Source organism: Necator americanus, chromosome III (assembly GCF_031761385.1).
Source record: "Necator americanus strain Aroian chromosome III, whole genome shotgun sequence".
Taxonomy (NCBI): Eukaryota; Metazoa; Nematoda; class Chromadorea; order Rhabditida; family Ancylostomatidae; genus Necator; species Necator americanus.
This window is the reverse complement of record NC_087373.1, coordinates 4,763,046-4,906,891: the sequence shown is the minus strand read 5'-3', so window position 1 is coordinate 4,906,891 and position 143,846 is coordinate 4,763,046. Positions and strand designations below refer to the sequence as shown.

At 36.7% G+C, this 143,846-nt stretch overlaps 18 protein-coding genes across 25 annotated transcripts in view; 6 read left to right on the top strand and 12 right to left on the bottom strand.

Annotated features, from left to right (window-relative positions):
• The window catches only part of RB195_008638 (uncharacterized protein), a gene marked incomplete at both ends in the record, with an annotated part of 5,208 nt that extends 4,456 nt beyond the window's left edge, over nt 1-752 (bottom strand). Inside the window, 4 exons of the mRNA XM_064195232.1 lie at nt 157-226; nt 298-387; nt 527-549; nt 632-752. Of these exons, the coding sequence (XP_064046376.1) occupies nt 157-226; nt 298-387; nt 527-549; nt 632-752 (304 nt within the window). The remainder of the gene's footprint in view (nt 1-156; nt 227-297; nt 388-526; nt 550-631) is intronic.
• Nucleotides 753-6,473: 5,721 nt separating this feature from the next.
• On the bottom strand, nt 6,474-15,410 carry RB195_008636 (uncharacterized protein; the record flags this gene model as incomplete). 2 transcript variants are annotated; one of them, XM_064195228.1, is made up of 4 exons in its annotated part: nt 6,474-6,545; nt 7,915-8,031; nt 8,104-8,203; nt 15,364-15,410. In XM_064195228.1, 4 exons carry the CDS (start codon nt 15,408-15,410, stop codon nt 6,474-6,476), a joined length of 336 nt encoding a protein of 111 aa, XP_064046373.1. The 2 variants fall into 2 exon arrangements, with proteins under 2 accessions (XP_064046373.1, XP_064046375.1); XM_064195229.1 differs by lacking the exon at nt 15,364-15,410 and having other exon boundaries at nt 8,104-8,151.
• Nucleotides 8,192-10,533, bottom strand: RB195_008637 (uncharacterized protein; the record flags this gene model as incomplete). The annotated part of the gene is made up of 4 exons (XM_064195230.1): nt 8,192-8,203; nt 10,119-10,244; nt 10,305-10,386; nt 10,520-10,533. 4 exons carry the CDS (start codon nt 10,531-10,533, stop codon nt 8,192-8,194), a joined length of 234 nt encoding a protein of 77 aa, XP_064046374.1.
• A 15,380-nt stretch (nt 15,411-30,790) lies between the features above and the next one.
• Nucleotides 30,791-45,038, top strand: RB195_008635 (uncharacterized protein; the record flags this gene model as incomplete). The annotated part of the gene is made up of 21 exons (XM_064195227.1): nt 30,791-30,863; nt 31,551-31,655; nt 31,997-32,275; nt 33,985-34,148; nt 34,209-34,310; nt 34,525-34,600; nt 34,671-34,804; nt 34,856-34,937; nt 35,149-35,276; nt 35,771-35,854; nt 36,075-36,200; nt 36,914-37,030; nt 37,094-37,186; nt 37,245-37,352; nt 37,418-37,470; nt 37,567-37,630; nt 38,020-38,229; nt 43,126-43,171; nt 43,516-43,952; nt 44,483-44,903; nt 44,962-45,038. 21 exons carry the CDS (start codon nt 30,791-30,793, stop codon nt 45,036-45,038), a joined length of 2,979 nt encoding a protein of 992 aa, XP_064046372.1.
• A 2,055-nt stretch (nt 45,039-47,093) lies between these two features.
• Nucleotides 47,094-52,320, bottom strand: RB195_008634 (uncharacterized protein; the record flags this gene model as incomplete). Of its 2 annotated transcripts, XM_064195226.1 has the most annotated exons (6): nt 47,094-47,156; nt 47,300-47,398; nt 47,543-47,697; nt 48,512-48,686; nt 49,718-49,757; nt 52,283-52,320. In XM_064195226.1, 6 exons carry the CDS (start codon nt 52,318-52,320, stop codon nt 47,094-47,096), a joined length of 570 nt encoding a protein of 189 aa, XP_064046371.1. The 2 variants fall into 2 exon arrangements, with proteins under 2 accessions (XP_064046371.1, XP_013304634.2); XM_013449180.2 differs by lacking the exons at nt 49,718-49,757; nt 52,283-52,320.
• Nucleotides 52,321-57,839: 5,519 nt separating this feature from the next.
• Nucleotides 57,840-60,304, top strand: RB195_008633 (uncharacterized protein; the record flags this gene model as incomplete). Its single annotated transcript, XM_013449181.2, has 7 exons — nt 57,840-57,909; nt 58,802-58,912; nt 58,972-59,087; nt 59,540-59,613; nt 59,725-59,827; nt 59,977-60,087; nt 60,167-60,304. The coding sequence occupies 7 exons, from the start codon at nt 57,840-57,842 to the stop codon at nt 60,302-60,304; spliced, it is 723 nt and encodes a 240-aa protein (XP_013304635.2).
• Nucleotides 60,305-60,418: 114 nt separating this feature from the next.
• Nucleotides 60,419-63,797, bottom strand: RB195_008632 (uncharacterized protein; the record flags this gene model as incomplete). The annotated part of the gene is made up of 3 exons (XM_064195225.1): nt 60,419-60,533; nt 60,618-60,664; nt 63,744-63,797. The coding sequence occupies 3 exons, from the start codon at nt 63,795-63,797 to the stop codon at nt 60,419-60,421; spliced, it is 216 nt and encodes a 71-aa protein (XP_064046370.1).
• A 262-nt stretch (nt 63,798-64,059) lies between these two features.
• Nucleotides 64,060-102,406, top strand: RB195_008630 (uncharacterized protein; the record flags this gene model as incomplete). 2 transcript variants are annotated; one of them, XM_064195222.1, is made up of 19 exons in its annotated part: nt 64,060-64,173; nt 64,230-64,277; nt 86,228-86,435; nt 87,969-88,100; nt 88,383-88,465; nt 88,549-88,617; nt 88,968-89,133; nt 90,483-90,544; nt 92,348-92,410; nt 92,630-92,668; nt 92,744-92,863; nt 97,014-97,102; nt 97,957-98,020; nt 98,161-98,288; nt 99,827-100,011; nt 100,083-100,213; nt 100,878-101,014; nt 101,074-101,269; nt 102,326-102,406. In XM_064195222.1, 19 exons carry the CDS (start codon nt 64,060-64,062, stop codon nt 102,404-102,406), a joined length of 2,115 nt encoding a protein of 704 aa, XP_064046367.1. The 2 variants fall into 2 exon arrangements, with proteins under 2 accessions (XP_064046367.1, XP_064046368.1); XM_064195223.1 differs by lacking the exons at nt 64,060-64,173; nt 64,230-64,277 and adding exons at nt 85,263-85,306; nt 85,772-85,796.
• Nucleotides 72,063-75,029, bottom strand: RB195_008631 (uncharacterized protein; the record flags this gene model as incomplete). Its single annotated transcript, XM_064195224.1, has 2 exons — nt 72,063-72,300; nt 74,935-75,029. 2 exons carry the CDS (start codon nt 75,027-75,029, stop codon nt 72,063-72,065), a joined length of 333 nt encoding a protein of 110 aa, XP_064046369.1.
• A 1,268-nt stretch (nt 102,407-103,674) lies between the features above and the next one.
• On the bottom strand, nt 103,675-108,221 carry RB195_008629 (uncharacterized protein; the record flags this gene model as incomplete). Of its 2 annotated transcripts, XM_064195221.1 has the most annotated exons (13): nt 103,675-103,739; nt 103,798-103,907; nt 104,420-104,494; nt 104,787-104,911; nt 104,965-105,132; nt 105,354-105,418; nt 105,491-105,615; nt 105,678-105,775; nt 106,464-106,552; nt 107,027-107,142; nt 107,819-107,871; nt 108,007-108,078; nt 108,156-108,221. In XM_064195221.1, the coding sequence occupies 13 exons, from the start codon at nt 108,219-108,221 to the stop codon at nt 103,675-103,677; spliced, it is 1,227 nt and encodes a 408-aa protein (XP_064046365.1). The 2 variants fall into 2 exon arrangements, with proteins under 2 accessions (XP_064046365.1, XP_064046366.1); XM_064195220.1 differs by lacking the exon at nt 108,007-108,078.
• Nucleotides 108,222-108,344: 123 nt separating this feature from the next.
• On the bottom strand, nt 108,345-109,153 carry RB195_008628 (uncharacterized protein; the record flags this gene model as incomplete). Its single annotated transcript, XM_064195219.1, has 3 exons — nt 108,345-108,358; nt 108,432-108,499; nt 109,005-109,153. 3 exons carry the CDS (start codon nt 109,151-109,153, stop codon nt 108,345-108,347), a joined length of 231 nt encoding a protein of 76 aa, XP_064046364.1.
• A 442-nt stretch (nt 109,154-109,595) lies between these two features.
• Nucleotides 109,596-111,074, top strand: RB195_008627 (uncharacterized protein; the record flags this gene model as incomplete). Its single annotated transcript, XM_064195218.1, has 5 exons — nt 109,596-109,608; nt 109,683-109,838; nt 110,556-110,650; nt 110,771-110,858; nt 110,956-111,074. The coding sequence occupies 5 exons, from the start codon at nt 109,596-109,598 to the stop codon at nt 111,072-111,074; spliced, it is 471 nt and encodes a 156-aa protein (XP_064046363.1).
• Nucleotides 111,075-111,980: 906 nt separating this feature from the next.
• Nucleotides 111,981-112,587, top strand: RB195_008626 (uncharacterized protein; the record flags this gene model as incomplete). 2 transcript variants are annotated; one of them, XM_064195216.1, is made up of 3 exons in its annotated part: nt 111,981-112,074; nt 112,245-112,406; nt 112,538-112,587. In XM_064195216.1, the coding sequence occupies 3 exons, from the start codon at nt 111,981-111,983 to the stop codon at nt 112,585-112,587; spliced, it is 306 nt and encodes a 101-aa protein (XP_064046361.1). The 2 variants fall into 2 exon arrangements, with proteins under 2 accessions (XP_064046361.1, XP_064046362.1); XM_064195217.1 differs by having other exon boundaries at nt 111,993-112,074.
• A 337-nt stretch (nt 112,588-112,924) lies between these two features.
• RB195_008625 (uncharacterized protein) lies at nt 112,925-114,920 on the bottom strand (the record flags this gene model as incomplete). Its single annotated transcript, XM_064195215.1, has 8 exons — nt 112,925-113,060; nt 113,114-113,196; nt 113,250-113,364; nt 113,695-113,827; nt 113,886-114,006; nt 114,067-114,225; nt 114,309-114,490; nt 114,851-114,920. The coding sequence occupies 8 exons, from the start codon at nt 114,918-114,920 to the stop codon at nt 112,925-112,927; spliced, it is 999 nt and encodes a 332-aa protein (XP_064046360.1).
• A 975-nt stretch (nt 114,921-115,895) lies between these two features.
• Nucleotides 115,896-118,729, bottom strand: RB195_008624 (uncharacterized protein; the record flags this gene model as incomplete). Its single annotated transcript, XM_013449186.2, has 8 exons — nt 115,896-116,002; nt 116,068-116,218; nt 116,954-117,073; nt 117,186-117,326; nt 117,777-117,920; nt 117,984-118,101; nt 118,435-118,586; nt 118,640-118,729. The coding sequence occupies 8 exons, from the start codon at nt 118,727-118,729 to the stop codon at nt 115,896-115,898; spliced, it is 1,023 nt and encodes a 340-aa protein (XP_013304640.2).
• Nucleotides 118,730-118,977: 248 nt separating this feature from the next.
• RB195_008623 (uncharacterized protein) lies at nt 118,978-120,497 on the bottom strand (the record flags this gene model as incomplete). The annotated part of the gene is made up of 7 exons (XM_064195214.1): nt 118,978-119,097; nt 119,216-119,301; nt 119,438-119,517; nt 119,588-119,739; nt 119,830-119,958; nt 120,058-120,130; nt 120,361-120,497. 7 exons carry the CDS (start codon nt 120,495-120,497, stop codon nt 118,978-118,980), a joined length of 777 nt encoding a protein of 258 aa, XP_064046359.1.
• Nucleotides 120,498-120,718: 221 nt separating this feature from the next.
• RB195_008622 (uncharacterized protein) lies at nt 120,719-125,187 on the top strand (the record flags this gene model as incomplete). Of its 2 annotated transcripts, XM_064195213.1 has the most annotated exons (8): nt 120,719-120,752; nt 121,128-121,210; nt 122,421-122,551; nt 122,652-122,815; nt 122,930-123,051; nt 124,055-124,132; nt 124,244-124,359; nt 125,133-125,187. In XM_064195213.1, 8 exons carry the CDS (start codon nt 120,719-120,721, stop codon nt 125,185-125,187), a joined length of 783 nt encoding a protein of 260 aa, XP_064046358.1. The 2 variants fall into 2 exon arrangements, with proteins under 2 accessions (XP_064046358.1, XP_013304641.2); XM_013449187.2 differs by lacking the exons at nt 120,719-120,752; nt 121,128-121,210 and adding an exon at nt 121,291-121,305.
• Nucleotides 125,188-126,542: 1,355 nt separating this feature from the next.
• RB195_008621 (uncharacterized protein) lies at nt 126,543-132,350 on the bottom strand (the record flags this gene model as incomplete). Of its 2 annotated transcripts, XM_064195212.1 has the most annotated exons (8): nt 126,543-126,781; nt 127,841-127,926; nt 127,984-128,105; nt 129,683-129,778; nt 130,569-130,677; nt 131,918-132,052; nt 132,116-132,202; nt 132,262-132,350. In XM_064195212.1, the coding sequence occupies 8 exons, from the start codon at nt 132,348-132,350 to the stop codon at nt 126,543-126,545; spliced, it is 963 nt and encodes a 320-aa protein (XP_064046357.1). The 2 variants fall into 2 exon arrangements, with proteins under 2 accessions (XP_064046357.1, XP_064046356.1); XM_064195211.1 differs by lacking the exons at nt 127,984-128,105; nt 129,683-129,778; nt 130,569-130,677 and adding an exon at nt 131,109-131,264.
• Between the last annotated feature and the right edge of the window lie 11,496 nt (nt 132,351-143,846).

Sequence of the window (143,846 nt, the reverse complement as noted above, 5' to 3'; positions counted from 1 at the left end):
ATAACTTATTTGGGCCAGTTTCTAATGACTCATATTAGATATTAATAGAAATCCTGAAAAGTTTAATGGATCGTTATTTGTCAAATCGCCGGCACCAAAAATAACACAAATGCTCGAGAACATTTACTGAGTTGAATCAGATCGCAACCTTTCTACCCTCGAATATACAGCGGAGAATGCACGAGTGCAGACCGTACCATGAAGAGCGGTAACACTGATCCATGCACTGTAAATTCATCATGAGAAAGAACAGCATATAATGTTCGGCTACTAGCGCAAGCGTTGAAGAAAACTTACCGAGTGCCTTACTGCAGTAGCCGTAGGAAGAACGACGAGCAACATAACCACTATCAGAAAAGTTCGTAGAAGCAGCATTTTAGGGAAGATCTAAAGCAAACCAATCCAGATAAAAACTAACAATCATTCGAGGCAACGTATCGTCGGCAATCGTTACCTCAATCCAGAGATCCAGAGTCCCTCCAAGAATATGAAAGGATATATTCAAGTTGAAAAAAGCGAAACTCACAAGTTTCCGTAGGATCAGGAGATCTTGCGATCAATCCTTGCGGGACCAGCAATACAACCACCGTTTATAAAGTGCATAGATGTTTACATTTTGTGAAGGACTCACACTCCAGACAGGATGTTTGTTGTGGTGTGTTAGTAATAGAAGTCCAGACAAAATTATTTACTTGCGCCACACCACCTCCGTATGTATACATTTTTACAAAATTCAATTCCAATTTTGACATTTTGAATTCTACTTTATTTCTCAGCGATACATATTTCATTTTATTTTTGTAAAGTTTACTCAATGGCTTTATATATGTCTGTATGGAGGAACAACAACAAGTATTTAGTAAGAGCAAAATATTAGAAAAATAAAATATAAGTAATTTTTTAAAATGTAGTTAATATCATTGTAGTATATCTTTGATGGTTGATTGGTATTAATTATAGACCATCCAGTATTAACGTGTTTCATAATAAGCAGGGTCCCGTGCGGGACCCTTCTGAGACACGGGAGGAGAAGAAGTGAGAGATGTGAGAGTAGCTCCGAGGCCCTGAAAGAGGAAGTAGGAGCGGGCGATTGCCACTCCGACCACGGATCACCACACGAGTCCTCCAGTAGTGTTTGGGCCCCATTCTACAGCCATAACCTTAAAGGCATCACTCCACGAATCTGAGGTGGTAGCGATTTCAGGTGGAGTATTCGTATACGGGATGGGAGACTACGGAGAGGGGGGTGATTCCGTCCATTTCTTCCTAATTGCCGTAAGAAACTTCCCGGAAGAAACGGCTTCAGGCGTTTTGGCGCACTATTTTCTACAGGGAGTTCGACTGGAGCGCGCCAGCTTTGTGCAGCGCCCTTTTTTACGGCAATTGGGAAGAAATGGGCGGAATCACCCCCTTCTCCGTAGTTTCCCATCCCGTATACAAATACTTCACCTGAAATCACCTCAGATTCGTGGAGTGATGCCTTTAACTCAACGCAGCCGTCTCCGGATCCAGGCAGCCGTGTCCGAGTCTCACCCATCGAACAGTGTCATAAGAAAAAATTTATTCAAAAAGCTAGAACTAAATTAAGGTGTAGATGTTAATTCGGTAGAGAATTAAGGGCTACAGTACTACAGTACTAGTTTCATGTGTTACCTATAGTTTTTAAACGGCTTCTAGGTGTTTTTTCAAGCAAATGAAGTATAAAGGATGGATCTGTGAGAACTACAACTTAACAAAAACAAAAACAAAAAAAAAACACTTAGCTTAAATTATAGATTTTTTCCCTAACTTATAGATGTGAACTCAGAATTAACTACCGTAAAGGAAACTATATGATTATGCTAGTGTAAACGCGGAAGATTTTTTTTTAAATATACTTATCTCTTTTCTATTTTTAAAATCTTTTTACTTATCTTTTCTATTTTTCTATTTAAAACTTGTATTAAACATTTCCTTGGAGTTTCCTTGATCGAGAAATCTTGCGTGTGATCATGATCAGAAGACTTTTATTAATCAATACTAAACGTTAAAAATAGTCTTCACTATGTGTGAATTCCTGAAAAAAAAAAACTGAACTGAACTCCTGAAACCGAAATCTTTACATCTGTATTCTTCTGTTTTTTTTTTCTTTTCTTGCATTAGAACGTGTGTTGTTTTGGAGGGAAGAGTTCCTGAAGAAAGATGTTTTCGAAAAAAAAATAACAGTCTCCGAAAACAGAAATCTTGCAGAAACATGCATAAGAATGTATTTCAGTGAGTATTTCCATTTTAAATTTTTTCTTAATTTTTTCTGGCGAAGGCGACGGGAATCCACGCATTTCATTTTTGTATTTTTTCTACATGGTCAAGTGTAGCGCAGGCGGTAAGAGGTTCCGCTGTTACTACACGATCGATGGGGAGGTTCGATTCCGCTCTAGCGCTTACCAAGCCTTTCATTGATAAATTGGTACCAGACTTCTCCGAGAGGATAAAAACACTGACTTGACACATCGGCTAGCCCTCGTAAGCCCTTTGTACTCGCTGGTTACGGGTTCGTAAACCTCAAAAAATTCTGAATTGAAGTGAAAGGGATCCCGAATCCGAAGAGGATTGATTGATCCCAGATCCTTTATCATTTTACTTCGTCTTTTCCGTTTAAATGGATCACCCCACGAATCTGAGGTGGTATGGATTTCAGGTGGATAGTAGATTGTGGAGAAGGGGGTGATTCCGTCAATTTCTTCCTAATTGCCGTAAAAAACGGCCCGGAAGATGCGGCGCGTGCACAAGGCTGGCGCACTCCAATCGAACTCGTTGTAGAAAATAGCGCACCGGAACGCCCGAAGCCATATCTTCCGGGCCGTTTTTTTTACGGCAATTAAGAAGAAATGGGCGAGATCACCCTTCTCTCCATAATCTACGATCCCGTATAAGAGTACTCCACCTGAAATCCGTAACACCTCGGATTTGTGGGGTGATACCTTTGAGAATTGCATCAGGGAAAAAGGAAAAATTAATGCAGGTAATATTTCTCTGACTCAAGGGTGAAACTTAAAAATCATGTAATTTATGTATGAAAGATAGGTGATCCTCATTCGACTTATGTATGTTAAAATTCCTTGTAAATATAAAATATAATAGCCAAAATATTAAGAAATTCAATTGTAATATGTGTTTCATGGTATTTTCAATTTAAAAGGAAATTTTTGAAAAAAATGTCCATAAAAAAATGGTTACAAAATTAGTACTTACTTTACAAAAATTAATAAAAGTATTCATTACGTTTTGTAAAACGTAGAGGAATCACACAGAACCTTCCAAATATCCTATTACAAAAAGATTATAAAGGTGGAATCGATCAAAGTTGAGTTTCACAAACTTTTTCTCTTTCCAATTTGGAGCAACGCATCAAAAATTGGCCCATTTTACTGCCTTGAATCTTTCAAAATCGTTCAACATCCTTGCGCTGGCAAACTGTTTGATGGAATTCGCTATAGGAAATCGTTGATTTCCGTGAAAAACAGGATAACTCAAGCAGGATTTACAAAAAAGTAGTTGCGTTGGAGCAAGTGGGATTAGACATAGGTGCTATTCCGTGAATACTCGGAGTTTATGGTTTGTGAAAGTGATGGGCAGACTTATGCTTGATCTCTGATCAAGACTAAATTCAATTAAGAGTAGATTCTAAATAATTAAATAAATAATAATAATAAATTCTAATTATGAAATTCCTACTCTCAATGAATCAGGGCACGTTCAGTACAACCATGGCTTCTTGAAAATGCTTCTCAGGTTATCCTGTTTTTCGCGGAAATCAACGCTTTGTTAGAGGATAAAGGATAAAGTGTCTGGCGTCAATCAATCCGCTTGGGACTCACGCCATTACCTTCACTTCAATTCAGAATCGTTTCAGGTTTACGAACGTGTAACTGTCCCTAACAATGACTTGCGGTGGCTAGCCGACAGGTCAAGTCAGTGTTTTTATCCTCCCAGACAAGTCTGGTACCAATTTATCGACCCCAGAGGGATGAAACGCTTGGTTGGCGCTAGGGCGGATTCGAACTTCCGAACGATCGTGCAAGCAGCGGAACTCCTAACCGCTACACTATGTACAACCGCTCCATCGACAGTGTAAATGAATCCTGGCGCTTTCACTGCAAGCATGGCGTTTTTCAAATGCTTCTCAGGTGATCCTGTTCTCCACGGAAATCAACGATTTCTTAAAGGATCATCTACAATATGCAGTCATTCAGTATATGAGCAACGTTGAACGGTCGTAGGAACCACGTGGAAATCTTTGGGAATCTATCCAGGCTTTTTTAAAGATTGACTGATTGGATTGCCACCAATTTCTCTGGGATTTTTTGCACCTTTTTTAAACTTTTTTAAATGGTTTTCTTTGGTGGACTCAATAATTTCTGGGAATCTTCACAATTATTCTCCATTTTTCGAAATGTTGACAAATCCTACTAGAAAATGAATATTGTTACCAGAAGAAACTTTTTTTCTTTGCCTCAGGAGGAGTGGATTTAAAATCACTTCCTGCATATTTATAGCAAACCTTATTTCGCCTTTTTTCGTTTCTAGGGAATCACATTAGATGTCAATGGAGTTTTTTTGTGTTTTTCTTCTTGTTTTTGTTTGAAACGTTTAGCACAGGTCTGTGAAACCTTTAGCCCCAATGGAGCTCTAAAAATAAACACAAATGCTGGAGAATATTTACTATCATTGAATCAGAACAGATCCTTTATAGCCTCGAAGCCGCAGCCGATAATACAAAAATTCAAAAGGGACCATGGAGAGTAGGAACATTGATCCGTGCACTGTAAATTCATCATCAGCAAAGACTGCATTTAATGTTCGGCGTAGCGGCCTCCGGAAAAAAAACTCACCTCTTGGAATTTGGGAGAGAAATGAGCTGTAGCCGAAGGAACTACGACCAGCAGCACAATCACTATCAGAAGAGTTCGTAGAAGCAGCATTTTAGGGGATCTGGAGCAAACCAATCCAGAAGAATTAACAATTATTTGGAACAGAGTATCCTTTATCGTTCCTTTAATCCAGGAATACCCCTTCGAACGATAAGAAAAAGACAACGATGAGGCTTGAAAAAAGGAAAAAAAAACGAAACTTACCAGATTTCCGTAAGATCAGCTGATGTTGCGATCAATCCGTGTGGGACCAACAACACAACTATCGTTTATAAAGTGGCAGCAGAATTGTTTACATTTTTAAAGGACTCATACTCCCGAAAAGATGTTTGTTGTGGTGCGTTAGTAATAGAAGTCCAGACAAAATTATTTACTTGCGTCAGACCACCTCCATATGTATACATTTTCTACAAAATTCAAGACTCCAAATTTGACTAATTCCACTTTGCTTATTTCTATTTTATTATTTTTATTTCATTTACTTATTCCACTTTGTTTATTTTCATTTTATTACTTATTGTTTTATCTATTTTCTTTAAATTTCGCTTGTCCATAATTTATTTTTTTTAGATAAAATTCGCCTAGTGGCTTTAGTCATTGCTTCATCCAAGCAATGACAACGATAATATTTGGTGACAGCTAAAAATTACAAAGGTAAATTACAGATAATTTTCGATCATGTAGATCATAAAGATGTGCTTATAAAAATCAAATAAAAATCAAATATATTACCAATATTATTAATCAATTCAGTGGTGTTGTTTAACTGATTGAGCTCAATCAATAAAAAAAAATCTCAATCAATCCCTAAATACCACCGATGCCACATGATTTAGATACTGTAGCCTTTCGTTTTCAAGGGAACCCAGAATCCGCAGCTCGATACGGCTACAAGTGCTTGAATATGAATTTTTCTAAATTATTGATTGAGCTCAATCACGAAGGGTTACAGTATCTAAATCATGTGGCATCAGTGGTATTTAGGAGCTTTTTTCGGCGAGATTTTCTGAGCTCCTAGAATGTTAGGGATAGATTCATGGTACCTACAACCAGTATTAAAAAATTAAATTCTAAATTATCTAAATTAAACCCAAATCTAAATCTAAATCTAATTAAATTAAAAATCTAATTAGATCAAATTAAATTATTTCGCCTTCCTCCTTCAAATACTATCCATGTATACTTCTTGTCCTGACACTTATGTTTCTTTTTAAAAATAGAATATCCTTTGAGGATAATCTAATAATCTGTTTCATCCTAATTCAAACTCAAAGAAAAATTCAAATAGAAAAAATTCGAAGAAAAATCCAAAGGGAAAGAAATGAAAGAAAATGCAAAATTTAACAGTAAATTTTTACGTTTATAAGTTCTCGCTCGCCGACACTGGGTGAAAATAAACGTTCGTAAATGTGAAATATCGATTCGTGTACCTGTGCAGAAACTACAAATAACATCACAACACGTATTGTGGAAAAATAACAAAATAATAACCATTTTTAAAAGTGCTGAAAGAAGGAAGTGTCAGAGTTAAAAGATTTATTAGCGCGAACGATTGACTTCATTTCAATCCCATACGCATCCAAGAGAACATATTGGTCGCCAATACCACGGCTTTCTGGAGCATTCGTCAAAGCACTAAATAATAAATGTAATAGAAATTAAACGGATAATAATCTGTAATGGTCAGTTTCCATCAATCTATGGATTCTAACTAGAAAATTTTGCTACCATAACTGGAAACTGTAAAGGAAGGCTAGTGTAAACGCGTACGATTTGCTAATTCAACTTCTCTTCTGTATTGATTCTAATCCTTCTTATAAAGATCTTAACTTAGATCCCCAAAGGATAAAGGATAAAAGGATGAAGTGTCCGGCGTTGATCAATCCGCTTGGGACCCGCGCTACCACGCTCACTTCAATTCAGAATCGTTTGAGGTGTAACTGGCCCCATACAATGACTTCCGGGGACTAGCCGATGTGTCATGTCAGTGTTTTTATCCCAGAAAATTCTGGTAGCAATTTATTGATGCCGGAGGGGTGAAGGGCTTGGTGGGCACTGGACCGGATTCGAACCTCCGACCGATTGTACTTCAGTCACAACGGAACCTCTTACCGACTGCGCTACACCCGCCCCAAAGATCTCCAAATTTTATAAAAATTCTAATTAAAATTAAATTTATTTTGAACATCGCCTCAGTGTTATTCGTCGAGGAATTTCACGCCTCTGAGGAATTTCGTCGATGAGCAGCCTTGCACTAATCAATACTTGCCATTAGAAATAAACTTCACTGTAGAAAAGCTCCAGAAGAATTCAAGTCTTTGTGATCTCTTCTGTTTTTTTTATTTTCTTTTCGTTCATTCTAGCGAATCTACTGCTTTAGAGGAAAAAATTGCCAAGGAATGTTGATTTCATAAGGAACCTCCCAGAAAAGATATACCATTCCTGGGAAGTTGAGTATTTCTGCTTCAAACTTCCCAATTCCTGCCTTTTTTGTACGACAATTTTCTTTTTTTTTTTGTTTCTCATCGTTTCTTCATCCATGATTCCACAAATAAAAATGCAGGAAAAATGCGAAAAAATGATCCAGGAAACATTCCTGTGGAAACTAAGGAATCTAATCTTAGCTGAGTGTCTCATTTATGAGCGAGAGGTGGTCCTCATTGCTCCTATGTTACATCAAAGCCAGAAATATTAGAAAATTCAATTATATCATGTATTATACGCCATATTATACACCCTTTTCAGTTGAAAAACAATATTTCATTGTTTTTCTTTAAAATTATTACTTATCCGAAAATGTTTATGGAAATATTATTTACTCTTGAGATATTAAATGAAATCATTCAATTTGAGTTTTGTAAACGGCAATGTAGACACTCAAAAATTTCCAAATTTCCAATCAAAGGATAAGGATGAAGGACAAATTCTCAATAACAAAATAAAATAAAATAAATTTCTAATAACAAAATAAAATAAAACTACATAGAATGAATTATCCAAGAGCCTCTTCTTTTTTCAACTTGTAGCAACGCGCGAAACACTCCACCACCAGTTCCGGACAAGTTTCGTAGTTCGAATCCGGGCAAATTCCACTTTTCAGCACTGAGCATGAGTCGAGGCACTGGACATTTCCTCACAATAATTTAGCTGCCGTATCTGATTCGGAAACCTACTGGAAACAAATCTTACTCACATCTTCAGCAGTTTCTCCGAAAATCGGGGAAATCGCAAGAAATAGCATCCCCAAAAGAATATAACAAAGCTTTAGTGGAGCCATGCGGTCAGGCAGGTATCTAAAAAATCGAAAAAATTTTCTTTCGGTATAAAACACTTTTTTTTAGAATTTTTCAACAAAAAAAACATAAAGCAAGCATTCCTTTTTAATTTTTTCTGCTATACAAGAATGTATTTCATGCTTCATCATAACAAGATTGGCTAATAAGGTGTTGATTTCTCAAAATTTATTAGGGTTTTTTATTTTATAATTAAAAGAAACACAAGAAAAAAGTGCTTGTTTGGGAAAAAATGCTTCTAATTCTTTTTGAAACAACTTCTTTTAAGGATATGGATATCCCCTTGTTCGAAAAATTCCCTTTTTTGCTCTCTCTCTCAATAATCGTCGTGGATATCACCTTCAGCTCCATTCAGTCCTCCTTGGGGAGGATATATGTATGTATATGTATTGACATAGCATGATTTCATCAAGCAACCTTCTTATATCATAAACTAACGTTAATTTCCAAAAAATTCTAAAAATTACAAAACATTATTGACATTTTGTTGATGATTAAGCGCCGCTCCAGGAGTTGTCCATAAACGATAGTAGGCCGCTTACAAAAGTTTAACTAATCCCCAATAAATCCAAAATTTTGCCGATCAAAGGGAATAGCTGCAATGTGCTTTTCTACCTCCTCATTTTTATATTATATCTTTTTATGATAACACATTATATAATTCTATACGTTCTTGTAATCAGGGATGAAAATTAGCGCCTACGGGAACATACTTTAAAAAAAAGAAAAAAATTAATTGATATAATTTTCCGTTGCTTTCTGCAGGAAAATTTAACTGTGCTAGTGATAAAGGAAATAGCATAGCGAATTGGAATTCCAAGTACTGTGGAAATCAAAAAAGGAAAAATAAATTGATATGATTTTGCGGATAGTCGGGGATAAAAATTAAAAACATCAATTAATTGACCAGAACATTCTTCTAGAGGAACGGCTTCGAAAAACTAGGAAGAAATAAATCCAGTACATCAATCATTTTCCTAACATTTCGTAAACCGTTACTATCAGATGCGATATAAACAAAAATCATTAAATAAACTAAAAGTTTGAATTAATTAATTAAGCTCCAACCATTATCAAAGACATAGTAAGACTAAAAGTTAAATAAACTATACAAGTTAGTAAAAAACGTAGAAACGTAAAAAGATGACAACAATTCCAACTGGGAAAAATTGAAGCTTACAAGAGAGTGACTTCAAGTCGTGTTAATAATTATTAGCAATATGTACAGCTCACTATTTAAAGCATCTCATAAGTTTACATTCTTAAAGGCCATAGGAATGTCGACGAGCGCGTTTATTAATGCTTTCCAGTCGAAAATATTCGCTTACCTCATATTTTTTCCCGCTGAAAATTACTATTGTTTTTTTTCAGTTATTTTTACTTACGTTACTTTTACTTAGCGCATTTACCAATGCTTTTCAGTAGAAAATATTCTCTTACCTCATATTTTTTCTCGCTGAAAATTATTATTTTTATTACTAAGCGAATAATAATAATAATAATAATATTCAAAAGAGAACGCTGCTTTGTTTTCATTTACAGTTTCTGAGTTACATATATTTTCCCTAAAATATAGCATAAACTAAAGTAGAGTAGAATAGACGAGTTGATGAATGTCTGCAAGATGTTTTTGATTTTCTAAAAATTAATCCTTGATTCGTACATCCCTTCTCGGGTTCGAACACAAAAAAAAAGTTCGAAAAAAATTTGAAACTTGCAAAATTCCAATTTTTTTGCACGTTTTTTTTTTCTTTCCTGTACATCATAGTGCATTAACTCATCATTAATTAGCTAACTCTTATTTTTTCCAACAATAAAACATTTCTAAAATTGTGTTAATAATAATTATTATTTGAATGTTATTATGTTTATCAATTATTTCAAATCACAACGGACACGGAGGATAATAACTCGCCGTAGTCGAGTTTTCCTTTCCTCGATGATCTCTTCGAATCATTTGATCGAAATTCGAATAGCAAGGTAGACGGTGACGACGAATAATGTTCCTCTCATCGGAATCAACTCTACAAATCCGGAAAATCTGCAAATAAATCAGCACAACACATCAGAAAATGTTCCAGAAATTCCAGAAATTCTTAGCTCTTAGAAGATTTTTTTCCTTGAAGTGTACAAAATGGAAGGAATTAAAAATCCATATGAATGATTGAACGGATTTGGTTTTCCTATAACGAAGGCAGGTTAGAATGAAACCGAAGCAAAGAAGCAAATACTGAATTAGTATTTGTAACCAAAAAAATGTGAAATAATAAAATATACACAAAAAATTGAAAAACTGGAAAACAAAGCATAAGATACCTCTCATATATCATATATCAGATATCTCAAACGAACATTCCACGAGAGAGTAAAGAATTCTTGGAAGTTCTTTTTTTGCTCCCTTAAATTCGTGGAACACCAATATACAGGGTAGAATGCGAAAGCACAACAGACTAGTCTAAGTGAAGGAAAAAAAACGCAAGAATTTTCCAGAACGCTGACTGCTCACGAAAGTGATAGCTATGTAGGCGAAGGCCACACATATCGTCATTGATTTATCCGCGATCATATCCATAACAATAATATTGATCCCCTTGGATTCACAGATTTTCATAACTCTTCCTATTTCCTAACAAAATATATAAATAACATAAGTGATCCGTGAAAAAAAAATCAAATAATTTCGTGGAAATAATGAGAATTTTCTGGAAAGTTGGAAAAGCAGATCATGATATGTGAGATGGGAGATCACGAGCTCGGAAACAATTTATTAGTACTTAAGTAAGTATTTCGAAAAAAGAGTAATAAAAGATAGAATGAAAAAAAAATAAAAAGTAGGAAATATTTCATTGAGCGTAATTAAAATAAGGATAGGAAGAAAGGCAGATTGTTCAGGTTTAGCAAGAATTCTGATCTATTTCAGGATTACAAAGAGTATTTACTTTCTTCCGAAAGATAAACGGATAAAAGTAATAAAAGTATACAAATTGGTATGAAGCTCGTATATTTACATGTTTACTTTTTTTTACTATTTACTTTTACTTTTTTTACCACTTACTTTACTTTTACTGTTATAAACTTATTTTTGATAGTTCAAATTTGTATTAAATCTATATAAAATCGCTAGTTACGTTTTACAAAATATTTCAAATTCTTCAGAAAAAAAAGTGAAAAAATTTAACTTTGCAAAAATCTAGGAGCCTCTAGGAGCCCACATAAATTCTGGAAGAAAAACATACCGAGTTTTTTTTCTGACATTCCGCAGCAAATTACTAAATCGTCCCTTGCTTACTGTTCGCATGACTTATCCATGCTTATTTCCATTCTACTCTTTTCTCCTTGCTGGATTTTCTGTATTGTTTATTTGTATTCATTCCTTGCCTCCTACTCTGGGTACGCCTTTGAGCGTATTAAATAAATAAATAAATAAATAAATAAATAAATAAATAAATAAATAAATAAATATGCATTTTAACGTCAGAGCTACGTAGCTATGACTTCGCGACTCGGCTATAGTTCTTCCGGAAATTTTCTGAGGTAAAAGAAAACTATTAACACGTCGTAGAACTTGTCTCAATCCCCAATTTCTCTCCTCGAATATCTTCGTCAAGCCATGAAATGAAGCAATAATCGTCCGCCGTGGTGCGAGTTCGTTCGCAATTAATCCTCTATAGGTGTTAATGAGGGAGGGTCTTCGCAGGTGAACAACGTTGATTACGGGTGGTTGTACGCAATTGCGGACTAGGAGGCGAACCATAGGAGACTATGATCTTTGAAAATTGAACTGAACATGTTAAATTCACATTTTACAGTAGGATATATTTGGCAAAACGAGAAAATGAAGAGAAGCAAAAAAATACTTGGAATATTGTAGTTAATATGGCTGACTAATTTGGATAAATTATTTAAAAATTATAAGATATGAATAAAATAAAATAAAATAAAATAAAATAAAATAAAAAATAAAATAAAAGATTATTAGATAAATATAATAAAAATATAATACATATAAGTAAAAGCTATTGAATGAAAGCAGACTACTAATACAATCACAAAAGTAAGTAATAAAATCAGGGAATTTTCAAGGAATCCTATTCTACTAGTACTGAAAAGGGAGCCATAGGGAATTTCTCTTAGCTTTTCATGCAGAATTTCCTTACCAAACTTACTAAGTTATTTAGCCTTTTTTTCTTCCTTACCGTTATTAATTTAATTTTTTTAAAGATACATTTACCTAGTTCTCTATTCTTATCTGTCTAGATTGAAGAAATAAAAAAAAATAAAAAATAAAGTAATGATAATAATAATAATCAAAATAATAATAATAAATAATAAATAAATAAATAAATGAATTTGAATAAATTTTAAAAAAATTAGTAGTGGTAAGAAAAAACGACTAAATACTTAGAAAAAATAACTAAAAGAATTAATAATGGTAAGCAAAAACGAAAAAAAAGTAAAAAAAATGATAAGAATGAAATGTTCATCTATAAATTAAAGAAATAAATAAGAAGAAGAATGAGCAGCAGAATAAATGAACAGCTGAGAATAATCCGAGAAAGTAGTGCAAAATTCTTGGCACACTGCTAAAGGGCACTGTAGTAAACTTTACCTCATTTTCGAATCTCAGTTAGTACTTCATTTTTCTTTCTACGAATCCACAAACAAACACCAAAGGCCGTCATTAATTTGATTTTGATTTCGATTTATTTGATTTCGAGGATTTCTATCACTTTCCACTGTTTCAGCTGCTTTAATCCTGCCACGTAACTCTGTTCCTCTATAAAGGCATCACCCCACGAATCTGCACACGGCTGGCGCGCTCCAATCGAACTCGTTGTAGAAAATAGCGCGCTGGAACGCTCAAAGCCGTATCTTCCGGGCCGTTTTCTACGGGAATCAAGAAGAAATGGGAGGAATCACCCCCGCTCTCCTTAATCTACGAACCCGTATGCAAATACTCCACCGGAAATCCGTACCACCTCAGATTCGTGCGGGTGATGCCTTTAAATAATTCACCAATAATAATTTTCATTTATATTCAAACAATATACTCCCAGTTAGTGTATTTTGTGGATTCCTATGTGGAAGCATACGGTACAAAGTTGCATAGCTATGAGCTGCTTTAATATTTTCATCCGAAACCTAAAATAAAATAAAAATAGAAATAAAAATAAAATATTGTCTCTAATATTTTTGTTTCAAGCATAGGGAGCTTTAGAGGAAGTGAAATCAGTTTCATATATTGTCCGTCACAGTTAATTTCTAAGGAACTACGCATATTTATCAAATTTGCGGATACGGTAGCTTTTAATTTTATGTGCGAATTACAGAACTTTAATTCTATGAGTATTTTTTAATGCTAAATCCTTGACGTCATATGTCGTTTTAAGTAATTTGCAATTTTTTTTTGTACTAAACTTTGCGGCTAATACATGCTAATGCTTGACTGACGCAAGTGTTCAATTAGTTCAATTACTAGTATAATGCACTAATTTCCTAATACAGTATCCGAAAAAAAAAGATCATACAAAGATCAATTAGGAACGTTATAAAACGTCATAAAGGACAATTGTTGCACATTTTTATTTGACATATAAATAATTGGGAAGATTACGGTAGGTGTGTTGTATTTGTAGACGAAGAAACGTTAATCCAAATCACAGGAATTTGACCAAAAGCGCGCGGACGCTTTCACTTTAGCCGATCGCCGGACCCAAATTGGGTTAAGTGGGTACGACGATTCGATGATAACCCACAACTTATCGGTGATAATCGTTTCACGTCCGTCTCTGAAATACTGTTAGCCGCAGTGTAATTGCGTACTTTCATCGTTACAGTACACCTAGGGGCTTTAGTTCATCTCTTTTTTTTGCGTGGATGTCGCCTTCTTTTTCTTAAACTTTCAAAACTAATGGGAATTTGAAAAACTTTGCACTTTCACGAAAGTATTTTTGGATTTGAAATGAAATTTGCTTCTTTTCATCTAGGTAATTGATTTGATTTAATTTACTCCTCAATTAATTTACCTTTTCGTTCCCAAGGGAATCTGCTCAAATTTTATTCCCTTTCAGATTTTTCGAATCGTAATGCCATCATCACTTTATGAGTTAATTGAAAAGATTTATCGATGAGAATTACCTTTTCAAAAAATTCGCATGTAAAGATTAAACGACAAATTTACAAATTTCTTCTGTTTTCAGGATATATCTGCATTTGTATTGTTACAAAAGTAGAAGTAAATACATAGATAGTAAATAGAAGTAAATCGATAAAGTAACAAAAATATAGCTTCTTATTCTTTCTTATCCAAGAATAAAAAAAAAAACAAAATATATAGAATTATTTGTAATTTTCTAAAAGTGAGCTGGTTCCCGAAAACCGCCACAGTTTTTATATCAGCATGGTCATCTCGCTTCAAAATCTCTTGTGATATAAGCCGAATTACGGTCTATTTCCGCAAAATGAAACGGTTACCAAGAAAAACGCTTAAAAAATAGGAATAAAAATACGGTAAGTAAAATAGAATCACAGTATAAATAAATATAATAAATAAAAACATAAATATAATGAATAAAAGTGTAAATAAAACAAGCATAATATAATATAATAATAAGCAATAACAAGCCCGGGGTCGATAAATTGGTAGCAGAGGTGTCTGAGAGGATAAAAACACTGACTTGACACATCGGCTAGCCCCCCGCAAGTCATTCTATGGGGTAGACACGAGTTCGTAAACCTTAGAAGAATTTGAATTGAAGTGAACGCTGTGGCGTGGGTCCCGAGTGGATTGATTAACGCCAAAAACTTTATCCTCCGTCCTTAATAAATAATGCTCCATAGAGAGGTCCATCTCTGCCAATCTAGAGTGTAAGCAAAGAAAAAACCCTAATTAAAATAAATGAACATCTCGTCCGCATTCGTTACTGCTCTGCTCTTCCCTGGCTGCCCCTCGAATCGCGGCCGTTTCACTCCTCTCCGCGTCTTGGTCTCGCCGGAGAACACGGAGCTGCTGCGCGAAAGGCGGGCGGGGGCGAGCGATGATGAGGTGTGGGGCCGCCGGCGATCGTTTCGTTTCGGGTTGACGAGACGATACCGCCCGAATTGGGTTAGTAGAATGACCTTCTCGACTCTATTTCCATTCTAATGACGACGATAATCACCTATCCAATCTCACACCGTGTTCATTTATCAGACCCTCGACGACCATGTCGTCGTCGACAATAAATTAAAAACCGGCTGCACGGTGGGGTGAGAATTATCGAGAGTACGGTTTTTTTTTCTCCGCTTCCTTCTCCTCGTTTTCTCCACACTTCTCCTTTCACTTCCTTATTTTTTCCTTAATTTTTATTAATTAATAATACTAATACATACTACTAATTTTATTCATGCCTCTTGTGCCTTCTGTCTTCTTTTAGTTTAGTCTCCTGATGTTCCTAGTCTTTAACGAGATACCACGATTAACGAAGAAACAAAACCCTCATTAGCTCATTCATCCTCATTTAGTTTCTAGTTCTATAATATTTCTGGACTTATAGAAATTTTTGAATAGAATTTTTCCAATAAAATATGACATAATAATAGAATAATAAAAATAATAGTATAATAAAATATCAGGGCCCAGGTTTTTTCTGGAATTAAAATTCTGCGTCATTGTGAGCGGAAAAAAATTAGGAAATCAATGATAGCACTTACTCTTCTCTACCTTTTCTTTTGCTGTATTAAATTACTTTACATAATCCTTGATAATATTCCATGTTAAATATTTTTCTTATGAAAAACATTTCTCAGAGAATCTAAGAGAATCTTTAAATAGCACTAAATAATTATACATCTGCCAATGATACCTAACCAATAGTTACTGATCCCTATTTAGCTTTATCCCTCAATGAATTCCCTTGAAGTTTTCTTGGAAATTCCCCTCTCATCAGGGCATACCGGAGAACGTTCCCCACTAATTATTTCCACAAAACTGAGACATCCTAGGAAAGTATAATCGACATTTTCTTTCAATTTCAGGGATATCAAACTAATTACCGTAATTACCGTCAAAGTAATTCGGAACTCGCCTCAAGTAAAGTAGATTAAATAAAGTTACATTACATTACATAAAGTAGATTTTTCTTCGGAAAAAAAATCAAACAAAAATTCGCCTAGAAATTTCATCTAACCACAAAAAATACATTCTTCTTTGAAAATTACTAAACATATCACATATACTGGAAAACACTTTCATCGTTGGATAATCCTAAAAGCCGTGGATCGCTGCAGATCCTGTGTGGATAATCACTTATCGGTATCAGACACCAAACACAACGCATAAAATACGCATGGCACATGTATTCTGGACTGCGGATATAGCCATTTGATAAATTGGTTCAGAACAGATGATCTGAATTAAATTCACCCGTCGTTGTTTATCATTCCGCATGGGACCGTGTAGTAAGCAGATATATGGTGGTAGTATCTCGATACATCAACACTTTTTCTATGGTCCATCGATTTTATTCCTCATGTTTTCTTATATCTACTACCTTATACTAGTGTCATATTAAAATTTCTACAATTGGAGCGATCACACCATGCGAACATCAACTTAGCTTATTTTATCTACGTCTGTAGATCATTTATCTGAGAATTTCCTCGCTTAATTCTAACTTTTCCTGAAGAAAACTCTCCTTTTCCTTTTTTTCCATTACTTAAATTTTCCTTGATTCATTTTTTCTATAAGGATTGCTTTAAAGGAATTTTTCGGAGTTCTATGAAAATTTGTGCACATAAAAAAAAACAAATGCATTCGATTTTTAGATACTTTATTATTTCAAACCACCAAAATGAGTAAGTTTAAGTTTCATTTGAGGGTTGTTTTCAACGGAATAAAATCGAAATCACTGTTATTACAAGACTAAACCTACTTTATTAAAAGGTGAAACACCGGCTTGGTGAATAAAACACATAATTTTACAAATTAAAGTATTTCACATATGTTCTTAAATTCAAGTAATGAAAGCGAATGACTATAATATGGAAATTATAATCACTTGGGAGTTAATACTAGTAATCACGAAAATTTCCAAAGCGATTGAATGGTTTGTTTTATGCGCATCAGTTTCCTCATCTTCAAAAACAATTTTATCCTCCTACAATGAGAAAATTCCGTTAAGCTGGCTGCTTCCTGAATTTTTTTGACTTCAATATCATAACGTTTGATTAAAACGTTTCAATGAATTTAATTCAATGAATTTTGTTACACAAAATAATCACATTTGCAAAGTTTGCGCATAAAGTAAGACATCAAATAATCCGAGTTTGAATTTTTGTAAAGATTCATGTATGCTTAAAAAAGTTTCCTTTTTGTGCAAGAATAAAGCGTCGTAACTTTAAAAATTAATGTACAACTAGTGCGCTTCTAATACGTTCTACGACAAAACGTCAGGAGGAGTTGGGTTTGAGGGGAACGAACTCCCCGCTGCAGAATATTCATAAAAATATATTGCATGCAAAGGACAGGTGTAGCGCAGCCGGTAAGAAGTTCCGCTATGATTGGACGATCGATCGAAGGTTCGAATCCGCCCCAGTGCTCACCAAGTTTTTCATTCCTTCGGGGTCGATAAATTGGTCAGACCACACTTGTCTAGCAGGATAAAAACACTGACTTGACACATCGGGCAGCCCCGCAAGTCATTGCACGGACACATTCTTAAACCATAAGCGATTCTGAATTGAATAGAACAAGGTAGCGTGGGTCCCAAGCGGATTGATTAACGCCAGACACTTCAATCACATTATCCTTTGTGCTGCAAATTGAAAATTAAATTAATGACGTTTAAATCTTGAAATAATTAATCTATAAAAGCAATTATTTTTTTTCTCATCACATCTCGTCATTTTGACATTCGAGTGTGAGTCGTACGTTGATCAACAAGTGCTGTAATTACGTTCCGATAATTATCGCCAATTTGAATTCCCGCCTTCTTTCTTCACAAGTTCTTCCACGGGTGTGCGTGTTCTTACAAGGTCAACACTCAACAACCTTAAAATCCCACCTATACACAATCCACATTTTCTTTTGAAGGTCATCCTCAAATGGTGCAATTTCACTCCTTCCCTCCTACCGTAAACAGAATTTATGTCTATTTTAGTGACAATTAGGTGTGCCTTATGTAGTTCTCAGTTTCTTCTTTATTTTTTAGATCAGTGCTGAGTGTTTTATTTTATCTGATAGCTTTCAAAAATTGGGAAAAATTGAGAAATTGGAGAAAAAAATGAAAGCGTGAGCAGTTTTTGGGAGATTATGGGTTTTGTGGCAATTTTGAAACAAAAATTCACCATTAGGAAAGAAATTCGATTCGGAGAGTTGAATTTTTAATTCCTGTTATAAAATAAAATTTGCCATGCTGCGGCAATGAAATAAATAACAACAAACATGTATCTAACTGGTTATTTTCTGGCAGCAGCTGCTGTTATTGTGCTGTTAAAACTAGGACGAATCATATACTTGAAATACACAGTAGAAACGAATATTGAACACAATCGTTGCCGTTGAAAATCTATCTCTACCGGTTAAAGAACCTCAGCACCTCCTGCTATCGTGCTGCCAATGAGAAGTGGGACCTTTACGCCTTCTCATTAGAGACACGAGCTGTTCGATGTGCCGATAGATCTTTATTAGAAACGACTTTTTACAAATTACTTCGAGATAGGATAAAAGCATTAGAAAGTGGTGACATACAGAGCTTATAGAAAAAATTTCTTGTAATTAATTAAGGAAATTAGCCACTATCAAAAATTTTCCCTATGACGCTAATGAACCTAATAATGCTTAGAATTACTCCACTCCACTTCTAACAAAAGTGCAACTCTGCACAGGTTTCGCGCCTTCATTTTATGTGAATAGCGTTTTTCTGGGAAGATTTCAAGGACAACTCGTCACCTTCCAAGACTTGTTATCTGTCCCGTTCTCGTGCGAAAATTACAGCTATAATTAGGATCGTACCCAGTTCTTTCGTTAATTATTCAGCCTAGACGTACGAATTTTCTACCATAATTAATTATGGTCACGTCAGTTTTTTGCGCCACATTCTCGGACAAGATCATTTCTCCTGAATTTGAATAAATTTACTTGAAAGGTACACTTTAAAACAAAGAGCACAGATCTACTTAGCAATATGTTCATTATGGTGCTACTGTAGGACTTACCGTATCCCTTTTGGGAGAGAAATTTGCGGTAAATGAGGAAAAATTAACTACCTATTCTGATTCGAAGCGAAGAACGATGATGTAAATATCATTTCAAAAGTTTTTATGCATTAATGTGGATGCCTACCTCTAATCATTTTGAAAAAAAAAATTCCAATGAACTAGTAATAGTAATTTCTTGATTATGGCGCTTCTGTAGGACTTACCGTACTCCTTTTGGGAGGGAAATTTGCGTCAAGTGAAGAAAAAATAATTAAGAATGGTGATTTGAGGTGAAATACGACGATGTAAAATCGTTTCAGCAATTTTTATGCATTTATTTTTAAAAAATCCTCTAAATTCTCTTATCATTTAGAAAATCCTAATAAACCAGTAATAGTAATGAAAAAAAACTAATAAAACATTAATAAAATCTAAATCTAAAGTTCAGTTATGGCTTGATAATTCCATAACTTAGACCTTAGACCTTAGACCTTAACCTTCCTTCCTAAGGTCTGGATACAGTTTAAGTACTAAGTACTGGCCAGGAATCGTTCACTGAACTGATCCCTGCTAATTTTTCAAATTTTATCTATTATTCTTTTTTCTATCTTCTCGCTGTGCTGTCATTCTTCACGCGGGCTTCGGGATTAAGCTACATGATCCACGAATAAAGATCCATATCTAGTCTGCCTTACGTAGTGAAAGCTGCCAGCTAAGCTATTCAGGGAACAGCTATTTTTACTAGAAACTTCTTCAGAAATTCCAGAAATATTCAGTCACTTTATCTTGCTCCACGGCTTTTTTCACTTTCCGTAGAAACTATGGTTACTATAATATATTTCTTCTGTGTTCGGTCCCTGCCATATTTTTACTTTTACTTTTTACTTTTTACATTTCTTTACCATTCAGAATTATATAATTAAGTGGAATTATAAATGAATCTTGTAAATACACATATAAAGGATATAATAAATAATAATATTATAACAATATACAAATACAATAATATTGAATAATATACAAATAAATACACATATAAAACCGGATATAACAATAATATAATATAATATAATATAATATAATATAATATAATATAATATAATATAATATAATATAATATAATATAATATAATATAATATAATACACATATATAACGGATATAACAATTCTATAGATATAGATATAGATTCTATAGATAGTTCTATAGATAAATTTAAACTTTGTAGATATATTTATTATTATTTATTTATTTTAGTAAATAAATTAAGAGTTAATGAAGTGAACAGGTGAAACCATCCTAAATAGAATTTTCTAGAGACAACGTTACTGATAAAGTTACTATGGAGTAAGACCGTTCCCATCCTGCCCTAATTCGTTCCTATCACGCTTCTTTCGTCTGCGGAGAGGAATGCGGAGCTGTCAGTGGAATTGTCGCTCGCGCTCGCGCGCGCGCTTGATCGCGCTTCTAAATCAAGTGGCTACATGTTGAGGCAAGACTATAAACGTAGAATATGGGCAAGAATAAATGCAGGAAAAAACGTGTCGTTGACTTTTTTCTAATCGGTTACGATGCTTCTAAGAACAGTCATCGTTGTGAATGTAACGGGAATTGATGCGGCTAGCCAGGTTTTTCTCTGTTCGATGTGATTCGTTGCGGGATTGTAATTTATGCTAAAAAAGTGCCTACATGACTAGATCCGAGAGCTAACGATACTTTAAAAATAATGTTCAAAAAAATAAAAGTTAAAAATAGTAGTAATAATGTTCTATGAATCGGTTTTTAAAAACCAAAAGTTTAAAAAACTTGAAAGAACCGCGATGATCAAATGTTTATATCCTCCCAGACAAGTCTGATACCGATTTATCGACCCCGAAGGGATGAAAGGCTTGGCGAGCACTGGGGCGGATTCGAACCTCCGATCAGTCGTGCCGCTGTGACAGCAGCAGACTTCTTTCCATCTGTGCAATAAATTCTAAAGAGTTGGCCATTTTTCCAGGGTAATTTTTGGAACAAAACAAAAAAGTCGAAGAGTTCGAAAATCGACAACAGACTAAGGTACATAGTGTCTGGAGTTTCACATTTAAAAATCAAGAACCGAATTCATTTAGAAAAGAACTACGCTCAGTTCCAGTAGGAACATCTACAATTAGTTGATGACTGTACCTCCCCGCAGTTCCACTGTCATGGACACATTTCCACGATTTTTTTTCTAGAAAAGCACCAAATTAATCGAAAGCACTCAGCTTGGTGACGTTATTTGATCATTTTAGAATTCCAGCGAATTTTTAAAAAAGCAGAATCGAACCTTGTGAACGGATTGAATTGCGACCATTACCGTTACCTATGTATAATTTACTGCTATTATTACTTTACTACTACTGCTATTAATACAACTATAATTTGTGCTTTGTGCTTCGAAACCGTTCTGCCAGATTTTACAATCCTTTCTTTTCTCTATTCTTTCTCTTTCTTTCTTTTTTTTCTCATTCCTGAAAAAAGACACCACCACACGTTCCCAGAAACGAGGAAACATAGAAAGCGGAGAATAAACAATGGAAAGAAGAAAAAAAAATTGACGACATTTTGGCACAAAGAAAAATTCTTGAATAAAATAAGAATATTTTATTTTTGACGAAACAAGTATTCAATTTTTTTATCTTCTAAATTTTACCGTATATTTGTGTTCCGTATACCTTTTGAAGGTGTTCATGTAATAATTAACTGCGATTTTAGTGCAGTGCTGCAATACAAGTTCAGCTTAGGAATAAACAACTCAACAAATAAACAAATAAATAACTTGTCTTACGAAAGCCTACGCAAGCATTTTTTTCAAAAAAAAAACTTTAAAAAAACTCTCTGAAGAATTCTTCTTCTAAAAAAATCTTAAACACCGTAACCTTAAAATCTAAAACAAAATAACCTCCATCGTTTAAATTCCGCCTTTGCTTTGTCGCCGGAGCATTCAGAAAGTAATGGAGTGGTGGAAAAAAAAAACTCTTTACAATGTCGCAGAAGCAAACTTTTCACCGTGAATTACCGTGAAAACGTGTTTCATGTGAAGTGCATAACTCTTTTTTTCTTTTCACTGTAAAGTTGCTGTTTTTTTTCGCAGGAAAAAACGTCGGAAAATCTCCATAGCAATTTCGTTCCATCGTACCGAACTCGTACAATTAGTGCGCAGCGAATGAGGTTGCCATCACTTCAGAAGTTTCATGGGGTCGTGAAGTCCTCGTTTTCTCTTAACGTGTTTCCATGAAGTACTTACTTACTATGTAGTTTAATTAGTAAACACAAAAAATTTTCACTTTTTCATTAAATTTCTTTTTTCTTTTGAAAAAAAGTTGCCTACACATTTCTTTTTACTGAGGAGCACTTTCTTTTAAGATCAGTTTTTCATTTTTTCTCATCGTTTTTTTCAATTCAAGTTTCCCGTAAAAAAAATTTTTCCCACGAAAACGTTGCCTACACGAAATTTTGTGAGCCTTTTTTTTCTTAGGATCAGTTTTTCAAAGATATTGGAAAGGCAGGAATACAAGATATACAAGATATAAAAGAGAAAATTAGGTGCTATAGAGTATTTTTGATTTGAAAAAAAATTCATTGCAGTGATTGTTTAATTTCCACTAGAAACCATTTTTAAAATTTAAATTAAAATTGTTAAAGTTTTGTCAAAAAAAAGTATTGCAATCATTGCTTTTTCTCCACTAGAAACCATTTTTTTTAATCCAAAATAATGGCAAAACTAGAATATCAGATTAAATTTATTTATTACACTTATTTATTATAAAATTTTACTATTACTTTCCATTAATTTTAGAATATCATATTAGATTTATCATATTATCTACTATATAATTTATATTGAAAGGTCACATTTCGTCTTTTTCTTAATTTTCATTTTTTAATTAGTAATTTTTATTACTTTCAATGAATATTAAACTTTTAGAGGAATGATTCTCTTGTTTGCATAAAATGTAAACCTAAAATGGTAAAAAGAGAAGGTTAAGTTAACAATCGCTGCATTTGAGGCGTAATTAAACATGAAACACGGAAATATTGGCGTGTTTAAGGAGAATTTTCTGGAAAACTACACAGTGATAATGCAAGATGTCTCCTCTTTCCACTCAGAAGACTTTTTCTTACCGAAATTCCCCGCATTCCTAAGATTACGAGATTCTCTTCCAGCGCTTCCCGGAATCATTTCCAGCTCTATCGAATGGAAATGAGAATCGCGAAAGAACGTGAACGTGACGATTTCAGAATTTCAAACGTATATGAATCTCTCATTCGAAGAAAAAAGAAGAAAAAGAACTAACGTTCTTCTGACGATCGGTCCCATCACGATCATCGGTACTCTAGGTGATTACGGTAATGTGATCGTCGTTCTATTTCTACGAATACCTCCACATGTATTTAGAAACGTGAAAACTCTCACATTCAAACGCAATTTTTCAGTTTTCTTTTTTTAATTTTTTTATTTGAATTTTTTCCCACCCTTTCGTAACCTTGAAATTAATTCGCTTCCTGTTTCATGAGATAACAAATTACATAATATTTTCTATTTAATTTTTGAAAATTCACCCCACGCTATCTTTTTCCCGCTGCTATTTCTCAATACGTTTCTTGTCTATTCCTCTTCACTCTTTTCCTCTCAACTTTCCACGTTTACTTGTATTTTTTAAAAGCTTACGATGCGTTTTTTCTATAAATTTTTTTCTTAATTCTTTCTGCTTACTTTTGCTATTGCGCAAGAAAGAAAAAAAAACACTGCTGCTAGAATTTCACCAGCGTTAGCACCATCGACGTTTTATGGAGTTTTTCCCGCGATTACGGCTTGTCATGGTCTAATGGTCGAACCTCATTCGAACTTTTATGAACATCGGTGAAAACTCGTCCATGAACAAATCTGTGTGCTGCTACCTACCTCAAAAAACATGAAAATGGAGAAGTTCGTGGACGAGATTCACTTCTCTGATCGATTGCAGCACAAATAACATTTCATTTCATTTTTCGCATTTCTCTTAATTTTTTTTTAAATTTTTCTGTTCCTTGCCCTATTTTTGCAGTTCTTTTCGTCATAGAACACTGCTTTGAGACCTATCGAGGAAACTCGTCCTCACTTTGCACCATAAATGACGATCCTGTCTCCTACTCAGTCACTGGTAATAATAGATAGTAGCAAGTGTTAGTCGAAGAGGTTATTAGTGGGCGTGGCTTATTCGCTACATCGTTAACGATCTTAATATAAAGAACAGAAAGGACAGTACGAAAAACGTCACAATGCCTCATTCCTCGGGACTCCTCCCCATAAATGGAATGAGGATGAGGTTGTTAGGCAGACCTACTGCTTCTGGACTGGAAGCAGGAAAGCTCAGCTATCACCTACAGTACTTCATTTTCTTCATTATGACTGGTGGATTTTCTTTCCGAGCTTAATTTTCCAGCATTTTCGATATCTTCCTTCCTAAGAAGCAGTACGGATTGCTATTCCTTATCCTTGGACAACTTTTGGTGGTTCTGGAAAAAACAACTGAGATGGAAATCGTAGAGAAAACGAGTAATTCATGAATTTTCTCGGATTTTTCATTAATTTCAATAAGATGGATGGTAATGGATTGGGCCAGACGGCTAGAGGCCAGAAATAAGTGTATTGAAAAAATAATTTTAGACTCACAAAATCCTAAAGACCTCTTTTATAGCCTTACTGCAACATTATTACGCACTGGATCGTTAAAGTTCTATATTTTTTGTATTTCCTTTTATATTTATATTTCTATAACAATTTTTAGGAATTTTCCTAGGCAAGCAGCTTAAAGTTTACCTCAAGCAAATCCAGGTCTTTGGAGCTCTGGTGAGCTCCGCTTAGGAATCGATCTCTGCTCACTGCTTCACCCCGATCGAAGTGCAAAGATCATTTTCTATGAATAAATTTTAATTGAATCCATGATTTCGCATCGAATTTCATCCCCGATGGATGGATCCTATGCGAAATGCGCGTCATATGAGCCTCCTATTTATGGTCTACGAGCGCAGCGCTGAGGTGACATCTCGGCGGTGACGTCAAACCTGGCAGCTTCTCAGATCTCCGCGCCAAATTCATTCGATGATTTTTCGGTAGTCGTTGCCAGGGATCCAGAAGTCTGGGATCAACGTTCACCTAACCATTCCTACTTAAAATATCTCGAATCTTTTATAAAACATGTTTGAGTTTTGCATACGTAGGCGTCTTTTCGGATCGAAATTATAAATTCAACCTCGTTTCAACTATCGGTACCTTTCTATGAGCTTCTAGACTCCTATTTCGTGAACTGAGATTGGAAAAATCACGAATTTATCCAAAAAAAAAAATGCTGCCAAAAATCTTGAGATGTTTGCAGCTCTACTTAATCTCCAGTAATTTTATTTTGTAAAGGATTTTGAGGCGTTCGTCAGTGCTCGCAACTCTTTCAGTGGTTACATCCACCGCTAAACACACTTGCATCCAGAAAAAGAACCGCGAACAGGAACAGGTTCCACACAAATTATATGCTTTGCACGATTTTAACATTTCAAAAGTGTAATTAGATGCATCGTAGCGAGGAAAAATACCGGAACATTTTTTTGAAAATAATGAAATGCAAACAAGTGTGACTAGGATTTTTTTCTTTATTCCCGAGGAACAATGCCGAAACTAAAACAATTTAATTTAGAACTTTTCTCTCAGTACTTCAACAATGACATTCCTTTTAAACTTTCGACGTAAAGATTTTTCTTCAATTCTTCTTCTGATTGTAAGGCACTCCACCTCTTCATGGAATCAGAACGTTCTTACTCGTTGAGAAATTCCATTTCATTGATTTTGTAGTTACTTTGAATCGTCTGAAGAAATTGCTCATGTCGGGACTATTCATAGCTTTTGCTCTTGCATTCTTTTTAATGGAACGGGCACTCATATTGCTCTGAATCCTGAAAGGAGTTTTTAAAATAATTGCGAGAATTTAAAAAAATTTTCTAAAATAATGGCTGTCCAACAAAACGAATTTGAATTTTTCTATTTTCACTGTTTTAAGAGGTAATGGATTGACGTTTTCGATTATTACTGGGATCTCGCCCTTTTGGCGACTGTTTTGCTTGTACTGCAAGTTTCACTTACAGAAGATTATGCAGAATGAGCTCCACTGCGACTGTTACATTCATTCATTCATTCATTCATTCATTCATTCATTCATTCATTCATTCAAGCACGAATTCTGATCGGAAATGCTGAAAGAAAGAAAATGTTTGCCTTTCAAACAAAGAAAAAAGACGCGAAACTCTGTCCTTAGTGACTCCTCTGGTTGCTAATTTATAATGTCCTCATTCGTTCATTCACTCATTCATTCATTCATTCAAACACTAATTCTGATCGAAAATGCTGAAAGAAAATGCTCGCCTTTTAAACAAAAAAAGACGCGAAACTCTGCCCTTAGTGACTCCTCTGGCTGCTAATTTATAATGCCCTCATTCATTCATTCACTCATTTATTTATTCATTCATTCATTCATTCATTCATTCATTCATTCATTCATTCATTCATTCATTCATTCATTCATTCATTCATTCATCCATTCACACATTCATTCATTCCTTCACACATTCATTCATTCACACATTCATTCATTCATTCATCCATGCATTCATTCTCACATTCATTCATTCATTCTCACATTCATTCATTCACACATTCATTCACACATTCATTCATTCATTCATTCATTTATTCATTCATTCACACATTCATTCATTCATTCATCCATACATTCATTCAGTCTTTCATTCTTTCATTCACATCACATTTAATAGAAGCCCTGGATGTGCTCCAGACAGATATCCGAAAAGAAATCACGGTCTAATATTGGATTTTACATGGCTTCATGACTTAATAACTACATATTACTGCTTAGATCTACATATTGATACTGAAACAGAGAAACCGCTGTCGCTCGCATCCAGAAAATATCAAAGATTAATAAGATGGATTATTTTGGAATTTATTTGCCTCTTTTTTTATTATTTTGTATTAATGTAGCATTTTTATCATAACCATTCCATATATGGGTTTTTTTTTCCTTTCATGAATTTTCAACAATCCACTGGTCATGAATTTCTTCTGGGAATTAATCTGAAAACAAATTACTTCTTTCATTTCTTTATTACCTAAAATGTTCCTACTAGTTTCTTTTTTTGAACATTTTATTCACCAAAAAAACTTCAAACTTATCCGTGAAAATCTTTATTCTATTTATTTATATTTTTGTTATTATTTATATTTTATTCATTTGTTTTATTTATCCAGGATTTTTATCTTGACCTTGGTTTCAAGCTTTTTTTCAATTGAATTTTCTTTAGATTTTCTCTTTACGATCGGTTTCATTAACTTCAGGAAGTGAGAAAACGAATAGATCTCAAACTGATTGACCATAGAATCTTTTAATTAATAATTTTAGAAATTAGATCCCGAAACGTGGACAAAACAAAGAGGAAAAAAGAACTAATAGCGATTTTTAGCACTCATTTTTTTTTACAAGGATTCGTAAAATGAAAGCAAATCCACAGAGGATTGCATCGAAAAAACGAATCATTAACTATTCGTTAGCGGGAATTACTAAGTAAACTACCTATTTCTCTAACGTTTTCACTTAATTACGACATTTTAACGTTAATACCATCGGTTAATTGAGCTTTATTCAAACGAACTTTCGTTTTTGAAACGCAAACGATCGGGGGGAGGGGGGACTTTTGATTATAATCGATAACCTGTTGAGGACAATAAAAATATAGGAAATTATAAGTGTATTCTTATGTTCGCGCCTGCTACCGTATCACAATGGCCTATTTAGCAAATTAATGGAAAATTACTGTAGAAGGAGAAGTATAGAGTAGAAAAAAGGTGACCAAAAACATCATTGGTGAGTCCCTGCGGTATTCATACAGTAATTTTTGCACCGTGCTTTCATCATAATCCAACTTTTATCTCCATGTACATAAAAAAATCTATGATAGGGACCTAGAGAGTTAAAATAGTAAAGCGAATATAAATTCTAAGAACAAAAAATAAAATTAGCCAATAAAAATACTGAAAATCCATTTTAGAACTCAAGGAATTTGCGAAGAAAAAATCAAAACTGATTTTCTGGCAATGTTTACCTAAAATAAATCTATTTTTCGCTAAAAAAAAACAGAGTTGAACTAAAGTGAAAAAAAAACAATAAGAGCATCTTTTCATGGTTCGAATTTTTCCTCTTCGACTATAAATAAAGCGGTAAATATTTATTTAAGAGGAATTTCTGCATTTTTCTTACTACTGCTCCCTCATTAATTATTCAAAGCGACCAAAAATGTAAATATGTGGGGAACTGCTACGGATGTCAAGTGTTTTCACCTATTCCTTTTCGAGTACACCAGCACCAACAGCAGAATTATTGGAACTAGAGGTATCCGGTCACTAATAAGTACACGACGCTTGTTCTCCCCTTGCCCTCCCCCTTCGCCCCGCAATCCACCGTCCGAGACATTTTTTCCTCCTAAAACTCTTATTTTTCTAAGTTATTCTTTCTTTTTTTCTAAGTTATAGAAAAAACCAGAATTATACTGGTACATAATAACATTTTCCTGCTTTCTACACTTTCTAAAAACAACGTTGGCACAAAAAAACCTATTTATAATTGAATTCACATAATTTGTTGGATGTCTTTTGTTTCTAAAAGAATTTGAGATGTTAAATTTCGAAAATTTCTATGAAAAATCATTTTTTCTAAAACTAAGTAACTGTTTTTCAACGTGATAGTTGATGGACAAGCCACGAAAAAGAGGTCTGAGCATCAGTTGAGGATTGAATCCTACTGTAACTCCTTTGATATGCTCTAGGGTCCCATTTTTTTCGCTTCTATTGCTCTCTACCGAAAACATTGCAATTCAATGATGCTAGAATGGTTTGAACTCTTCTAGCATCAGTGGATTGAAGCGAAATTTCTATTCTGCAGAAAAATTGAAGCAAAAAAAAATTTATTCTTAGCCTTCTGAGCCTACTAATATTTCCTACAAGAAAGCACAGAAATTTCCTACTTAGAAGATTTTTTTCCTTGATTTTTTTCCAACTACTTATTCGCTCGGATTTTGATTCACATTTGGACCTAATATTCTATTATTATCATATCATGTTTCTAATTTTAGTGTTTATTTAATGCTTAGATCAAACTTCCAAACATCTCACCAACCAGAGATCAACGAAAAAAAAAAAAACTAGGAGTTGCGCAAATCCTTTCGAATCAGGAATTAAGCTGAGAGCACCGCCGTGGATTTTCTCATTATGAATAGCCGGAAATTACGTGAATAGAGGGAATACGATGTCTACGCACGTTATCACGCTAATCACTAGTCCATCGGGACTTTATCCCCGTAAAAAGCGTCTGATTAACAAACCAGCACTGGATCACCATGAACCAGATTAATGTAGAGAAGAAAAAAAAATATTCTGGAGGATTTCCATGAAATTTTCTCATGGTGAAGTTCACCCAGTAAGCGTGTAAGCCAAGAAGTTGATCCGTGTTCGTGTTGATCCACGCCTACATCGGAAGATTCCAGCACCTTCTCCACTTGACCCTCACGGAACGCTTCAAGCTTTTGTTTTCCGTTCAGTCACAAGATTGCTTCGTTACATCATCGTAATCAATTGTTCCAAAATCAATAATTAATCAATATATCTCTACGATCAATAGTTAGTAATTCGTTCTGCGTGTCATTTTCTTATATAACTATTCATCTCAATTTTTCCATATTTCTTGCTCCATATTACAAACATCCAACAAACTTTCTTTGGCCTCATCTCCTTTTGCCTCTACCTTGTCTCGTTATTTAAAAGCAGCATATCACAAAACTGACGATGTCTGGATCTTTCCAGGAATAGATAGAGTTAGAGGTGTAGATCAGTCGTACGTGAGTGCTCACAATCAATTCTCTCTAACCGCTTCGATAAACTGCGTGGAAAATAACCTTCTTGTACGAATTTTCCCACGAGACATCTTAGAACGTGCCTTCCCTGCGCACACGTAGTGCCCGCAAGTAGGGAGACTATAATCAAGGTGAGGTATTCCTTACAGCCTATTCACATAAAGCCATGGGTAGTCTGTTGAGGGACTTGGCGCGCATACAAAGGTGACGTCATAAGGTGCCTCGTAGGAAATTTCGCACACGGAGGCCATTTCCCATGCCGTTTCTCAGGTGGATTAGGAGGAATTGAGCGTAATTGCGCCCATAGTCGTTCCCTGCATTATTAATCCTATCTCTTCGTAGAGAGATCCCAACGTCGTCATTTTTTTGTGAATGTGCTACCCCTGGACAATTCAATTTTCTGCCATATTCGTATTATCTATTGGACGAGTTTTCCAGGATGCGGTTGCTCGTCTTACTTGTTGTTCTCGAATCTGCCGTTGGAGCACCGAGGCAGACGCGTCAAGCTCCAAGTAAGTCAACCACACGAAACAAATGATTACAGTGATACTCTCGGTATCCTTTGGTGGTTTGGCCTAGGCCCCTCCCAGTTTCAAAGTATTAGTGGACGAGTTTCAATGGCACTGCTAACGAGTTCGAGTTTACGTCATCTTTCAGTTGAACTCTCTAATAATCCGCTTCCGCACCATCACATTACACCTGAACACTTTCCTAGAAATGCACTATTTATACCACGTGGACAGGAACCGGAAGGTAGTTGTTCTCGACGACTTATCGACTAGTGCTAGTTGTCCTAAAAATGGTAATCAATTAGTCATTGCACCAATAAAGCACTGCCATTGCAGCTTTTTTTCCCAGATTTTCACCTTTCACATGTAAAATGCATGCTGTACGTTAGCAAATAAACATAAAGTTGCATTCATTTCGGGGGCGGAGCTGTCCCACGAAAATCCTCCTACTATGAATTAATTGAGCCCGATTTTCCAAAAAAAAAAAAAAAAGAGTTTTCGAGAACATTTATCGAAGAATGAAAGAATCTCTTTTTAGGAGTGTTTTCTTTTCTAAACCTTAGTTTTTTTTTCCAATTACCTACGACTGCAACCAATCGATTGACCCACGATTGATTGATTAACATTCACTGTGACCAAGCACTGTGCACCGCCAAACATCACAACAAATAACCATTGCACCAAATCCAGGCTTCGATCCAACGAAGCCGATCCAGGGAGCGTTCTTCATCAGCGGTGATCCGCAGCAGCAGTTCAACATACCACCGAATTTTCGATTTCCTCAACGACAGCTACGTAAGTGTATCGATCAGCAATCAATACTCACATTTTGCACATCGTGTGACATAAAACGTTGACCTCGTATTACAAGTTATTACAATCTGACCCATTATGGGATATTTTTCTTCTCTAACGCATTTTAAGGTCCCATCAGGGATTATCTTCTATCGTTAGTTGTTGGTGATCGTACGAAGTAAGTTCCAGATCTTCTGGAATAATCCAAGATCACCTACACGTTATATGATGGTTTTTGTAGAGAAATTGTGAAGTCTTCTCACTAATACGTAGCACGAAGTGGCATGAATTTTAGCACGAGTGGCACGAAACCGTTGTGTTATGTTTGTATGTGGTTTTAGCTGTGAATCGTCCCCCGATGGTTCCTCTGCCGACAGCAGAACCGCCGACGCCAACACCAACACCAACACCAATAGGAGATGGCGAGGCCACGCCCACCACCACACCCACACCAACCGCGCCACATGTGATCCCCGAAGCGGAACCGCAGCAGCAGGCAGACGTCGGTCCTACCGCCGCCGCATTACCGTCACCAATCGCTTCGGCAGCTGTGGACGAGTTGATCACTACCACACAAGCATCAGCACCTACACTACCTGTTGTTGTGGATCAAAGCACCGGTAATGATGCATGTCCTTGTTGTTTGTAACTGTGTAACTGTGTTGTGAAGATGGTACGGGCGAGAAGAGAGACGCAGGCGGGAAGAGTAGGGTCCCGTCCGCGCAACATCAAAAGTATTCGTTGCACTTTTGTGAAACGGTGGTATTAGATGATTGTATAAGTTCGTACCCGATCAGAAGAAAAACTTCAACAGGTGAAATTCGGAGAAAAAAAAAGTTCCACTAATCGAGGATACTGTCCCCATCGTTTTTTTTTTACCCTTTTTAACCTCATCGCAATCTCCTTAGTTGTAATCCTTGAGTTTTTTTTTTTCCATTGCGATACTTTCAATATTGCCACCAATATCAGAAGGGCGTCCAGAACGGAGCTGATCTTCCAAAGTGAAATTCCCATTTCGAAATTTGCCACATTTTTACGGCAGCGTATCACGAAATTGACATGGCACGGAAACATCAGGGAAAACGTAAAGTTCGGGTTGTAGATTGCTGAAAAGAGCGTGGATCCGCTCATTTTTCCTTAATTGTCGTGGAAAAACGAGGAGGAAGACGGCGTTCCTTCTTACGAAATCAGTTGCAACGCGCCAGAATTATGCACGCGCCGCGTCCACATGCGAGCGGTCGAGGATTGATGAGCTCTTCTCACCAGAGTATTCCAGAAAAACCAATGACTAACCTGCTGAGGGGCCCGAAACGTGTACGAGTGTCGAGGCTCGTAGGAACTGAAGCCGTTCCCACGCCGTTTTCTGGGACGAGTAGGAGAAATTGATCGGGATTGGTTCCCATAAAATGCACCCTTACATTCTTCTTGTGGTTTCCGTACCAATTTCGTGACATGCTGTCTTTAAGTGTCCGAAAAGGAGAATCAAAATCCAAATAAAATAAAGTTTTTTTTTTCGTGCTATCCTAACTCAAGCTATTTCGAAATCCGCATAGCATTACTGGCCACTGGTTACTGGTTACTGGAATGCATTTTTCCTTCTCCAATTTAGAGAAAAATCCCTCTAACTCAAATCGACTTATTTGAACGATAAACTCGGCAATGAACTGATAAAAGTCACAATACTCTTTTCAGTGCCCGCAAAAAAAAGAAAATAAAAAATACCCGAGTTTAGCCACGTAATACAGTTCAGTGCCATCTATGCATGAAAATTGTGCACGAACTTATCCAGTCATCCAGTATCCAGTACGAATGGGGTGTATCCAACAGAAAAAAAATTAGCATAAAACTTGAGTTTTTTTCTCCCGAGTATTTACCACGAGGTGAACACAGCACTGTAGAAGATTCTAAGAAAGTAATGCATCTACTACAGTAGTCGCAGTTTTTTTTTTTCTCGGAAAGACCGACATCTGTGGGTCCTACGAAGACGATTACGGTGCTAGTCATTCTCAGCCTGGCAGTGATAATTTTTAGCAACAATTTTATGTTGAAACTAAAGATGTTCTCGTTAAGTGTCGTGTGCTGTGATTGTCGTCTCTTTTGCAACGCTTCATTGAGGCCCATAGTTGGGTACTGTAATAGTGGGGTGTATCTAATAGAAACTCCGATAAATTAGCATAAAACTTGAGTTTTTCCCGAGTATTTAAGGTTAAGATAAGGAGAAAATTTAAATTAAGGAGAAAAGATTATAGCTATAATTATTAGTAAATGGCAGCAATATTAGTGATGTTGTTTTGCATTTTTTAAAATACTATTTAAAAATCACCTGCAGCACCGGCAGCGCTGCAACCGCTGCCGATCGATCCAAACTTGCCACCAGTGGATAAGACCGTTGATTTGGATGGGGATGGGCGATTGAGCCTTTCTGAAGTACAGTATGCCGCATTTGTACATCATGGCTTGTCCAGTACTGTAGTACAAGGGATGTTCAACGAGGTAATCCTATGTCCTTTAGCTGAAGCCATGTCATTCAAAATTAAATGGTACCCATTCCAGGTGGATCATAACAAGGACGGTTTCCTGAATTCGGCCGAGTTCAACGATATTCGTTCGCTGGTGCTGGAAAAAGCTGAGAATGCGGCCTTACGGTACATGCAGGTATCACACAGATTAATCAATACAGTACAATTTTGGATTTTTTCCCCAATTTTTCTTTTATTTTACCTCTTTTTTCTGGAGTACATCTGTAATTTCACTGTAACTCCAAAGAGACGTATCACTGTTTTCCACACTTATTATTGTTATATAGATGTAACCAGTAGATTAGAATGTCGAGGCTAATCGATTTATCGATTAATTTCGAATCTTGCAGAGCGTCGACACTGACAAAAACAAGATGTTGTCACTACAAGAAGCACAAGCGTATATTCTCAAAGAACATGGGATCGGTGAGCGCTAGAATTAGAGAAGCAAAGTCCAAAAATCCCCCCATGCGTCTCTAACCCACACATTCCACAGGAATGCGTGATGTGGAGCGGGTCTGGAAGTTAGTGGTCCCGGACACGACCATTGAAATGGACGCACAACAGTTCAGTAAGCTGCGCCGTAGAATTCGTGGTATGACCATTAGATTAGCGAGACAAATAATGAAGGTATGGTAGATCAAATAAAGTCGATATATTGATTTCCACAGCGGAGCTTAGATTGCTGACATTAACGGAGATGGTCATATTTCGATGGATGAAGCGCAGGGGATCGCTTTTGAACAAGAAGGGATTGGAGCAGGTATGGAATTGAAGATGGATTTAAAAACAAACAAATTCATAGTCGAACAAACAAACAAACAAACAGAAACCACTATGAACAGACAAATGTAATGACGTAATCATAGATGACAACAAAAAAAAGAAGAACGCCTTCGTACTCTGTAAATGCTTTCCGCAAATCAATTCAATCAATATTTTTCAGGAGATGCAATTCAATCAATATTTTTCAGGAGATGTCGCAGAAATGTTCGCCAGCGTCGACGACAACAACGATGGTGAACTTAACGCACCAGAATTCGCAGATTTTGAACGTATCGTACGAGCAAGAGCGGTCGAGACAAGCAAGAAAGCATTGAGGGTACGTGAATACACTATAGATAGATTATCGTAATCCCTTCATCTCAAAAACGTTAACAATTAGTGGGGAAATCTTTTAAAAACCTCATAAATTTTATGGATGCAAATAAATAATAATGGAACGACAGCTTTGGTCATTTTCCACTATATTTTATGCCTCCTCGGGATAGTTTTTGTTATTCTCATGCTTTCTTACGTATTATTATTTCTACAGTAACCCATAAAAGTGGGATTCACATATATCTGTCTGGGAGAAATAGAAAACACGGACGGATACAGTACTGTTAGCTATCTTTATCCATTGTGAAGACAGATTTCGCCAGATCCAGGAACAAAATGATTTTTTCTCTCTAAAAGGACGGAAAATAATTTTTTGTACTCAAAATGCGTCCTAGTATTGGCTGAATAGGTGGAAAAGTGAGAATAATTGGGTCATACCATCGTACTATTGATTGATCCATCATTTTTGGGAGAGCACTAAGGCCTTATGTTTAGGTGGTTGACACCGATGGAAGCAACACATTGACCATGGATGAAGCAAAACGAATCGCTTTCGAACACTATGGTTTCGATGAAAATGTGAGTTTCACCGTAGTTTGGAAAGATTTGCGGAGTTGGCTGGTTGCCAAGCGCGGGGATATCTTCGCTTTGAAGTCCATTAAGCTATAGGGCAACTAGGAACCATGATCAGAGATTGGTTACGGTAGATCTAAGAGATCAACTTGTCGGCTGACCGTAAATTTAAGAGGGGAAATCTCATTCGATGGTCATTGTTGCTGATTTATCTAATTCTACACAGACCCTAACGCCATTCTTCGACCAAGCCGATGAAAATGAGGACGGTCATTTGGATGCGGTTGAATTTGCTGGATTCCGATCAGTGATTCGAAGCAAAGCGGTACGAAATGCGGTCGAAATTATGAAAGTAAGTGCACACGGGCATTCTGGTGAACTCTTGGAAAAATCCGGAATAGCAGAAATGTTTTAAAATTTTGCTTGTTCTTATTTCTTCTTAATATCCGAGGGAGGGAAGGATTGAAAAAATGAAGTAGAAACAGGGGAAAAATCTTGGAAAATCTTGGAAAAATCCTGAATAGCAAACAAATACTTCAAAGATTTACTTGACTTTTTTTCTTCTTGATATCCGAGGAAGAAAAGGATTGAAAAAGATGGAGTAGCAGCAGCGTGTAACAGCGAATGAAAAGAGGAATATGAAGGAATAAGTGAGCCAGAAAACTGGAAAATATTTACATTACATTATTTATGGGTCAGTACACTAATACGTCGGTATTTTTTTTATATTTTAAGACAATACGTTCCATACACTAATCAACAACCAGGAGTGATGACTTAAACACAAAAAAAGAAAGAAAATCTTAGAGATCAGTCAGAGGACAAGCGGACCCACACCCTCATAGATCTTCCACAGAGGACCCACTCTTCTCATTTTCAAAAACTCCACGTAATATACAAACGCTGTAAATATCTTCCTTTATATTGTCACATACAGTTCAACACAAAAAAAAAAATTGACCGGCTGGGCTTACTAAATTCTCTTTCTCTTCCTTTCCTCAGCACTCGATACTAGTAATCCTAGCAATCTCCTCGGAATATTCTTCGCAAAAATCGGAAATTTAGGAAATTGACCTAGACGGTGACGGGTACGTGAATATCGCAGAAGCGGAGGAGAAGACTAGACGTGAAGACGATATGGAACCACAGGAAACTGCTGCACTCTTCCATATTGCTGACCAAGTTCGACTTATTGATTTATTGATCAGATTTAGCAGTAGGAGAGCCTTAGTGGTATATTTTTAGAACAAAAGCGGAAAACTCGATAAGGTAGAGCTGGCAGATTTCATACGACTTGTGCGTTTGAGCGCTATTCGCTTCGCTACCGATCACTTCAAGGTAATCGATTACGAGGTTCGATAAAATCAAAATTTTCCAGACGATAATGCTGTTTTAGGAGTTCGACGCCAACCGCGATCGACTTGTGACCGTTGACGAATTGGCCCAGTTAATTGAAACCAAATATCACGTCCCATTTGAGATCACCAGAGAGTTCTTCGCTAAGGTACCGTAATATGTCCTTTAAATTCCAACTAATTAAATTCTTTTTTCTCTAAATTCCTTCTTAAGGTCGATGTCGATGGATCCGGGGATCTCATTCCAGCAGAAATTGTCGATTTCCGGTAGGTATGGTGGTGCATGCTCCGCCCACAACAATAATTGGTGCTAGTTGACCGAGGTTACCTTCAGGATTTTCCAAGACACCTATTGATTTTTAGCCATGAAATCCGGAAGTACGTTGCTAAACATCCGATGTCGTTCTCCGCAGATGTTCGTGAAGATGTGAGCACTTCTAATCAACATTCTCCCACACAGACGAATCGAATCCCACGTAGCGTACATTAATGATCGGCTTCGATCGATACCGATCGATAGTAGTCCGGTTGACCCGTTCGCAATCGTTCATTTCATGTCATTCGTCATCAGTGCGCATAGTTCTTTTTTTTTCTGTGTACATATCAGTAATGTTGTTAATGTGTTGTAATAAAAGAACACATCCAGAAAGATCCAGAAATAAAGTTGAGCGTCGTCAAAATCAAATTTGAAATTTCGCGCCTTTGTTTTTTTGCTAGTTTGCACGGATTTCAAACGCACATTTGCACATCCAGCACGTTTCTTTCCTTTCTTTTCTTCATTGCATGCGTTCAAACTATCGCTTCACTATCTTTCAGAGAAGATCTGCAGAAAGTGTTGAGCAGATCACTGTCACCACCACTGTTGCACCAACCACCACCGCCACCACCACCACCACATCCAGCACAACAACCTACACCACCACCACACATAGTACAACACCGATTAAGACCAGAAGACGTAGTACTAGAAGACGATCAACATCCACCACACAATCTCCACCAATTTCCACTGAACAATCAACTTTGGTGAGCTGAACACATACATGAATAGTTTTTTTCTTTTCTTATTCTTCAGATGTGAAATTTTCAATGAATGAGGTGAATGCGCCTTTGAATGTGATCACCTGATGTCTCAAAAGTTCCAGCCGTTAGGGTTTCTCCACTGGAACTTTTTTTTCAATACCGCCGTCGTATCCTACCATCATTTTTATATTCTAAGCTTTGCATGCTTAATCACCTACTTTCGTTTTTTTTAAACTTTTTTCCCCTGCACTCTATTTTCATTACACACTATTCGTTGATTAATCTGCATGAAACCATCTCATTAACCTGCACCCCTTGTCGCATGATTTCAATCCAGATTGTTACAGTTATATCGCAATTTTTTGCTAGTAGAAAAATAACGACGAGAATGGAATTTCGGTTTCGTGAATTGAAGTCCGGAAGCCCAGAAGGTATGAAAAAAAATTGAAGTCTGGAGTTCAGCTTCCATAAGGTACTTCTCCTAACCACTGCCTAACCTTTGGTTTCGCTATTGACAACAAGAAAATAGTGGTACTTGTCTGTGCAGCCACGTCGCTCAAGTAAATGCAACCTATACTCTTTAAAGGCATCATCCCACGAATCTGAGGTGGTGCAGATTTCAGGTGGAGTATTCGTATACGGGATGGGAGACTATGGAGATGTAGGTGATTCCGTCCATTTCTTCCTAATTGCCGTAAAAAACGGCCCGGAAGATGCGGCATGTGCACAAGGCTGGCGCGCTCCAGTCGAACTTTTTGTAGAAAATAGTGCGCTAGAACGCCTGAAGCCATATCTTCCGGGCCGTTTTTTACGGCAATTAGGAGGAAATGGACGGAATCACCCCCCCCCCCCCCCGCTCCATAGTCTCCCATCCCGTATACGAATACTCTTTCTGAAATCCGTACTACCTCAGATTCGTGGAGTGATGCCTTTAAGTTCAGAAAAAAAAGTAAGAGCGGAGTAAAGTAGTCCTGCTGTGCGAAGACGCGATGCATCTTGTTGAGGTTGGGGGGTTTCACCTCAACAGAAGGAAGGTACTGATAGAGGGGCGCTTTCCCCCTCACTTTCTCCACTAAACACAAGGTAGCCGGCTAACTTCTATCCTTAACACACAGAAACAATGGGAAGGGTAAAAGTATAAGTGGGCAACCTCGCCCACTTCGCTGTTTCTCTGGGACCGTCGCCTTATGCAGCATTACAGCTCCAGAACGGTACAGGCGCTCTGCATTGCGGACAGCTACTACTGCACCGATCGCTCTGGCACCGCTCACGCCTCCTCAACCGCTTCCGTTAGGATCCTTCCGTTCAGACCCCATGGGAGCTCTGACACTTGGCGAAGAGGGCTCGCTTAGTATTGGTTCAGGTGCCCACTTCCGTCCCCACTTCCGGAGGATCCCCTTCAAGACCCTACGACACTGTACCAGTGCGTCTGACCTCGAGCTCGGGTAGAAAGAGATGTCCAATCACTCACAGTCGAGTCTCAGCTCTACTCAGTGATTTACAGCACTAGACGAAACCAAATGAACGAAGCTTCCTATTATCCGCGAAGGAGCTCCTTATATAGAGGGCTCCCTGCCTCATCTTACGTGACTGTCGCTCACGTGACTACCCAGCACAGTATCCAAATTCAAGCCTACGAAATCATTAAAAACAACGTGATGGAACTACTACTTCAGTAACAGCACGTAACGAATAAAGAAATAACATTCTACATGGACCAGTACGGGGTGCACTCATCTCAAAATTCACTTTCGTACCTCTCCCTGACCCTAGGCATAGGTAAATAAGGATTACGCTAAGATGTTTACGATGTAGAGAACTTCGGTACATTTCGCTAATCCTGCACAGTTTGTTCCTAGCGGATTACTCCCAATTCCTAACCAAAATGGTATTTTTGTCCTTCTAATAACTAACTGATACAGTTATACAACTGCACCTAACAGATCTGTCGTGCCCCGGGTCCGCTCCGAGTAGGAGCAGCGGGCATCGGTGGGGGGACCCAGGGCCGACTGCCCGGATCCGGAGGGGCCCTGCGCTGGGCTAGTCGCCGGATGGCGGCCTAGCCCCTCCGAACCCTGCGGGCTCGATCCGAGGGTCCCTTCCCCCCTGCCCCGACTCCCCCTTTGGGGGCCTCGGGGCTGCCCCCTTGATCCCACGCCCCAATATGTTTCCTAGGGTGCAATGCGGTTACAAGGGTTTTACAACTAGGGTTTATCCTTAATACATCAATACACGACACGGCACACACAAATATACACGACATAAAGGTGGATCAATAAAGGGGCCAGTCATGGCTAGATGGTTAAGTGGCTCTCGGCGGCAGATGGTTTAGGGTTGCGGTTCGGACCCCGTGGGCAGCCAGCCAGGGATAGGGTTGTTGCGGTGGTGTGGCGGTGCGGCTATCGAACGAGACGGAATATAACGCGACGCAACACGACACCATGAATAATGCGAATAAGAGACTGGTCCGAGATCGGGAGAGTGGCGAAAGAAAAACTGGAACCCCGACTGCTCGGTGCCAGCCCTTATATATGGCTGCCGCGTGGGAACGCTACCGTAATACATTGCCATTGGCAGTGTTTCCCACGCGGCGCGCGAGAACGGCGGCCGGCTGGCTGGGAAAGTCGTGCCGGGCACGACAAGATCTATGCCTCATTACTATGTAGTAACAACTGAGCACTAACAAGTAATTAAATTCATACAATAACCTACTTTTATTGCACAGAGCACCACTTTTCCCACACTTCTACCAAGCACTCGTCGAAAGGTGACATTCCGAAAGCACACCACCATTAATCCACAGGTAACCTTCTGCACATGTTTACGTAGAAATCAACCTATTAATGAAAGATATATCAACAATAAATAAAGAAAATCAAGGTGAGAGTAAAAGGGTAAATAAAATCAAGGTGAGAGTATTGGTAGGTAACTAGAATAACAAAATGCAAACACATAAGAGCTTTTGAATTATTTTCCATTTCTTAATTATTGACACCACAGCGGGACGAGAAAAAATGTCTAAAAAAATGATTAGATTAGTCCACATTTGTGAGTAAATTAAAAGATTCAAAAGTGAAAGAAAATTAATAAATGATCCCGTTGCGTGACCATTTTTCTAGGCTATGCAATCATCGGAATTGTTTCTCCACCGATAGCCCAAGGTATTTGAATCTTGCGCTCCTAATTTGCTTCCTAAACACCCAGTGATATGTTCGTTCGCTCATAAAACAGGCAATATTCGACGTTAAGTTGTTTGAAGGCATGATGTATCACGATGGTGACAATGTTTGGGGTCTCTGTGGACAACTACAGAGTCCGGGTTGTAAGTTACGAGAATGAGTGTGGCCACGCTTAATTGCCAAAAGTCATCCTGAAAAATGGCATCGCTAATGATGTTTGTTCCTACGGAATGCCCCAGGAGATGTTAAAGGCAGCATACCATAAATCTGTCGTGGTATGGCTATCTTAAGGAAAGCTCCTATACGGGATCGTAAATTGTGGAAGCCCACGCGGTTCCGCTCATCTCTCCATTATTGTCGTAGGAAACGGCATCGGAATCGCTTTATTTCCTAACATATGCGTTAGAACGCGCTTCTATATACACGTTTTTTTCCCCATAGTAGTCTATTTAATAATTTAAAGGCATCACTCCACGAATCAGGAGTGGTACGGATTTCCGGAGGAGTATTCCTATACGGGGCCGTAGATTATGGCGAGGAGAGGGTGATTCCGTTCATTTCTTCCTAATTGCTGCAGAAAACGGCCTGTAGGGCATGGCTTCGAGCGTTCCGGCGCGCTATTTTCCACAAGGAGCTCGATTGGAGCGCGTCAGCCCTGTTCGGCGCCGCATTTTCTGGGTCCGTTTTTCTCCAGGCAGTGCATGCACAAGGGTGATGCATTTTCAATAACCTTGTAAGAACAATCGCCATTAATCGGGACGATTAGATTGAATTGAAATAGACCACGGTCAGTCCTGTGGTATCCTTTCTTTACCATCAATGACTTGACATGAATTTAAGACAACTCCCAGCGCAAACGAAGCAGTTTTTAAGTGTTCGATGGTGGGTCTCATAACGATAGCACGTCTTCTGCTGGTTACACAACTTTTCTATAAGAAATATCGTCTGATAACATAACTTCCGCTCAGAAGTATAGGATTTGACGAGATTTGTCGACTTATTTTCATCGGCACTTAGAAACAGGAGTTCACTCGGGAGACCACACGTAACCCTAACCCCACACAACTACATTTTGCACTCCTCGTAAGCAATAAAGAGAGAAAAATCCAATGAAGACACGGATTCAGTGATGATATACTATATCGAAGTTTTTCCTATTCAGCTCAAACGAGTAAGTATAGTATTTTTTTTTTTGTGAAAAGGACATAGAACCAAGAATCCCCGGATTTCCCGCAGTAAGGTCCTAAAGATCGCTCAATTCAATTAAATTTTGGAGCAATCAAAAAATAATTCAAGTAACAATGTTTCCCAAAAATTACGAGAATCTTCTAGCCGCTTCTACGACAAATTCGATGTTTAACTACTCTATGCGCGCAAAACAGAAATGAGCCCTCTCTTATTAGCACACTATTTCTTGGTATGGCCAATAAAACAGTGAAATCCTAACAAAAAGAGTGGATTTCTGGAAATAAACAGAGATAAACAAATTGCTTGCATTCCCTGGGTAGTAGTTAAGGGAGTAATCATAGGTGTATAATTTCAATAATTTTCAAATTTACAATTCTTATAATTTCTATAGTATTTTCTATTTACCTCAGAGCCGCCAGAAAAACAAACGATGCTGCCGTTATGATAGCGCACCATGTCAGAGCAGCAAAAAAACATTTTTATTTTTTTAAAGGATAATTCCATCCATTTATAGCTAATTTTTGTATTTTAGACAAATGGAATAGATGAATTTGCAATGGAACAAGTCAGCGCTGAAGGTTTGTTTCAGATGAAATTTTAAATTTTAAATTTTATTTTGAACTCTGGGCGGAGCTTAGCTGAGACGAGCTGACGAAAACAAAGAGAACTGGAGATACTACTCTGTTTTGCTCTACTTGTTGCGGAAATACTAACTTTTTCGTATCACAGCAGCAAAATTCGAATGAACACCTCGGGAAGGACGGATAGTGTGCTACTAAGTCGTAACATTAGGAAAGAATCTACTGCGCATCTTCAACGGATTTCTGCAAACGTTATAAACCTGTAGACTCTAAGCCCCGCCCACCACCATTTCTGTCATGTACGCGTGTACGTCTAATAGAATATTATACAACTGTTTCAGCAAGAAGTCATCCCGAAACCGCTCCCGACAATGAAGACGACTCGGACAAACCTCTAATCCGTGCTCCAAAGGTCTGGAAACCCCGTCGACCATCTAGCACACTCTCACCACCTATCACTTCTACTCTAACCAATGCACCAAGCACAGTAACCCGTAGTTTCACACGTAGACCTACAACTACACGGCTAACCACATACAGTCTCATCTATCCAACTACTCGTTTCTGGCCAGAAATCCCCAGATCAACACGAAAACCGTGGACAACTGCCACAACTGTTACAACGGAAGAGTCAACAACAACAACAAGAAGTAAACCTAGGAGGAGAACAACAACTACAACTGAGAGGACAACTACCACAGAGGAGAGCACCACTACTAGCACCACTATTGCACCAATCACCACCACAACTCATTTAACCACCACTGTCACCACTCCGGTAACTAATTAGTGATTTTTCATTTTAAAAAAAAAGTGTCAGGAATACAAAAGGAGTGTTGTAAACGAAAAAAAAAACTGAACGAGAAAGTCGTTTATCGTTGTCCGATGACAAATTCGTTAGCGTATCACCGAAAAGAGGGCAAATAATGCTGTGATACTAATAAATTTGGTATAAATATTAGTCATTATTACTATTATTATTACTATTATTATTATTATTATTGTTATTATTATTATTGTTATTATTACTATTTTATCATTATCACTATTTGCAAATGTCCAATTTATTAGTATTTTACATCAGCCAGAGATAGAGATGCTCGAATACATGCTAATACAAATCCTAAACATCATTGTAAAATTTTGATAGAGAAAAGAAAGGAGTAGATCTGGTTGATAATAATGCAGTCGATAATGCAACTTTTATCGATCAAAATTTGTAGAACGGTAAATTTCCTTTTTGAATTTTCAACTTGATTATTTTTTCTCTGGTTTTATGAAATTTAAAGGATAAATTTTTACTTTAAGTCCACAACAACAACGCTTGCTCCAAATGGCCTAACTACGTCCCCAAATGAAGAATTTGAATATGAAATAGTCGAAGTGGAAGTGGATGAGAATGGAAACGAAATAGTAGGCGGAAGATCGGAGAGCGCAGAGAGAGCAACAATTTCTTCTATCCAACAAGTGGGAAGAGAACAGGAGAGAGGAGACGCAGAGAAGCAGAGCGAAGCGGATGCGGATAATGAAGAAGAATTTCCCGAAAATGAAAAACAAATCGAAAAGACGCCGGGAATTCCAACGCAAGGAAACGTTGAAGAGCACAGACAACCAGACGAGAAGAGACAGAGTGCTACCGCGAGAGAACGTGAGGAACGAAAAAAATTAGTGGAAGAACAAAAACGTGCATTAAATTTACCTGTTGACGAGGTGGTGGAATACGTAGACGGTACGTACCTCAGAACCTATTATTTTAATATTTATCGGGAATTTTCCGGAATTTTCAGAGACCACAAAAACACCGGATGAGATCGAAGAGGCCACCGAGGATGACTACGTGGATAAGGAAGCGGATCGATCGTGATCTATTGAACATTGATCTATGAATTTGAATCGATTGATGGAATTAGTCACGTCCGGAAATTTAAATCTCTTTCAGTTATCCTACAGTTGCCTTATACAGTCGCTGTCTTTCATACGATTGATTGATTATTGATTGAACTTTATTTCGAGGATACCTCATAGTTTTGAGAAATAGTGTATTTTTTTTTCTTCGCTTGATCATTAAGGTGCTTTCATTGTGATTGATCCCACATTCCTTACATTGATAATCATGTGAAATAAGGAATAATAATAATATTTAAATTTAGGGCATAGAAAAAATGCAGCAAAAATCATTCTTTCAAAAAAAAATGTTCAAATTAAATTACATTCAATAAAATTTGTTGATTAACTGTTAATGGAAGGCAGTCAAGAAACACTACATTGATAAAGTATTTGCATCTCTAATAAAGTTACTGCATCATAGTTTGGATCAGTGAACACTTCTGTGACATCGGGAACGAGTAAACAAATAAACAAATGGATAAAAATTTACCTACCATATTTTAAAATCACGCGGAAGGTCTCATTTGTGAGTTTTGTGAGGATCGGCTGAAATTACTCCTAGAGAAGGCAATTTCGCTTCTATTTTATGGATTCGAGTTGAAGAGAAACATCCGAACACGTCCGCGTCCATATTTCTACACCTGACCCTAGATTTCCTCAACGTTTTGTGTTCAGATCCGTGAATTCTGAATTTATTTGCCAGAATTCAACACTCTGGCAAATAAACAGAGTATTTTGTTGTGATCTAGTGACCGATTGGTCCATAAACATCTTTTTTTCCAAAATGTAGTTTTAACATCTGATCCAATCCTGAGCTGCTAATTTCGTTAAATTCACATTTTTTACTTTTACTTTTACATTTTTTTACTTTCTACATTTTTTTTGCATTTTTAATTTCCCACGAAAAAGGATGTCATATTCGTGATCATCACTTAAAATGAGACTGTTCTATGAAATTTGAATGGATGAATAAAATTAGAAAATTGAGAAAATGAAACACTTTTGCGTGATCACAACATAAAAATATATATGGTATTCAAATTCATCGCATAACTAACCGTATCGTCCAACATTCCTGAGGTTATTTGCGATTTTAGAGGATAAATTAAGGATAAAAATTTTAAAAGGAAAGACCGAATACCAAAAAATACCAGGGGAACGATATTTTTATGCAAAAAAAAACTGTGAACATCATAAAATACACCTCTCCTTAGCCTAGAAAGGCTCCAGCAAATTCCGAATTGTTTTTTTTTTGCTATTTGCTAATCAATCAATAAGCTAATTTGAATTTCTAAATACTTGATAATTAATAATAATTAGTAATAATAATAATTCACTTGAAAGATTTCTTAGAACTTTATTAGATTTTAGTAGATTTTATTAGATTTTATTAGATTAGAAGATTTACTTGAAGAGAAGATTTACTCAATAATTTACTTGAAGAAAAGTTACTACTCATGAACCTTCTAGAAGTATTTTACAAGGAAAAATATGTAGGACTCATCAAAAAAAGCGAAATATATGTGAAATTCAAAGAAAATGAATGAAAAATGCTCTTCATTGGGAAGGAGACGATTATTCGCCTACGAACGGCAACAGAACGGGTCAATACCGCTCAAATCCAACAATGAGCACCTAGGAAAACGTTAAACACGAACTGACGTTGGTATTATGATTATTTTTCACAATTTCTTTACTTCAGTAGCGCCAATTTCTCGGATCAACACTCCAATCCAGTACGGATCAAGCACGGAACAAATTTAGGCGAAAAAATCCTAATAAAGAGTGTTTCGTCAACTTTGTTGATCTCGGAATTGATCAATCACGGATCTACTCCAAGATCAACAAAGTTGGACAAGGCCTGGAACTACCTCAAATTTTTTATTGAAATCTTTAACAGCTATGAATACATATCAATTTTGTCCACTAAATATTGATCGCTACTTGAGAGAGACGCTCCGATTATCAAACAAAATAACAAAATTTATTGGCTACACAGGGAATTGTCATAAATATGTCAATCAATATCCATTTATACTCTTGCATGCTTTCTCTCCTCAAATTTCTTGTCATGTTTCTCACCAGGGAATTCGAGCTGAAAAAAATATGACTTTATCAGTCATTGTACCGTACTGTTTCAAAAGAGTTTAAAATCTAAAAATATAAGCCCAACAGCTGAAGGATAAATGCTGTTGCTGAAGTATAAAGCGCAAAAGAAAAAATTCTATTCGCAATCACCTGAATGTTGAGGGTCCCAAAATCGAAGGTCTTTTTCGGTTTCGATCCCAGCGATACATATTCGCCAGGGATATTGTAGTTAAACTTGCGATATCCATTCTAAAATAATGACTTCTCTAGAGAAAAAAAAATTAAATTTGCAATAATTTAACAAAATAATCTTTAATTTTTCCAATTAAATACGGAACTGGCACCTAGAATTCCAGAAAAAAAAACCTATGTAACCATGTATTTACTGCCGACCTTCTTCAGTTTAGTTGGATCCTCATCACATGAATGATAGAAGGTCAGCACTGGCTGCATAGTGGTCTCATTCAGCGGAAAACCATTTGTATCACCTTCAAGTAGGAAAACTCCTGGTTTTCCGGTGGTTGTTTCGGCGAGCATTTGGTTAAGGTCTGAAATTCGCCTCATTACACAGTTATACGAATTTATAAATTTCTTTTTTTCCCTTCTAATTTTTTTTAATTTTATTGAAAAATATGAACATGTATATTAAAATATATTAAACACTTTAAAAATATAAAAATAAATGTCAAGTATTAAATGTATATACGTAATATCAATACATAATACATAGTAGCAATAATTATATAGCAATAATTATATTAATATTATGTAACTAATTATTAATCAATAAATGTAAAATTATATTAATTATTTACATATTAATTACAAATAATTACATTATATTTTTACTAATTTTTTTATACATGTAATCAGATTTTATTTTTACGAAATAAAATCTGATTACATGTATAATCTACACATTATATTATATTATATACAATCTAATTACAAATAATTATAAAATATCATTAATTATTAAAAATTATAAAAGCAAACAAATTGAAATTATATATTGAAAAAATTAAAACTATTCACTTGTTATTATATTAAAATTAAAAAATATACTAAAAATTAAAATTAAATTAAGTAAATTAAAATTAATTAAAAAATAAAATAATTATATTAAATTGAAAACTTCATTTATTATTAAAAATATAAAAATGGCTATCAAGAAATTAGAACTGAAATTTAGAAGTATTAAACTGTAGCGGAATCTCATAGCAGCTAGAGTGAGAAACTTATAGAAAATCGGTTAAAATCTTGTTAAATCCTATTTAGAAATCCTGGATTTATGTGAAAACTCCGTGAATGTGACGTAAGCAGATTACATTACGGCAGTAATCCAACTCCCATAAAAATCACCATCTTTTTTCGGTTGTTTGACACGGAATAGTCGTACACGGACATTTTCCGCCGGCGCACCACCGCACATCAATTGTCCACGAGCAGCAACCGAGTGTTTTCCGACGAGCGCTGCCGACACTGCTAAGGTCAACGCCAACAGCGATAGTAGGGCAAATATTGGAGATTTTTGCATCTGAAACATAACAATTTATTGTACATATAATACTACAGTACACTATACCTTAACTCATTTCCAATTTCATTTTCATTACAGTACTATGCAGTATACAGTACTATGCAAATTTTTTTTATATGTACTTAAAAAAAGAGAGCAAAAATAACAAGAAATTGACAGAAATAGTAGGGAATTTTCTGGAACAGAGAGAGTTACAAGTAATTGGAGTAGCACCTTAACTCATTTCCAATTTCATTTTCATTATTATTATTCATTATTCATTTTCAAGATACTATTTATGATTTCCTAAAGGTAAATCAGCGACTCCTTTACCTTTTCACCTTTAAAATTCTTTTTTTTTATATTTTTGCACTACTTGTGGCAGAATTATACTATTATTTTATAGTTTATTGCGAAATGACCGACCAAAACGATGAAAAAGGGAGTAAAGCACTTTTTAGGAATCTTCTAGTTTCTCCTGTGGATACCGACTGTTAAGCTTACACATATCGATTATATTGAATAAACAGGTGTTGTGAAAAGAAAACCAGTCAAAATATTGATGAAAAATAGGAGAAAAATCTTTTTTAAAAAACAGTAACTGAAAGTTGTTGATGGAACAGGGGAATGCCGTCGAAGAAAAACCGTCAATCATTCCGCATGGGTAAGTGCGAACGATCGCAAGGTGAGCACAGTTTTCGGTTTCATATCCGCTGCCCGATCAATAACTGCATTTTATAGTATGTATTTATCAATAAAAATTAGCAAAAGAACAATTTTGCGATTAGAAGTGGACTAGAATGAGCATTTATTGGAAGGAATACACCTCCTAATCTTGCCTTTTCCAGGAAAAAAAGAAACAAAAACCTATTAGTTTCTATTTATTACTATTTATTTTTCTATTTATTATTCTCTTATTATTTGTTTTGGGAACTACCTAATCTATGTCAGGTCCGAGACAAAGAGATATAATCCTTTTTAGGGGACAATCCTTAGAAAAGGCGAAAGAGTTACTGAGAAAATTGTCAATAATCTAAATAGGTCGACACCTGGTGCTTAACGGAGAAACAGTCGGACGATCCATCGTTCCTTATCACCAGGCATCCACAAAACTAACGAGAAAAACAGCCGATAACAATGACTTGCTGCTTCAAGAGAAGCTGCGTGAATAGAAATGGATAAGACAAGACTAAAAATTCCATGTTTACGTGGTTTAAACGCATCACCCCACGAATCTGACGTGGTATGGATTTCCGATGGTCAAACTCTATACGGGGTCGTGGATTACGGGATCAGAGGTGGTAGCACTGATAAAAAAAAAGCACTAACACTTTACTGTTAGCTTCGGAAGCCAAAACGTAACCGTGAAAATCAAAAGACGGAGGGAAAAATACGAAATAGAAAGAAAATTTACTAACTATCAAAAAAAAAAATCTTTTCTCCCTAATCGTAGTAAGAAAATTGCGTGAAAGACTCCTTTTTTCACGATGAGTTTCAGTTGCATTGCTCCATTCTCGTACACACGCCGCATCCAGCTGCGTAGCGGTCGAAGATCAGTGAATTCCTCTCGAATGCCTTTTCAAGTGAAACCTATGAATGGGTTCCTGAGGGAACCAGAACGTATACGTAGAGGAGCGTTCTAACGTTCCTCGTAGGAACTAAAGTGGTCCCTACGCCGTTTTCTGGGACGATAAGGGAGAGGTAAGCGGAACCACTCGTGATCCCGTAATCTACAACTTCATCCCTGAGGCTTTTGCCGTGGATTCCCTCACCACATCAGATTTGGTATGCTTTGATCTTCAGAATAGCGGCAGCAGAATCAGAACTTCCTATCCTTTAGGATTCCGTTGTTTGTTATATCCGAAGCACATAGGTTCTCGAACTTGAATATCGAATATTCGAAATTGTGAGAAATATTGCATTACCTACAAAATACATTTTCTCTACGCTGCTTCTCCTTAGATTCCGAAATTATCCGAGCATTCGAAAATTCAAAGAACACTTTAACTTTCGATCATTCAACTGGTTGATTCGAGCCGAGGACAAGAAAAATACAACGTCGTTTTTTTTTTTGGAATATTCATTAAAATATCGAGATTGTTGCAAATCTGTAGCCTTTCGCAGTTTTTTTTTCCTCCAGCAAAGATGAAGGCGGTTTCAATCGTGTTCGTCTTCAGGTGAAACAGGTAATTCAGGGGAAAAGACTGGTCCTAGCTGGATCCGTGTGAAGAGAGGGTTGGGTTTTTTTCCGCACAGATCAAGTATAACGTTCTGCAATTTGGCGTAAGATTCATTGCACCAGCAGCACTTTTTAATTACACATAAATGAAGAACATCAAAAGTGGGATTCGAAGTGAAACAAGTGGTCAGGAAACCTGCTCATACCGTAAGAACTGTGGTCTTAGGAAACATAGAACTTGGAAACATGATATAAAGCTGCTTCTGTGGTGTTTCTGTCTCTCATATACGAATTTATCCTTATCCGTCTAAAAATCCACTAAATCTGGGGCTATCACATTTGAACATCCCATAACCAATGGCTAAGCTTAATTTTTCAAGGAATATGGTGTTCTAAGTAGGAAAACTGCCTGGAATTTGACTTCCAATAAGTCATTTCATCTTTCGCAGCCGCATAGCTGGCTTAATAATGCGTCCTTGGCTGTCGATCGGGTTTATCCATGCTGAAGACTGGTTCAGACGTCTGTTCTATGCAATTCTCAGTGAATTGCCTCAGTTTTCCAGACATTAATGTCCATTTCACGACTTTAGCAAAAAAAATTTGTAAAAGTTTCGATTATATTCATTTCAATAATTCTAGCTGGTTCTTTAAATTTCTGTTTTCCTTGATTCTTAATTTCTTTTCCTTTCTTTAATTCTCTGAAAAAAAATTCTTAATTTCTCTTTTTGATTCCGAATTTTCTTCTTTCTGTTGAAAATTGGCGATTTTTTGGAATGAAGGCAGGATTTCTCGGGACCTAATAGTGGTAAAAGGTCCCATTATCGTCTGTGTTGTCAGGGTTCCAGAGTCAATGAAGTCTTTCAAAGGGGTTTTATTAGATCTTTCTCTTAAGCACACTTTGAACTTTAAACTTAATTAACCTTAAATTATTTATATCATAACTTTCCAAATTACAACCGATAAATAAGTTCCAGATTTTTCAGGAAAAAAGACCGATTAGCCTCATAAATCGATAAGCTCTCGAAAGTCGTTGGTGTATAAGCTGCATATGCGTGCCACGGATCCTCTACGATCCTGAACTGAATCGATCGTGTTGATCCTGATCCTGAAAGAACTGATCCACACCAATAACTTCATTTTCCATTCCTTATCCATATCCACAAAATGGTTTATTTGGAAAATCTATCCCTTTCATCCTCTCCGGTAGAAAATGAACTTTTCTCTGTCTTTTTTTTTGTGCTGTTTTTTTTTCTGTGGAAGACACCGCTGCTGAAGTGGTTTTCAGAGAAAGTTCCAGATCTACTTCTCAGTTCTCCAAAAAACAATTTCCACTATTTTTTCTCTCAGCCATCGCCTAACACCAATCTCATGTGATTTGCTTCCTTGGCAAAACGACTGCGCTTAGAACAGGTTTCTGATATCTGGTCACGCCCACGCGTCAATGACGTCTCCCGTCTTCTTCTCCTCGGACATGTTTCCTTTTCATTCATTTATCTTTCGCCCAAACAGCTTTTTTATCTACTCAGCCTAGCTCAACAAATTTCATAATCGGAACATTTTTTGCTTGCGGTAGAACCGCAACTGAAATGCGGCGACGTTTCGACGCGAATAATTCTTGAAATTGAATAATTAGTAATAAATAATAGAAAAAAAATTGAATAAGTTTTTCTCTTTAGTGAACTCTACAAAAATAAAAAAGAAATCAAAAAACTGCATCTGAAACATAAAAAACACCACCAATAATTTTGCTAGTCACCTTTTTTAAATGTCTTTTTTAAATTAAAAAAAAATATTTTCACATTTACACCCTCTAAGGTGACTCTTTCGCGTATCATGACCTTGAATGATCGGAATTCTTCATTTGTTAAAACATAGGTGGTGTAACTCATTTTAAAACTGTAATAAAAAAAGAAACTGTAATAAACCTCGATAGAACCGGATTCGTTAGCATGACCCTAAAAAAGTTCGTCATTAGATGCAGTTTCTCTGGATTATTCACTCTCAAACCCGTTTCGTTACATCGCAGGTGATGTAATAAAGAAATCGGTCACACTAGGCAGTAAATTTTTTTTTTGCGAAGCCAAGACAATAGCTTTGTAGGCTCCGCTTAGTATTAGTTTTCTGAGGACATTTAGAAAAAATGGATGGGAATAGATCACAGTTTCAGTCTTCCAGTCCTATCCATACTAATTTGATAATTTTTATTTTTAAACTAATGTTTAATTTAAATTTTGTAAACTTTTATTTTTTAATTAATTCTTTAATTTAATTTTATCTTTTGATTATAAGTTCTATTCATATTTTCAAATTTTTTTTTACGAATGAGAATCAATAAGAGAACACCAAAATGAAAATTTATTTATAACCAATTTTCACATTTTCATCATCACGTCGCAAATATATTCCTTAATGATCCAGGTACAATAATTTTATTGGCGAAAATTTAAAAAAAAAGAAGAAGGAAAGAAAATCATCCACAAAATGATAAATGAAAATTAAGCCAGTACAACAAATCATAAATTTTAGAAGAATTTAGGAACAATTTTAAAATTCAACCCCCTTAATAAATGATTGTTAGTCGTGAACTCATATTTTTAAAAGTATTCTTGGGCTTCTTCATATATTTTATATGAATATATTGAATTATAAATAGATGACTTAAAAATTGTTTTTCTAAACAGCTTTTTTTCCAGAGATCTCCAAAAGAAGTCAAAATAAAAAGAAGAAAAAAGAATTTACTATAAAAATTCGGCTTTTCTTGTCGTTATAATGAAATCTTATTTCTCATTCGTATAATGAAATAATATAATAAATATAATAAAATAATATAATAAATATAATAAAATGATATAATAAATATAATGAAATCTTAATGAATCTGAATGATAATAATAGAAAATAATCTTAATCTTACCTTATAATAAATTATAACAAATATAATGATTAAATCCTTATAATGAAACTAATTTAAAGTTTAAACGTATGGACATTCAGCTCATTTGGATAAGGGACGGAACTCTCTGGACTTAAACAAGAAAATATCTCAAATTGCATTGTAAACATTGTATTGTAACAAATATAAAGCAATTCTGAGTTACAAACGTTCAAAGCGAAAGTTCAAAGCGTGACTACTGAGGTAGACGGAATTTCTTTTATGCTAAAAATAGTAACACGTTTTACTATTATGGGACCTACAAATCATAAGAAAACTCTTCGAATGAAATGAGTTTTTGTCCCAGTCCCCCACTTTCCTAATTCTTTCCATAATATCGCAATTCCCCAGTTCCAATAAACTTTTTCTTCTAGGTGGTGTTCCATCTAATGTTTATGGAATGAGACCCTCTCATCCATGTAACCGGTTACGGTGGTTCCATTTATACCTGAAAAGGGAATTAGAGTTTGTCGCATCTATGTATTCGTATGTCTGCTATAAGCTATATTTATCACAACCGTACAGGTTCAATTCTTTCACAAGGTTCTATTCTTTCTTTTTTTTTACATTTGCTGCTTATTTTGCTAAAGGGTTCTTTGAAAATGTGGTAGAGAGAGATGAAAGGAGCGAAAAAAATGAAATGATGAGTGAAATGAGAAGCACAGCGTAAAATTAGGTCTCTTTACTAAGTATTCCCTTCTAAGTGGAGGTGCTACAGTACTTTGATACCTATGTCAAAGTACTGTAGACAAATAAGGCCACAAATAACATAGATTTGGTTCGCCTCATTAACTTTTGGGCACTTATGTTGAATGCAGAACACATACGCTGCCAATAATAATAATAACAATAATAATGACAATAATAATAACAACAATGATAACAATAATAATAACAATAATAATAGTAATAGTAATAATAATTAATTAATAACATCAATAACAATAAATAACTGATATTGAGAATAACAAATAATCGATAATAATATTAACAACAATTATAAATAATTGAAAACAATAATAAATGTAATAATTGTAATCATAAATAATTCATAATAACAGAAATAATGAATAAGTGGAGTTTGTCACATCTATGTATTTGTACGTCTGCTACAAGCTATATTTATCTCATAATAATAATGAATAATTGATAATAATAATAATAATAATAATAATAATAATAATAATAATAATAATAATAACAACAATGATAAATAAATAAATAATTGATAACAATAATATGCTAATTCTAATGGATTAATATCATGCTTAAGGCGTATAACATCACTATTAATTCTAGTATAATTCTGAAACAACTCTAATAAAATTCTAATATATAAATCCTACCTATATCCTATAAATATACGTTCCTTATTCGTTTTCACACCTAAGAATGAAAGGATAAAGGACAAAGTACAAAATGCCTAGCGTTATTCAATTTCTGCTTAGGATGCGTCACTGCTTTCCCAAGCAATCCAGAATCGTTTGAGGTTTACGAAAGCGTATTCGGCAATTATATAATGACCCTTGGGAGCTAGCCGATGTGTCAAGTCAGTGTTTTTATCCTCACAGGGAAGTCTGGTACCAATTTATCGACCCCGAAGGTATGAAAGGATTGGTTGGCATTAGGGTGATATCGAACCATCGACCTATCGTGCAGACACAGCGCAACCTCATCTCAGCTCTGCCCCTCAACTTCTAACAACTACATAGTCCAGTATAATATTTTATTGATTTTGAATGTTCCACAAAACGAAAATTTTCAATACCGTTTGCTTTATTTTTTTTTGTTTTTTATCTAATTTTTTAAAAATACAGTTGCTGCCGTCTTTTAGCAGTAAATTTATACTTTTACAAGTATTCTAGTAATTAAGTAATGATAATGTCATCATAGTTTATTAATTAATTTAAACGTGACTGTAAACAAAAACTTTACTTGAAAATTGCTTCCCTAGAGAGCTTATTTCGGCGATTTTCAGATGAAAAAAGTGAAAAAAGAAAAGAAAACTATTTATTAACTATAATTATAATAATAATTATAATTATTATTATTATTATTTATTAACTTACTCCTTACTTTACTGTCTACTATTTACTAAAATAAATCCTGAGAGAAAAATTACTCCTGTCAGTACATACTTACAGTACACCTACACTCCGATAAACTATGTGAAGTATGCGGTACACAAATCAGGAACACAATCGCCCTCTCCGTGGTTAAACTCGGCTGCGAATCCTCTGCGTGTGTAGGTCCGCAATATCGCGTCTTTTTCAATGTGCATAGTTCCCTGTGAACTGGTTTTTCACATGCTTTCACGACATTGCTAACGGGATTTCCACTCGAATTTCTACGGATCACAATACTTTCACACGTTGATTCCTCGATCGATACGCATTGTTTTCGATATGTGGATCGTTTCACGCCTTCGGCCATTGTTAATCTCGTCTAAAACTGGATCTGTCTGGTTTTGCAGGCGGCTAATCGTTGCGAGCGGCTAAAGAAAGGATTCTTTAGTTCGCTTAGACCATTAACATGTTGCTTAGATCCTGGCCTAGATTTCTTCAAACGGTTCCGAACACTTCTCAACCGCTTCTAATTTTCCTTCGGCAGCAATTATTTCTTTATTTCTGGATTTCTGTAAAGAAATTTTCCAACAACTCAAACGCTCCTTAAATTTTTTTTATGTCCAGTTCTGATCTCTTTGACGCTGACTACTGTACGTTTCTAGAAATATCTCAGGATTCATTCATTCTTCAGGATTGCACTAACCAAAAGGATCCCAAGTGCTTATCTCCAACTTCGTCACCATGCTTAAAACTTTAATGAGCCTAAATTTCTAATTACATTTGAAAATTCTTCAATTACCTCTTTATTTATTTATTTATTTATTTATTTGCTTTAATGAGCCAGAATCTCTAAATACATTTGAAAACTATTCAATTAGTTGTTTATTTATCTATTTATTTATCTATTTAATTATTTAATTACCACTGCGCGATACGATAAATTAAACAGTAGTAATCTTAGAATCCAATGTCAGTCTTGGCTACAGCTCGTGCAAATCAATCACAGCTAAAATTAAATAATTCCAAGGTTCAAGAACAATTGTATATGGTCACTAAAATCCTAGAATCTCTTGAAAAAAGTGTCCTGTTGAGAAAAACGTTAACCGACGACTAGAATGACATTACAATATCCAGTAAAATAGTTCTGGAAAATAGAATTCGAGAAAAAAAATACAACGATTTCTAGCACTTTCTCAGTGTACACAGTAGCTGCGACAGTTACTAGATCTCGTCTCTAGAAACCCGTTGCCACATTTCCACCCACGGCGTCAATCGCCATAAATCCATGTCCCACTGTATTCGCGCGTATTCTATCACTGTATCGTTGTTTATTTATTTGTTTGTTTATTTATTTATTCACATACTGCACCAGAAAATGCCAATGCTGCACCAGAAAAGAAAGATAAGAAATGAAACACATTTTGTCTGAGTCAGAGAATCTTATAAACAAAAAAAAATTTACAAACTTTACTAAAACCGGAACCCAATTTATGTTCTGGATTTGAGAATTCTCGCTAGAAGAAAAAAAACTACATACTGGACATTTTGAGAGTTCATGGAAGTTGCTTCAAACATTGCTGGTTAAATATAACAAATACTACTTTCCAGAAAAAGAGGAAATTAATTGAAATTCTAAATTTGTGAATATTTTCGGATGGTTTGGACATTATAGGTGCTCGTCGGTCGTTATTTTTCATTCCACTCGGATGTGAGACGAGAATTTTCCATAGAGCCGTCGTCGTTAGTCACACTTCAGCCGGAATATCTTTTTTTTTTCTGGAATAGGTGGTACAACATGGAAACATTTCTCATCCTTTTTGTGCACGTACAGTGTCTCCGGCGTCTCTTTCCATAACCAGTTTCTTGTTTATCATGGAATTTTCGCTCATTGCTCTCATCTGCAAATTTTTCAGCGCACTTTCAATACGTACACCTCTACTTACTACTTATTTGCCGGGGAAATATTTTATCGTTTTTAAAAATTTCAGACGAGGATGAAGTTCTTCGCAATCGTTGCGGTCTTCTCAATGGTATATGCCGATCCAGAAACTGCCATGGAAAACGGTGAGAAAATTCTTTCCTTCTGATGACTGTGATTAAATACAGTAATTACTTCATTGTGCCGCTCTTCCCTAAAGTTCATTTTAATCGAATTTTTCCAAATAATTTTTCAAATTTTCAGATAATAATTCTAATTGGGAGAGATGCTTAACTATTATTTTTAATTAGGCATCTAATTATTAATTAGCTTATCTCAATTACTCCTCAATCAGTGGAAATAATTAATCAAAGCTGCCTTAATTACCGTATTGTTTTCTTACAAAAAAAGATATCACATTGTCCTATCCCAAATAATTAAGAGGTCTAACAAAAATCAATAATCAATTAATTAAATTTAAAATAGATGATATAATATAATAGGTAATATAATAGAATAGATTTAAAAAATTAATCAACAAAAAATACCACCATCCGTCAGTTATCCAGTTACTGTCCGTAATTATCCGAGATCAGAGATCACTAAGATGCGAGATTGTTAGTAAATTTAAAGGAGTAGTCATTAAAGTCCTCTGCATCCTACTACGCCATCTGTTTGATTGCCCTGGATTACGGGGGAGGGTTAACTCACCTACAACACCGCTATTAACTTCTGTTCCCAAATCCACAGTCGCAAACCGTCGGAATCCTTGAGAGTAGGCAAAATTTAAATTTGAAAATACGCATTCGAAAGAAAATGAGCTCGCTGCTTTCTGATTTCAAATATACTTCGAGAATTTTATGTCTTTCTTGTGGTAATATTTTTTGGGTGGAAGGAGGGAGGGGAAGGGGGGAGGGAGGAAGGAACAGAAATTCTCGGACAACCATGTCAATTCACTTATTTGTGATTTAGCTTTTCTTTAATTCCATTCATCCTCTTTAATTACTATAATTTATAATTTCAATAATTATTTTACAGTAACTCCATTCGACTCTGTGGACACCGATGGTAATGGAGGCATCGACTATAACGAGTTTGAGAAATGGCATAAAACAAAACTAGGAGAAAAAAGCGAGTCAAAAATTAAAGGTAATCACATTTTCTTTTCCTCATAGCAATACAAACTTCTATTTTTCCTTATTCATCAGGAATTTTTGCTCAATATGACGTTTCACATGATCAAACGTTGGATGTGTCCGAGTTTGTCCCGCTAGCGTACGAGGTCAGCCGTAAGCCTGTCGATACAGCTGAGCAGATTTTCAAGGTGAGGCACCTGCGAAGAAAATTAAAATTATTATTATTTTACATATATATAATAGTATATGTTATCATATTATAGTATATTATTGTACATTGTGATCATTATATTATATTACTTTATATTATTTCGTATATATATCTCATATGTTATCATATTATATATATATTAGTCAAGGTTTAGTATCCAGAAAATAACATTTTGTATAAAATTGATTGATGATAATAATAAATAAAATAATAAATAATAATATACTAATACAATAATATTATTGTAACGAATAAATTAATAAATTAATAAAATAACAAATTACCCAGAAATGTTGTGGCGTCGGGGGTGTTGAAACACGCTTCCTCCACCAACCACTAAATTATTGAAAAATTTTATTATTTGTTTTTAGCGTATGGATTTAAACATTTTTTCACAACACAAAGATTTTTTATGGATAAAATTTTCAGCGTATGGATTTAAACAATGATCATATTGTTGATCTAAACGAAGCAAACACAGCTCGCAAGGAATACGACGCAAGGTGAGTGGATAGCAATGAATTCTGCACTCATATGCCAAAATTAGCAAAACAACAGCTGATTTTTGTGAATGTAATCACTGTGGGACCCACCCGCCCATTTTCATTTTTCAGTATTATTGATGGTGTGTTGGCTGTCGCTGATGTGAATAACGATGGACAACTTACATATGAGGAATTCACTGCACACCTCAACTATAACAAACCAAAGACCAGAGTGAGTACCGTAGAAAGAAAAATTTTAGAAAAGGAGTAGAAAAAAATCCATGAATTGTTGCACACTCCTACTTTTACCATAAAAAGAGAATTTTAGAAAAAAAAATTTTAAAAAAATCTATAAATTTTTTGCATACTCTTTTTTTTCAGAAGGAAATCGAGAAGGAAATGGCCTATCAAATCCTGAACTATATCGACGTGGATCGAGACGGAAAACTATCACAAGAGGAGATTTTCTCGTTCGCCAGTATCTACAACAAGGTAAGCGTGCGGCAGGCGACTTTTTGTCGCTTGTGCTCTCTCTCCCCCATTGTCGCCCAGTTGAAATACCATTTCACAGCTTTCCAAGGAAGAAATCGCTGATGTGGTCGCCACTTTGGACGTGAACAAGGATGGATTTTTGACCGTTGGAGAGCTGGAACGAATTCCGGGAAAAATGTCACAATTGGCTAATATTCAGCCACCACCTACCGTATAGATTCCACGTAGCCGCTCCTCGATGACCTCGTAACTATTACAAATAGGTATTGCAACTTAACACGACTATTGTTTGTATATAGGACAGTATTTTGCTCATAATAACTCTTAGTATTTACCGTTGTTTACCGTAAACCCATGTCGAATAAAAGTTGCTCACCTCAGTGGTTAAGCAGTTAATGGGTTTTATTTCAAGCGAAAAAAAAACACGGAAAACTCGTCCAAATTCCCTGCAAACAGGCAGCCATAAAACAAATTTTATTTTAAAACAAACAACAATTAAATTCAGTTTCTCTCTTTTTCCCTCCACTTACGCATAAAAATTGTTGTTGTTATTGTTGAGGACTTGTTTCTGTTGAATCTGGAAAAAAATCTGGAAAAATTGTTTAGAAAAAAGAATTGTGTTAGAAATCCCTGATAAAATTGTCTGGAAAAACGAAAATGGCTATAATGATATTATAACTATAAAAAAGATAGTTTATAGTCCATTTGGGAGGTATTACCTTGGAGATTTCCCACTTCTACCAATATATGATAATAAAGCAAAATCGATTTTTTTTTTCGTTTTGGAAACATCCTAAGATCTTATTTTCCTTTTCGTAATAGAGAGTTATATACTTTTCATTGACTATTAACTATTTATTATTAATTATTCAATGTTTGTTAATTATTTATTCCTATTATTATTATCTACTTACTAAGTACTATTTCCATACATCAATCACGAAGACGCTGAAAAAATACTTCAAGAAGATGAAATCGCCTCCAAAATTAAATAATCTATAGTAATCACAGTGAAAAATAAAGATTTCGACCCATCGTTGCGAAAATTCTTTTGAAAAAAAAGTCTCTCCTAATGAAAATTCACATAGGATGCCCCCAAGCTATTCCAGTAATTTTTGCTATGTTCTTTTTCTTCCAATATTCTATCGTTATCGTTATCGTTATCGTTGCAGGAACTGGTTCCTAATTCGTCGACTATTCCCTAATACGCAGAAGTCATAAATTCTGAAAAAAAAATTAATCAGAACCTTCGAGAGAAAAAAAAACTCTGCAACTGTTCCATTCATACAATCGTTCCACATTTCATTTCTTGCTTATCCAATTACATTTCACACGTAATCACAACGAATCTGAGAAAAATTGCATTTATATTGAATATGTCTTCTAATAAGAAACTGTTGCATGGGAAAACAAGATTTATTTAGATTGCTTGTCCAAGCAACATTACAGATTAAACTTATAAAAAATAATAATAAAATCAATTGTACAGAGAAACGAGAAAGGATACGGTATAATTTATTATAGTACCGAGAAAAAACTTCAAAAATCAAACTTTCGAAAATTTTAATGGCCTTTGTGAAATGAAAACTAGCAAAAGCGTTAAAATTCTTTAATTCGACTATCGTTTAGAAGAAAATTTGATGTGGGTCCCACATCAAAATGACAATTTCTGAGTCAGTGGTCATTTTTAGTCAAGTGAAGGCGCTCAGTTATGGAAGAGAAGATGGGAGAAATGTGGATGTCGAGCAGAAAAAGGGCGTGAATTACAGCGGACGCGACGCGGTAGCGCATGCTAACATAAGTACTCGTAGCTTCAAGTGCGAATACAATCGGCTACTTCTCAAAATCATTGGACAATCTGAGTCGATTTGATTTGATACTGTCTCCATGACCTCGAACCACCAGTTACAGAAAAAGATAAAGTGTACGGTATTGATTGATCCCTGTAAGAATGCGACACCACATTCACTTCGTTCGTTCGTTCGTTCGAATCGTTTGAGGTTTAAGGTTCGGGTTGTGGAATCGTTCGAGGTTTACGAACGCGTGCCAAGTACAACACATACAATAGAATCCTGAATATGAATTATGAGGGACAGGTGAGTACTTATTTTTAGTTTAGTTTTTTAGTCATTTTTTTTCACTGTTTTTTAGTTTGTTTAGTGTAGTCAGTCTTTAAGTCAGTGTTTTTATCCTCCCAGACAAGTCTGATACCAATTTATGAAGCTCGGAGGGAGGGATGAATGGCCTCGATGGGACTAATGCGGTTTTGAACCAACGATCGGTCTTACAATCACAGTGGATCCTCCTACCGCCTGCGCTACAACCGCACTACACCTCCACTTATTATTAAATAAAGAGTTCTCAAGTTTTTATATATCTCATGCAAACTCCCTAATTGCGTTCTCCCATATATAACTTTCAGGAACCTGTTAGTGAGTTTCGGAAGAGGATGACGAGGTTGGGATGATCCTTCTCGATTTGCCTAAACCATCCAGAATTGTGTCAAGTAATTCATCAACCGCATCCCCGTATTAGAATGGGGAAATCTCCCGCGCAATAAGCATGACGGAGTTTCCAATGTGTTTTACAATATTCCTATAATAGATCCATACATTATGGATTAAAAGTGTTCTTAAATTCTTTGCATCAGTTATTTGATCTTCTGGAAAAATCGCAGGTATTTGAGCAAGGCTGAGGTTCACCAGAGTTTTGTCAAGTAATTAGTACTTTTGGACTGAAATTTTGTAGAAATTGAAAGAAAAAACTTGTGGGGAAACCAGTAGGAAAAAACAATGAAAACTTTTAATTATCTAACTTTATAATAAAAAAACAAATAATAGATAACAAGTAATAAAGCAATATAATAGTAACATATAGTAATAATAAAGTGATAAGGGTTGTTGTGGCGCAGTCGATAACAAGTCCCTTGTGGCTGCAAGGTCGAGTGTTCGAAATCGCCCTAGTGCCAACCAAACATTTCATCCTTCTGGAGTCGTTAAATTGGTACCAGACTTGTCTCAGAGGATAAAAACATTGACTTGACACATTTGCTAGCTCCGCAAGTCATTTTATAAGCCAGTTACATTTTCGTGAACCTCGAACGATTCTGAATTGAAGTGAACGTGGTGGCGCGAGTCCCAAGCGGATTGATTAACGTCAGACACTTTAACAAAAAAAAAAACCAATAAGTAATTAAGACACTTCATCCAAAAAAAAAACGAATAAATATTTAAAAAAGAAAAAAAGAAATAAAGAAGTGATGATCTAACTTCATTTGGAAAATATTTAAACAAAAAAAATTAAAAATTAAAAATATTTATATAAAATAATAAAAGTGTTTCTCTCTTCACATACAGAAGGTGATTGCAACAGCTTAGCACTGATAATTCAAATTTTTCTCAGAGGTGTCTTCCAGCAAGAAATCTCCCCCCTCTTCCAGAACATCCCAGTAACTCCTTATGTACTTAGAATTAACAACTAATGACGATAAGAAAATAAATAACAGTAAACAAACAATCAAAGATGAGCTAATCAACTAATTTAAGCTAAATTTTTAACAATTTCAGCAAAATAAAGACTCCGATCCGGATCGTTTGACGTGAACGACCGTGAATCACTCCGGAAAGAACTCCGGAACCTGACACCTACACACACACCTTGTACACCTGTCCTACGTAACGAACGAGCTCCCTAACGCAGTCTTTTGCCATGCGCGTTTTCTAGTTGCTCGCGAGCGCGCGCGCGCTTGCCCGGGGTTTCTACGATTGTTTGATGATCCGTACAGTCAACGTCTGGAAAGAGTTCATAAATTCGAGAGACACACAGACATACACAGAAAGACAGACTACGGATCGAGTTGCTCACACGGTGAGTTCCACCGACCGACCGACCGACCGACCGACTGCCGCCGGTGACGGTGTGGGGGCGTGTCCGTGTGCTCATATTTCTCATATTTCTCTCAGCGGAGCTTCAATGGGTGAAGGTGCACGTGTACGGCTGGTGGACGAGTTTTCCACTAAAAAAGGTGCTGCGGGTAGTACGGGCAGAAGGATCGACTCAAGATCTCGTCATAGACAACAAAGCCAGGTATTGTTTTTTGTGGATTTTCCCGATTTTTATCGATTTATCGGGGTGTTTTACAGGGATCTGACAGTGCCACCATAAATTTCGTCACTGATGATAGAGTTGGGGTGAGTTTTTCTTTCCCACACCTCGACTTTACTCAGAATCCTCTCGATACATTACATTATAGTGTTTTTTGAAAATATTTTCGTTGAATTTCTCCCTAGGCTTGTTTAGAAACTTCCAGAAAATACCTAAACACATGTTTTGTCATATTTTCCCTCCAGAGAGCTTAGAAATGCATAGTCTGTCACCTGACAATTCATTTTCAAAGACCCACATCCATTTTTTTCTCCTTCTGGAATTTCTCTGGTTTTTTCTTTCCTTTTGATGAACACTGCTATAAAACCCCTTTTTCTTCTATTTTATAGAATTTTCTTCACGTATATTTCGTGCCACGCCGTGATTGAAATGTTTTTCTCTCCCGGTGAACGGGCATTCCGCGCACAAGTTTCTGGTTTATTGATGGTTTCTCGGATTATATTTCTCGAGAATTCTTGAGTTTTTCCTTCAGGCGTTTGACTACTGCCGAAAAAAAATGTCTGAAAGAGGAATTGAATAGATTTCTGGATGAAAATATCGTTGCAGCACGTGTTGCTGTGCTCTCGGCATCACAGCGTGACTTTCTCAAATATTTCTTCATCTTTTTTTCAGGAAGAAGTTTGAATTCTCTTTTCCATTAAAAAAACTATGTACATATCAAAAACTGTGAGAATTCAGAGAAATTGCATCGAATTTTGTTAGGTGAGCATAGAATAATGTAGCTATTTCAATAATATCTCTATATTTCAATAATTCATAACAACAAATGTTTTCCAATGGAAAAAATTAATCCGTGTTCAACAACTTTTGTAATACTGCCGATACGAAGCCTAAGAAAGAAAGGATCCTGTCTATGTTGAGTTTTGCATTTTTTTTTTGGAACTTTAAGTGATTTTTTACATATCAGTTCAGGAATCCTCAGCCTTTAAATCTTATGCTTTTTTATATTTCTAGAGTGGATCTCTTAATAGAAGTCCTAAAATCCTATATTTTCCTAATATTTCTGGAGTGAATCTCTTCAAATCCTTTATTTTCTTAATATTTCCTGGTGGATTCTCTCAATAGAAGCCCTAAAATCCTAAATTTTCCCAATATTTCAGGAATGAACCTCCTAATGAAAGACCTTAAATCCTATATTTTTCTAAAACTTTCGGAATGAATCTCTCGTTAGCTGAATGTAGGTGAACAAAGTAGAACAGAAAAAATCGCAAGGAACAAGATATGCTGGAGAAACTGTTGGAAGAATGACATGGAGTAAAAGTTTCGTCCAACCAAATTTAGGTGAAGCTTCCAGTTCGCAGAATTGCCATAAGCATTTTTCTGCATTGTTTATTTATTATTCGTGGAAATTTCCAAGCGATTTCTTAATGATTCAACATTTTGATACCTAATTCAGTGCATTATGGCACATTCAAGACAATTAAGGCAGCTAAACGCCCAAACGTCATTTTTAAACTCCTCCCAAATGGGACAAGTTTTCATCTAGCAGTTGTTTTTTTTTCTGGGAACAACCTTAGAAATTCCTAAGCACTTTTTGTTTGCGCTGATAGCTTAAAAACCACCGTCGCAACTTTTTATGATACTTTTTTCTACGATCCATCTGGTTTTCTTTCATCATTCCTTCTTCTATGCCTTTCTTCGCTACACAGCTCGCCTTATCCATAGATTATTGATCGATACGTATGATCTAATGACATGTGTGAGTGTGAGCGGTGACATTCACCTCATTCACCATCGATATATGCAAACATAAAATGCGCAAACCTTCGTGTTTGTCATGAAAATTGAGACACATATAGGTGAGGTGAAACGTTGAACGAACCGATGATCAGCGATCGATGATCCTGGACCAAATAAATAGCGGGGGGCCCAGGAGGTGACATTACGTCTATGCACATTCTTTTTTTCCGGAGGAAAAAATGGAACGGGGCTTTTCCTCTACGAAAAAAAGGCAGTACTTGATTATATTCAGGTCTTTTCTTTTCGAAACCCCGGTAAATTATATTTATTCTTTTTTTTTTGCTAATAAAGTTCTGGTCAAACTTTCTTTGTGGCCATAAAACCAGCATTCTGCTATATTTGGCTTTAGCTAATTTACCGTAATCACTCAAGCCACAGCTACACGGTATGGATGGTCCTTTAAAAAACTTTCGTACACTCAAGTTATTTTCACTTAGACCACTTTTCTTTCTCAATTTTCTTTTCACTTTCCGCTCATCTAATGCTACAATTAGATGACCGTATATTCTTCGTGAGAAATCGTGCCCTAATCGAGTACTGTACGGCACGAGCTGGACTGAAGAAGTTCAAGTAACCCGAAACACAAAAATCACCCGTCTCGCTGCAAAATTTCCGGCACGATTTCGTTTTTCGGCTTCTTTCGGCTTCTGCGGGGACTTCTTGCTTGATCTGATCGTGAGAGGATCGTGTAGGTAGCTTTGGCGGTGACAAATGTGTTGAAGAGGAAAGTGAGGGTGTAAGAAGGAGGTCATGGCTGCGATTCGCCATCACGACCTCGGATATGTTTTATTCCTGTTGATTTCAATGGTACCCACGGAAATTTTCGTAAATTGTGCGATTAAACGTGAACAGAACTGTCTAATACTTCAGAAGTAAAAGTATATAAAATAAAATAATAAAAATAAAACAATAAAATAAAAATAAAATAAAATGCTCAATAAAACAAATATTTTTCTCGAAAATTTTCCATTAATATTTTCATACGTTTCCCAACTTATGAATCACAGCTAAGCGCTCGTAGCCTCGTAAAGTATGTTTACCTGAGGGAGTCGCGATCAGCTGAAAAGTCTACAGGAAACAGGAAGGAGAAGGGAAGGTTTTGTTCCTTTCGTCGAACACAAGCGGCTTAATTGTACCTAATCAACTTTACTACTCCTGCGCTTAACCTCTTAGTAGCAAAAATTCTTCTGGAATCGCATCTTCGTTGCATTTCCTAGTCTAAGATCAACTTATGATATGCTTGGATGAGAGATTGGATGAGATCCACGATCAACGTCGTATTTCCGTTAATTGGCTTCTAAGGCATGAATAATATCGAAAGAAACTGAGGGATTAACGCTGGGAAATTTTTGACCTCGTGATATCCTGCTCAAAGGTTAGGATCATCTCAACGTCTCAATCCAGAGTTAAGGATCAATGAAACCAGTGAAGATGTCAGCAAAATTTCAAAACTTTTCACTGATTTATTGTATCGCAAGTAAAACAGAAGATGACGTCACTATTGTAAATATGGATAAATATGAACAAAATATCTCTACATAAGTAATATTAAGAAAGTTCTGAAGACACAGAAATAGAAGCAGCCCACCCATCCCAGTCACAAGAATCAGGCGTTTTCTTTTATTCCGGACGGCTATGCATGGGTAGGATGGAAGACGCCGAAAATTTATTCTCCGCTGAAAAATCATAGGCGAAATTCGCACAAATGTCGGAGAATGTTCGTGCAAATCGCGTATTCCTTGAAATATCTCTGATTTCCGAATAAATAGTGGATAAGGTCAGCGCAAATCGTATTAAATTAAAATATTCAAGAGAGTAAGACTTAGAATGTGCATGAAAACTGTCTGGAAGATGTCCATTGTGTTCCTGTATTTTTATAACGCTAAATTCCAATGGCCTTGCTTCGTTTCAATGCATTCTGATGAAGATCTCACCAAAAACAGAAGCAAACAAAATTCGCGGAAAATTCTGAAAATTGTATTAATTTTTTAGCAGTTTTTTATACAGTACTTAAATTTCGGAGGGTTGATTGAAAAGAAAAAATACATCAATTTCGTGGTAATGATTCCCGTACATAATTCTAGCCTGGTTTTTTTTTCCGGCTTTTAAGCCATCTTCTGTCTAAATCATTCATTTTTTCAATCAATCCTCCGAAATTTAAGCAGATTTCCTCGGTCCCCGTCCATGATTACCGGATAAATATTCATTTCCACAGAATGTTGAAGTTTATAGTAACCAGAATAAACAAATTTTTCACGAGCCAACTTTTTGTAGTGGAGAATTCGGTCGATTGCGACAAATTGTAATTGTAATCGGACGATGCGATATGATTTTATGAAAACTAAACGTTTAAGAACCACAATCATCGTATCCAGCAATTTTCGCCCATTAAGACCACATTGACATTCTTCCAAGAGGTGGGGGGAAAAACCAGTGAAATCTCCTCGATGCCTTGCGAAAGTAGTGGAACGCGAAATAATGGATGACCACGATTAAAGGGGTTTTTGTCACGCTATTTGGATTAATGTGCTTCTTCTTCTTCGTGCGAACTTTCGCATTCAAAAGTGGAAGTGGGAGAATTCGATCGATCGTAAGAAAATGCTCGGGAAGATATGTAGAGAGATAGCGCCATTAGTCTACGGAAAATGATAAAATGATTTCTAGGAATATAATTTATATGACATGACAATGAAATGAAAAAACAATTTCTAAAATACAATTTATAGCAAAATAGTAAAAAATAAAAATAAAAATAAAAATACAACACACGTAGTATGTCAGAGAATGTGATAAATTTATATACTCTTGTGCATTATAACAAGAATAAAATACTTAGTATAAAGTACAGCAATATAGAAATTATCAGCAATTGAAATAAATAAAAACTAGCCTAAGAGCTAAAGATACCAGTCCTACAAATTCCTTTATTATTTCTATTAGTTTTTTAAATGATTATTTTTGTTTATATTATTATTTTTTATCGATTGTTTTATTAGTTTTTATTAATTTTTCTTGAATTTTTATTTAAATTATTTTTTATTTTAATTACAGTTAGTAAAATCATTAGCACAAGCATTTTTTTCTAAAAATTGAGATAAATCTTCATCTTTTCGTTTTTCTGGATCTTATCAAAACAATACTTTTATTTGTTTGTGGAAAAAGGACAAATTTCCAAAAATTTTCCGCTCTAAACCACTGTTTTCCTAATCTCGAGCGATAGATTTCGTGACGCACGCAAATATCCGCGTGATAAGAACATTTCTAATTCCACCCTCGATTTTTGAGTTGAAATTCATGTTTTCTTCGAGGATTTAAAATCCTTAATTTTGTAATTTTTAATACAAATCTATTCAAGGGTGTAGTGTAACGGTTAGAGATCTCACTTCCTGCACGATCGATCGGAGGTTCGAAACCGACCTAGTGCTCACCAAACCGTTCATCCATCCTTTTACCCTTTTATCTATCCAAATTCCTATCGGTTACCTTTCCAGCTATATTCAACTTGTTTATTATTTGCATATAGCAAACAGTACGAAAGAAAAAAAAAAGAATGCAGCCTGAAATATCCCTCTATTGTGCTCGGTCTGTATATAACTAAGCAAATAGTAATCGATCTACTACATATACTTGAGATAGACCAGTTGCAGCTCATAGTCGGCTGATTCAGCCTACCTCAGAGAATCCGAGAATATTCCACTCGAATGCGCTTCTCGCGTAGCTACAGATAGATAAAACAAAGCGAGAAACGATCAGAATTGGAATCTCTGCTAAAATAAGCACATTATACCTTCAACAGTGAAAAATTCGACAGAACTTTTAACAAATAAGGAATAAAAAGGATAAAATCACTGGCGTATCAATCCGCTTGGGACACGCGCCACCATGTTCACTTCAATTCAGAATCGTTTGAGGTTCACGAACATGTAACTGGCCTATATAATGACTTGCGGGGGTCAGCCAGGATGGGTCAAGCCAGTGTTTCTATCCTCAAGCCTGGTACCAATTTATCGACCTCGAGGGGATAAATGGCTTAGTTTGCACTAGGGCGGTTTCGAACCATAGGCCGTGTGGCTACGACGGACCTCTAACCGACTGCGCTAGACCCGCCAGCTTCTAACAAATAATAACAAACAAATCAATTATCAACCTCGTGTAAAGCTCATTTTGAAAAAATCAATACGACATGTTAACAAATAATTCCATTCGCATTATTATCATTATTTCAGGGGATTTGTTTCAGTTTTCTTCTTTTAGCAATGTTTTCACTAGACATTCTCTGAATTCTTCTCCTAAACCCCAAAAATTTCAGGATCCGAGGGTCGTGCATTGCTTACCCTAGGCTCTACAGATATATTTACTTTTTGAAGAATTAGAAATGGGAATTTTTCCAAGTGCCATCAGTATATCACAAAAGTCCCTCCGAGAAATTTGTTGTATTTGTGCTCACTTCAAAACAACACACATTTTCAAGCATTTCGCCGAGAAACCTGGAATAAGAAGAATACACTCTAACAACCACATAAACTGCTGATAATCCATGAGATCCTGGCTCTAAGTGGAATTTGAATGAAAGCAATCGGCTCTGCGTTGAAAAACAACCATAAACCGGCCATATTTTGAAGGAGTAAGTCAGCTGCGCAATAGCCTCCAGGGACGAGCGAGCAAGTTAATCAAACGCTCGTCTATAAGGTCCCCTGAAATGGAACAATAAACGACCACATGGAAGTGAATGGTTGAGGAAAATGGGAATTTGAGTGAGTTTTCTTCCTCCACGACCCACTACACTTCCGGAAAGTGTTACATAACACAGAGACCTTGTCAAATCTCTTTTGTTTTTCTAGAACTATGTAGTTCGTTGCCGGAATGGATGTCCAATACCCAGAAGAGCCTTCTTTTAAGAAATCTGAACGCCTTTACGAATTTGTGGAATTGGATTTTATTAGAAAAAAACATAGCACAAAAAGAAAGTAGGTTCTTTAGATCTGAAGATAATCTAATGATAAATTATGATGTTAAAGATGCAAAACTGGAATATAATGGGTTTCCGTTTGAATAATGTAGTATTTTAACATCGCTGGAAGACTTTTTTTTTCCTTCATGAACTGGTGGATTTCGTACGGAAGGGATTGGAAGTCTGGCAAAAACAGTTAAGAAAATGGAGAAAAGTATATCTCATGTCGGAAAGAAGTTCTTGTTTATCGTAATTTTCAAGAATAAGTCCACTCCAAAAAACTCTAAAAATAAGTCGTTATTTGACGGATAATCCAGTACATCCAGTACAAGAAAATGTAAAACCGAAGTAAAGCGTCCTCAAGAACATTATAAATCCGGAAAGAAATTCAAAAATAATTTTTGGAATGGCAACTAGCAGTACAGCCATTTCATAACATCGCAGGAGTGGCGACAAAATTGATAAGTTAAATTTTCACACAAATTTCCAATACAATTGAAAAGGGCGTGTGGGTGCACCGATATCGCATGGATGTAAAATTCATTTCCTTGGCTACGTCACTGGATTTGAGGTCCTAATCAATGAAATTTTTTTCAATATGCTAATAATAGTGTTGGTATGTGGTGAGTACCATATTACCTTTATTATAATATTATTATTTATTAATCTTTATTTTATTACTTATATAACGTTCAACTAACGGCCGTTTGGCAGGCCTTTCGAAATATGATGTTTAAATCCTAAAAAGATTTCCATACATTTCTTCCAGTGCAAATTTCACAAAAGAAATCCACAGCGTTTGTAAACTATGTACATATACTGTACCGTTATTGTGAATAAATGAAGTAAATGTAAATGTAATATCAACAAAAATTGTCATATATGTGTTTAGAGTTTAGAAATTTTAACATCGCCAAATTTCCTATAAAAAACATTCAATCATATCCCGAGACCGTAGGTAGTTAATTAAGTGCTGAATTAAGCGAAGATGGAATGATTCACCGTACCCGAACAACTTTATATCCAGATTTTTTCTGGATGTTCCATAGCAGGGACACAAGGAAACTCGTCCGTATTCGATCCCAGCGCAGCAACCAACCTTCTCAGTATCTATTGTCATCTATTCAACCATTGTCTTTCGGCCGAATCCAACAGCAGCAGCAGCAGCAGCTTTTCCAGCTCCCTCTGCGTCTCTCATCGATCCGTTCGGCCACCACCCGGAGAGCGGGGCTTTGGGCAGGCGGCGAGGGATTTGGAGGAGGTCTTCGCTGCCCGTGGCGTTGCTCCTAATGTGACCCTCCGAAATGTCCACTTCCAGCTTCGTCTCCGATTCTCCCGGCCGCCGCGCAAACCTCGCTCTAAAATTCGCAATCAAGCCCGAAAAGAATCCGATAGCTACTTTGCAATGCGACCACATTCGATTTTTTTTCTCTGTTTTGGCTCCTCGCTAAAGAGTTCTTTTTCTCCTCGATTTCTTTTTTTGGATACTCTGCAGATTTCAGGAGTATAAGGAGCTAATGACGTTTTTTTTCGACGAAAAAGACCGCGAGGCTTCTCAGTGATAATTTCTTGTTTTTTCCCGATCTTTTCTTTTCCGGTGATTTTTTCCTGGATTTTTTCCATCTCTTTTCCCATTTCAATTTGCAACGTTTCACATTTTTCTTCAAAAAAAAAATTCGAGAAAAACATAAAAAAATCTCGCAAGCGTCCTTTCAATTTTTTGAATATTGTCTTATATATTTTTCAGCAACGAAAAAAACACCTCTGTCTCATACGAAAGAAATGCTTGGAACTCTTTTCATGCTTTTTCCAAAAATTAAGTGAAATTTCTGGGGGCATTTGCTATCGGTGACGCCTCATCAAACTCGCTCTTCATCAAAATTATAATTCTGTTTTTGAAAAAGAAAAATTACTTCCTACGAACATGAGAACACCATGCAGGTGAAAACTACAGAGAAAAAAAAAAGAAAGAAAAAAGTTCATTTATGTTTTGTTGTTATGCCAACGAGGTTTAGGTGAATTTGGACTGGAGATTGTTGAAAGAAAAAAATTTTTGTTTACTCCTGAAGGAAAAAATGTCTCCAAAAAAAATTGTTTTGTCTCATTTCTGCTCCCCAATTATTATTTATAGAGTATTAACGGAAGAATAATGAATTTCACCTTTGTAATTCTTCTGGAAAAAGAACGTCCTATGAAAATTTTCCTGTTTTACACAATCTTCAAGAACTCGGAGAAAACCTATTTGTCGTTTAAATTGCTCGGTGGATTCAACTGCCCGGGATTGATTCGTTTTCACTGGATTATTTATAAGGTGATTTTTCAAACGCCTCTCCCTAATATGCAGACGTGCCTGATCGATTTTCAGCAGATAAATGATTGAGCTGGAAATTATTTGAAAACTTCATGATAAAGGTGTCGAAGCAAATATGTTGGTCCACGTAATATTCCAGACAATTTCATTTTGTAGCCTATTATTTTTATTTCAATACTTAAATTCATTTATATATTTATTTCTATTTATTTATACTACAGTATTCAATAACTTTTTATTTCATTTTGTAATTTTTTTTTTGTTTTTCTTCTATTTCTTTTCTATTTCACATCATCTTTTTTCTCCGACCATGGTAGTCCTTTACATATCTCTTACGGTCACGAAGGTCGTGACAAAAGTAGAAGAAATAGAAAAAAAGTTTTTTTTTCTCATAAAGGAAATTAGTTTAATTGAAAACTGATTATCTAGGTATCGACTGAGCATTTTTCACTCGAATGGTTAAAGCGTTTTTTTTGCCCATCCACAGACATGGATGCTTTTTTTCTTCAAAATTGAAATTTCCACAAAAAAAATTAGGGAATTCCTATGACATCCAGACTGGAAATTGCTCTCTTAGGATCAGTGTACTACTTCTACAATGATATTTTTACAGCAGCATGTTATTTCAAGGAGAGCTTAGGAAGTTCGAGACGTTTGTGCCAATCAATTTGAAAGATATCAGACTCCTGACGTTTAATTTGTGAATGAAAATCCCGCTGCTCTCTGGTCAATTCCAATTTATTCCTCCTCATCTCGAAAAAACAAGATATTTTTGCAATTTTAAAAAGATTTCTAGAAGAAACATTTCCTATTGGATTATTGATTGTGATTATTATTTGATTGACTATTGATTTCATATTGGATTTCCTGGAAACACTACTGTGGTTGAGGTGCTTTGAAAAAAAAGAAAGATTTCATAGGTGTCTTTGTCAGCCTCCAACTTCCTGATAAACATATATCGTAAATTGAGAGAATTCAGGATGCCCCTCTTCCTAAAAATATGAGACTTATCGAAATCTTTTGCGTGGCAGTGAATTGAAATCTTCTGTTTATCAACAAAAATTTCGAGAAAGACAACTAATTTTCGGTTATCCCAGCGTTACTGCCCGAAAATCAATTCCAGTAAGCTTCTTGGGGAATTTTTCACGAACATTTCTCGCTTTCCTCTTGCTCCAAAAAGGGGAAATCGATTTTATGGATGTTACATGTAGTGTGACTTCCATAAGGCCGAAAAGATGTCGCCGAATTTGCTTCGGATTCAATTAGTATTGAGCCGGATGACAGGGAACAAAAACATTTTTTTTTCGATAGGTACCTGTCAAGAGCAAAATCCTTGTTTTTCTCCAAACTAAAAATGAAGTATGGATTTAACTCAAAATATTAGGATATGCATTAGTTTAACATTCAAATTATGATTATTATCAAATTATTCAATCAAATTATTCAAATTATTAGTCATTCGCGGCAACTTATACGGATACGAATTAAGAACTCCTGAAATCATAATCAAAAGTACGAACAAATTTCCCTGCTTTTTCCGGAAAAATTCCAAATTATTCAGCATTCATCCGGACAAATCCCATTAAGCGAAGCATTTAGAGTTAGGTCCAACAAGAGGTGTACAGTAAGATTGAAAATCCGCAATAATTGATGATCCCGGGTGCTTATCAGCTCTATGTACCCACTGGATGAGTCGATCTTCAGCTGTTTCTCTTCAACACTTAGATCACGGCAGGCAAGCGTACGCGTATGTGTAAATCCGGTTCTTCCGCTCATCGTGTTGCGTATTTGTTTAGCGTGTATGTTGTGCATGTGATTACGGTAAACAATCGAGTGAAGAAAAAAAAACAGATGATTGATTTTTCCTTTGAAGTATGTCAATATCGTCTGATCGCCTGTTGTTAACTGGATATTTTTGTAGACGCAAAATCGGATTGCTTAGGGGGACATAAGACTGTTTCAAAAGCACACAACACCCTTCTAAACAATTCCTCCAAATCGATAAAATCAATAAACTTCCGAAAAAGTTCTTCCCAATGCTTGAAAAGCTGCTATCATCCATAGAACCTTGGCAATCTTCTTTCGTGTCTAAAGAGTGAATTTTAATACAGGAAAATTAAAGAACAAAGTAAATAAGGAATTAAATCCCTATAAAAGTGTTTGATCGATATCAATCCACAATTTCTAGACTAACAGAAAAAAATCCCTCTTCAAAACTAAAACATTCAACTTTTGGAAAAGCAAAATGCAGAAAGAAAAATCCACGACGTTGAAAAACAACATTTATGTCAATCAGTGAATTTAATTTGTGCACCTTCACGGTTCATTGCGGAAAAGAAATGGAAGTGTAGAATTAATTGAAATTTTTCGTTTAAAAACTTGAATTTGAAATGTGTTACCGTTTCTGATGCGTGTGGATCCTATTTTTATTTTATTCAACCTCAAGCGACTCCTAGCAAATTACATCTATGTGATTTAGAAGTTCTTCGAGTAGTAAATAAGGGGGCAAAATTCTATTTCAAATTTGTAATTTATTTTTCTTCTCTTTAAACCTGCATCTTATTTTTTTATATTTGTTTTCTTAACATTTTATACAACAGAGTAAAAAAAAAGTTATGTGACTGAGCTTCAACGGTTTTACTCATTGCGATGAATTTCTTCATTCCGGAAAAAGAATCATTATTGTTGTTTATCGATAGTGGAAAACGTTTTTTTTTTCAAAGTAATTAGGTTTTTCTGAGTTCGAAAATGTTCTCTGAACTTTATTTTCGATCTTTTGTTTTTTCTATAACACTTTTCCACTCATCCATTTAAGAACACTTCATTTCTTTCGTTTTCTGCAGCGCTTTAATTGACTGCACCACCTAACCCGTTCTTCCATGAATTCCTCAGTAGGATTTCGACATCTCCACTGGAATTTCCAGGCTCAATGAAAATTTTACAAAGTTACTTTTAACTATATATAACTACAGCAAATGTAATATATAATATGCAACATAAATATAAATACATATGACGTTTCCCTGCAACATATTCAAATGTCGAAGGGATAACTTTATACGAATATTCATATTTGTATTATATTATATATTCATATTTATACTTTCATTTTCATTATATTCATATTTAGTACTGCGCCAAGTTCTGCTGACAATAAGTTTGGTGTCGATTCTATTCTAAATTTCCTAAATTTCTAAAATTTCTAAATTTTAATTCTAAATTTTTTGTCTAAATAAAACTTCAGGCAATTGTGTTTTTTCTTCTTTTTGTTTAGGTAAGTAAACAAATAAAGAAATAAAATATTCCAGATTTTTTAAAGTTGAATATACGATTTACGGCTCCACGTTCAATATTCAACGCTCATAACTGCAAATTAGGCATACGGTACTTGATGGCCGCCTCTATTTTCGTTGGTTTTAGACCAATGCTTCATTACCCGCACATATCCATCAAAGCTTAGAGTGAGATGAAATACGAGATTCGACATCGTTAGACTAACGTTCATGCCGCACGGGTGTCCGTGCAACAAATGCCTGGATTACCTTTTAAGACGTCATTTGGTCGACGCGGGGCTCGGAAAATCCCCTTCAAAATAATCTTATCGATTTGAAATTTGTAAAATTTGTTGTGTAAAATTCAGGCAAAATTCTAGTGAGTTCTCTTTCATCTTGTTTTTTTTTTGTTTTATGGCACACCTGCAGGTATTTTCAATAAATAAATAAATAAACTTGTTTCACGAAAGCACGATATTTAGGTATAGATATTATTCCTCTACATTGTGTATGTTTCAATTTTTATAAATTGTATATTTATATGAATATACAATTGTAAAACGCTTGTATCTACGCCTTTGACACGCCTGATGTTCTTGTTTTCGACGTGCACGTTCCGCTTGTCAGCCCGTTATTTTCTCATTCCACTGAAGTCACTGGAATGGTTGTAATGCTAGCGTTGACAAGCCCTCATTGCCCTTATTTTCTTTTTCTTCGCAGTTCCTCTGCGTTCTCCTCACCCGAATAATCCGAAAATCAATTTCTAAGCACATCTGTAAGATATACTATGTGCTAGAAGAAGAAATTAGATTTTACATACGAAGCGAGGTTATTTTCTTTACTTCACTGCCGACAAAGGGCAGACAGTCGTATTAGCGGGACCTCTAACCTTATTCTTCACGATGTTTTGACATTTTACTGTGTTATCGCTAGAGTAAAAGTAGGCACAAATATAAATATATAAAATAAAATAGATATATAAAATATATAAAATACGAAAAATATCCATATAGCTCGATCGTCCTGATAAAGAAGAAATTTTCAAAAGTGCATAGGAATTAATATGCTCCAAGCAGCCTCATAGATAAGGTGGGAACTCATGCTGAAATCATTAATTGATACCGTAGTGAAGTTTATCCCATAGGCGCTGATATCCATAGCTACTAGCCGAAAACGTCAACTGGACGATTATGACGGATCCACTGCTTTTATCAAATCATAGGTACAAAAATTTCCGCTTTAACAGCGCCATCAATTTTTTTTATTAATTTAATTGAAAATTTCATTAGCAGGTGTAGCGCAACGGTAAAAAATTCTATAAATTCTTCACGGTCAATGGCACAGAACTGCCCCCAGGCCAACCAGGGCTTTTCATTCTTCCGGCAACGATAACTTGGTGCCAGATAATTGTCCGGAAAGATAAAAACACCAGATTGATGTAGTGTAGGCCTCGGATGTCATTAGATAGGCATCAAAGCTATGTTTATCTCTTTTTTTTTCTGTTTGTGAAGACACCCAAATAGGGTACGTGCGTAAACAAAAGCAAAAACGACAGGACCGAGTACAATTTTCGATTAGGTTCTATAGAGTAAATACAGCTTTATCGCAGATTCGCATAGTGAAATATGAGCTTATAGGGTTTATTAATTTCATTATTATTTATTACGCTCAGTTTCGGCCTATGTAATTTATCGCGTTTATTTATGGATTCAAAACAGCAGAAAAAAATTACTGTTTATTATACTATTTGATATTTATTTCAACAAAAATAAACATAGCGGCGCAACTCGAAGAACTCAATTTTCACGCTTATAAAAATTCAAATTCTACTATTTCTAGTAGCCTGATGTGTCTTTTTTTTTTACTTACACGGCTTCCATATGATGAAACCCACTTCCGGTAACGACCCACTATTTTGGGGTCACTATTTTGACGGATCCAAGTTCAGTATAAGTTCATATTTTGCCGTGGACAAAGGCTCAATGGATTAACTCATAAAATTTCTTCAGAAGAAAATTGGAAAGGTTCCAAATACAGATTGTGGTTACGAAACAGCATAACCATAGAATTCAATTACCGTGTTAGCTCGCTTTTTACACAGCAGTTCTCATGCACGTTTTTTTTTCGAAAGGGAATAATATTGTAATATTTCTTCAGGATAATGAAATTCTGATGGTTTGCCAGAGAATATTTCTTACAATTTCTCAATCTTTTGCATTATGTCAACGGTTTTTGTCTCATTTCTATCTTTACTTAAACATTAAGCCATCTCAGGAATGTCAATGCAAAGAAAGCAGGAATTTCAAGCATGAGCAGTGCAGAATTACTGTAATACTATGTACAAAGTGGAATTATGATAATACCATATAGGCAAATTTCATGAAAACGAAAAATTTCTTCACAAAAAATTTTGGGAATAGACTAACTTCAAAGTGGGTTTGGAATTTTGCTTAGTAAAATTAGTAAAATATAAAGTAATAAAAAATAATAGACAAATAAATAAAAAAAACAACTAATAAAATAAATAATAAAACATAAAATTAAATCAGTAAAATATAAAATAATAAAAAATAATAGACAAATAAATAATAAGGAAGATAAAATAAATAATAAAATATAAAGTATTAGTATTAGTAAAACTAACAATGATTTTATGCCTGTCTTTCACTGCTAAAAATCCCAGGTACCAATATACATGATAAAAACTAACCCCCATAAAAATTTGCAAAAATCATTTCCTTAAGCAAGGAAACTCGTTCAGCCTTCATAATTATAACGTGAGAATTTCGACGGTACATAATTACCAGTAAAAACAACGTTTTCACAAGCCTCACCTCTTCTTATGCTCTTTTTTGCAATCCTCTTTCCCATCCTTGCACTCCTATGTTCGTTATGCGCTCTTGCTACACTCACGCAAATCAGGATACGGTGTAGTTTTACGTACGTGCACGTTATTTGGAGTTCTCCGTGAATTTAGTAGGATACGATGTAATTTTGCGTACTTCCAATTTGAATTTCCTATTTGAAGTTTTCTATGGATCTAGTCGTAAAATGTACCACCTCAGCAGGGACACTAACGGTGTCTTCTACTCTTTTTCAAGCAGAATGATCAATTTCAAGCGCGAAAAACGCTGTAGGATCTCTCAATGATTAAATAGTCCAAAAATAAGGATGTGGAATTAGATCTTACTGCTGAAATTTTACTGCATGGATCCAAATTTACCTCTTTTGAACGATCTTTTCCTTCAATTTCTAATATACGTGGCGGGAGTTAAATTCTCTAACACGGAGACGGCTGTTCTATGACCACAGATATAAAATATAAGATACAATATATTATATTATATATATATATATATATATAAATGAAATACACAGAGGTTCCGCTTCCTGCACGGTCGATCGGAGTTTCGAATCCGCCCCAGTGCTCACTAAGCCTTTCATCCCTCCGGGGTCGATCAGTTGGTACCAAACTTGTCTGGAAGGATAAAAGCACTGACTTGGCACATCGGCTAGCCCGGCAAGTCATTGTATGGGGTCAGTTACACGTTCGTGAACCTCAAACGATTCTGAATTGACGTCAACGAGGTAGAGCAGGTCCCAAGCGGATTAATTAACGCCAGGCACTTCGTCCTTTTATCTTTTATAGATAGTCGCAATTTCCTAATCATAGCCTTAGTATATTCGTCACGAGCATTTCTCTAACGGTAGAAATTTTCACTATTTTGCTTTTTTTCCATTGTTTTTTTTATCCATTTTCTCTCTCGCAAATATAGAGTCAACAATGAAACACACATTTTTCGAGAAATACACAGTATTGCAAAACCATAGGAGTGGTTTTTGGTATCATGAAGATATCCAGCCGTTTTTTCATCTCTCAAAAACAGTGACTTCTGGTTTCATGGACTCTCCCTTAGTCGGCTGGAGTTTTTTGTCGGTAAGCTGCGATCAAAAACGATGGTAACCGACGACGATGGCGGCTTCGCTTCGCGATCCCTGAGGCATTCGCAGCTCCCCGGTGTTTATTTTCTCATTTTTCCACCACAGCTAGCAGCTCCACTTTACGTGAGTGAGTGATAGAGTGAGTGAGTGAGTGAGTGAGTGTCTGTGTGTGTGCGGTGGTTGATGTTTTACCACTTTGCGCGGCGGCGATAACGACGATGAGACGATCGCGACGTTGGCACTCGACGGCGAAGCAACGGCGGCGGCGGTGTTGGTGGCGGCGGAGGCCAAGGCGACAGGGCCAGTTTTACCCCCGTGCGCCCGTGCTCTCGGTGGTGCTACGAGGAGCTCTTAAAACATTCCATGCTTCTTCGCATTCGCTCATTCCGCCACAACACAATACGTTATTTGTCTTTCTCATAAGCAAAGCAGCATGACGAGATTTCGAGGATTCCCGCATAGAATTATGTTTTTTTCCCCGCATTGCCGCTATGGTTACATACGAACGACATCACAATTGTAGTCGTTGACAACAGCCAGAATTTTCATTTCTTCAAGCTACAGAACCTAGAACCATGAGTGTACGGAACTAAATAGACTGTTCATATAGTTTGAAATGTTGGGTCTCACATCGAAATCTTACACCTTTAAGAAGTGTGCTATCTCCTTATTGTTAATTAACGTCTCCGGAAAAATGGTTTTAGCGGCTCTTTTTATGGCGGATGTCAGATTTTGTTTTTTTTTTAAAATCAGTCCAAGTGATGGTTACTGGAGCTGGAGCAACAATACGGAGGATTCCTGCTCACTTCTCCTTAGAACGAAGCATTAAACCCGTCCTTTTTCTCACCGTTTTGTCATTATATCCCCTTTTCTTTTCACATCTTAAACACACATCGGCAGTTTTCTTTTTCGGATTGCGCGGCTAAGAATACGTACAGATTGATAAGAAAATGGCCATCTTTCAAAGAAAACTTTTTATAAATCTTAAAAGTTCTGTTATTCCTCATCCAGGGAGAGCTAGGGTGCGACACGCGATAGATGTTATAACTATTTTGTTTTCCACAGAGAACAGAAAAGTTGTTTGTCTCCTTTGCTGTTTGCTGGTTTTTTTTTGGATTCTTTTTTTTTTGCATTTGCAGAATTTTGCCTGAGAACTATGATAGGAGCAGTTATTTGCTTCATTTTATCTTTTATTCCATAAACTACTGTACGACATTATATGATATATTTAAAAATTCAAGCTTAACAATCTCATCCCACATTCTGACGTATACTACCGTTTCATTAATTTAAATTCTAGAAATTTTGTACCTGATTTTGCGAGAAGAAATGATTGGAATAGAAATAGTTGAAATAAATAGGAAGACAATTTTGTACTTTTCCCTTGTCTCTCTCACATTTTCTGGTAGACCAATCCATTTCATTTAACATGTGTCAGAATTCCCTCATCTTTTCTCAGACATTTAGAATCCGGGATTTCAATACAATCATCCCTCCAAGTGCTGAGTTTGTTAGTTTCACTCAGTTTGTTCTGTAACCGTTAGGATGCCGTTATCGATGGTTCACGTCCGCCTCAGTTGGACATTGCTGGACATTTTTTGCTTGCAATCAATGTTTTGGCTTTTTCTTCATGTTGAATCATCATTTCAACGCAACTCCTCCCACTTTCTTTTTTCGTTTCCGTCCTTTCTTGAATCTCTTCTCGCCCAAAGATTTTGTACTTTTCTAAGTTTAAATGTCGTTGTTTACCTCCAGTCGCTTCTATAGTTGCACTATTGGGACTCCGCATAGTCAGGATCTATCCTTTCCCTTAAACATTCGCGCAATCGCGTCGTTTCTCTTTTGCAAAATCACGCAGTGTCCTTCCTCTTTCGCTAAGCATACATTTTCTTAAAACTGCCAGCACCTATGTTCATTCTGACGATCTCAGCGCATCTCAAACGCGCATCGCATTCGTCTTGACAAACATAATTATCGCCATTAATTAATTAACGTAATTTCCGAAACAAAACCGAACATCTTGCTACGGTCCTCACTTTATCCATCCAGATTTTCGATTCATCCTATTTGCTGGCGTTGCTGAAATAAATAAGCATAGAAAATTTCCTGGATATTCGTAGCTGTACATTTGCGATCAGCCACCAATCCACACGTCGTGTTCTATCACAACGAATACGAATGATGGCTTCTCAAAACATTGCATAACTCATCAGTTTCTAAAATAGACACACAATGAGACTCATCATTCATTGGTATCCAGATGGCTGTTCAAATAGAACAGCCGCCATTTGATGCCGTACAATTACTTCGAATTAGTTGAAATAATAGATGTAAGTATTTCATTTCTTTTAAATTTGTTTTTTTTATCTCTATTAATGAAACTCAACTCAAATAACTATTACCGACTGAAATATATAAAACTCTGCATAAAATAAGTGCTAGAATAGCTAAAATAACTAACTCAGCCGTTAATATCTCGTTGAAAAAAAATTCTTAGAATCATTTCAGTGCTACATCTTGTTTTAAAAGTAAAATGAATGTAATAAAATGTAATAAAATATGTAATAAAATGTGAAACTTCTAATCTCAGTGTTACAATAAGCTATTTAACTTGACCATACAGTAGAGAAAACGGTTGCGTAGCTTCATACTGGTTTATCTGAACTCAAGTAGAACCTACGGTACGAGTATATTGGGGAACTTGCTTGCACAAGCACTTTTTTTTCAATAAAAGAACAAGAAAAGAAAAGTTAGTGCGCAACCATCACGCTTGCTGTGCAAATTGAATAAAAGGCGCTAACGATAAAGTGCAAGCAAGGCTATAGCCTGAGTTTGACATCAAAACTTGCTAAGATTTCTGTAGATATGAAGCAAAAGCGCAGAAAATAGATAATAATAGAGAAAAACGGTAAAATATAGTTGGAACCCACTCAACCGCGTTCTCATTTCTGGAAGTAAATAACTAAATTAGTTGAGGTTGCCTTAACACCTAAGCATTGCTCTTAGAGGATCTATGAAATGTACGCTAAAGTTGCTAAGGGGAAAAAAGAAGAGGACAGAGCTTCCAGAAATAACAACACAGTTGAGTTGCATTGGAACCAACTAAATTTTCCCCGAAAAAAAAACGTACCTTGCAATCTGTGAACTGAAATGCGAAAGCCGCTGTCAATGCTGTGATCCATATTTTGACCATAACCGCTGCAACAACGATCAATAGTCAATGGTACTTCCAAAGATGATACATACGTCTTAGATCTGAGCCGGCTGACTATTCATTTGGTTCTTGCTTCTGAGTTGAAAATAAGTTTTCGAGAGAGACATTTGGCAAGATCGTTCAGTTTCGTTATTCGATATTTTCAAGGTCTGAAAGGTTGGGCCGCTAGAAATTCTTAACATGTGGTTTTTAATAGGATATATAACACGACTTGTTTCGTTAGAACATATAGAGTTACCGACGCCTACATGACTGTTCAGAATTACGATCGCAATACAGTGTGCAAAAAAAAATTATCGCAACTTTAGAAATATTTCAACGTATGGCACTTTTCTCATTGTGTACGCAATTACGTCCAACAGCTGTAAGACGAGAAATGGTGCATGAGATAGTTTTAGCTGCCTATACACTTTAAGCGGATAATGTGTTTAATGTGTTTTCTCCATGAAATCAATCCAGCTGATCTGTATATCGATGTTTAAACGCATAACGTAGCAAAACGAGCAAAACGTATTCAACGCTAACTCCCTCGTTCAAAATACTCAAGATCAAAAAATTCAAATTCGAATGATAATCTGATATAAATTCACTTTGACTAAATGAAGAACAGAGTTCTATGCTGTTGCATTTTATTGCTTCTTTTTTTCGTCGATGTAACCATCTAAAAGAACCGTTTACGCATTGTAGCTACAACTAAAACTTGACGATCGATATTTGCCTAGTCGTATTTCCCGCAAACGTTTAGTGATAGATGTGTGAAAGTAAATGACGGCAACTGTACACACACACACGTGCAATTTGCATTCTGTAAAATTTGCGCAGGGAACTGGAACGTACGCACCGTCGATGATTCGCAGCAAACGATTCTGGTCGGTTGCACTGGTTGTCCCGGCTAAGTACCTTCAATTAACGTTCGCTAGTATTACTAAACGGAAATAGAATGTGAGAAACTGAACTGAATTGTGAATTTTATCTAATGGTATGAGATAGTACATAAAGAAGTAATAATCTATATTATTCGTCCATATTATTATTATTCTATATATATTACTATTATTTGTATCTATTTTCATAATTTCGGATAGTATATAAGCCTTTAGAAACGTAAATAAGAATGTAATAGCAACGAGTAGGAAGTGATCGATTGTTCATGATCACCATTGAGTATAACCATGAAATTTTGCAACCTTTAATGAAACAACATAAAATAACTTTTATCCTTATTAACTTTCTTAACTTTGGATAAAAATAAAAGAGAACTAAGAACTGTTAGAGAGCGTACCGGTATAGATGAAAACATAAGGAATCCAAACAAAGCGAAAACAATGTCGCTCTCCCTTTGTCCTGATCTCTGTAAGTAATCCTGGAACAGTGAAATCGTGTGAAGTGATCACCAACGTTTCTTTTCTGTTTGATCTCAATAAGTAATCGTGAAACAGCAAAATTGTTTGAAGTCACCATTAATGTTTATTTACTTATTTATTACTTCCTTTGTTTATCTACTTATTTATTACTTTCTTGAAATTATGATATCTGTCAGTCTCTCAACTGTAAACAATGCAAACCAGTCGTACCTAGTTGATGACAGCGACCGATATCCTCATATCGATCGGATGTGAAATCCGGTACATGCCCGGATTTTGTCCGCTCCAATAAGCCGGCTGAGGGATGACGATCACTTCATGCTCGTAGCTTCGATCAATTGTTATAATTTGATCTTTCTTTCCTGCATACAACTCTTTCTGATGGTCCTGAAACGATACACAATAACGAGAAAACGAGACTTTGTTGCGAGACTTTCTCTTTTCAAGAAATAAACACACTCATTTTAATTACCTTCTCGTATCTTCATTCCGTAGAGACAGTGTTGATGTTTTCGTGACGAGACCAGACCAATAATGTCTTGTCAGAACTATTGTGTTTTGTTGGTTTCTCAGTTGACCTAGAGCCAGATAGCTAAAGTTCTTTGCCAGCAGCAATCAGCTCGGGACCAGCAGTGCTGTTTCAAAGATGAACACTCTGTTAATATCGAAAAACCAACCACTTTCTTTTCTCTAATTTACGGGCAGTTTTTCCGGATTTCTCTTCAGACTCCGTTCCCTGGGGAAAAATCGAGTTCGTTCCTTTCGCATAGTTAATTCTTTTAGAGCGTAACCATAAGAATCACACCTTAAGACTACACGGAGTGAATTTCAAAGTTTCACCTGCTCTACGAAAGGTGCGAACACAAAGATTTGCGCCCCCTCACAGAAAGTGAAGCGTTCGCAAATTCCTCGGATTCAGCCGTGATCACTTTCATGTTTTTTGTTTACACATCTTAAGTGACTTGAAGACAACAGATCTAATGTCACAAAAACACAACTCGAAAACTAGAGTTGTGTATTTACGAACTAACAACACTCATGATAAGTGCTGTAAATTTAACACGTCTTCTTTCCGTACTCTTACACGCCCACGCAGTATTCGTGCTTCAGCAGTTTTTCCACGTATTTTCTCCTTTTAAAGGTGCTTTCTGATCCGTCAATTTCGAGTTTCCCCCGTTTCAGGATCGAAGCCGCGAGTACTCGTCAGAGTATCGTACCGAAGCGTACGAGGACGACGGGGACGAAATCGAAGAGGAATACGTCGAGGAGACGCGCACAATTAACGAACGTATCGTGACGAAACGACACGGATACGGTGCTGCGGCTCAGGACGAATATTCCACAAGGCGACAAGGTTACGGTGCTCACGACGAATATTCTGCACGGCGCGGTGAGTGTAGCGCGTGGATTTGCAGAAATTTCCTTCTTTTTTTCTTTGTTTGTTTAGAAATTTGCTAACGAGTGGTGGGGATTTCCTCCAGTTCTTTCTCTGTTTTCTATATATAGTGAGGGTAATAACTGGTTCCTGAAGTTATGCCTTTTTCTTGCTCCACTGCAGCAGATTTCGTCTCTTGATGCGAGTCTTTATTTATTCATTGCACTCGTGATGGAATGCAGAAGTTTCCGTCCCAAAGTTGGGAAAAATGTTGTGAGGGGAGGGACACTTAGTGGTGCTTTATTTCCCGATGCTCTAACTTACTTTTTTTTCTTAGTAACTTTAGTTTTACATGTCTTAGATGCTCTAAGACTAATGCTTACCCCTTACTGCCCCGATTGCTTTGATTATTTACTTCGAGAAATAAGGGCGCCACTTACTGCCGTACCAAACCAAAATGTTGTCCCAACTAAATTTTAACCCCCCCCCCCCCCCCCCCCCTAAAGTTTTCAGTTTCTTTTCGGTGTTAAGTAGTTCCTTTTTTCTTTACAATTTTGTAGCATTTACATACCACGTATGGTATTTACATATCATTTTACGGTATTTACATATCATAAAATACTGAGAAACGAATGCGCAATTCTAGAAAGCTACCAATTTGAACTAGTTATGCAAAATCTCTTCTATCCCACTTATTTTTATGAGAGGCAGCTAAATTATTTGAATTTTGGCTGATTTAAAGCGATATTTGAACCATCTCATTTTCTCTCGGAAAACCGAGTTCATTTTCAAGTATTCCTAAAAGTTATTGAGCTGATCAGAGAATGAACTGTGCTATTTTGTTTTTTTGTAGCATGATACCATTTCCCATAGCTACCGCACCGGGAAGTTCACCTAAATTCATTTTTCTGCACTACACGTAAATGCGGCTTTTTTTTCTTACTTGATTCCTTGTTTCTTTTTTTTTTACTGAAAACCATTGGCTTAGCGAGGAGCTATGGGGATTCCAGAGTCCACAGATCCAAGATGAACTAATTGAAGCATCGGATGACGATGTTGATATGATTATGGTTATTGATTGGCAGTTTATATTGTTGCTTTGAGTAGAAAAAATACTTTTATACAGAAACAAAGAAGCTGCTAAGGTTCTAGAGTGTTTATAATTTACTCTCTTCTTCATTAGTACTTATTCGAGAATGAGATGAACTTTCACGAAAAAAAAATCAATGTTCTACTTTACGTATATATAGTTTTCAGCCAATTATTTGTATACATATACTCGGTTACGGTAATAATTTATGGGACCCTCTTTTTCGGAATCTAACATTATGAATTCTCTGTCATTTCTCTTACTTTTGATGAAAGGGAGCGCTTTGGGAACGTTCTCTAATGGGGTACTCATTAAGACCGCAAAGAACGACATTCCGCTTCTGCACGGGGGCTTTGATACATTTTATCGTTCTCTTCATGAATTATTATCTTGTTTATCGAATTTCTTCAAGCTATACTACTAACATTCTAAGGAATTATCCTGATATATCGCTTTAGGGCACGAACATCGTCGTCAAGAGCAGCAGTCGCGTCGTAGCGACATGGCGGTCGACTACTCTTCACAGGACTTCCGTCACTCGCTCGCTGCAATTGATGCAGCAGCACGGGATGGAGTTGTATCTCGCGATGGTAAGATCCTTCCTCGTTGTTTTGTTCAGGATAATTTTATTTGGCTTATTTATTGCTACGATAATCGATTTTTCGCATTTTATTGGGAGAGAGGAGAAAGCCTACTTATTTGTGGGAGAGAGTAGAAAGTCTACTTATTTGTTGATTATTTACCTAGTTTCCTAGTTTAACATCCTAAAAATACATCGGTAATTGTTATTAGTTGCATTTCTTTCTGCTCTCAGGTGTTTTTTTTTTGTTTCTTGTTTTTTTTTATTGTTTGAATTAAAGCTGAAATTTCAGGTGTTCGCGTACGTCAGCACGGTGATACTACGATTATGACAGAGCATAGAGATCCGTATTCTTTCTACTGGCAATTAGATCAAGTGAGCATTCTTTGTCTTTTCGTTATCCCGATTTCCATAGAGTTTACCCATTATTTTCTTTCTATAATTTCCTCGTATTCTAGCATCGTCGACGTTCTGAATCTCCGAAACGCCGACCGCCGCCGACCGATTATGTGATAGATGAGGAGGAGGTGAGTTCTTTCGTCTGAAACGAAACGAGTAAGGAAACATTTTGCTTTGAAATATTGAAGATAAGTAAAGTGGACCTACTGTGACTGTTTCGAAAAATACAAAAGAATTCTCTTTGATTTTTGTTATGCTTTCTTCTGGCATTATGTTTCACTTGTTTTGTTTTCTTTTTTCAACCTTTTACTTGATACTTCTTATGTTTATGTTTATCCGGTCAAACCGCAGTTTTAATTAGTATTCGAACAAAGCTAGAAGTAACTTAAGGCGTTATTGATATTTACAGAAATAAGCTAACTGCTGTGGAATACATACATGTTGTTGTTCTACTTTCGTTTTATATTCTTTTTTTCAGGTAGTAGAAACCGTCCTTTCTCCCGAATCCCACGACTCTGGAGTAGCATTCGAAAATCAGTATAGCAGGCCGCTGCGAGTGACTCCACCAGCGCCACCACCACCACCACCTCAAATAATCGAAGAAGAACATAGGCCACTGCCTCCTGGTTGGGAAAAGCATCAAGGTGAGCAATTGGGTTTTTTTTTCCTTTTTTTTTTTAAAAAGATCGTACTCTAAACTGAAGTCATGAACAATTTCTGTACATGCGGACGTTCTTGTAAGCGCGTCCGCTCTAATCGGCCAAGTGACACGCAAATCACTTCCTGACATTTTGCTGTTTTTCTGCTCTTGAACGATGCTTTCCTGAATTCTCAGGAGGATTGTGCTAATACCAACAGAGGAAAAAAAAGATTCATGACAGCAACAGAACAAACAGCAAAATTTTGCCTCTTTTGTTATTGTTCTATATTGAACAAACATGGAGGAGCCTCTCATAAATCCTGACACATGTAATGCAAATGTCGTTGCTGCGCATATATCAAGTTCGAGGTCTTTCTCTGCGGATTTGGAATGGCAAAATAAAGACGTAACACAACGAGAAAAGCGAGTCATACTTACAATAATAGATTTTTTTTAGGATTGCAAATGATTTATCAAAATTCGGCAGCAGATGTGTCACGGTAATATGCAGAATATATCGTTGTCTTCGCTAAAGTCACTTTAAAGAGGCTATCTCATAGTTAATTGAAACAGTTGTTTTCGTGAAGTTTTCAAGTCGAATTTTTTCTCAGCACAGAAATTAATAATATTCCCGGTTTTTACTATCTCCTAAGGGAAAAAAGTAAGCCGAACATTTCGTTCAGATTATTGGCTCTTACGAGAAATGGCGCAGTTTTGAGCAAGGTTGCGTTCTGAGTAGGTTCTACTTTCAGTTTATGTCCCATAACTTTCTCTAAAATTGCTCCCTTGTAACACAAAAACACAGCTGCGTCGAATTAATTCTATCATCCTGTCACGGTGGCTATAGTTCGAAAAACAACATTCAATATCCATCTTCCCACTAAGATGTGCTTGTTTTGAACTTATTTTTGAGACAGCCACAATGAAGATCACTATTTATTTCGGTTAGGTAAATTCTAAAATCCTGTCACTTTTGTTGATTGAGAACAATTTCTTGAGAATATAAGTGAGAGGGTAAGCGGAACTGCAAATGATTTATTTGGATGAAAGGAAGACGTTCCATTCATTGTGAGGCTGGAGATTCATTCATCGAAAATCCTCTATACTGCAAAAGAATTACGCTTTGAAAGGTTACTGAGGGTCTCCAGAATGAGGAATTGATGTTATTCGGCTAAAGGGCAACAGAAAGTTTGAATAACGGTTCGGAATTTCCTCTGAATTCCCAGTAAAAAAAAAACTGGAAAATAACGGTTTGAGAGTTCCTGGACATTAATCCTAGATAGTATGATATGACAAATACAATGTAGAACGTTTCAAAAAGTTAAATTAATGGAAGTAAGAATGTTTGTTTAGATCCATCTGGGTTCTCATACTACTGGCACGTAGACAGTGGAACGATCCAGCGTGAACCACCGGTTTGTTCAGCTTTTTTTTGTCTTGTTGTCTGTTTCTTCTTACTATTGAGTTTTTGTCACTTCTTATTTATCTTTATTCCCCTTTAAAAATAAATGTGGCTTTAAATTCTCTTGTAAAATGTAGTTGGGGTGGAACTCAGTGGCGTCCTTATTTCTGGAAGTAATTAACTAAATCAGTCGGAGCCCTAAGACCTAAGCATTAGTCTTAGAGGATCTATGATATGTAAGTTAAATTTAGTAAGAGAAAAAAGTAAGAGCGTCCAGAAATAATGGCCCCACTGAGTGCCCTCTCCCCTCAACTATATTTTCCCAAAATTCTCTAGCTATTGTCCACTCCGAATGAGCAATCACGCTCTACGGAGCTTGCTGCTCGCCTTTTTAAACTAATTTCATGCTTCGATACCGAAAGCGACATAATTACAAGGGTGGGCAACTCAGCAAATCTGGCTAAAGGTGTAGGTTAAGGATTTGTCCTGATAATTGCAGAATTGAATTCATAGCAAAAGTGTAGGCTCTTCAAAAGAAAAAACCCATCCTCTTCATGTGCCTATTCTAACGTAAACATAAAATACTAAAGTGTTTCTGATGTAGGCCCTACGATGCTTCTATTATTACTATTCTATGGTTTTTGCAATAACACTTGAATATTTATAATATACTGTTTATAATATATATACTGTTTTGAAAGTGGCGGAAACCTCTTGACTCACTCTTCCTGTTTCTTTGTTTCGCTTCAGTTTGAAGATATGCAGTCAGTTAGCAAATTATACTAAATAAGGATGAAGTGAATGATAAAGGTTTTCCTCATATCTATTAGAAGAAACTATATTTTGTGTTTTGCATAAAAAGTTATTAGTTATATTATTAGTAATGGTAATGTATAATTTTACTCAATCAAATGTTTTAATGAGGTCAGTACTATGAGGCAGCAATGTTCGTACTATTTCTATGCGGTTTTTGCTTTCATTTTATATTTTTGTCGTCTTGCATGCGTAATTCATTTCAAATGTTCTGTTTAATATGTGCTGGTCGTAAGCGAAGATTAGAATTCGGTTTGTTACAAATATATATCAATTGTTCAGTAAATGGTGGTCCTGAAGCATAGCTTTCGTCTCTTTTCAACACATTACTTCTTGTCCTCGGCACTGGGATACTTCAGATTGGAAATTAGAATCTTATGCAATACATACTGTCATATTTATGCACTATTGTAAAAATTTGAAATATTTAATGCATTTATAGAGTCAAACTTGCGAGTAACTAACGAGTCAAACTATAATATTGGTTATGTCCAACTATTTTGATATTCATTGCAAACTACCGTACCTCTCTCGTCACCTAACCAGTAATTTTACTGAAAGCAAAAGCTTTTAGTCGCAAATACTGTGTATTTGTGCGCACTACATCTTTAAGAGTTGTTTGGTAGTTATCAAATCCTCTTACGACTCCTTCCTTGCTCCTCCCTCTTCACGAATCTGGGTCTAAAACTTTCAACACCGAGTACACAGTGACTCACGTTGATTGAAAAAGCAGAAAGAATTGTTCGGACAAGTTTTCCCATCCCAATAAATCGATCAGTAGTACCGCAGTGAATCGCTGTCTCTAGTTCGCCTATAGTTTGTGTTTTTTCTCTGTTATGGATATATCACATAAGTTATGACTACCGTAAGATTTCATATTCCCGAAATACGGCCAGCATATGCGGTGAGACCTGTATTTGAAATGGACTGCTATTTGTAGTTTTTAGTGTGCTTCTGGTGCTTCTCGTAACACGTATAGTGTATCTAATGTTGTGTGTTGTAGCGTGCGCAGACACCTCCACGCAGTCCATCACCACCACCACCTGTTTATTCTAGGACAACGCACGTAAGTGGCGCTGTTTATTCTCTATCATGCTGAAAGTTTAGAGCTTGAAAATTTAATCATGCGAGGTTCTAACTTTTGATGCATGTTAACCTTCTGCTTTTTTCTTATTTTCTCCCTTCCCTTTCCTTCGTTTTCTAGTTTGCCGTGGTTTTCTAGTTTTGTTTTTTTTTCAATGCCCTCATTGGTGTGCGCAATATCTACAAACAGTACTTTTTTCAGAGTCGAGAGACACAAGCAGACGCCCCACTCCCACCACAGGTAAGCTTTTAACCTGAATTTCTTCAACGAAATGTTCCGGTTCAGTCAGTCGTTATTGACATACCTATAATCCAGGTGATTCAACTGCCGCCCCAACAACCAGTCATCGAAGAACATGCGTTCAAACAAACTACCACAAAGCGGCGTATTGAAAACGATCAGGAGAGTGAAGGAGAGGAGTATGGATACAGGAAGGTAAGGAGTTTTGGACTTGTGTTGTTCGTTATCCACTGAAATTGTGAGGCCGATTTAAATACTTGTCGATTATCAGTGTGAAGCAATAGCCAAGATTCTTAACGCACTCAATTTTAGCTAACGTTTAGGCGTCGTCGCTCTCGTTAGAGCGTGGAAAGTCTGAACATTTGTAGCATACTCCCTCAAATACCTCATCCAGAGCAGCTCATCATCCCATAAGATGCTACATCCGGAACACCAATAGAACCCAAATCGTTGTGCTTGTTCAAGTAGCCGCGTCCCCGTGTTCTTGGAGGAACTCCGCGTGATAGAATCGCTCCGCTAATACTAACTAGGATGAGACCCTCATATGATCGCGTAGATCAAAACCCGCAAGGGTATTGAGGCGAAGCTACCCGTCGGTCACGGTTATGTACGCTGCGTCATGTATTAGAACTTTGCTGGTTTTGATTTGTGGGACCTGCTACTAGTTAGCATTAGTCGAGCGATTCTTCCACGCGGAGGTCCGCTAACATCATCTTTGGTGAGCAAAACGATTTGGGCTGATCGTGCTCTTGGTTTCGGATAATATTTCAGGGGATGTATGAAGCATTTGCTGGCTCTCCAGGCTCTAATGAGGGCGACGACATGACATGACATGACATAATGACGCTGAAACTTTGGCCCTTATAAATAGGAGCAATTTTGGTTCTTGCTTCACTAATATTCGAAAAGCTGTGTGCCAAGATTTAAGGAAGGTTGAAACCCGCTTTTACGCTTCTGAGGTACTGAGCAGGGCCGTATTGACTTGAGACAGTCAATTTTATCCCTTGGAGGCTCGGTAGCAGAGAAATGGTTTTGTGATTTGTTTGAAAAGTCTGCCACTAGTGGATATTTTTGTTTTTAATGCCATTCTTTCTTCTTGTCAAACTCCGTTACTGTGTTGTGTGCTTCACGCAGTTTCCTATACAAAATGTTGGTACATGTTTTGACATTAAAACGGAAAAACGCAAGTTATGTTTACGTTGTTATAACTGTTTATCCTTCAAAAAATGTCTTTAGGAAGGAGCGTCGAGGAGTTTATTTTTCAAAATGATTTATTTGACTCTCATTTTTGAGTTTTTCTGGTGAAAATCAATCAATTAATTCGATAATTCTAATTTTTAATACTTTCTTCAGTCCTAGACATTTGATTAGTTTATAAGTTTCCTCCCTTTTGGTCTACATTTCTGCTAAGGGTTTTGATCTTGATGAGAACAGGCCTTGATCTCATTTCCATATCGTTCAGCGACCGATTACAGGCATATTGGTTTGAGAACAGTTCTCACATAGCTAGAACACTGTCTTTATTTCTGATGCTAGGAGAAGTGTTTTCGTTGATATAATCTGTGATAGTGATGATACCTCAGATTAATTTGAGGAATGGAACTTTAATATTCGAAAGATAGATCGATTGTGTTATTGTCTGAATTTCTGCCTTCCTCTACAGTACAAAGGCTTTTGGAGACATACTGTTTAAAATGATTTACTGTGCAGTAATTCCATACACGTCGTTGTTATACCATTTAAAAAAAGAAAATGATAGTTCAACTTAAATTTCTCATTTTTGCGTTTTACTTCTTCAGACCGTTATTAAACGTAATAGTGCGAGATTTATTATTACTTGAGGATACGGTAACTGCTGAAATAATCTCAGTGAATCATTGCGGCACATTAATTCCGTGCTGCCACTCTTCTCCAGCATTTTATTCCGAGAGTCTTATCGTCGTCCACGATATCAATCCTTTTGACTGCCGTCGTCCTGGTTCTGCTTTACTCGGCTCATTGTCGCAGAGCAATCACATAGGATTAAAAGTCTGCTAAAGTGCTGTTTAGACAGCAGCGGCAGAGTGTGTTGGCATCGTTGTGGTAGGGCGAAAAGTGATGCATTGCGGATTATTTCCCATGTCCAATAGATGCGCGTTGCTCATGTGTTTGCGCGAAGCAACGGGTCATCTTTAGCCTACCACCGCTTGATTTCAAGGACTCAAATTCATCCCTGCTCTACTCTTCATTTTTCTTTTTCCTTTTTTTTTACTTGCTGTTGTGTTGTTCTCAAAATTGTTAAGTTTTTTCCCCAAAATATTCTTGGGTTCGTCCACTTTTTCTGCATGTAGAACCCATTTTTTCTTGTTTTACTTACTTTTTCTTTTTGACTGAAGCAGAGAGATGAGATTGTACTCTACTACCATTAGTATTCCACCTATGTGAGATCGTGTAATGTCAAAGTCCTACTTCTTAGTGTCTTCCTGGATTTAGTTTATTCGATGAGAGCGGCAGCGGAACTGGTTCGGTAGTTCTTTTTGGTAGGTGTCAAGAAAAATTTTGTTTTGACCTAGCCATGAGTTGATTGGGAAGCTGTTTTGTTTTCTCCTTTGATTGAAATTTCCAAACCGATGACTTCATTTCCTTCCATGTTTTGATTAGACACTGTTTTTTTTCTACTCCTGCATCCATCCTTCTTCTATGCTGTTAAAAGAAGAGAAGACACTTTCTAGCTGTTCCAGCTGTTTTTTTCGTAATCCTCAGTTGAAATTGGTAATTTTTTTTCACATTTCAAGGTCTAAATTCTCATACTACGGAAATATTAAGTGAAAATGTTTTTTACGGAACTTATTGACCAAATGTTCGCCTCTGTAGTCCTAATTGACCAAACTAATTTGTTGAGTGGTGCCATTTTTGCAGTCTCAATGTAATTCAACGATCAAGCATCGTGCGCTGTCCCTGCGGCGATTGTGTTCCAATAACAGGAAGTTTTGAACTATTCTTGATTGCGATTCTGCACCCCAACCTTCAGTACCCTCGGTTTACTTTTTCAAAGCGTCCTGCTGTTTCAGAGCCTCATTTCTTTTCTTAAGAACCTCATTGTATTATAGCTTTTATTTTACTTCGATTTGTACAAGTTTTTGGAAGTTTTGAATTTTAGTTGCATTTCCATAGTTCTGTTATATAACTTCTGTCAGTGGAAATGTAATGTATTCATGGTTTCCTTTTCATTCTGCAATCACATGCCCAAAACTTGATATGATTGTCAGATTACGTGTTGGTTCACCATCGAAGTTACGAATTGAAACGATGCCAAATTGGATAATAACATTTGTTATCTCGATATAGAATCGACTTGTAGGAATTATTTTCAGTTAAACAGGAAGTATAAATTAAGTGCAATGGCGGTAATTCTTCAAATTTTCTCCCTTGCTTCGTTCTTCCCCTTTATGAGCATTTTTGATTGTCCTTTTATTGATGGGCGTGGATTGAAATGGGAAAGTGCCTTGAAAACGGAATTTTTCGTCGTCTAAACCCTTTCTGAACACATCTACAATAACCTTAATCTTTTTACTTGTTTTCGCTGAATAGTAAGTGGTCTTACAACGAAGCAAGACAAGTGGAAGAAAAATATATTTTGCTTGCATCAGATTCTTGAGTTTATTTTAAGAACGTTGCATATGGACTGTGATTGATGAGAATACTAGAAAGACATTCCTTCCTCGCTAGAGGCAGTTATAAAGTGTTTTTTTTTTTCGCGACAGGACCTATGAATAGATTTAGCCTCCTGCATTGTCGATTTCTTGAAGATTTCAGCCAGACATCCTATCCAAGATCTGGTTTTGTGCAAGATAAAATTTTTAGAATTCCTAATTTTAAATTGAATGAATTTTGCGCTTTCAAATCGACCGAATGTATGCTTCTCTGTCATTTTATAGATCTTATAAAACATTTCGTTAAGAGTTCTCATCTGTTTATTTTAGTGTCTTTTTTTCCCAAGCGAATTTCTCTAGAATGGTTTATAACTTCGAAATTCCAGTGAATAAAACGCCTCATCGAAAGAAATGAGGTCTCGAGGAGCTGAAAAGGCGTTTTCATCCAATTTCTAACTAGATCTACTCCGGTTTGTAGAAACATTATTCTAAACTAATTTGTTCTGCTGACACGATGGGTGCAACATCGCTAGCGGGTTTGATTTTGTATATAAGACCGGCGTTGATGGTGAGATTTAGTTTATTTCAGGATTTATGGGAGTAAATGTTTTAGAAGTGAAGAAGATACAGTGGTCAGAGTTGTGGGAAAATTTCTTTCAAACGTTTTCCAAATCTTATGTTATACGGTTTATTTATATACTAATTTTTTGCAGCCAATACGATTTGCTGTGCGCTCACTTGGTTGGACAGAGATTCCTGAGGAGGATTTAACAGCTGAAAGGAGCTCAAGGGCAGTGAACAGGTGAGGGATACATTGTAATTTTCCCATAATCCTAGACTCTTCTGAAGAAGCTTCTTCATATTCGACATATTTCGAGAGTTTTAAGTCCTCATTTTGTTGCAGTATTTTCCTGAAATTTTCATTAATTACTCGTTTTATGGATATTTCAAGAGCACGGCCTTAAATTCAAGGTGTCGCATGTCGTAGAATAACGGAAAGCTTGCTTTTTTTGTCGGCATCTCTTTGTGTTTCAATCTATATGTTACTCCCTGTAATTATCTCACCTGTCTGGTACGTAACACGTCATTATTTTCGCGACTGGTCGCTTTCTTGAAACTTGAGGCCAACCTAGTTCTGTATCCAATCACCACGTTGACCAGAAATGATTCCAGTGGGTCCGACATTGTTAGAGGGTTAGAGACATACTCCTACCTGTATTGTTTTCCTTGTAGTTGACAGCTGGTAATCCCTCTTTCTGGACATTTTTTTCCGGACAGTACTTTCAAAACAAGCTGATTTCAGTAGTACGTAGAAAGTTCCCGGTAATAGGATTTCACTCAAAAAAGGCACTTTATTTTACTTCATTTCGTAATAAAACAGAAATTGTAACATTTTTTTCTAGTGAATACTCATTAATAGCAGCAACTCCGGCTGAATTTCATCCGGATCTATCTGTTTCACTTTGAAGATTTTGCTAGAACTCTGTTTTTTTTTTCTTAAGCAGAAAATTCAGGTGTTCGCGAGCTTTTTTTTTCTGCTTTCCTTATTTCTTGTTTAAGTTGATATAGTCAGATGTTTTTGAACCACTACCTATAGTTGTGGTGAAGGGAGACATGTAGATCTCGTATGAACTGCATGAAAAATATCTTTTTGAGGGCTATCGTGGATCTGTCCACAGGCCGCAACGACGTCATGGATAATGTGAGCAAATGGGGTGATGTGAGTTATTGTATATTTGCATTAAATGCTTATCAAGCTTTCTCACATTTTTCTTACTTTTAGTGTGCAAGATATAGCACCTAAGAACGCAAAACGTGTATGCTTAGCCCTCTTTTCCAAGAGAATATCCTAAAATTCAGGGTCGTGAATTGATCATGGAACTAGACGATAATGAACTGACACTTATTGATCCCGACACGATGACAGTCGTACATTCGGAGAAGATTCATCAGATTCGTGTATGGGGCGTTGGAAGGGATAATGGACGGTAAGCGAGTCTATTTTACCTAAAGAAATGAGCAGATGCGCCTGCGGTGTTGTTATGAGGGGCGGAGGCTTTGTTCCATTGATGGGCAAGGAAATTCAATTACGTAGCGGCGGTGGCTGTTTCTCTTTCCAACCGTTTTTATGTTTATGTTCTAGTAGTCGTTTTTCGGTGTTTTATTTTCTCTTCCTCTCATTGAACACACCAGAGAAAGTCAGTATTCTATCAGAAGCTACATAGGAACTTCTCCGTACTATTCAGGAATTTCTATAAGTTCTGCAATAATTTTTTTTAGTATATACCCGAAGGGTAGTTAGGTTCAAGTTGAAAGGAACTTATTTTCTCGTTTTTTTTTTCTTTTTGTTTTCTTTCTTCTTCTATGACTAATCTTTGCTGTTTCTCGTTAACTCTTCAGAGATCGGTGAGTTCAAGAGTGAAGTGCCTTTATGAGTAGCTTTAGTTGTATTGTTGTGTGAAATCTAAAGATTGACAGATATTATCATATTCAAAAGCGGTTAGCGATGCATTTTCATTTTTTGCAAACATTACAAATTTTTTGCTAATATCATTCATGTTGTTAATCTAACTGAAGCATGAGTATATTTGATATAATAACCTTGAAAGAGGTATCGTTATTGTGCTGTCCAGAAATCCACAAATGACTAATTATATATGTGTGGCTTTCGAATTTTTCCATACCGTTTGAATTTTGCGAAAATTAATGCTAATTGTAAGCTGTTTTGGTTACGGTGGCATGACAAACAAGAAAAATTGGCAACACTAACTCACGTATCGATTCATCGATTATTTATTTATTTATTTGTCGTGATGCGATATTTACATCTAGAAATGCGTCTAAGTATTTGAAAATTGTCAGGGATAATTTTGCAAATAGAATTGATAGAAATTTCACAACTTTTGGTAGCTTTGTTCTAAAATTATAAAAATGACTAACAAGGAACTACTTTTTGTGAAAACCTCACCATAAACCATGAAGATATTCACAGTTAATTTAACTTATGTAGTTAATTGTGTAGTTTCCTTGGCTGTATGTAGTTGACTTATGTAGTTTTTATCTTATAAATTGGAACTTCACAATACTATTTAAGAATATCCATAGATTGTGCAATAATTTGTTTAGTACATACCCGAAGCGTACTTGAATTGAGTATGAAAAGATGATGTTCCTGTCCTTTTATTTTTTTTTAGTTTTTCTTCGTAATAAGAGCCTTTCTTAGCTTTCACAGCACAATAACTACCGTTAAAGTTGTTTTGTTAATGGGTTGTAGTGCTTCATTCTGTGCGTCTGTGGTTGTGTTTGTTTTATTGGATTCGTAGTATGTTCAGTAAGATTCTGTGTGAAGTTGTTGTCAAGATTGGCAAACTGGCCACTTCCTAAAGCTTTTTGCTCACAAAGAAAAATTATGGTACACAGTTCATGCACGTGCATGCATTTGTATGTCTGCAAAAAGCTGTGAGCGATCGTAATGCTTATCGATACGAAGTGAGCTGTTTATGATGTTGATTCCAGCATTTTCCAGAGATTTCGCCTATGTGGCTCGTGATCGCAATTCACGTCGTTTTATGTGTCATGTGTTCCGCTGCGACACACCAGCGAAAACTATAGCCAATACCCTAAGAGATATCTGTAAACGGCTAATGATGCATAGAAGGCCAACAAGTTTACATGCAATCGATGCGGTGCCGGAAAGGCGGGTAATTCGAAGTGAGTTTTTCACTCCTATTTCTTCTTGTTGGAAAAGGATGTAATGAGCCGGAGACGAGTTTCCGTTACAGCTGATGGGTTACCTACGCCGAATGAGGAGCCGAAAAAAGTTATAAGATGTCATTTCCTCGGAGTGACTCAAGTGCCACGTGCGACTGGAATAGAAATTTTGAATGAAGCAGTTGATAGGCTTGTTTCGCAGGTATGATTCATTTTTTGCTTAAATATTTCCCAAACGAGAATTGCTGTTTGAAAACCCTCATCGAATTGTCTTTTTTGATATTAAGCTCGTCAAATCACCTAGATTATGCTTTCCTAGAATGAAGTCGCACTACGAACTGCGCGAAGATGAGCGAGACCATTTCATAGTAATTTCCTAAGTGTTATTCTGTTTAACTTGTTGTCCAACATCGCTGTTTTCTTCAGGAAAATTCCATATTTGCTAAATATTGAGAATTCCCTATTTCCTGTCTGCTTGTTTAGTTTTCCCATCAGAGGCGTCTTTTTTTTATCGACAACGCTGTATCAAGCCTGAGTCACCCTTCAGAACGAGTTCAGATGAATTGAAAGTAAAAGATTTAGTTCATTCGTTCTGGTTCAAATAAATCCATCCAGGGTTTAGTGATCGACTAGGAGTCGGCTATCAAATCAATCGTTCAGTAGTAATACGTCCTGAGCTTGTGTTCTTTAAATTATGGCCTGGGTTTTAAATTCTAGATAAAAGTGTTGTTAAACAATCAAAAGCACAGTGGTGGACGAAGCCTTTTTAATTGCTAGCACAACTGCATTAGTTTCATTCTCACCGTAATCTTTAATTTTGGTCTATCTTAAGTATGATTCCAAAGATAGCTGTGGATTTATCCCAGGTCCGACCAGAGCGCTGGATATTAGCTGATGTCTCGATTGCCCCCTCAACGATAACCATAGCAGAAGTAGGAGGCGGTCAAATAGCACAATGTCGCGTACGGTACCTATCATTCTTAGGTATCGGTCGAGATGTGAAGTGAGTTATCGCTTAGGTTAGTTAACTACTCAAATATGCGGCTAATCGATTTGTTTCAGACATTGTGCGTTCATCATGCATACATCGTCCGAGAATTTTATGTGCTACGTTTTTCACGTGGAACCGTCGGCAGCTGCTATGGCTAAGACAATCGAAGCTGCTTGTAAATTACGCTATCAAAAGGTGTTAGATGCTCATGCTGGACGAGCTCCTTCTCATATGAATCATCATCATGACACTCCGTCAATCGGCAAGGTTTCAAGAATTTTCTCTATCGCCTCTACGCTTACTTTCCGCGTGTATACTAACACCAATTTTTGATAGGAGAAAATTCTGAGCGATTAATAGGGATAAGAGTTAAAAAAAATTGTTGGAATTGTTCTTATCGTGCTGAGTAGGATCTAAGATGACCTCTTTTCTGCGGTTACAACTTGTGGTTTTAGTTTAGTGCCGCTGACACAACGATTGTCAGAGATTTGCTTTTCTCAAAATTACTCAGAAAAACCGCTGTAGGACTGAAATGCGCGTAGACTTTCATCAAAAAATATATAATGAACTTTCAGAACATTTTAAATGTGAGGAACCGGCTTCCAGCAGTTTTGTCTGCGTTTGGCTTTGGCTTAACGGCGATCTCCCTTCCGTTATTTTCGTTTGACTTCGAATTTTATTGAACTTGTTTTGAGTTCTTCTGGGGAACGAGCGCAACTCTGCAAAATCATAATCAGTAGAGCGGGTGGAAGAATTTCGAATATTTCTCGAAGAACTCCTCATTTTAGGAAGTATCCACTAAAGTTCAACTTATTGGCTAGCGTGTCAAAATAAATCCCTACACCAACACCCTAATATATTTCCAGCCAACCCTTCCACAGTACTTTTGCCTAGTAGAAAGGAATACTCATGTAATAGCTATGAAGAACTGATAACTGACAGGAGATTATATCAAAATGACTACGTTTTGAACTGACAACTCACAGCTTCGCTAAGTGCTGTGCGGTGGCGCAGTGGCAGCATGCGCTGGTATGGATGGCGCAACAATGGGTTCGAATCCCGCCGATGACGACAAACATCCCTTTGTCCTGAAGCACTCCATGCTAGCAAGATTAGTCTTTCCGAGGCGAAATAGTCGTTTTACTGTAATTAATAGTGGTCCCTACTAATATTGATTACATTTTTTTAAAATTTCTTTCCATTGTTATCTCTGACGAAGAATTGAGGAGGAAGAGCTGGCTCAAGGAAAAAATTACACTACCAGTCAGATAGGGCAATTATTTGTTCACGACAGTATTAAGCTATTAACAACCAACACTTCAGGGATGGACCGACTCGCTGCGTGATGTGTTCGGCTCGGTGACGCAACGAATTGTACCTTCTCGGTCGCTACAAAGCATATAAATTGTTGATTGTCATTTTTACAAGTTCACTGAACAGCGCTGTATGTCCAACAAATTTTGTTATAACCAGTGCTTCGTATGAGCTAATTTACTAGCTTACTTGTAAAGAATGATGAAAATTTGTCACTAGGATTTGTCTTACTACTTTTTATTTTCTTCTTTCCTTTTCTTGTCTTCCTTCATATTTACGCTCTTCACAAGGTATTCCTTTTCACTTCCCAACGCCATTTTTTGCTTTTGTTTTATATGACATTTTGCAATCCGCTTTATCGTCCTTTTCAAAGCCTTTCAGATGACAATGCACTAGTCATTGATCTGTATCGATTGATCGACTGTCTACTAGGTAGTTCGAACCATTTATTTGAAAATTGTCAATTCCCAACAAAGCTCATCACATAATGCCTTAATCCAGACTTTACATTAGGGTCGATTAGTTTCCAAGAGGAGTCGTACTCAACTGCTGAATGCATATTGATTAGCCAAAGTCGTCTCATAATAATCATTGCTTGAGAATCTTTTATGATGAATAGTTCAATGCAAAATAAAACTGATGATAGTTTCGCAGAATTTCACAGAGCAATTACTCACTGGTACAGCATATCACGGCGTTGTTAGTAATGAATAGTGGCAGTCTTGGACCAGGTTAACCGCTAGTGTCGTTAATTATTAAAAAAAAAATGGTGCACAGAAAATCAAACTGCAGTAGTATTTTACATAACGGAAAGACAAGAAGAATTATTTAAACTGAAAGAAATTCAGAGAAAGGCTGGTGCAAGGAAAATAGAGGTGGTCTCATCTCAAAACCTGATATTAATGAGTGTATAGTTGGATTAAAATGACCTGAACCTCGGTGCAGTTGTGGAAGCGACTGCGCTGGAAGCACCAGCGGTGGAGTGAGCGGTTGGAATCGCGGTGAAACCATCGGTAACTTCGGATTGCAGCGATGAGTGGAGCTAGAGAGGATCCGGTTCTGATCGTAACTGCTTCGAACCCAGCTGCCTACATAACCGCATCGATTTTCAAGTCGTTTTGACCCGACTATGCGTATATGGTGGGTCAAAATGACATGCCGCGTACGCAACCGTACCGTTACATGTCGATTTGACCTCACTATAGATAGTGGGTGACTCACTCTCACATATGTGAGGATGAACTGAATAAAAACATAAAGAATAAAGTACACAGTGCTGATCAATCCTTAGGAGGACGCGCCTATGCCCTTTTTTCGCTTGAATATATTTTTCGCTTATGCTAATTAGTATTGAATAGTTAGGTCTTCCAACTGCAAGTTGGCTTTCTTTTGCTTCTTTTAGGCATCTGCCCAGCCACTCTCTCTAAAAATATACTTCTCTGGCTTTTTGATCGAATCTCGGAGAATATCATGAACACGACCCAATGACAAAAGTTTTTCATAATAAATTTTTCGATGAAGTCGTCGATATCGTTCTTCTAACTTGGCATCGTCGATAAAATATGCTCTTTTGTATCTCCATGTTGTGTTCCTATAAGAGAAGGATGAGAGAAATCGACAAGTTCATCGTAGCACAGATAAATGAGGTTTTTTTTTATGCTGTACACAGAGTATAATGCACACAAACTACCAATTGAAGAAGAATATCAACCGTTGGGTAGCGGCGTCAGAGCGATCACAAAATGATGAGTCTCCAGGTGCACACGGATACGAGAGTGATGGATGAGGCAGGCAATTACGAGTAGAGCGTTCTTTCTTATACTCCGTACTCGATTATCTAAGGGCGTCAGTAGAGTTCACAGCGCCGTGCTCTGGCAGCTCTGCGGTTTGTTGGTTAATGAGCGTTCAGTTGTGAACTTTTGATAACCACCAAGCCACTTCTCCATTGTGGACTTTGCTGGCACCCTAAAGGATGCCAATGAACTTTGCGCTCCTCGCTCTTCGCGTCGACAACGATTCTCGGTCGAAGAAGGAGAAACGCGCGCGATTTATCAGCCCTATTTGAACTCAGCGGACAAGCTTAGTAGTACAGAAGTCACAAACCCTGGATAACAACGACGAAGTTCAATTTCTCCAGCGAATTTGCTGTACCACGAATACGTCGAGTCACTCTCAGATCTGAAAAATGTAAACCGTCTTTGGAACTGGAAGGAGTGTGCTGATGCAGAGGTGTCATTTTGTTAGCAAACAAATACGCAGAGAAAAGTGGTGGATGATTATTGGATTTATTTTAGAAAAAAAAGTGATATTCATGCGGTATTGTGGGCTAGGAACTGAATAAGAACCACTACTTACAAACTGCATAGAACAGTTTAGAACAATAAAGGCAGTCATTATCAGCCTACATATAAAAGAGTAGACGTGCTAAAATGATATGAACTTAGACTGATACCTCGGAAATAAAGCTCACGTCAACATATTCTCCGGCGTTTTCGCACTCAACCTCAGCTTCGACTTCACGCCGTGCAACATGAAGTCACGTGGCAGACTCCACGTACCGTCTGTAACAAAACTGTCACGAGCCCAAGCGGTGCCCTAAATCCGGTGTATTATCGTATAACAAAAGGCGCACTTATCATCCTATATACCTTCATAAGTATTTTAACATTTCCATAGTAAATCGTTTCTCCAATGATATTCCTGAGACAAGACATGACAACATGTGCGTAACTCCAATTCCGACATTTCTTCCAAACTCTTCGGCAAACAGCGATTTCCATAGAACGATCCGGAGCGATCAGTCCGGCTAGGAGGAACTACAGAAACAGTGATGACTTTCAAATAGCTTTACATGTGCCAGAAGATTAATCTAAGAGTAACCAGTAGGGTGAGTGCATAGGAAGTAGGTGGTGGAAGTTATTCGACTTTCTCAGATTCAACAGAACAACATTTCGTCTCCAGTTCATAAAAGAAAGGGCTAATTCTGTTGATAAACATTTTTGAATGGAGGACGTAGGATGCAAAAATTAGTACTCACATAAAGTGCTGCACTCTCACTGGCGTAGAAGCTTTGCGGCAAGCGTTTTTCATAACTGGCCCATTCTAAACGAGACTGAAATAATTAATAGTCGACATTTTTAAGTAAATGAAGTCAAGACAACATATCGCACTCACCATCGAGAAATTTATATGCCCATGTGCTATTTCTAATCAAATATGAACCAGACATAAGCTCAGGAGTACGAAATTGATCATACAATACAATGTCGGCACGGTCATCAATGAATTCTTCGATACGTCTTGAACACTCACTTCACTCATGGCTTCCATTTTTTTTCCAAAGAAGTCGAATTTCTAGAACCTCTTCGGGTTTACCACTCCAATATGTGCATCGACGAATAAAATGTAGTCATAGTTTGGTAATAATAATCCAACTATACAATGACGCCGGAATTCTGGCTAAAATAAAAACATAGATGTATAGTGTATAGTCAAAACGACATGAGGGACAGTGCAGTTGAGCTTTGAGCACAACGGCTTACGCAACTGCACCGTGTTTCACGTCGTTTTGGCCCGACTGGACCCAGAGTCAGCGTCCACAGCGTTCAAACGCTTGAGAACGAAAAGGTCCCTCCCGTTCCTCACCGAGCTAAACTAGGCAAAAACAAAAAAAACACGTGCGTACAACTGAGGAAAATTGACACTGAGCAGCAGTCTGGCAGTAGTTCATGGAATCCACAGGAGACACTCGGTGGCGCCCTTATTTCTTCACCGTCTAACTTACTTTTTTCTCTTAATAACTTTTGTTTACATGTCATTCTAAGGCTAACGCTTACGTCTTAGGGCTACGACTGATTTAATTATCTACTTGGAGAAATAAGTGCGCTACTGAGTGCGCTCTCCCCAACTACACTTTAAACTTGCGTTACTTCTTTTCTCTCTGCGATATCGGTGAAACTCTGCGGACAGCCATACGCACCTTCGAGGTCGACTATACATGTACGACTATGTTAATTCGGCAGAGGACCTTTAAGATAGTATGCCCCACACAACGCAGAGAGAAAAAGATTTCTTTGCTGTCGATACGAGAAGAGGAGCAAACATAGGTACCAGCAAAAGGAAATTCGTTAACTTAGTGGTAACTCACCTTCGTTTGTGTGCATTTCTCGTAATAAAGCGATTCATTGACAATACGGTACTCATAACGTTGTACTTTAGCGTAACAGGCAACTGTTGCTGGAAATGTTTGGTGAGAAATTAACGAATAATCTCAAAACGAATGAGAAATTATCAAAGAATAAAGAGAATAAAGATACGAAGTACAACATGAGATTATTCCATAGATTTTACACCACAAGAGTTACAAGGGAAAAATGAAAGCTATAGTTGGGTAAAAAAAACGACCTGAAGTACGGTGCAGCTGCGTCAGCGGCCACAGTCGAAGCGGCGCGATGTAGCGAGCGTTGCGGTCGATGGGGGAGCATCGTTAGCACCGCTTACAGTCACTTTTCGAATGAAGCTAACGATGATCCCACCTCGATCCCAACCGTTCGCTCCGCCGCCTCGCTTCTAGCGCAGCCGCTCACGCAACTGCAGCGGGCTTCTGGCCGTTTGTACCCGATTATGTAGGCTTGCAAATAAAGAATAAGATGCGGCTCTACTCAAAAAAATAATGATAAAAAGAAGTTATTAGCCAGGTTATTAACTTACTCATAGCATACTTCAGAGCTCCTTTAGTAGTACTGGCATCGATTACTGTAATAATTCCAATTTTTCTCCCTCCAGTATCACGAGCACGACGTGGAGCGCCAACGAAAAGGATGCTCCTTAACAGTGGCACTCTGGGAAATCTTTTATGTTCGGTTCCTTCTATGAATGGGTGCGGTATGGGATTCATTTTTTAATAACGCCGATGAAAAGGCGAGAAAAGGCTAACGATATAATCATTCTGTAAAAGAAATTATGAAAAGAATGATAACAGGGAAACAGAGAATAAGAAAACTGGTCAAAGGGACCTGAATCCAGGTGCACTTGTGCGAGCGGAGCAGTTGCAGTCCAAGTGGGACATCGCTAACTCCACTTATCTTGGCTGTTCGAGTGGATTGCTTGTTTCTTCGATAACGGTCCAATGCTAACTGATCTTTCATAGTTTGTTTTGAGTGATCGATTGGTCTTTTTCATTCTTCATCAAAACTCCTATGGATTCATCGCACATGTTCAGGTGCAGCCACCGGTACCAACGTTTTTACGGACTTTTGTGACTCGTCCGCAACAATACGCTCACCTTCTTTCCCTCCGTTTCCTCAATCGAATGAGCATCACGTTCGTCCGGATAAGCATAACTAACTATGTTTATCGGTTCATATAGTAAAAACAATCTCCTCCACGTATATTTAAAGCCAGTAGATAAAAGCTAGCAACCTATCTCAGCAGCTGCACATTTGTTCCAAAGGTGTTATGGCAAAGTTTGGTGGTTATGAAAATACGGTTAGATTCACATACGCTTCTGCCTCGTCGATCTCCCATCTGGTTAATTCGGTAGACAACGGCACATTCTGAAAAAAAATTTTTTTTTTTTGAAAAAAAGAAACAAATGACATAGCCAGCGATAAGCAGAAAGCAAAAGGCACAAACTCTGACAAAGTGAAATGAATACTTAATTTATCTATTGCATCCAGTAATAAAGCAACATTCAATACGCAGTGAAAACAAGTTATGGAAATCAGTGCCGCCATTAGCCATTTTTCCCGAAGATGGGTAGTCTAAAGAATTTATTAGAATAGACTAGAAATTTAAACTTACTTCTTTAGGAACATAAGTCCAATGGATAAAAAATTACCTTTGACACGCATCTCCAACCGAACAATGATCCCTGATTGAAGAACGAGTATTTCGGGAATCGCATCGATTGTGTCAAACCACTAAGAAGCGAGCTCAAGTGCCACCCAGTGAAGATGTGCAAAAAGTCGAATGACGATGCTATCTTCGTGTCCTTTCGGGATCGAACCAGAGTCGTAACGCACGGAAATCATTGAACAAATCCTAAATAAGTACGAACCGAAACTATCTAAATTGTGATCACTAAGCAACTGCGCTTCTAATGGCATAGTGGGACCTTCGTACACTCCCGGAACGTGATTGGAGCCAGCAAGGATCACAGCACGAGCGCAACTAGCGCCACTCCTTACGCAATTGCACCATGACCATAGCTCGGACCGTTTTGCCCAGTAAAACTGTATGGCTGATGGTTCGAAATCGCCCCAGGCAGACACCTTTCATCGCGAAAAGTGCAAGGAACCTCCCAGCCTGGTCTGGGAGGTGAAAAACACTAACTTGGTAGGTTGGCAGGCTCCAGTATGTCACACCTTCTTTGTCTGGTTACCCAGTCTGAAAATCCTCTAAAATCTTTGCTCGTCATGTTTTGTTGTCCGATTTATTGAAACCAAACAATGATAGAAGCTTCCGTCAAGCTTCGTAGTGTAGATGTTTGTCAGCAGTTCATTATTTCAGATTCGATAAATCAGCAACAAATTTGTCTGGGAAGACAAGCACACTTATTTGATGCATCGATAGAGGCTCGAAAACCACTATGATAGTCGTATACGTATTTGTAGACCTCAAACGACTCTGAAGGAAGTCGAACTCTTTGGCGCATCTCAAAGAGGAGATATAGTAGAGTCAAAGTGACGGTGCAGTTGCGTAAGCGACTGCGCTCAAAGCGGTGCGGTAGAGCGTAGCAGTTAGAATCGAGTGAGGACCTTTGCTGCCACCATTCACTGCTGCAGTTCGCGATGGTCCCATCTCGATTCCAACAGCTATCTCGACCGCGGTTGTCATCTCATATGGACAGTCACGCAGAGTTAATTATCTTTACTTCAAGATCTTTATCTTTCACTTTTCTTTCCTTTGCAATCTTGGTTCTGTTCTACACTTTAGCCTAAACTAAAAGTATTGCTATCCCAAGATTCAGACAAAGTCGAACTTTCAGATTTCTCCTACCATTAGTTATCATCATGATTTTGCAGCCTCGATACCATAACAACTCACTCTTTATTTTTGATGACGAGAAGTAATAACGTTCTTGTCGTCTTCATTTGCAAGCTTTGCATGATTCTTCATATATCAAAAGCAAAACCAACGGTTTTCGAGGATCGAGTACCAGAACGGTGACTTTACTACTAGAAAGAAAATCTTGCCAAAAATTTAGATCTATCTGCCAGATATTTGTCATTGACAACAATGCGGCGACTCTTATCATATTGTTCGATCGATCGGGAACATGCCTGACCTAGGTGGGTAACATTTATTTACACGATTTATTGGTACCTTCTGAATTTTCAAGATAATCTATTAAGTTAATTTTCAGTGAATATCCATTTGGATGACGGTATTCTCTATATTGGTATAAATCGTCCCGAAAAGAAGAATTGTGTTAATCATGTGACTGCTAGGAAATTAGTGGAGGCTTTCGAGTTATTTAATTGTGACGAGAAGGTGAAGATTGGAATTCTCTATGGAGAAGGTGAGTATGTATAGCTTATTTGATATCATACATACCTCTTTAATTTCCTGTATTATTCATACTTCTAAGTGGTATGGTATTTTTACTATTATCTTCCTCGTGCCGAATGCCTACTTTTGACTGGATTTATCTAAGAGAGGTCACAATTTTCCGGCAAACATGCAAAATGTGTATCTTTTTGTAGCATTAACTTGTGTCGAGAAACCCATATGTTTGGATGTATGAACTTAATTTTTTTCCAGCGGTGTGGCTACAGTAGTGATAAGTGATTCCATAACTCTTCTTGTCCTCCATCTGTGGCGTTAGTAAATAGGAACTTTCGCTTTCTCACCTAACTTCTTAACTCAGCATTGAAAACTCGCTTAAGCTCCGTCATTTATTTATTATTTATTATTATTTCGCGACAAATTCTTCGCTTCTTACCTCTTTGCTATTTTCGTCGATCCCCTGACGTAATGCATCAAAACAGTTCAGAAAGAAAGAAAGAAAACGGATTAATTTTGGTTAGAACCATATCATCGGCGTCTCACATCAGTTGCGCCAGGTTCTAACGATAACGCAGTTCGTCACTGAGTAAGAAGTTGTTTGAATTTCATCTTTTCTTCACAACCATTGCACTTATTTATTTCTGGATGACTTGTTTTGGCTTACTAACCTGTTCCCTCTGCAGTTTGTCTCATTTCTTTTTTGAGAAAGAAATATTTTTGAATGATCTAGGTCGAAATTTCTGCTCGGGTTACGACCTTGCTGAGGTTTCCAGGCTGAACAACACGGATATCGATGCTAGATTTCCCCACGAGTACCGGTACATGGTACGCGTTTTGAACACAATTTATCCTCTGTTTTTAACTTTGTTTTCTATTCGATTATCGTTCATCAAACATTCACGATGACGTGCAACTGGAAAATGGCCAGAATAAGAAATATTTTAGGGTCCGTCCATTATGGAGCTGAAAAAACCTCTATTAGCGGCTGTCGAAGGTTACGCAGTAGCTGGTGGTCTAGAATTATCGCTAATGGGTAACTATTTCGCTCACTCCTTAGATTGATCGGATTATGGTTCAGGATAATCTGCCAGTTCTGTCTGATCTGCCTCTTCTACTACCTTTGCTTACAGCCGACATTCGGATATGCAGCCGTTCTGCTGTTTTTGGAGTGTTCTGTCGCCGTGTTGGTGTTCCGCTTATTGATGGAGGGACTGTCCGTCTGCCACGAATTTTAGGCTTAGGAAGGTAATTCCAAGGTCCAGAAATTTGGCAACACTAATTTTAAGTCTTTGTTTTGAACTTACTTTTCGCATAGTTCTGACAGTTCGTATGATTTAAAAGAACACTTTCATTTACATACAGTCCAGTTGAGAATTTTAGATGAGTGGTACCTTCGCTGAAAGAACTCATTCATTCAATGAAGTTCTTTGTCGCCATACATTGTTTTATAGTCAGGGTTAAAATGACATGAAGCTCGGTGCACAGTTGCGGCTGCGCTGGAAACGGCGCGGTGTAGCGTAGCGGGTTAAGGCCGAGAAGGAACCCTTGCTGATACCATTCACCGCTGCAGCTCGCGTTGGTCCCATCTTGATTCCGCGCACTAGCTCCACCGCTTCGAACACAGGCGCTTGCGCAACTGCATCGAACTTCATGTTGCCTTGACCCGACTGTACCAAACACCAACTAGACCTCTTTATGACTGCGGATTATGGGAGTAATACGGAGACTCAGGGGATGAAAACCACAGCGAGCAGTGAGCTCTGCGATCAGCATTCGTGCTAATCTCCTATTATCGCATATACCAGTTCGGTGATCCAAGCATCTCCACGATGATACACTATTGTTTTTTGTCGCTACGCTCAAATGCGCTTCTGACGTAGCTGCTTCACTCCGCCTTGCAATACTAAACAAAATTTTCTAGTCGAATCGCAACTTCGCCGTTTCACGCGGTTGTAGGAAAACTATACGGTTTATATTGTTAATACTATGTTTTCATTACTTCGATACATTTTACGCCACTAGGACTTTCTTTCTGTTCTTGGACTTTCACTTTAGAACCACATAGTGCCCGTCTCATGGACAACCGTCCCACCACACTTATCAAGTGGAATTTTTAACTGAAATGATGAATTAGGACATTATATCACTTTTTTTCATGGCATTGGATATGACCCTAACCGGCCGACCGATTAATGCGGAAGAGGCTCTTCATTGGGGCTTAGTGACTAAAGTGGTCGATGATGGTAAAGGTAAGAACAAATTTTGTAATTCGGGAAGAAACTTGTTCCAATTATTCACAGAGTACTTGTACTTCGTTACCTTTGCTCTTTTAATCCTGAAATTTCAAATATGTTGAATAGTTATTTTGTACTAAGTTTTCTTGTACTGAAATAAATCAGTAGTAAAAGCGTAATTTTAGCGCTTAATGCTGCAACTGAGCTCGCTAAACAGATGATGAGGCATCCATATTACTGTATGTTGGCTGACAGGCGATCAATGTTGAATTCATTGGATACCACAGCCAGGGACGCCTACACTTTCGAACTGAATAGTCTCTCTGTTATCCCAGAAGCTATCAAAGGTACAATTACGATTGTTTAACTGGGACATCGTTGAACGCCCAGTTTTTTTTTCGTAATAGGATTATTTTTGTTTTTCTTTTCTAATTAATTCAATGGTTGACCTGAACAATGTGTGCTTATTTCCATTCAGCTGCGGGGATGTTCATGGAGGAGAAAAAAAGGGATAAAGCAAAGATTTAAAGACTTCATAATTGAATTCGTCAGCACTCAGTATTGAGGGTGTCTCTTCGTTTCACATGTCTTTTAGTGTAATGAGACTGTGCATAAATGTACATATAATTATTTCGATTTCTCAGACATCCTAGCATTACTTTCATATGTACTTCTATGCTAATCTGAGAAAAGATCAAATGAAATTTCATCATTGTTGATGATTTCTTACATCATCATTACATTTCTTCATCACATAATACAGTTGTTGTCAAGCTTTTTATCGTTATCGATTTGCAATAGATCATAACTGCCATGAATAAATGATTAAAAGTGTTTGCATGTTGCTTGTGAGGTGTGAAACAATTTAGACACATGATCCTTCGGATCCCTCTGATAGTTGTTGCCATGGATCACCAGTAATCCATTTCGCCGGAAAACCATCGATAATTCGGACTCGTGGCAATATCTCACGAATTCGGTTACGATAAAAATGTTGGGTACTAAAAATAGGAAGATGTAATCCGACTAACTAGTTCTGAGCATCTAATCCTACCTGTAGATCGGATTCATCTCGAAAGCAACATCTCTAAGCGATGGTAGGCGATTCAGATATGCGATTTCTGACCAGTTAGCTATCTGAACACCTGAATTGATTGAGATGAGGGTCATTAAATCCATATTGATCTTACCTTGTTCTTGCGAATCCACAAGCTCTTAAGTTTCACTAAATGTTGGAGATTTTCGATTTTCTCTATTCGATTGTCGTTAAGATCGAGTGATGTAAGCGCTAGATTATTGGTTAAGCTGAAATAATTTGTTTTTAACGATTGTGGTCACATCTCGGATACCGTAAGTACAGACGGGTCAGAATGACATGAAGTTCGTTGCAGTTGCGTAAACGGCTGTACTCCCTAGCAAAGGTCCTCCCTAGATTCTAATCGCTACGCTCCACCGCACCTCTTCGAACGCAGCCACATACGCAACCTCACCGAGCTTAATGTCATTTTGTGCCGACTATAATATTCCCATAAACTCTTCTCCAACTCATTTTTGACTAAGTTTCCGTTCTTATAAATCCTTGGGTCTGTTAAATGATTTGATCTTGGCTAGGAACTTATGAGATAGCTGTTTGACCCTGCTATCCTTGTCAATCCATTTTGAGAGATCGCCAAATCGGTGAGCTTCGTCAGCGCTCCCAATCCTTCTATATCTCGGATAGCATTACCGATAAAATTCAACACCGTTAACTCTTTCAATGCGGATAAACCTAAAGAAAAAAAAGTAGGATCGATTCCGGTTTCGATTTAATGACATAGCGCATGAACCTTCGATTGTTGTGATCTGGTTTGCTCCCAGGAACAGTTTCTTCAAACCGGTTAACTCGTCCAAGTTTTCAATCTTTTTTATGCGATTATCACCAAGTTCTAATAGTTCTAGTGAATGTAACTGAAATACAGGTAATCAATATTTCGTTTTGTTTATTACAAACTATATTTCTTAACCTACGTTGCTTAATCCTTCAATTTTTAATAGTTTATTGTGTGTTAGATACAGTTCTTTAAGGCTTATAAGGGTATCTAACCCTTCGATTTTTGTGATTCGATTGTATGATAGATCCAGAGTAATTAAGTTCGGCAAATCCATGAGATTTTCGATCTTTGTAATCTAGAATATCATCTTGTTGTATTACATTCATTTATTTATCCACTATTCACAATCTTATTTCGTATCTAGTTCACATTCCGAACCTGATTGTCATAGAACGATAATCTCGTAAGACAATGTAATCCGTTGAGATTTTCAATCTTTTTCATCAAATTCCACCTTAGGACAAGCATTTCCAGTTTTGGTAGCGAACCAAAATTTGCTACCGATAACAGACGACGTCTCGTAAGATCTAATTCCGTTATGTCATCATCCACATCTATTTCTGGAATATGAGAACTACATTCATCCATTTATCAGAGAAGAACGCAGAAAAAATCGTCTTTCTTTGCATTCATCTGCGTTCCAACGTGAGGTTGCGGTCTTCGCAGTGCCGAGTTTTCTGGATTCACACTGCGGAAGGCTCTCGCCAAAACTATAGCTGTGTTCTTTTCACCTTCATTGGAATGGTTTTTAGCTGTATAAGTTAATAGGAATCTGATCCTAGCGAATAGAAGTAACTTAACTCTGAGATTTTTTTCTCGAAAGGGCTCGCGCGAATTTCAAATGTGCATATACTCAAGTTAGTTGGCTCTCATCCGTAATCTGTTGGTTACTGTGTTTGGAAAATGTATGGTTTTCTTACCAACTTCTTCCTTCACTATCTTCCCGCATCCATCGTTCGAAAACATGACCATACCGGACAGCTTCACCATTTTAAATGACTAGCCAAGTTGTTTATTTTTGACAACGAGATTAGGACGATCGTAAACATGTTGATAAACACTTGACTACCTCTGACGCAAATGAATGCGGAAATTCAACCTTGCAAGATTGATTCTGTTTTCCTATCTATGTCCTCAACCTACTGTGGCGGGATTTTTTTTTTGTGACTGTTCATCGCATTTGCTTTGCAATCAAAAACTTGTATATAGGTTCTTCAGTCTATTAATTTCTGTAATAATTAACACTTTCCAGGATCCCTGCAACAGTTTTCAATTTCGAAGTCGGGTACGAAATCGGACGAGAGACGTACCTCTCCCCCATTTTGCAACTTTTAAAAACATAGTATGTTTCGGATTGTGATAGACATAAACATTAATTTTGCACTGGCAGAGCGGAGATCTTTCGTACAAATGGATTGGGGTTATAGATTATATTTAGTTATTTATTAGATTTTAAGCCGAGAGTATTAAAGTCATGTCGCAAAACATTGAAAATTAAAAACACAGAAGAAATATCTTCAAGAGATGCTTATCGAAATTTAATCAACGTAACCTCTACCGCTTATAAGGAGACAGGGATTAAGATGGATGTAGGAACAGTTTGCTCATATTTCCAAACAAAAAGGATTTCGTTGTTCGAAACTCAAATGACGAATGTGATCATATTCTTCCCTTTTGTTACTCCACTTACCAACGGAATCAAGCAACAATGTTTATTAGTTAAAAAAAAAAGAAAAGCTTCTCAATTTACCACAATCAAATCACAACGTCTGAGGAACAACCTCGACAAGACAATAAGGCTTAGACCCATGGGCGAATAGATGACAAACCCCTAACATTTTACAGTGAAAAACGGAAACAAAAGAAAATAAATTAACAACGAAATGCTACACCGTGATCGGTAAAGCATTCTTACGAAAACGAAGCCGCTTGCACTTTGCTGACATTTAATCGACTAGGAAATATCTAACTGAAGAGGAAACTATATGGGTAACCACGGTACTTGCTACGGAAAATTGACAGCAGCAACGAGAAGAAGATAACCACCAAACCGAGACCGATATAGGCAAGCACTGAAAGTGAAAATATAACAGTTAGGTAGTTTCTACTAGAAGTATTAGGGACTTTTGTAACTCACTGTTGTTGTTAACGCCAAAGAATGGTTTCGAGCTCGATGTCTTCTTCTTTTCATGCACTTCAGAACTCGGACTAGCGGCTTCATTGAGCAGAATGAACCCGAAAGTGATTGCCGCGTAGAGAGCACCGACTATGTATGTTTCAGCAACAAGCTAAAGGAGTAGGACATCACTGGACTTTTCGAAGTTTCGTGAGATGACAACCGTTGTTTCTTGTTACAAGCTATTGAATTGTACACATGACTTCAGTTTCGGGATCCAAAGTTGTGCTGACATAAAGCAAAAGTTCCAGAAACTTAGCTATTGTGGCAGGATGAAAAGTATTAGGTTACAGCGATCGCTAGATCGACGCAATTCCCGAAAGAATTAACGACCGGATTGTCATTAATAACGACTTTACTGTTGAAGACTTCTCAAAAGAACACAGCAACTACCGAGTTTATCGCGATTTATCCGCACAGTTACTACGATATTTCCACCACATTCATCATTCTCATATACCACCATTACTTACACATGTTAGTTCCCAAAAGCTCACCCAATGATTCAGGGATTTGAGTACTAAAAAATGTTACAATCGAACTCTTCCCATGCAAAGTATGTTTCGACTTCGAAATTGACTCCATAACAGAGCATTGAAAGAGAAATAATAAAATAAATTATCTGAGCAACTTCACACATAAATATATCAATTCCACAAACATAGAAATATTTAAATCTCTCTAAATATTTCTATTCTCTAAAGAAGATTAGATATAACAACCTAAACATAGAAATAGATTTCTTGCCCTGATAAGAGGAAAATACTATAAGGATATTATCCCCATAGGAGGAAAAGAAACTATAGATCTACTGTTAATCAGGGAAAGATCTGCATGAAATCCGAACCTGATATTGCGTCGAACCGTGAATGAAGCTGGCCTCGCGGGTTTGTGGATTGTTCATAATGAAGGGAGGACCACGAATGTGATTCCACATTTGACCAGAAAGGAACACAAATGTGATACACTGAAATCACGAACAAAGGTGCTGCAAAGATGGATTGTAAAAGAATATATTAAGATTTTGGAACTGCATACTCGACAGAACGTCAGCAGATAAAAGTTGACTTCAAACTTACAAGGCAAACAAGTCCCCAACTGGTGCGATTGTAGAGGAATTCTAGATTGTTCCTCTTCATGTAGAGAAGTCCGAGAACAAGAGCAAGTAGTAACACAATAACAACTGGAGCAGCATAGTTAGGAGGCCGCAAGATGCGAATCTGAAACTTACAAGCATGAAATATTACGAAAGAAAAGTACTAGTTCTAATTTACAAAAAGAGTGAAGTTAAAAACCTTGATGGTAACATAATGCGGAGTTTAAAAATGTTCATATAATGATGAAATGCTAGAGAACATAATAAAGTGGGAAGATCAGTGTGAAAAAATCTTTTAAGATACGGAATAAATTGTAACTACAGTTACTATTATCAAGCCTAAAGTACTCAACAAGACTTATTCTGTTGAAAAATAATAAAAGTGAGAATCTTTTCATTTCAATCCATTTCTTTTTCCAGAGATTTTATGATTGCACTTTGCCTTTGACGCATTCCTATTCTACGTATCTAAGTCATTTTCAGAGACACAAGAAAGAAATTGATGTAAATCCAAAGAAATTACTCCTATCTCTATCCATTAATTATAACTATGGTTCATACTCCAGCTACCCACCTGCACATCAGTATAATCCGCAACAAAGCGCGCCATTGCATCCGCATCGAATCCATGACGCTGGAAGTCCATTTGGTCAGGCTTCTTCTTGCCCTGCAGCTTAGATCCAAAGTGGTACATGATTGGAGCTGTATTGAGGTTCATCTGAATGAGCAAGACGTCACTCGAGTTCCCGCAAAAAATGATGACACAATGGGATCAACGTACCGCTTGGAAGATTTGTGGAGCTTCCTCGTAATCCACCACACCGAAATATACCTGTTTCAGTTCGGAATGGGCATATCGGTAGGAATTTGCCAAAATCATAAACTCATCGTACGCTGGCCTTAAAATGAACCAAAACTTCGCAAAGCTCATTCGAAAACGAACAAAATGTTTCTATTCGTCATATTTTCGTTTTTGCAACGTTAGAAATGCAATTGAAGAAGGATAAAATAAAACACCAAAACAAAAGTTTTTGTCATGTATTCAAGACATTCAAACGAAAAAAAATATGGTCAGTTCGATTAAAAAAAGGACTCTTTTTCTCCACTGGAACGGAAAACCCCTAAGCGTCAACAAGAAAGAGAAGCTGGAGCGAGTAGGTCCATCTACTTACTGCTGCTTTCTATTTGTTCAAACTCTGAGGTGTTTTTTTTTTTCAAGTCTCATTACTCACTTGCAGATCGGGCAGTTAACACCAGGCGATAACGCTGTGAACATGATGATCATACTGTAGTTACGGGGCTGCTGTCTGACAAAAGTCTTCCATCGATCCATATTCATTCGAACGGCAGGTTGACGGTAGAGCAGGTCTTGGAGCGCTTTCACCTGAATAAAACGTGTCCATGAGCTTTGACATCTAGGTATCGCTTATGTCCAACCTTCTCATCCAAAGAAGTTGGTTGAGCTGCGTAAGTGAATGCTAAAACAGCCAGCAGCATGGCGACCACGCCCAGTCGTCTCCCAATCATGGCGAAACCTGTGCTTATATTTTTCTGATAGAATTTTCGTGAAAAAAAAAACTGAATTAAACGAAGCTAAGAACGAATAGTACCAAAAACCAGTGAAAGTAGTTGGCGAAGAATCACCGCTAACTTCCGAAAAGAGAAAAAAAAACTAGGAAAATAAGTCCTAAATAATGTATTCCAAGTAACAATAATACAAGAGATCATAGTATGTACAACAAAACAACAGAGTGTCAAAGTTATGAAGCGCAAAATCATTTCTTCTTAGAACTGAATCCTCCAAAACCCATCATGGCCTTGAGTTCGGTGTCAACTTCATCCTCCTCTGGAGCCGCTTCGATAAGCTTCCGTTTCCGTTGCTCAGCTTTCTTTTCCTGAAGAAAGCATTATTCTAACGTTCCAAAGTCTCAATATTATTTTATTTAGCTTTCCTTTTTGAAGCGCTACTTATGTTTGAAGAAATAAAAGAGGAGGAATTTCGAAAAGACACACCTTTTTGTAATCGTTCATCCTCACTTCTTCTTCGTGGACATCGCTAAGGATTTCTTCCATGTTCTTATGCTTCTTTTCCAACTCCTCTGAAATAAAAGTTTCGAGAAAGAAAATTATAAAGTGTCTTTATTCAATGTGATTCAAACGTTTGAAAAAATCATGAGGCAGGTTCCAAGCTATGAAGCAAACTATTCAAAACAATACTGCAGACTAATCACTCACTCTCTGCCATTTTCAACTTGAAGCGCTCCTTCACTTCATCTAGAGTACTTCTTTTGACCTTCATTGACATCCCCATGTTCCTTGAAAGATCGGAGGCTAATTAGCTTGTTACGAAATCATTCAAAAGTTTTAGCAAAGTAGTGGGTCAACCTCTGATGATTTTTGCCGTTAATATGATCCAAAAAGTTGATCGAATCTTTAACAACGCAGTCGCAAACATCACAATAGTATCCTCCAGTCTCAGCAGCTGGAGTTGTCTTGTTGATGACAACTGATCGTCCCAATTTTGACTCAAGGTCAACCTTGAATATTTGTTTTTTCATGAAAGACCTCATATCAGCGAGAAAAAAAAACAACAAAGTTCCAGAGGTATAAAAAAAATGACAGCTTACCTTATAATCTCTAGCCTTCAGCATTTCTCTTTTCACTTTCGGCTCAATTTTCGGTTTAGTGCCATTTCTAACTGCTTCCTCTAGTTTTTCAGCTTTTACACGATCTAATGCTCTTTTCTCAAATTCTTCCTGCAAAATGGCAGATATCCAAGAAAATACCTAATTTTACAATACACATATAGCTGATAATACGATAAGGACAAACTGAAAAGAAAAAAAAAATTATACCTGATCCCATTTTCTGCGATGATCTATACCCGGAGCACTTGAGCCCGCTTGATCGTAGAACGACATTGTTGAGCTGAAATATAAACCTTTGAAAGAGACGACCGAACATAACCAAAGAGACGATGGGTGCAACAAATTATGATTACAAATAACTGGTTTTATCTTTCAACAAAAACAAATCTGATATCTATTTTCTTTTTTCGCCGAAGATATTCTATCCCGAAACTCAATGTTTATGCTCAAATAATGAAAGGAACAGAATCAGCAAATCTAGAAGAAGAATCTAGGTACAGGTCCACCCACCTATGAAAATACAACCAACTCGTATTGAAATTGGAATAATTTTTATGCAACGTGGCTGAGCGTGAATTAATGTGTAATTTGTGTGCCGCAGTATCACAATGATACCGTACTGCTGTAATGAGTTCCCTCGAAGCCATCTCCACGCGCGTTTCTCCCGTTAGACCTAGGGAACCATAATAAGGCATTCATAAGCGTATATTTGGATTTTTCTCCATGGGAAGTGTTTTTAGACTGGAACTGATTAGAATGAGAAGTTCCATGAGAGATGCTGCGGTTGCGGTCGTAGGAGTGCTTTTGGGCGTTGTGCAGTTGCTGATGGATATGAATTTCCGTTTGTTTCGTGCACAGGACGCATTTTATGCATGGAATGGGTGTAGTACAGTGGGCAAGAGGTTCGCCTGTGACCGCAAGATCGATAGTTCAGAACCGCTGTAGTGAAAACCAAGCCTTCCATTCTTCCGGGGTCGATAAGTTGACTTGTCTGGGAGGATAAAAACACTGACTAGACACATCAGTTCGCTTATGCAAGTTATTGTGAGATTGCACATGGGTTCAGGAACCTCAAAACCATTCTGAAGTCGTAAGTGATCTTCATAGGGATTCACCAAAGTCGTACGCTGTATTCTTTATCCTCTATAGATACTAGCGATGCATTTTTACCGGGAATGTTTCTTTTTTCAAAGTGAAAAATGCATACAAGAGCAAAATAAAGGAATATATTTCCAAAATGTTGTATACCATTCGACAGAGAATCTCTCATTCTTCAGTTAGGTGTACTAAAGATAACCAAAGGAATCCACAAAAGGAACGACGTGATGAGATGGGGTTTGACATGATCGAACATGTTCGAGTAGGTCGCCAGCGGATATCATTTTATCCCTCCCACTAATCGATACCATTCGGTGACCCTCAGTTCCTACCGTTGGTAACATGGAAATGTCAGAGGTTTGTTAAATTTCTTTAGTAGGTTAGGTTCCTCTTACGTTATTCCTTATCGGACTTAGAGTAGAAGTATGGATTTTAACAATGTCCTATTTCTAAGATGCTTTCCTTGTGTTTTTATGCTGTTTTTTTTGTTTGTGCTGAAACTTAAATAACTAGCGGCAGAACTGAAAAAGAGCCAGTAATTTTTCCCCCGAATTTGTGTGCCAAATTTTCACACATTTGTATCTTAGTTGTTATATCTATCGCAACAGATACTTCTACTTCTTGGATGTCAGTCATGTGGGATCAACAGAACATGACAGGCATTTGCGTAAACGGCTGCGCTCGAATTGGTGCGGTGGAGCGTTGCGATTAGAATCGAGGTGGGACCATCGCGGACTACAGCCATGTGTGGCGCTAACAATCATCCCTCGTCGATCCTAACCGCTACACTCAACCGCACCGCTCCGAGCGCAGCCGCTTACGCAACTGCACCGAGCTTCATTTTGTTTTGACCCTACTATACCACAGTCTCACCATAATTACTTACTTCGCTCTACTACGGTTATTTCATAGGCGACAACTTCCTTCTATTTCTGAGAGACACCTCGCGAAAAATGTTTTTGCGAGAGGAACTCACTAGTATCCTTAGTTCTGGATGGTCTATCTTCTTTTTTCCTCTTAAGAACTTTGGCTTAAATGTCATAGATCCTCTAAAACTAATCCTTAGGTACTAATGCCCCAAATTATTCAGCCACCCAATGTCTTCCACGTGCAAATACGTCGCGTGTAGTTGTTCAGTTCATATGTGGTATGTGGTTGTTTTAGAATGTTGTGTTGCTGGACTTCCACTCATCGACGCGCTATTAGGTCCCGTCAAGAATAGCCTAGAAGATCTGCTTAGGATGCTGGAAATTCGTTTTCTGCCTTTCTCTTTTTCGTGGTTTCGCAATAATAGTTTAGAAATTCACCAGCGCTAGAAGGGTCCTTTTCTTAAAAAGATTGTTGGTCGTTTAACTGCATTTTGCATAGCGAACAGCACTAAATGGTATTTTTCGATTAGTTTCGTTTTTCTACAATTTTGGTTCTTTCTTCTGTAATCACTACTTCCGTTTTGTTCACTAAAGCGCTTTTAGAGACAGACTGAACCGTTTACTGTCTTTGAAGGAATGAGCGGAGAAATTGTGGTATCGAAATCGTGTCATGACGACTTCTCTTCACCTACACCGTGGAGAAACTTTGAGATCATTGTTGAAGACCGGTCTTTGTGAGTTTTTTTCCTGCAAATATGTCTGCTTTCCAGGTAATTAGTTCGGATTTCCAGCTGTAGCCATTTTTAATTCTACAGCTATTTATTAAGTATTCAGCTATGTGAACCCTGGTTGGCTGGCGGAACTGTCACCGTTTTTTGCTGAATACTGTTTCGGTGAAGATGCTCACCGATCGTTGATCATAGATGACATCAAACCTTCTGATATGCTGGAATTTTTCCGCTGCATATTCTTCTGTCCAATGCGTAAACCACTTAATGGTGAGTTTCCACCTATAAAAATGTGGAACACTTTTTGCTTTCATTTACTTTCCCTCATTTTTTTTATAAAGTTCACTTTTACTTACATTTTCCTACACTCTGTTTTCAATTTAGTTTCCAATGTGTCTTTGATTCTACGCGTAGCATCTCGTTTTGAAATGAAGCCGGTTGTCGCCAGATGTGAGCAGTTCGTGTCCCGCACCGCGAATACACTCGATCGTGAACGGTTGTTCCAGGTGAGATCACCATTAATTGATAGGCGACAGCGAATGGCGTCATATATTTTGGAAGATTTCTAAGTGCATGCAGTGCTTCTATCGGTAGTTATCATACTTCGTGGAACCGCATTGAACACCTTACGCGGGATCGCCATGATGTCGCTTTTATTTTATAAACTTTTATAAAGTTATTTGTTTCTATTTATATTTTTGAAAGAATTTTCAAAATGTCGTTTGAGCTCGGCAGCGTCGTATTCTCATACTTCAGAGTGTTTTTTTTATTTATTTTTGCAGTGCTCCCAAAGCAAATCTGAACGAAAAAGGCTCCCAAGTTATTTAAGTTTGTTCTGCCGGAGTTTACTAGGTGGGAGAAGTTTGGTGCGCATAGATATCAGCTGTTAAGACTAGTCAATGAGGATCAGTTCTCGACAAAATTTTTTGAGAATGACGTCGGTGCTTATTCCACTGAATAAGCGGATATGCACTATGCACGGATAATTCCAAATAAATCGCCTCACACGGGAACGAAATTCGAGGCGCAGTTTGTCATGCTGAATGATCGAAGCAAAGAAAAATTTCAACTCTCGATCGAAAAAAAAACTTTTTGCTATTCATTCACCTCGGTTCTGCTCACTTTTGTGTTCCACCTGTGCGGAACGTTCAGTAGTCCTAATTAGTTCGGATTCTGTTGTGTGTCTTATTCAGATCATATTCTTCCTTAAACCTGTAAACATGTTTTTCAGATTCTTTTAAGTTCACTAGTAGTTATTCCTGTATTCAGTTTCATTACTGGTACAATTATGAAAATGATCTAAGTAATATTGGAAATATGTGCATGAGATTTAATTATGAAGCAAAGATTTGATTGTGATAATCATCCTTCCAAACAAAGTCGAATTTATTTGAAACACATAAATTTATGAAGTAAAATATAGGAGTTGTTCTTTCTAACTACTTCCACCGACGACTTTCCTAACTGCAGAATAGTTCCTACAACTTAGATATGAACAATTACATTTAGGTAACGTGCGCAGTTTCTCACTGCGATCCTAACAGCTCAACGATGAGTGTGCTGGTTGACAAATTGGCTTCAATAAAGGTTACTTGTTAAATTAGATCCTGGTTTTCGTTTCGGGATTCTTCTTGTTCACAAGAAATAATTTCTCTAGTCTCATTCATTCATTTTATCTTTCTGATGTCCATGTTCTAGGAGGAAGATCTGTCTCAGATGCAGTTCTCACAGATGCCGGGGGATGTGGTCGCTGAAGTATACACACAGAAGTTTCGCGAGCGTGAACGGAAGCGCCAGCAGTGGTGTTGCTTGATGTAAGTACAGTCAGTTGTTTTTCTTTTGTAATTCTCCACCCGTTTCTTTCTTTTTTTTGTTTGTCTTTTTTGAAGCACGCACCTTTGTTATATCATTCCGAATTATTTTTGGAAACAAATGAGGGTAAACTTTGTATCTGTACTTCGTCCTTCCTTTTTCCTGTACTTTGAGGGAAGATGTTTTTAAAAAATTCAAAGATGTTGAAAATGACCGCACAACTAAAAAGGAATAAAAAAGTTAATACACGCAGCAAAAGCAGCACTATTAGAGTCCACGTCCATTTTCATTTTCATTGTTAATTATGTACTATTTTGGAAGAAATGGGATTCAAAGCCTCCAGTTAATTTGTTCCTTTGCCAAGAGTGATTTCCCAAGGAATTTATCATAATGATTGGTGCCGAAAGAACTTCTGTAAAAACAATGTGTTAAGCTTAGGTTACTGATTGCTTTAAGATTAGAGAAAGTGGTTTGTAAAATATGATATTGTAAGTGAATAATGGATCATCCGCTGATTCTTACCTCACTATTTCCAAAATATTGGTTTATTTCCAAAGTGATAGACTGATCAATGAAAAATAGAAACCGTAGAACACCTTGTGTGATTAACAAATATTTTTTCTTTAGCATGTAGTACGTTTTCTTCTCTCTTTCAATCCAGATGACACTTTCTTTTTCACTGGATAGAGTCCCAAACAGGTGAAAGCAGTATTGAACGTTACCAATTCTTCAGCGAAATACAGTACCAGCTTTGTTACTCTTCTTTTTTGTGCAGGAGTTGGCTGGAAGCGCTGCGAAGGCGAAAACGACGACGTGCGCGTCGAAATTGAAGAGTCCATCATTTTGCCTCTATATTGGAATGATTCTTATCTTTCCTTTATCGTTTTTTTTAAAATTTCTTTTCTACCTGTTTGTCTCTTGGCCATTTGATCTGGTTAATGTAGCTTCTGCTTAAGGAAAGGAAGTTTCTGCTTCCCTAAGGAAACTTAGAGAGTAGGAAGGCATTTATTGTAGCAGTTTCTGCTTTCCCTTCCTGATCGCAATGCCATCTAATCCCTTATCGTCCTATAGAACGAAGAAACTGCGATCTATTTCACTGATCTTATTATACAAATTTCATGTACTCTCATTGCTATCGTCAAGTATTTTGGATCCAAAATGGCTGAAACTCTCTCTTAGATCTAGGCATACAGTTACAATCCTAAAAGCTCAAATTTCAATTGTAAACTCCTTTAAAATAAACTTAATACATAAATCTATACTATATGTTCTTTTTTAAGAATTATATAATAATACACAGAATAGTATATATTTCTGTAGTGTCAAAGTTAGACGCTTATGGCTGATTAACATTCTGTTTCTTCCTAGTTCTTAGATTTAGTTCAGATTTTATGCTATGTTTGTTTCGATCAATTAAAATGGATTTATTACAACCCGCGTTTACGACACAAACATTTATGGCACCGTATACGAAATCAGTGCACCTATTGCTTCGCATACGGTAGGAGATCACGAAGAAATATTACGTATTTAAATGGGTCACAAATTGAGAGAAAAAAAAGACATACAGTATACACGTTCACCGGAGGCATAGCAGAACTTATGACAAATATATATTAAGAACGTGTCATAAAAATATCTCGGACATATCTGACTATAGATATATTAAAGGCATCACCCCACGAATCTGAGGTGGTACGGATTTCAGGTGGAGTATTCGTATACGGGATTGCAGATTATGGAGAGGTGGGTGATTCCGTCCATTTCTTGGTAATTGGCGTAAAAAACGGCTCCGAAGATGCAGCGTGTGCACACGGCTGGCGCGCTCCATTCGAACTCATTGTTAAAAATAGCGTGCCGGAATGCTCGAAGCCGTATCTTCCATGCCTTACGTGTTTTTTACGGCAATTAGGAAGAAATCGACGGAATCATCGTTCTCCCCATAATCTGCGATCCCCGCATATGAATACTCCACCTGAAATCCGTACCAGCTCAGATTCGTGGGATGATGCCTTTAAAGCTCAACATATGGGAGGAATAAATGTCGGCAGGGGGCATTGGATGACTCGTTTTGTCTATCCCGTGCAGGTTCGGGAAAAAATGACATTAGCATTATCTACAGACATATGGTAGTAGAACTAAATGATTAGATGATACATCCATGTCTTTGTCAAAGTATTTACAATCATGACATTAATAATCTCAAGGATTGTGCAGCTAAAGTGTTCTTCTGAACGCTAGTTCTTCGATTTGGCATCAGAAGTGCTTTAACTGTTGCTCGGTATGTGCTGGACATACAACAGTAGAGAACGAATGATGTAAGGCAATTCACTAATGAGAGTAGATCAAGAATTTCGCCCACATTTATGTAAACCATCGTATGAATGTGTGTTGGATAGATGGCGGATAAGACAGCGAGCATTCCTAAAACAATACGATGAGGTGTGGATTTAATTCGGTAATGGGTGGAATGGATTAGACTTCAGCACTACACGTATGCTTAATATTAAAATGATAGAGGATAGAGTACATGGCGTTGATTAATCCCTATGGGGATGCGCCTACGCGTTCATCTTTATTTGAGAGCCATATTTGAGGTTTATGAACGTGCACGTGCAGCCTTATAATGACTTGCGGGGGCGAGCCGATGAATCAAATCTTGATATTACTACAGTTTTATTTCAACTACTTTTAATATTGTAAAAGGGAAAAGATGAATTATTTGCCTTAAGTCTTCTACTTTTACTGTTCAAAATCGGTCCTCTATTTTCGGGCATTCTAAAATCTCTTCACTTACGTATGGTAAGGTCAGAAAGACATGAAGCACGGTGTAGTTACGAACGTGGCTTCTTTCGAGGCGGTGCGGTGGAGCGTAGCGGTAAGGAGCGTACTGAAACCGTGGTTGGCGCCACCAATCGCTTCAGTTTACGATGGTCCCACCTCGGTTCCGACTGCTGCCTCCGCCGCGCCGTTTCGATGCGTACGCAAACACACCGTACATCATGTCGTTTTGACCCGACTATGCGACCACAAATGATTAGTCTTGCACAAAAATTGAACTATATTCCATATTTAGTGTTCTGAAATAATGTTGCACTGTTATAGCGCCTGGATGAAAGGTGTACTAGCACAAATAAAAGCGATTGAGAAGTCGTACATGGGGACAAACTCAACCGTTTAAGATTAGTAATCCCTAAACCTAGACGTTCTCCACTGGAATTTATTAGCAGCTCATCAGAAATTATGCATGGATCACGTGATAGACGAATTTCTGATCCTATCCTAATTAAGTGATTTTTGTTCGACGAGACGTAATGTGAAGCGTTTTTCATTTTTATATTTTCACTTTTCGTTTAATGAACCCGTTTGTAAATGTCCTTTACTACGGCTTCCCGATTTCTTCAATTAGGCGGGCATCTACTCGTCTACAGAGCAGCAAATTAGTATATGCAACTAGGCTTAGAATATAAAGTGCATTTGTACCTTGTGGAAGTTCAGTGCAGAGAAACACAACGAGCATAATAATGAGCATGAGCGTCGTTTTATCGATGCTTATTTTTGCATTTTTCCTGAAAAAAAGAACTTTTATTCAAAGTTGAGTGAATTATGGAATGTTTGCAACTAGCCTTGCATTGTTGTTATTGTTCCCATTACCGTCTCCTCGCAAAAGTCGACGTTTTTCGCTCATCTCGCATAATTTCCATATTAACGCAATCGTGAACCATAACAGAAGAGCACATGGGACAGCCTAAAGGCCGAAAGCATTAGATACCACACATTTTCTATTTTTACTTTGAGAGATAGAAGAGGATCTACATGCTTTGTAATTTTTTAAAAAATTTTCTGTAGTTCGAGACTATCGATCATTTCAGTCCAATTGGTGTACTCAGTTTTATGGTAGTGGTATTGTGTGACAATTCTGTGATGGTATTCTATGGTATTCATGAGCTTCTGTAAAAGTTAAATACCATAATTTTTACATAAATACCCAATTTTCTTTACAGTCCTCACGACAGTACAGCGTTCACTTGTACTGTCGTGAGGACTGTAAAGAAAATTGGGTCCAAAGCTATGAAGTAAAAGTTTCACAGAGTATATTATCCTTAAAAAATAGCCTATAGCAAAATTGACGTAGTATGAAACCCCAAGGAAACCGTGGAGTTCGGGTTGTACATTACGGAACCCAGAGTGGTTCCAATCAATCTTTGCGTAGTTAAAAATCGATTTTCAGGATGCTGTTCCTTCCTTCGAGGAAAGTTGGAATGCACCTCCCCTGTGCTTGGCCACAGCTTATTCAAGTAAAACTTATGAATAGACTGATGAAGGGACCGGAACATGTACAAGGGTGGTGCGTTCTGACGCATCTCGTTGGAACAAACCACGTTCTCACGTCGTTTTTTTACGACAACTAGGGGAAATTGAGCGGAACCACGCTGGTTTCCGTAATATACTATCCGAACTCTACGGCTTCTCTGATGTTCCCGTACTATTTCCGTACTATTACCCAATTTTGTGATACGTGTTGCCTCTAATCATCATAATATTAGTGTAACGTCAACGAAAATTCAACCTATGCCTGCCGTGCGGTCGCGTATATCCCTCTTTTCTGTGCAGAAATAGACGGGTATACAGCTCGCCCTCCTGGCCCTTCGGCTTGACATGTACGAATACAAAATCGGATACACTTTTGTGTCTCATCCGAGTCATCCATCATCAGTAGCCGTAAATTTGCTTCTGTAGCGCGCTCATCAGAGCTGTCAATTACTATCTTCACTCTAATTAAAGTGATGTTATTGAAAAGTTAGACGAAAACAGACGTTAAAGGCATCACCTCAGATTCGTGGGGTCACGAATCTGAGGTGATGCAGATTTCAGGTAGGGTATTCTTATAAGGGATAGTAGATTATGGGGAGGAGGGCGATTCCGTTCATTTCTTCCTAATTCCCGTAAAAAACGGCCCGGAAGATGCGGCGCGCCTGCACAAGGCTGGCGCGCTCCAGTCGAACTCCTTGTAGAGAAAAGTGCGACAGAACGCCCGAAGCCGTATCTTCCGGACCGTTGTTATGGCAATTAGGAAATGGACGGAATCACTCTCCTCTCCATAATCTACTATGCCGTATACGAATACTCCACCTGAAATCCATACCACCTCAGATTCGCGGAGTGATTTCTTTAAAGCGTCAACCTCTAATTATTGATTTTATCCATCTCTTAAGACAAACGACAGAAGTACAAACAGATTATTTAACCTTATATTGCACAATTCTTCAATATATTACCACTATATCATTTTAAACCTAAATATTCTCAAAATGCTATACTCACCTTGAAAAATATTCCTGTTATCCAGAGATTTGCTCGAAACAAAGTACATCCACTAATGTCAGTCTCATCCAATTGTACTGTGTATAGATTCTCGTGCTGAAAAAAAAAACTATTTCAGGCTAATAGTAACCCTCTGGTCATCTAAAACGTAAGATTTTTAACGATCACTGTTCAAAAAATCCGAGAAAATTGCATCATACGTCGTGGAATTCTTTCATTGTAAATCATGCTTCCATTGAATTCTTCTAATCACTTTTCGGCCGCATTTTTTTTTCTAGTGTTAGTATACATGCCTAGCCGTCTTTTGTTGTGTTCAATAAATGTCCACGTTCCGAAATATTTTCAGTGATTTCGTTTCCGTGTTTTTGATGATGAATAGAGTCAAAAAGTATGGGTTTCAAAAATCAAATTTTCGGGAACATTGGTCCGCTTTTTATAGTAAATTCACTTATGTAGGATACATGTTAGCATTTTTCCAGTTAATGGCTACATTTTCCTGTTACTGGATTTGTTTCTGCGGATTTCGATTATATGAGAAAAAAACGATTTACGTCAAAAAATTTGAAATGAAAGGAATTAAACTATAAATTTTGCAGATATTGCTGATTTTTATGGGATGGATCCATCCTTTCACAAAAAGACTAAAAAGGATGTCTACGGTAACCATGTGTTTCTTTCAAAAAAAAAAAAAAAGAAACCTTTCATGTGCAACAAATGAAGAGAGTTATTGAAAGTTGTTAAAATTCGAAAAGAAACCATGTTTTTTTCGTGAGTACCGATGTAATTTTGGAACGCTTTTTTTTTATGGTTTTTGCTCTTTTTTTTATGGTTTTACTTCCTTTTCAAATACAATTCTTTTTTTTTTTATAAAAATGCAAAAACTCACCTGTGTTATGTTTGTACCAAGAAATTCGTTGACAGAAACGATTTTATGCACTAATAAATTTGGTATAGAGATGAATGTGACGGAAAATGCAGTGAAAAAGAAAATATGTCTGAAAAAAAACCGCATAGAAGTCGTTATTTAGTGAATTATTTAGAGATAGGAACTTATTACTTAAAGGCATCACCCATCACCCATCACGAATCTGGAGTGGTACGGATTTCCGATGGAGTATTCGTATACGGGGGAGTAGATTATGGGGAGGAGGGTGGTTCCGTTCATTTCTTCTTAATTGCCTTAGAAAACGGCTCGGAAGATGCGGCTTCGAACGTTCTGACGCACTATTTTCCATAAGGAGTTCGACTGGAGCGCGCCAGCCCTGTGCGGAGCCGCATTTACCGGGCCGTTTTTGCGGCTGTTAGGAAGAAATGGACGGAATCATACCTCTCTCCATAATCTACGATCCCGTATACGAATACTCCACCTGAAATCCGTACCACTCCAGATTTGTGGGGTGATGCTTTTAAGCGTTAGAGAACTTACCGTATCGCGCTATTGTTAATCCATTTTGCGTCCAGTCTATCTAAGGCTGTCCATCGTATATATGCCATTGTAACCGATAAGTATAATGATCCAGTATGTAATGCTATCGATGACGTCACGTGTACAATTAAAAATACCAGCCATGGATAGGAGTACCTGAAAAAAAACGAACGTTAAATTCATTATTCATTTTCATTATTCACTACTTTTCAACTGAAATAGTATGAAAAATGAGCGAAAAGAAAATTATTTTGGCTATTCTACAACGCTTATTTTTTTTTTGTTCACACTTCAAAAAACAACGCGATTGTAAATCGATATTGCAGTGCGTAAATCAGTGCAATTTTTTAGGTTCATCTCTTGCGTTGTGACGATTATGGGAGTGTTTTAACGATTACAATTATGTCTTGTACGTGTACGAGAATTGTTCCCTCGTAATTTTGTTTTCCGGACTATAATGAATACCTTATCATAAAAGTTCGGACCATTGGTGGGGTGAGGATTAAACTGGGGGAAAAATATTATGAAAATTTGAAAAAAGGAATATCTAAATAATACATTTTGTTTCTAGAAGATATTTTCAAAGTTTAGATTATTGGAAATGTTTTAATTTTCTGGTATGAAATTTTGCTAACGACGCTTATTCCTTCCCAACCTCGGTTTCCTTGAAAGTGTGGATCCATGTAAGGGTGTGCGCCAAAAGTAAATGAGACGGGAACATCTATTTGACCTACTGGATACCTTTTTTTTTACAATGCACAACATTTTCTAGGTGTAATTTGTTGATGAAATTGATTGATTTCACTCACCCGTATACTCCCGTTGCATTGTCGAATATTCGAAAACGAAGAATGTAGATCAAATATGAAGTCATCGTTAACGCATCACATACAGCCATTGCGCATAATAACGCATTTATGATGTATGCGCGCATAGGTCGACGACTAAAATAACGATTTTTAAATCAATGATCAATCAAATCAATTAATGACAACTTTAAAAATCACCTTAGAACAAAGAAATGTAATGTGTTCACTATGATACCAACACTGCACAATACTAAGCATAGATAACGATGAAGAATGGTATAAATCCTGAAATATAATCCTTAAATTTTATTTTTTTTTTCCTGGGTGAAATACTCAAAACATACTCGCTAAATGCTTGTAATCCCTGAAAAAATTCCACAGTAGCATTATCGTCGAGATTAAACAGCGGTGGATCATCACGACATTGCAACATAGCGACAGATCTCTGGAAAATCTCGTTTTTTTTTTTGTGGATGTGAAAATGGCAGGGATACGGTAGCAAAACAATGCGAAATGAATCCCCAACAATGGTAATGCAATGCAGATGACGTTAAAGAACTCGACTGGATTAGGGGGATGGGGAGGAGTTGTTGTATAGGCGATGAAACTGGATTTTTTTTCTTTAGAAAAATAATTAAATCCTAAGAATTAAGTCGAACTATGTAGAACAACAGGTTTCCGTTGTATTCATCCATAAACACTCGTTCCTATGTTCCTATGGATGACCGAGTTGTTAAATTGAGGTAGAGCGATAAGCAAAGAAAAGTGAGTTGTAGCGGACTCGTCGTGATCACATGAGCAAAGTTGTAAAATAAATAAACATGTGAATAATAGTAAATAAAAACTACAAATATATTACTAACAAAATAGTAAGTAGTAAAATAGTAAAAAAAATAAAATATAATAGGTGTAGGCGACTACATATATATGCGTCTTAGTATGTAGTTCAAATCGCGTAGACAGTTGTGTCGTTCAATCCGGAAAAATGATTTATTTTTTTTAAACCAAATATACTAAAATAGTAAGTAAATGATAGTGAATTGACTGGTAAATATGTAGTTGTTTATTAAGAAAAGGTTGTTCGATTAGTATTTGTGGGATTAGTAAAATTTAAAATATGCTAAAATATTATAGCTGTAGAACGTACGTCCTACACTAAGGTTCATCTTTAAGGTATTCCTTAAATTTGTAGCAAAAAAAACTCTCAAATTCTAGAAATTTGAGGAAGATATGTACATAGACTTAAAGTTTCATACGGCTACTGAGAATTAGGGTACGAGAACTCTTTCTTTTATATGGATTCTCTACGATACAAATAAATTATTCGAAGATGAGATGAGATTTCCTGGAATAGAATTCTCGCTTGAGAATAGTATGCCTCTACATATTTGCATAAGACAAAAGGACATCGCCATGGGGTTGTTTTTTTTTCACGAGGATATTGGGCGTTTCTTATTGGGATACGAATTGTCGCTGTGTGCTTAGGAATAAGTAGGACATTCAGCGATAATTATGGATGTAATTCACAGAAGAAAAAAAAAGACGTAGTAGGTATAGATTATCTGAATAATTATGCTTTGAATACCTATAGATACGAGGATTTTTTTTCCTAGAAAATTACCTAAGCATAATCATAAAGTAGTTATTACTACGTAACCACGACACCTTTAACTGCTAGAAACTAGTCAGTTTTCACAATCAGCTTTAAAGGACGCACGAATGAGTGTAGTGCGGGAAAACGAGCGTTTTTTTCCGGAACGTTTCAATGTAATTATGTAATTAGTATCCTAAGTGCCGAGAGCTCGCAACATGTGACCATAGGCAAATTTCCAAAAAAAGAAGAAGAGAAGAAACGTCTAAATGGAAATTGTGTTTGTATCCGATGAAATTTCGACTATCCACGATGAAAGCTGGAAGAATTTCTCACCAGAAAACACGGGAACGGGGGAAATTTTTCCGCTAAACATTGAAAATATGGATCTATTGTATATACGTATAGGTGAATACATGGATAAATATTGAAAAAAATAAGCTGTTGACTTTTATCGTGCGAGAAAACTAAGAAGAAGAAACGTCATTGTTATTTTGTCGTGTGCATGAATATTGCTAAGTTAAATTATATCTTCTTATCACGAGGGAAAATCAAAAACAACTTAATGCGACAAAACGGCAAAAGGCAACAAAAATCGAACAAAGACTTTTCTTCCGTCAGCAGAAATGTTTCTTCCGTGAATTTTTCACCTACATAGTTATGGACAAAATCCAATAGTACAAGATTTTGTAGACTGAATACAATTTTTGTTGGAGTACAATTCATATTGTATTTTTTCTTTTTTCCCCTATTTTGCAACGAGGAGAAATGTCGAAAGAGAATTGTCTAATATTGCTATCTGAAAACAATACAGGGATAACAGTTGGATCTTCCAGAAATCCAGAAAGAAACATACGCACACTAAAACAACAAACAAACGTACAAATAAACAAATAATTACTAGAAGTGAGATATTTATTTGTTTATTTATTTATTGAAACACCAACGGGTGTGTCATAAAAGAAAAACAAGATGGAACAGAGTTCACTAGAATTTCGCCTGAATTTTACACAAGGCTGGCCCTTTAAAGCATGAGGAGTGGTGGGTTGGCAGGTCATTCTCCTGCTACAGAAGGTGAGAAATCCTCACGCGAGATACTTTTCCGAGACCCAGAACGCTACGGTAGATAAACGGATGCCAGAGTTTGGGTGACCAACTTAACCTCGAACGGAGGAATCCGTCAGGGACCCTGGGCGAACAGGTGGGGAGATCTCAAGACCACTTGGTCGTTGGTTCGAATCCGCCCTAGTGCTCACCAGGCCCTGAGGTCGCAAGGGCTCACCAACTTTACTATCCTTGAACGGCTTCGAGATATCGGTTGAACTAATGAATTAAATAAACTAAACAGGTATGGCAGGGATTTTGCAATTACACGTACATATAAGCTATGAAGCTCATTCAAGATAAATAAGTTTTAATAAGCTATATATAGCTATTTAGCTATATTACTCTTTAGAACTCAAGAAGATCAAAACCAGTTATTTAATAAAGTTAAATAAGCTGTCATTTTGGTTCTTGTAGTGCAGTCGGTAAAAGGTGTCACCGTGACAGTACTTGGTCGTTGGTTCGAATCCGCCCTAGTGCTCACCAGGCCCCGAGGTCGATAATTTGGTACCAGGCTTGTCTGGGAGGATAAAAACACTGACTTGACACATCGGACAGCCACCGCAAGTCATTTTGTGGGCAGTCATTTTGTGACAGTTACACGTTCGTGAACCTTAAACGATTCTGAATTGAAGACGGGGGATAGCGCAGGTCCTAAGCGGATTGATTAACGCCAGACATTATCTTTTACGCACGTTAAGCTGCCATTTATTAAAATAAATGTACTTTTTAAATCTTGCTAAACCTAGCCGTGATCTCAAGTGGGAAATTATCTCATCATTCTTTTGAAAATTATGATTACAATAAAAGTTTTGATATTGATTTGATTCAAATCTTGAAGAAGAGCTTATCAGTCATGAAATTTTTTGAAGAGAATATGAAATTTTGATTAATTATTATTTTTTTTTGATTTTTTTATGAAAATTTGAATATGAAATTATCCAGAAATTCAATTGTCATTTGGGCCTTTTGATCTCTTTGATTTTCCGAGAGGGTAGGTCCGCGTAGGTGAAAAACTTTCATGGGATCGAACAATACTGACTTCATGAAATTCCGCTCAGTCGTCTTTGAATGAGATTTGTTTATCTGAGACTAAAGGACAAATTCGTGCTATTTCTTGAATTCTCGAGGAATGTAGTGTACGAATTACGAAAATTACAATTCCTTCATTTTTCACTGCCAAACATCCCTAAGGTTAATCCGGAGACGCAACAAAGAGTAGGAAATCAAAGGATCATTCGAAGGAAAAAACTCGAATGACATGAGGTTGCAAGTTTATCTGAAATAAAATCCTCTCTTTCGTGGATAAGGGGAATAAGAAATCTCGTGAAACTTTGTATAGTTTGCTCAAGAGATTTTACACATGTAGCCATATGAATACTCCAGAAAATCTTTGTAAATTCGACCAGGAAGAGAGAAGTGAGGCAGAAAGGCATTGGATAGTCGTAGAGTTAGCTCTATTTCCTCATTGAATCTAAGAGAAATTCACTTAGACACAGAGACATAGAATGAAAATTAAATCAACTCTAAGGATGTATAATAACTAATAAATGTAATTTAGGTGTTACGTATCTAAATGTTAATGTTGTCACTTAATGTGAAAATATAATTTAGCAAAATCAAGATAATATACGGCTTATATCACAATAGATTCCAGACAGACAACATTAATTATTCTATTCAACGCTTGGATAACAAGTTAGTTTGCCGATAGTTGAATAGTAATTCGTTGTAAACGTCGATTATGACGTATTTCACAGCGAACTTTGCGCAACTTCCTTGAATTAAATATCCATGAACGAGAAAAAATTACTACTAAGTGATTAATCGATTTTTATAGGTAGTAAATAAGTGAGTATTTGGTTTTCGAACGAAGAATGAAATCTATTAATTCCACTTCAACGATTTTCAATTGCATGTTTACGTGCATGTGTTTACGCCTTAATTTTGCAACGATTAGACGATTTCTGCTAGGTTTCACAAGGAAAAATTCTTTAATCTTTCAAGTTCAATCAACTCATCAAGGCGCGGTAGGGAGAAGCTGGACCCTTCCTCCTCAGGTGAAGGACGTGTGGTTCATTAGGTGCAGCTTAAGTGAGGAGTATCCTTTGTACAGAAATTGTCCAAAAGTGAAAAGGGTCCGTTCCCCGACCGTGCAAAAATGAGGGGATCCCTTCCGAAAAAAGGTTAAAATCTACTAATTATTTTAGAAAATACTAAATTATTATCATCAAAGGAATATTAAACTAAAAATTAATTTTTAAAAATGCTTTCTGTCGTCCAAAAGAAAAGAAGTCGGAAATTCGACTATCGCATCCATGAACTGTTCAATTCGAATAATTCTTCAAAAAAGTTTTCTAAGTTCGTTAGAAAATGTAAACAGAATAATTTCATAATCGTAATCAAAAATATTTGTATAATTAAAAAATATTCGTTAAATATTCGTAATTTCTTTACATATTTTGATCTTTTCACAGGATGGGATCCAGGGATAACATGATCCGTGATAATGATGATATGATAATTGCGTGAACACTTTAAAACACTCAAAGTATTTACCTTGTTTTTTCTGTTTTTTTTTTTTGAAAGAAAAAAATAATTGTAGTAGTAATGTGGCGGACGTAGCTTGACACGAAATCTCAGACCAATACGAAAAATTTCGTTAGCGTCGCGAAAAATCAGATATAAATCTGTATCGTGGGATTTTAGAGAGCAACGTGGACATAAATTTCATTGGCTTCGATTGATTTTTCTCTCTCTGGCTAAATAAAGGATAAAGGATAAAGTCACTGGCGTATCAATCCACTTGGGATGCGCCAACGCGTTTTACTGGAATTCGTAATCGTTGAGGTTTTGGTACGCGTGTTGGCCTATACAATGTATAGGCTCTGGCTAAATATTGTGTGGAAATTCTTAGTAATCCATGAAAAAGTGGAATTTGGATTGGAGTCGATCCCTAAGCATTACGCTTTGTTAAACACGGTAGGCATTCGTCTTGAATGCAACAGCAGCGTTCTTATCCGTGTTTTCTGGAATGTTTACAAGTCGTTACGTCATCGAAATTAAATTACATGCATTCGCAAACGCATTCATACACTGCTGTAATTATGGAGATTTTATACGTGGTTGTATTTTGAGAGATAAAATAAAATGAAAAGAAAAAATCTGTTCAAATAAAGCAATACGAGTATTTTTCAAGTCCCCCTAACATAATTATCCGAGTTTTCTGAGAAAGAGATAGAGAAATTTGCTGAAATGAGGCTAACAATGAGGAGAAATTGAATGTATCCTTTTCTAAATAAGATCCAGTGGAATTCTATGCTTTTCCTCTGCTGAAAGCGACTCATTGGAAGAAAAGTTGAGTGAACGGCTTAAAAATGCTGGCCAAAGCGAAGCGACAAAAATGAAACGATCCCAATTAGCTCCCAAAAGTTTTCAGAACAAAAATAATGTCTTTTTTTCCAGAAAAATAAAACAGTAGAAGTGTTTCAAGGATAGTAGGTACTGTAGGTTAATAGATTTTGTGTTTTATCAAGATTAACATAGCCCTTTATGGCATGGCTGTGAATGCTGTTAACAGAAAAAAAGAAAAAGAAAAGATAAAATAAAAAGAAGGAAATGTAACTGGTTAGTCGGGACATATATCGTAATTAGCTTCAGTTCTCTTCGCTATATGGCCGTGAATGTTAAATTTCGTTAGCAAAAGAAAAAAAACAAGTGCATGTTATAAAGTTGAACGGCTACTAATTAAAGTATTAGGATGAAAAGAAAGTGAAAGAAGTAAAGAAAAATTCCTCCAGTGATATATTTCTAAGCGATGATTACGGTAGAACACGAGAATTGGGTTCAAGCGATGAGTTTCATTAGCACACGGGTGCAGGCATCGATGTCCCAGTCCACTACATATTTTGCATCCCATTGTGACCACGCCCTATTTTTCTTTTCCCCTCAGGGGAATGAGACGTTCCCACAGCCAACAAAAGATTAACACGCTACAGTAATCTGTATACAAAGGAAAGAACGGAGATTATGAATAATTAGATTGCCTTATTTTCAAGAAAAAATTTCACGAGTGAAACCAAATCGTTATTAAAATTTAAAATGAATACGTTTCTATGATATTATTAAATTGATTCAACCTGATCAAGGGTAGAGTGCTAAATATTTCCTCCAGAATTTCTTTTTTAAGAAAACTTTAAAAATATATAATAAAGTGAATGGTAGTATACAATATGTAGTAACTCAAAAATTGAGGTTGAATCAATTTTGAATCTATGATATTATGTGTTAAATTTTATGGACTCCAAGGTGCTATTATTAGGAAAATGGGACCGATATGGAAATTCTTGAGACTGTGCTCAAATTTCTCAGTAATATCCTATTTTAAAATTTATTTTTGGCTGATATTTACAGAAATTTACCAAAAATTCTAAATGATGCAATTTTTTCTTTTCATATTTTTCTATTTTCCAAATTTCCCCCCCCCCCCCCCTAGAAATGATTAACGTGAAAATATACTGTACTTTGTGTTACTGCATATTGTATACTACCATTCACTTTATTATATATTTTTAAAGTTTTCTTAAAAAAGAATGTCTGGAGGAAACATTTAGCACTCTACCCTTGATCAGGTTGAATCAATTTTGAATTTTGTTTCAACGTCGAATATGGCAATCATTCAAAAATTATAGATCCCTAGTGATCCTGAGATCATATTTATTTGATAAATATGATTTATTGGTAATAAATATCCCAACGAACAACTATTAATTTTGAATAAATTTAAAAATGCGATGTTTTTTACGTAACTCTTTCATTTCTCACCGTTTCTACCCGTTCCCTTACTTCCCTTTCTCTCCATTCATGTTCGGTTGTTGTTGTGAATCCTAGCAGAAATCATTCAGATCGGTAATTTGAGGCTTTACATGGACGTAAACATCCAGTTGAAAATTGTTGAAGTGGAATTTCATTTATAAAAAAAAAAATCCAAAACACAGCACTGATTCTATTTTCTGCTTCAGAAAAAACGAGAACTAGTAGTAACAAAGTAGTAATAGTAGTTCGGCGGAAGATCTCAAAGAGCTACGCCGTTGTTCTATGGGACGTGTACTATTTATAAAGGGTTTACTGGTAACGGTTAGATCCATAGTGATTATGTGCAACACGTGTTACGTATGTGGTGGATACTAAGAATTATGTACGAAGGTCAGAATCAGCTTGTCAGATTGTATATAATACATAGACTATGTACGATAAAAAAATAATATATACATATGTATTATTTATGAATTCATAGTTTTTTGAATTATGAAAACCGGCGTCGAATTACTTATTGTTGCTTTTTTTTTTAAATAAAAATGTCATTCCTAAGCCTGACCCTCTATAACCCCTCGAATTCCGTCGCCGCAGTAAATGCGACATTGAAAAATTAAAAATGAATTAAAATTATTAATATTAATAATTAAAGGATAAAACGGTAAAATCACTGGCGTATAAATCCACTTAGGATGCGTTAACACGTTTTACTGGAATTCGTTATCGTTGAGGTTCTGGAACGAGTGTTGGATCAAACAATGACTTGCGGTGGTCAGCCGATGGGTCAAGACAGTGTTTTTATCCCCCCGGATAAGTCTGTTGCCAATTTATCGACCTCGAAGGATGAAGGGTTTGGTTTGCACTAGGGCGACTTCGAACCCTCGGCCGTGTGGCTACAACGGACCTCTAACCGACTGCGCCCCACCCGCCTCATTGATATTAATAATTAATTATTAAAAATTACTTCAAATCTTAAAATTAGCTAAAAATGGTATCTATAACAAGCAAATAGTATTGCAATAACTGTATTTTTTGCTGTATAAAAATATGTGACTTAGGATAAGGATCTCAGAAGGATTTGTAACGAAAAACTGCTGGAGTCGCTTGAGTGTTCTATGTGCCTGACTGGACTCGAGTTCAAAGGGTTTAATCTTAGGATTAAGATTGGCGTACTGTTTATAAGGGTTTACTGGTAAGGGGATATCCATGGTGATTAAGTGCAATACGTGTTACGCATGTGGTGGATACTAAGAATTACGTACGAACGTCAGAATCAGCTTGTTAGATTGTATATAATACACAGACTATGTACTTTTGTAAAAATCTATCTATATATATATATATATATTCTGATAAAAACTAACATATACATATGTATTATATGTGAATTGATAGTATCGTGCATTTGTAGGCCGTCGTTGAATTACTTATTTTCGCTTTTTTCAAAATAAAAAATGTCATTTCTAACCTTTACTCCCTATAATCCTTCGCACTCCGTCGCCACAGTAAATGCTACATTGAAAATATTAAAAATAAGTTAAAATATATTAATTATTCTAAAAAAATACCGAATTATTATCATCAAAGAAATATTAAACTAAAAATTAATTATTAAAAATGCTTCAAATCCTAAAAATAGCTATTAATGGTATTTACAACAAATAAATAGTACTACAATAACTGTATTTTTCTGTTTTATGATGTATGTATGTATGTGGCGTAAGATTAGCATTAAACGAGGATTTGTAGAGAAAAAGTGCCGAAGTTGTTGGGGTTCCATGTGCGTTAGTGGACTGTAGTGCGAAGGATTAAATCTTAGGATTAGGATAGGATTTTTAACAAAAAAAAAAGATGGTATTGTAGTTTTGTTTGTCTTTGAGCAGTCTTCATCTGTTTGCTGAGTCTTTTGTGGGGGTGACGAGGCGTTTGAGTGGATAGAATACACGTGTCTTTGATAATCCAGGCTCTGAAGAAGGCGACGACGACGCCGAAACTTTAGTCAGAATAGAGATCGATAACAATCCTGGTTCTACTCAAAAGAAATAGTACACGATTCGAAAAAAATTCTAAAATGCAAATAAATAAATAAATAAGGATAAAGGACAAAGTGTCTGGTGTTAATCAGTCCGCTTGGGACCCGCCACCACGTTCACTTCAATTCAGGATCGTTTGAGGTTTACGAACGTGTAACTGGCCTACTCAATTACTTGCGGTGGCTAGCCGATGTGTCAAGTCAGTGTTATCCTCTCAGACAAGTCTGGTACCAACTGATCGACCCCGGAGGGATGAAAGGCTTGGTGAGCACTAGGGCGAATTCGAACCTGCGATCGATCGTGCAGACATCGGAACTTCTAACGCTACACTACACCTGCCCCTCGAATAAATAAGTAATAAATGTAAACAAATAATAAATCAAAAGCGTCTTCAACTTATCTTAGATTTCTCTTAACAGAAACCTATCACAACCTGTAACGCCTGGCTCCCTTTACTTTCATATATTTGAAGACAAAATTTGAAGGATTTTCCCTTTTTTAATCTCCTCCAGTAGTAGATGGAGTTAAGAAGAGCGAAAACGTTTAGCGTCCGCTACAAATCCAAAAGTCGGCATAATCACCAGAATCAAGGTGATGAGTTCATCCGGCAAAACAGTTCTTAACCTTTCTATAAACATTCCGTGATCAGGAAAAGCTGGAAGGTGAGATTTCAGCGCTTCTTCGACTTTTTTTGATAACTATGAACAGTAAAGTTATAATTGCTTGACAAAAGTGCGAAATTTAGTGCAAGACTTCCGGACCAAACTAATAGAATCCACGTTCACCACTTTCGTGTTTTTTTTTTCCATTTTCCCACGATGTACTTTATTATTCTTATTACTAATATTATTCCTTTATTATCATTCTTTTATTATTCTTTTATGCATTTTCATTCTTTAAGTGCAACTCAAACCATACGTGAAAAATACGCAGCACTGGAAATCCACTGGAAATCACGTGATAAAGGAGTGAGGATTGATCTGTCGCTGCTCTTTTTCCTATATATTCCTATATATATACGAAAAAAAATTGTAAAGATATTTTCGAAAATATTTTTCATTCGTATTTGCGCAGACACCGGAAATGTAACATAAGTGAGACGACCGGATATCGCATTGCGATCAAAAACCGAGAAATTAGAGCGTAAACCCCCGAAACTAGAGTTTAATTAGCAAGATTTTCCTGCTAAAGTGTTGCTGCAGTTTATTTTTTATTTTTTTGTGAATTAAAAAGACTGAAAAAGGTTAAATATGCAATAATGTTGATGAAGTAAATGTTTCTGAATTTTCCAGAAATGTAGCTGATAGTTGCGGTAATTCATGACACCTACATAATTTAAAGACGACCCATCCTATTCTGGAGAAAAATTTCGTGTTTTCTATAGCTAGCTTAATATATGAAAATATAAAAAAAAATTGAAATTAATAATTACCAGATTCTTTCCTGTTTTTATTATTTAAACTGGTTTTTCCTGTTTTTTCTATCGTCTAAATTTTCAGATAGATTTTGATGTTAGTACCACTTTACAGATTGTTTTTATTAAGCTCTTTAAGTAGTAATGTAGTATAAAGTGAAAGTAAGTCAAGGCTCCTAAAGTTTTAATCATGAAATTCATCGGAATTATTTGTAATTATTTAGCCGTAAAACTAAAAAAAAAGAGATTCGCCGAATGAACCGGTGGAAAAGAAATGTGAGTGAGTGTGGGAGGGTAAATTCAAAATTCATAGCATAGAATTTCATTGGTATTTTTGTTGTGTTTCCTTGAGTGCAGTGCAATCTTCTATTCTTTATTCCACCTATTATCTTGCAAAAGTTCTAGAAGATTCTAACGAGTTTCTCCTCTGCAGACCACCATCATTTGCAGTCGCTAGGAACGGAAAATTAAGCTTCTGCATCCAGAAATCGACCACCACTTTTTGAGGTAGGAAAGGTCAGGGAAAAATATCCAATAGTTTTAATTTCAAGTAAAGGTAACGTTATTGTTTTGCAATTTCCAATTTACTTTTTAAGACGTAAAGAAATCAAATTTACGATTGTACCGTACATAGTGTTCCAGTTTTTTTTTTACTTTAGTTAAAGTTATTTGTATTCTTTCTATATTTTTACATTTTTGATGGAAATTCTCAAAGAAAAATTGTCGTCATTTTTCTCATAATCGTCTTTATACTTCATTAGAGCTAGTAGGTTTTTTGTTTTTTTTCTGAGATTTTTTCAGTTAGAGTTTAATTTTGATATAGGTAATTTCTGAGCATAAAACTTAGACGTAAATCTTTATTTTTTTCTTAATTTACTTCCTTTTTTACTTTCCGGGATAACGAAACATATTGAGTCCTAGAGGATTTTCCAGAGCGATTAGTATTCGTCGTTTCTAAAGTGCCTCTCATAA